The 128974-nt window shown below is 42.9% G+C and overlaps 5 protein-coding genes across 11 annotated transcripts in view; 3 read left to right on the top strand and 2 right to left on the bottom strand.

Annotated features, from left to right (window-relative positions):
* The first annotated feature begins 10136 nt into the window (after nt 1-10136).
* On the top strand, nt 10137-44295 carry LOC117750991 (SH3 domain-binding protein 4). The gene is made up of 5 exons (XM_034562477.1): nt 10137-10256; nt 24434-24639; nt 25439-27792; nt 42155-42343; nt 42819-44295. The coding sequence occupies exons 2-5, from the start codon at nt 24516-24518 to the stop codon at nt 43041-43043; spliced, it is 2892 nt and encodes a 963-aa protein (XP_034418368.1). The 5' UTR covers nt 10137-10256; nt 24434-24515; the 3' UTR covers nt 43044-44295.
* A 14590-nt stretch (nt 44296-58885) lies between these two features.
* Nucleotides 58886-60767, top strand: LOC117750900 (ADP-ribosylation factor-like protein 4C). Its single transcript, XM_034562337.1, has one exon. The coding sequence runs from the start codon at nt 59468-59470 to the stop codon at nt 60044-60046; it is 579 nt and encodes a 192-aa protein (XP_034418228.1). The 5' UTR covers nt 58886-59467; the 3' UTR covers nt 60047-60767.
* Nucleotides 60768-108227: 47460 nt separating this feature from the next.
* On the bottom strand, nt 108228-109573 carry LOC117750731 (trace amine-associated receptor 13c-like). Its single transcript, XM_034562054.1, has 2 exons — nt 109404-109573; nt 108228-109005 (listed from the first exon to the last, which is right to left on the bottom strand). Exons 1-2 carry the CDS (start codon nt 109571-109573, stop codon nt 108228-108230), a joined length of 948 nt encoding a protein of 315 aa, XP_034417945.1.
* A 2245-nt stretch (nt 109574-111818) lies between these two features.
* On the bottom strand, nt 111819-123230 carry rubcnl (rubicon like autophagy enhancer). Of its 3 annotated transcripts, none has more exons than XM_034561401.1 (18): nt 123000-123068; nt 121491-121559; nt 121265-121376; nt 120558-120966; nt 119670-119947; nt 119042-119139; nt 118358-118751; nt 117266-117311; nt 117067-117172; nt 116742-116878; nt 116491-116555; nt 116093-116132; nt 115831-115908; nt 115205-115325; nt 114619-114680; nt 113816-113969; nt 112960-113050; nt 111819-112640 (listed from the first exon to the last, which is right to left on the bottom strand). In XM_034561401.1, exons 3-18 carry the CDS (start codon nt 121374-121376, stop codon nt 112513-112515), a joined length of 2319 nt encoding a protein of 772 aa, XP_034417292.1. In that variant the 5' UTR covers nt 121491-121559; nt 123000-123068; the 3' UTR covers nt 111819-112512. The 3 variants fall into 3 exon arrangements, with proteins under 3 accessions (XP_034417292.1, XP_034417293.1, XP_034417291.1); XM_034561402.1 differs by having other exon boundaries at nt 121491-121592; nt 123000-123061; XM_034561400.1 differs by lacking the exon at nt 121491-121559 and having other exon boundaries at nt 123000-123230.
* A 2716-nt stretch (nt 123231-125946) lies between these two features.
* lrch1 (leucine-rich repeats and calponin homology (CH) domain containing 1) overlaps nt 125947-128974 on the top strand; it is a 66796-nt gene continuing 63768 nt past the window's right edge. For all 5 annotated transcript variants that reach the window (XR_004611819.1, XM_034562135.1, XM_034562133.1 and 2 more), the window contains exon 1: nt 125947-126388. Coding sequence is in view for 4 of the 5 variants with exons in the window: in XM_034562135.1 (XP_034418026.1) it covers nt 126163-126388 (226 nt within the window). In the remaining variant the exon portion in view is untranslated. The remainder of the gene's footprint in view (nt 126389-128974) is intronic.

Genomic DNA, 128974 nt, shown 5'->3' with positions numbered 1-128974 from the left:
CTGACAGCACTTCTGGATACGCTGTTCCCTGAAGTAGAGTCATTTCAAAAGTAAGTGACTTGCGGAGATGCTAGTAAGTAGACGCCTGTTCACAGTTTTTAGTGTCAGCTGGATACGGTGTCTTGATTTCCTAATTTGTCCATTAAAAGCAGGGTTGGTAATCTTCTTCAAAAACATGTTCATATATTTTGGTGAAATTCAAATTATATCCTTACAAAAAAAAAGAAAAGAAATAAGCCGGTAAAAAAATCAAACACACGACATTCGTCCCAATAGAAATGACCGGACCGGTTCCCCGGCTGTTGCACGTATTCTGCCCGTCATTGGAGTCTTCCACGAGCTGCTAGCTTGTCAGCTGTGAATACTAACAATAGCCATGTTTGTTGTGTACATTCATCACAATCATTTCTGCGGGAGTTGCTTTAAAAGGAGGCCTGGAGGGACGGTCTTCTGGTGTTGCTGACTTGACGACTTTCTGGCAGGATTGAACAACTTTTGGAGCTGCACGCGACTCTCATTGGAAAACAGTTGGCAACACAGGGCTGGGTTTTACCTGTTGGATGACTTTTAAAACATAGTTTCTCAAGATTACAAACCCTGCCTCTAAATGTTCTACAGCGAGGAGATAGTTAGCATCATGTTGAGCTGGACCCCTTAAAATCATATTTGAACTTTTTTATTTTGCAAATAATACGTCAGTGCTGGAAGATAGGTTTCATCTTTTCACCAGGCCGGGGCCACACAACAGAGAAATACTGGAGAGTGGTATCAGTTCTCTCATTTGATGCAACTGATGAGTATTGATGAGTATTTACAGTCGCTCCCTTTGCCAGCGTAGCTGCAGAGCTTTAGTGGCCATTTGATCAAAAAGTGTGAATTGTATTGTGACATTGAAAAAGATTCCCGGGAGAACACGATGGCACGACTGCTGGTGACTGAATGTGTTCAAGGCGGCATTCATTCGTCAATGTGCACAGCAAGTGAGCAGACATGCATATGCTTATGTGTGTGTGTGTGTGTGTGTGTGTGTGTGTGTGTGTGTGTGTGTGTGATGTCTCTGGGCGTGCCTGTTCTGTTCAGAGGATTGAAGAAGAGAAGAAGTTATCTCTTCCACCTGAGAGATCACACCTGAACTCCGGCTCCCTCTGAGACGTTCTGTGAGCAGAATTTTAATGCGCTGCGTCCCGAGTGTGTCGTACGTATCACCATTCACCTTGGCTCATGAGTAGAGGATGAAAAGCTGCTCGGGGAGTAGTGGACTGTAATGAGGATGCGATAGACACTTCACTTCAGAGCAGATTGAGATTTTACGTCGCAGCCGCTGCTGAAATGCACTTCTGATGGGGGATCGATGTCGACGCATCCTTTCAGTGACATTACAAAGCCCCAATAACTCATCTGTTTCAGACGCTGACACTCCAAGAACACACTGGCTTTTCTCATCAATCTTTCATCAAATATGTATTGTCTTTCCGTTACACGCTGAGGTCCCACGTGAGATGCAGAGAAGTTGAGTCATAAGCAAAGCTGATTGAATTTGTAATGTAGTTTCTATCTCGTGTAGACTCGATAAGCCTGTGCAGTAAGTTGGACTGCGTGAATGTAATGAGCTCTGCTCCCCAGAGTGTGTACTCCATCCTCCACATAGATGATCTGTTGTTTCCTTTCGACGTCTGGGAAGGAAATCATGAGACAGATGCGTTGTTCTGATACTGAGGTGAGATATGCAGTCTCTCAGTCCGCTGCTTTCACACCTGCCAACAATGGATGTGATTTTTGTTTTAAGATATTATCATATTTTACATTCCCCATTCTCGTACAGAAGTGTTAAGATATAAAAATGTAATTTTCTTCCCCACCTTTTAGATTGCAACCTGGGGAAATAGCGATGGAGTGAGGCAAAAAAATAATAATGTTGATATAAATGTTTACATGTTCTTAACATGGGATTATAGCTAAAAACAACACATCTGGTTTTATAGTGAAATACTTTATAATGTATTACAAAGCCAATGAATTAAGATCCTGATCATCGTGGAAACATTAAACACATCCACTAGTCAGAGCTAGTTACGTAGTATGTAATATCGATAAATACAACATATAGTTGGCGGGAGGGGTTTGATTTTCATAACCTTTGTTTTGTAACGTAATGTCATAACGAATGTTTTTTTTACAATTTGTGTAAAAGAAACCAATCGATTGAATTTCGTGGCTATTTCACGCATTGCCGTGAGACTGTGTTGAATTATTGCACTTTAATTTGTTAGCACAGTTGCCTGCAAACAAGTATTGTTCAAACTCACAGAACTTTATTGAAAAGTGAAGCCATTGTGGAAGTGCCTCAAACGTGCATTCTCTCTACTGACCAGCAGGGGGCGACTCCTCTGTTTTAAAAAAGAAGTCAGATTGTATATAAATCTATGAGAGAATGACTCTACTTCTCACAAATGTAAGGTGCATTAAAATGATCAAGAATATTTATATTTGATGGAGAAAAAAAAGATGAACTGGATGTTGTTGTGTACCGTGTTCTCGACAAATGAGGAGTTCCTAATGTGCTGCCACTGATGAAAGATGATGATCTGAACTGGATGACAAGCAGGAGAAATGGTGGCTTCTCTTTCAGGTGGATGTGTGTTTGTAAGCAGCGGGTGTTTCTTGTCTAGCGTCTGATGATGAGAAGAGAATATCAATCACTCGGTTGAGGAGCGAAGCGGGACGTTTGATATGCCACAGGAGAGGTGAGTCCATCTTGTGTGAATGAGTTCCAAACAAGTGAGAATATGTGGTGAGAACAAACCCACAGTCGGAAGACTTCAAAGAGGAGAAGGTGAGAGATAGGATTGTACAAAATTGTTCTGCAGCCTCGGAGGAGCAGCTTCTATTGAAACTGCTCGAGTGCCCTTGAACAAAGTGTTGCTTCGTGAGGAACCAGAGCTCTGACTTTCTGATGAAAAACAAAAGAAGAAAGAAATCAAATACAAAGAACATGTTCATAATCTTTCCATAAACCCCTTTTTTTCTACGAGTGTTTCAAGTCACTGAACTCTCTTAAATGCACAAATGTGTCGTAAATGTGCTCGTTTCAGCTCGATGAAGGACGCCAGTTCATGTGGAGGGGTTCGTTTGAGAGATTTTATTGTCAATGACGCCGGTCCATTTCATTCACAAAAGATACACCGAAAGAGTAAAAAGAAGAATTTCACACTGTGGAGCTTCCTGTCCCGCTGTCATGAATCTGAAAATGAAGATATTAATATATTTTCTGCAGCAGACATTCCGACAGAACTACTTGGTTGTGTTGAGGCATCAGTCCTCTGTTCACACAGGACACGAGCAGCAGTCTCCTGGGTGAAAGTCCTGCGTCGGTGGATCCGTCCACCACCCTGACGTCCTCTCCACGCACATCTTTGGGGACTCATTGGAAACGTATTCTCGATACGTCAAAAGCAAAATACAGCTTACCTCGAAATGTAATTCACAATCCATTTTTGTATTGGAAGGGAACGTCTTTTTCTCGAGTACAATTGTACAAGTGGCTCTGGCCTGAGGCCTCAATGTGTGCTAAGCAAGGACACAGGTGTGTTGTGCTGAGTGTAAGTTGTAATGCATGACTGGAAGAAATGAACATTTTAAATGTGTTCGTATCCGTCCCTCACACAAACTGAAGGTTAAGACTGATTTGCCTTATTGTCGGGAGGATTTCGGCGTCTTTCAGAACCATTATCAGTGTTTTTAAAATATTACGCCCTCGCCCTTATCTCTGACTTTCACAACCACTTGGCAGCTGCATGTGCAGTCGTAATTAATAATTCTCATGTTCTCTTTTTCTTTTAAAGCCACGGGAATCTTTAAAGCGACAGAACATTCATTGAATGCCAACAAATCACTTCAACAGAGGCCGACTGACACGTGTAATCATAATGATCATAATAATGTGAGGTTGTAATTTAACAGGGACGATGTGTTGCGCACGCTGACCTTTTGAGAGACAATCCAACATGGTGGAAACTCTCATCTCATCATTTTGTACAACATGGTTCAGCAGAACTACTTGGTGCTACTGATATCACTAACAGTGTCACTATAACATGTTTTGTAGAGGCTCACAAGTTATTAATCAAAATGTCATGCCGAGAGAAAGTTGGGAGAGAGTTAGATGTTTTGGCCGTGTTCAGTAAAACACAAGGTCGTCCAGAAGGTCAAACCTCACTGCAGTCGCATTGCAATTTAAACATCCTGTCGGAATTCATCAATAAGTGACAATCAGGAAAAAGGAAGCAACGTTTTCAGTCTGTGTGTATGCAGCTTTCTGTGAAACAATGCCTTTTTAATTAAACAATTAGTTTCTTAATTTATCAAGAACCCCAACCATCCATTAGCATAACAATGAGGCTGAAATGTCATTTAGTTTCATTATTCAGTCTGACATCATGCTCTTGTTAGCTGTTTTCTTTTGTTTTGTTGCGCTTTGATCAATCGGTTGTCAGTCAACACAACAAATAAATGCTTTTCTTTCTCCGGGATCACGGATTACTTGGTTATGTTTAGGCAACAAAATGACTTTCTGAGGTTAATTGTTACATTGTGTAAGTTACGGACTTATTAAACATAAATTAAAATTAATTTAAATACGTCAGCGTTGACTTTTAGCTTCTTATGAGACACACAGAGGCCTCCTGGGTGAAAGTCCTGTGTTTGTTGGACCCATTCATCCACCTGGACCGCCAAACATAATTGACAATGCAGTTTTGTTGTATGGGGACGACATTTTTACAACTGGGTTGACAAGTAATCTTAAAAGAAAGTCGAGCCTTTAATGAGCTTCAAGATATTAGTGTTTGGTTGGATTTGAAACCTAACATCCACGGCACATATTTATTTGACTGCTGTGAACGACCAGGATACTCAAAGTGAGTTTACATTTCCTCTTTCCAACAACAACCCGTCTGATTGCTTGTTAAATATTTAAAGTTGTTTTCAGCAGATTTTTCCTTTCATGCAGACACATATGAGAAGTTCTCCAGCGGAGTCCTGCGTCAATTAAATCTTTTTACACAGCGTCCCGACCGCGGCGGCGTTGCTGTCGACGTTTTTCCACACCAGTGATCCTCACTTTGATGCAGCAGGATATTCACTCTGCAGCTGTGGTCGTTTTCCCTTTTTGGTTCTGAACTCGCGCTTACAAAAACTTCAGGATGGAATACTCCCCTGAAAATTATAATGAGGTTATTGTTTATTAAGTGAGGAAAATACTCATTTGTATCTATCAGGACTTTCTCAGTTCATCATGATCTGTTCACACCAAGTCCGTCACAGGGCCTGACCGAATGACCAACCACTTGGCAGTTAATAGCACAGTTTAAATAAATTAAAACAACTTACCCAACAAGTTCAACTTTAAGATCAGTCACTATTAAATTCCTGTTCCCCTCAGGATGAATCAAATACTGTAATGTTGGTAATCCTCTGGTTTCTCATCCAGCAACATTTTCCTCATGTCAAATCATGTATTTGTCCAATACTTTGGTTCATGACCAAACACCTGGAGGACTAATTGAATTTCAGCACTTGAACTGCTCCATGTTATTAATGATAACACAACCACAAAAGAATGCGGTCTTGAAAAATGAATTAAACAGCTCATTTTTGAAGTGTCTGCTGATAGATTTCCATTCATAAATGAGTGGAAACCAACGTCTGCCTGAACTAAGAAAAGACTTAAAGAACTCAAACTTGCGGACACGCTGGTAATCGTGTTTAAGGCAGCTGTGCCCAATTGAGTACTTTTAGTGGAAGACAGTAGTCATGGTTACATTATAAACTGTCACCACAGACCATTATCATGAGACAGGATGTGAATGTGGGATGTCAAGTTTCACGGCAAACACATCCACGCCCATCCATCATACACAAACATCACTGTAAATATAAATTACAATAGTTTGTGACGTGAAGAAAGCACTTTAAACACTCTGCGCTGGTTACACCTTTGGAAAAGGTGGACAGATGTCTGCTTCTCCTGAGAAAATGTGGAATGATGTAACTAAACTATAGCAGGAAGTTGAGGAAAACAAAGTGTAACAGCTGGAACTGACATCTCCTGCAGACTGGGAGCTGAGTCGCGCTGCATTGTGCTTAACTGGGTTAAAACGCTGGTTCACTTGCTCGTGGTGAACAGTGTGTTTCTACCGTCAGAGACACACGGTGGATTACAGAATGTTCTCACTGACTCTGCACATTTTCTATCCAGCTAATTTTCTTTTTAAAGATAACACGGCGATCATCCTGTTAAAGAGTGTGGCCACAGCACCACATAGTTTAGCTGAGGACACTGCGCTTCCTTACACTTACACATTGTGTACAAATCCGCTTTCAGATTATCAGTGTGGCGTTTACGGTTCCTGGACAAATGTAGATTGTGGCACAGTTTATTACATGAAGCTATTTCATTGGTGTTGATTGGGGAAGCCGATCAGAGGGGCGGGTCTTTGTGGAAAGGGAAAGGGGAAAAACAAACTATTGCAAATAACAGGCACACAACAAATTAATGTTTGGTTAAACAAGAGATTAGACAGCCAGAGTAAGGCGTATAGTAAAGAGTTATTTATAACCAGAACCAACCAACAACAAAAGATACAAAACTTATTGTCCAGAACTTATTGTTCAAACCAGCTATCGGTCAGAGGAGGAAACAGACTGTCCTGGTACAGAAAAACAGGATAAAAGGATAACAATATAAATCAATGACTGGTACTTTTAAATTAAGAGCATTTGGCATTTGTAGGAATGTGGCCATGCTGCTAAAAGCGTGATTAACCGAAAAACCACCGAGTGTGGGCTACAGCTCGCTCCGCTTTGTCTCTCACATCGTCACCGTGAAAAACTACACCTCCAGTCTCGCCTCCAACGTTTTTTTGTCTGTGAAGTCAGACGCAGAGCACACAGTCAGCCTCTCGCTCACACACACACACACACACACACACACACACACACACACACACAGACACTCGGTCTAGCCAGAGGCCATTTGCCGAAAGACGGAATATCACAGGATCTATACGCGCTTGAATATTAAGCAATAGTAGTTTCATTTGTTCAACGTGTTTTGAAACCACAGGAGTTTGATGCATTTGCATTTGGCTTCAATCTGCCTCAGAGGCCTTAATATTACACCGCACAACTCTTTTTCTAAAAATATATATGTATGTACATAGAAAAGCTACAGCATTCGATGGCTTCCACTGAAAATAAATGAAGAGATTTTTATTCAGCCGGCTGACAGTTAGTTACATGTCTTTTTTTCTGGGTTGGTGGAGATGGAAGCTTTCAGGCTTTGGAGCATTTGTTAGCTCTTCTGAGTGATCATACAGTGTAGTATGAGCTGTCTGCCCTGTGCTGTGAGTGGGATGTAATCTAGTTGCCTGGATGTGATGTGGCAGCCTGTTTGTGTGTCAGATATGAACTCAGACTCAGATTAATAGCAGACGGGCGACTCGGAGTCGATCAATTCCGACATCGCCACCATGTCATTCATCACACCGGTTGAAAGGCTTGATAATGACGTTTCATGAGCAAATCAATCATTCAGATTCAAATGATTTCCTTTTAGCCTTGCAATGTCCATTTGTTGGCCATTTCTTTGGTCCAGACTATTTCGATGCATTTTTTGAGCCCTCTCATCCGTTGTTGTCGGTGTAGATACGCAAGCGCCAGTTTTTCAGGGACGACTGCAACCCAACATAAAAAGAGTTAAACTGTCACTCAACGAGGAACAACTAAATGCATTGTCTTTCCTCCGTAAATATCAGTCTTTTGCAGTAAATGTCGAAGTTAATAACTGGGGCTCTAAAATCCGTGCCGTGCATAAGTTTTTTTACCTACTTCACCCTTTCCATCCAAGTTAGAAGGTCAAAGGCCAAGTTGACAATGGGCTAATCGAGTAGTAAAACAATTCTGTGGGATTTAAAGTGTTGGAAATACATTCATCTTTGTTTTGACTTTGTTTAGTTTAGTCAGTGAGGTGTACTGCTAAATTACCGCAACTTCATCGCCATTGCGGGTATCGCTTGCTTATTAACGACATGCAGTTAAGCAATCTTCCACGCACCTTGAGGGATGAGATCTGCATGGCTGCCGCTTTCCACGGGTCTTTAGACGCCGCATTTGAACGTCCCCTTAGTCTAGTTGGACGGTTCAACGCTTTGGCCCACGACAAAGTGCCTGCAAAAGGATGAATCCTAATAATGTTGGTGCCACAATAAGGCAAAAGCCTTTCATACTGGACACAAGAGCTAGATTATCATGATTATGCACGATACTTTATTTAATAATCTAACAGGCCGGCGTGTCATTAGATCTATTGAGCATAATCCTGCTCCGGCGGTCAGTGACTCCTTTAGTTTTGAATGAAACATACCGGTCAATCAAAGGTAAGACAAGTTGTGTCTGTTGTTGTATTTGAGCTGTAATGTGCTCGAATTGTGGGATGTAATGGATGTTATACTCTTCCAGAGCTGCTCAAGGGGCTATTTGTTCAGCTCTTGCTTCAAATAATCACAATAGCAACTAGAAAGGAACCGGAGAAAATAATGCGTTTATCCGCCCCGTGATTTGGATTTGCTGTTGTTTTCTTCTTTGGCCCATGCTACACCCTTCAACCAAGATTCATGAAAATTAATCTTGGTTGAAGGGTAATCCTGCGAAAAAAAACAAAAAACAACGAGTCGAAAACACAACCTCCTTGGCGGAGCAGCTTAAAGTAAACTGTGTCTTTACTTTGTACAAACGGCATTTTTAATTCTTATATTCATCAATATTGATATGCTTGTAGCAACAAACAATGGAAGCTAATGGGACATAATACATCTCATTGCGAGATAACAAAGAATGCTCTAGTCCAGCACATTATAGACTATTCTTCCATCATGGAGGTAGGAAGTAACTTAACTGCGTCTCTGTGGAGTTTGAGTCAACGTATGATCTTCTGCCTCTGAACTTTCTGCCGCAGATCATTAATTATTCCGTCAGACCCTTTATTAAAGCTCAGTCCCTCACACCTCTCCACTCATATAAACTGCTTTTTGATGCTAGAATACCTTTTATATTCTGAGAATAATTAATTTCACAATATATAGAGGTCGGCTCTCGCCCGTTGTGGTCCCTGCAACAGTCAAAGATGGGGACACATGAGCCATAACTCCTCGAGAAGAATATGATATGTTTATATTAAATATATATACTAAAAAATATACTACATTTAAAGGACACAAATATTAAATAGCTTAAAATGAAAGTACTCAAGTAAAGTACCTCATACTTGACTATGTATACTATATTATTTTCTACCTCTGATGGCCTCGGATATTTTAATTGTTGTAAGCATGATTACATATTGTTTTATACACAAACTGTGCAGCCAAGAAAAATAAGTATTAGGATTCTCTACCTGATTAAAAGTAGGCCTACTAATACATGTATATACATTCGAAATATAAGTACAGCAGAATTTTCAGTATAATCAAAGCACTGAAAAGCAAAATTACTAATTTGACTGTTGCAGCTGCTCAAGGAGGAGCTAGTTTTAACTTACATGCCTCGGGGTCGGGCCCCTCCAGAGGGTCACCATGAGAATCTGGGGGGGTGAGATGATTAATAGGAGAGAGAAGACAAAGCTAAGTTCTAAATGTTTGGAACAATAGTTTAACAATGTATTTATAAATGTATCTTTTATTAAATGTTAAATCTCAATCTGAATGTTAACCAGTATCTGTTACATTAATACATTGGAATAAAACGGTATAAGCATAAAGCAGCCTAACATAAGGGGAAGTACTTTACAACTGCAGTACAGGCTTTTTCCTGGTATGTGCATTTGGCAAATTGAGTAGTTTTTGTGGAGGAGCTGTTTGAGGGTCTTCTTCCCACCAAATCCTTTAATAATAAAATTAATATTACTGTCGGCACACTATAAGTCTGTGTGGATTCAGAGCCATTGGAACCAGCGGAGTGACATCATGTCCTTATGGAAATGCGCCTCCGGTGAGGCCCCTCCCTGTCCCGGTGACATCAGCCGGAGCTCTGCCGCTTCTCTCCGGGAGAACACGGTGGCTCCGCGCACACGCATACACACACACACACTCACGCACACACACGCGCGCGCACACACACGTCCAGCAGCAGCACCGGGAGAGCTCGACGGTAAACGTTATCGCTGTTCTTCATGGGACAAGACGAGACTCCCTCTCCGCCAGGTAAAAAGCGTTTGCCATTTTTCTCTCCGTCCTCATCTTCCGCTGTGTGTCTGTTGTTTTTTTATTTAGAGTTTTGTTTTTTTAATGTTGTCTTCACACACGGAAAAGTGCTCTCTCTCTCTCTCTCTCTCTCGGTGTGAGACAACGTGCTAGCCGCTACATGGGGGCGACGGTTTGTCCTCCAGCCGGAGAAAGCTGCAACTTTTCACCCTGCGAGATCCCGCGAAAGTGGGACATCTTTGTGTGATATTTAGTTAGAGAAAACGACGTTTAAGCGACAGTAAACTGGTCTGGTTTGGATTCTCAAGTCCGGAATGTTTCCGGACTTTAACGGCTGTCTTTTGTCCCCCGTCTCGCTGTTTCTTTTCTTTTTCTTCGGGACCGTTTTTAAGCCCCAAAGAGCCGTTCTGTGGGTGTAACTGTATCGTACCTACTTGTAAAACAGCAGGAACTATGCTGCAGCGGCTCTTTGCTACATTTAAAGTGTTTATTTTATTTGTAAAACATTGTTTCAAGTTGAAAACCAGCCCGAAAGAAAACCAAAAAAGCTGCGCTAAAATGTCCAGTATTTTCCGCTGTAGCTGCGTAATGACGCGGCGGTCCGCTAAGTCTCTCCCCGGCGGCGCCACATGACGGACACGGTGCTCGGTCCGTCGCTGAAGGGGGCGGGGCCCGGGGGGGGGGGGGGGGGGTGGGGGGTGACACCAGTTGCCATGGCATTTAATGGCTTAACACTACTGATTTCAAAGAGAGGATTTGACATCATCATCTGCTTTATCATCTTTATCATCTTCACAGAGCCGGCTCGTGGGTTGTTGTTTTTTTTTTGCGCGACGCCGAGGTTTTCAGACCGCGAGACCCGTTTTTGTTGTTGTTGGTGTGAACCGGGGGAGCGAGCCAGGTCCCAAAATACACAGGTAGAGGAAGATGAGGACGGCGCGTGACGGAAATAATAGACACGACGTTGTTTTTTTTAACTGGTTCGTAGTATAAACAGAAACATTTGTTGGCAACATTTTTTATCATAGTTTTTTGATGCAAACACGACAATTTGTTCCAGCTTCCCCAATGAGAATATGTGTTATTATTATTCTATTATAGTATATTACTATCTTTGGGTTTGGGACTCTGGGAAACTTTACTCTTCATTTTCCAGTTTTTTTTAAATACATTTCTCGACTAATTTAAACTGGAAATGAATGGATAACGACAACAATAATTAGCTGCAGCCCTGATAACATCAGTGACCATCGAATATGGTTGGTTCTTGTCTCCCAACCAATACAGCATGTTTAAGGTTCTCATATCAACAGAGAGTAAAGAATATATTGTGTGTTTTTTCCAAACTGTTCCTTTCCTGGTACCATAAAGCGTCACCTTGAAATACCTTCTAAACCTTCTAAATCATCATTTGGATTCACAATGTCATGATTGCAAGATTGATGAGAATATTTATTTCCCATCTCTTCTAATCCTTCACCCGAGGGTTTCCTGGCAGTGGTGACCAGAAAAGGTGTTCACATGCAGAGTCTCCTGATTTCTTTCTTCTCATTCTCCAAGACGAGCTGCCGCTCCCCACACTCGCCACGTGAAGTGGTTCAGTCAATATCTCACAGCAACATGCTGGGTCTTCTCCTCTCTTTCAAGTTGCCACTTACCAGCCCACTCGATAAGAAAAAGCAGTTGTCTTTTTCTCTAATCGTGACTCACATCACTCGACTGTATTGCTGAGATCTGGGGATCCAGACACACGTTCTCAGACAGGATCTAATCCGGTCACTAGTAATTATTTGTCAAAGAAAACAAAAGTTGAAAAGTAAATATTAATTATTATCTAAACGGTCTTTTGTAAACACAGACTTCCTGTACTTTATTTAATTTTCCCACGCACAATTTGTTCCTCGGTCAGTCCGCCAGACCGGAATAACTATTTGATCGATTTGCCACGACATTTGGTTCAGACTCGTCCTCCCGAGGAAGAACTCTTTGACGATCCTCTCACTTTTCATTTAGCGACTTGATTTGTGCTTTGGAATAATGGACAACACCACGAATCAAAAGGGGCTGAATTGGAAATGCAGAGTACGTGTACGATTGAGCGATTGCCTCCACGCGGCTCTCGACATGCCGACAGTCGAGCAGGCGGCGAGCAGCCAACGGTGCAAAGAGCGCCAACAGTTCAAACATTGGCAACAGCGCAGTCAGGTTCACAGTGTTTGGTTGCTACCATATTAATGCTCTACATTTCTAATTTAGCACCATCATAATAATAATACATCGAATTTATATAGCGCTTTTCAAAACACACAAAGACGCTTTACATAAGGCATAGACATCCAAAACTAAACTAAATAGAAAGACAAAGAGCAAACAAACAAACAAATAGAACATTTCAGGTTTAAAAAAAAGAAAACTTGAGAAGCTCTGAGGAATGAATCATATAGTGGAGGGTAGAGTGCAGGGGTCAGCAGGTGGAGGCGAGTTTGAAGAGGTGGGTTTTGAGTGCTTGTTTGAATGATGATAGGGTGGGAGCCTGACGGATGTGAATGGGGAGGGCGTTCCAGAGGGGGGGGGGGGGGGCTGTCAGTCATCTCAAGCGAGTATCAACTGTATGATATTCTATATTAAATGGAAACCAAAATGTTCATTGCATTTATTTCCGTTAGGTTTGTCCAAGTTAGTTCAATATTTTCTTCAGCGGCACAAATAAGATGGCAAGTAAACAACAGTCGTCACTTCCTCGTAGATCTGATTCCACTCATAACCACAGACGGTTGCTGACTCCCTAGATCATTTTCATTTGGAGTGATACATGCAGTGTCTGCGGCAGCAGGCGGTGAAATATGTGCACATTTCCAGAGGGCTGTTTGAACGTGACTCACTCGCTCTACATGTTCGCATACAAGAAGCCAATTTCCCTCCGAACACAAACACTGGACTGTGGAGGAATGTAGAAAATGAGGAACAGAATAAGAAAACAGAGATAAACCTCAACGAAGGCGCTTTCACGGTTGTTGTATCTAATGATTCATTTATATTTTAATTAAAAAACAATTACATGAGCGGTGATTACATATGCACGGCTCTCCTGTTTCATAAAATAAATAATGTAGCTTGAAATAATGAATGCCACCGGAGACTAAATAGGCTTTATGATGGCCTAGATTGATTAAATACTGCTGTCTCTTATTATGATGTCATCTTATACCTGTGGTATACATTAGAGGAGTGGTTATATATATATATATATATATATATATATATATATATATATATATATATATATATATATATATATATATGAGTCGGCAGAATAGGACCAGCATGCACTGGGAGGAACACTTTATTTTTTACCAGAGCAGGAAAGGCTGCCATAGGCAGGATTTCTTTGTTCTTTTTTTGTGCTAAATTAATAATAAGAAACACTTCTCTTACATGGACAATGAACTCTTTTGCCTGCGTAAACCACTTTCACACGGCGTCAGCGGCCCTTTAATTTAAGTTTTAATTTCTAATTATTTTCAGACAAAAGGCCACTGCAGTTTTCCGTAGAGGAATTTGCTCAGCTGTCTACTCTAAGGATGGTGTAGAGTTTAAGAGCCATGCCTTTAAGATGATGTGCCTTCTGGCTCCAGCTTCATATTTAAAGAGCAGACATGAGAGCGGGATTAACCTCAGCAAGAAATCAAATATGCATATTTCTCAAAATGTTGAACTATACCCCTAAGAAAAAGGTTCAACTGGTGTTATTCTTTATTTTTCTTGCTATAAACAAATCCTATGAAAAGACTTAACCCCCAACAATGCATCTGACTTCCTGTCTGTGGCTCTCAGATCCAAGTCCAGTGGTTCCTTCTGAAGATGTAGATCTTGAAACAACACAAATATATAGTTTTGTTTTCAAAACCGCTCTAATTTCCTAAAATTTATTTTTGCATATAGAAATAGTGCATTTCTTGGGGACTATTTTCCGCAGTGGATTAATACACATGAGTGTGTGTGGCAGCAGGACGGTGTATGAGTGTTTTTAAAGTGCAGAAGAAGAAGATACATCAGGGTTTTATGCACACAGTTGATTAATACGCTCAAACACTAAAGGCTGTGTCTTAAAAATCTATGAAGGCTTTAAGTATTCCAATGTCCAAACATCGTTGGCAACAACAATATGAAAACAGCAACTCTCTCGATTAACAGTGAGTTGCTGTAAAGATCTTATCTTGCTCATCGTTCGCTACAATATGTCAATATGCGTCACCGCGTGATACGCCAGCAAATTGCTTCTCAGTGCAGATTGCACTTCTCTCACACATTTCTAATAGCTAAATAAATAAATACTCCGATAATAGCATCGAGGTTGATTGCAACGATGTCGCCTTGATTATCTTGAGCATTAATGTTGCAACTGTAACTGCAGGTCTGACTTCAGCTTATGAGTCAGTTGGTGGAAAAAGGTTTCAGCAGGGTTTGATCACAACAAAACCTACTTCATCCCTGCATTGTTGAGGACCCGATGTTGGGTTACAGTTGGACTTGAATGAACTTCATTGTTTGAATGGATGCATGTGCTCCAGATAAGCGCCCGACACCCCCCACACCCTTCCAGGGACGAACGTGCTTCTTCTGGTGTCGCTGAAGCTCAGCTCCAGCTGATTACGACAGAGTTGTTATGACAGGGAGGGCACGGCTGTAGTTGGCATCAGATAGGCAGCTGGTGGGTCACCCCCCCTTTACTCGTCAGGGACTGAAGTCAGCCATTATACCAGGCGTGAGTCATCCTGGAGTTCGGTCTTTCCTCGAAAACCCCCACCGCCCCCTTACTTCGTGACCAGAGTGAGTTCACTGCCACCTCCGAGTCGTCTCCACCTGTTCTCAGCTGCCTTTTTTCTATCAGCGAGTATTAGCTAGTAGAACCGATTGCTCCATTGTGCGGAGCGATGGTGACGATGTGATAGTCGCTCCCCCTGCGTTCGTACACGGCGAGTTAGACAGCACGTCAGACTGTGGCTCTCGGTCCAGAGGAGGAGTTTGAGGTTTCTGGCACGACCTAACATATTGGCAAGGTGCACGGAGAAAAGGAGCTGGTCTTAACGGGTCAGAACGGCAGCGAGGAACTGAAACTACGCAAGAAGTATTTGAAGGAGGGCCATGCCTCTTTCTTTTCTTCTGACATTCTAGTCTCACAAGGATGAACACTGCTGACTGGTGATCTTCAGACTTTTCACTAAGCACCACCAGATTGATTTCCACTTTAGTTCAAACTGCTGCACTGTGAGAATAATGCAAATGTGGTCTGCCTGAGCACCAGCTTTACTTTAGTCACTGAACAAATGGTGGGTGTGGGTGGCGATTCAGAGGTCGGGAACCAGGCGACCGTGGAGCCTCCCTTCAGGGCAAGCGTCACTTTCCTGGTCAAGAACAGCACCATTCAGTTGTGTTGTGTGACTGCTCACATGGCTGCTGACTGGAGACAGGCAAAGAGAGTGAAGTGTGTGTGTGTGTGTGTGTGTGTCTGTGACGGGGTGTGAGTTTAATGCCATTGTCCGTGACAAGACTGCCAACAATGAAAGCAGCCCAATGAATGTCCTGATAAAAGCCCAGAATGACAGTTTAAGATGATCTCTCTTTGCTTGTTCGCTTCTCCCTCGCTCGAACGATGCACGACTTCATCTGGAGCTCGGCATTCCTCACATTCCTGCTCACTTTATCCATGCAGCCCTTCCACCTCGCTATGTTTATATTATCAAGTAAAGGAGTGAGTGATGGCCGCAGCCGCACTGACAGAATCACAAGAAGCATTTGCAGTCCAGAAGAAGACAACAAAACTGCAGACATATTTATATATATATAGTTTGTAAGTCAACAAACTCAGTGCGTCTTAATAATAAGAAGAAGAAGACTGCATTTTAATATTCTGTAGGCTTTCCTCAGATCACACTGTTGGACTTCAGGCAGTGTAGACTTCAGGCCATCAGGAGTTCTGACTGTCAGGAAAAACTAAAATAGTACAAATGAATCCAGCTCAGCTGGGATGTGATGCATCCTTTCACTGAAGCTGGCAGATCACACAGGGTTCGTGTTTTTGGTTTGTTTGAATGCTACACAATAAAGAAGTTGGTTAGTATTTCAGAGCCCATTCTGCACGGCGACCTCTGTGCACAGAAACTAGTGCTGATAAGTCAACTCATTGATTGGTTGATTGAGCGAAACTTAATAAAGTTCAAACACAAAAGACAAACATGAGCAGGTCCCAGCTTCTCAAAAGTGACCCTATTGACTCATTTCTAACCAAAATGTTCCAGCAACTATGGAGCTTATGCTCTCTCCTTTTAAACTTGTTTTTTTAAGTCAATAAACATAAAGGGACGTGTCCGTGTCTTGTTTAAATATTTGTTCTAGTAGCACCCATTGCTGCTCAGCGTGTGAGCGACGCTGCGGTGCACACGTTGTAGCAGCTTTTCTGTTCCACCGTTTCAATGGTGGGCACCCGCGTGCTGACTCAGCGTGAGACTCTCACATCTGGGCTTCTCTCGTTATCTGATGAATTCGAGAGCTAATCCGAGGCCTGTGAGCGTGTTTTTCGAAGCCGGGTGCCTCGTCGGCTGATGAATCCTCCCTCGCCCGGGACGTAACCTGCCGACTGCGAGTTTCTAAATGTGAGGCAGTGACGTTCTGTTCCGGATGTGGTTAGAAAAGCTGATATTGAAAGTTTTGTTTGTTTGCATTTCTAAATCTTAAAAAAATAATCTTTATTTTTTTGAATCTCTGAATGTTGCAGCAGGTCACCTTAATTACGTTACTTTGTTTTTGTTTTTTATCTGCTCCTTTTTATGAGAAAAACATGAATACCATGCGGTTTAGAAAATAGAGCTTAGCATAGCTGTGGTTTACAAAAGTAACTCGTGCCTCTCTCTCTCTCTCTCTCTCTCTCTCTCTCTCGCTACACTAGTTATATAATATTAGGTGTGAAATATTCTGCTGTTGTGGTTTATGTTGTTGTCACAACAGTATGGAAAGTGCTTTTTAAAGAAGTTTTCTTGGAAAACATACGCCTTTCTATGTATATTGTTTCTCACCTGAGTACCACTAATAACTATAAGATATATGGTGAAATTGTATTAAAAGACTATTCAGTGCGGTGCTTATGTTCTTCTACTCACTGTGATAAAGTCGGTGAACTGCTGCACCATAAGCCACTGGCCATGCCAGACCAAGGAAAACTGGAGCAGCAAAACCCACAATTACATTGCACGAACTGAGCAAACGTGGCTTTAGTTGTTTCTGAATAAACCTTTTCATTTCTAAAAGGAGGAATTTGTCTCTGTAACTGATACAGTAGTTTATATTAATCTGCCCTCCCTGTTGCAAAGTGCATGCATAACTAAAGTAAAAGCTCACTTGAGTGCAGTTTGAATACACAGGAATATTTCTGGAGCATTTCATTAATTCTCTAAGGAGAAAATAGGGAGTAAGGCATTAATGTACTCAACCTGCACTTCTTCAGAAACATTCAGGATGGAATGCTTTTGTTTGGGATGCTGAGCAGGCAGATTGTTTTGTCTCTAAGTGTGATCACTACCTGTGTGGAGGTGAAGTCCCGCTGGTGTCCGTACAACATGAACTCTCATGTCTTTTTCGTCGTGGGGTCTTGAGCATCCTTCTGGATTGTGAGCGAGCCAATGAGAACAATGCGTTCAAGGCGGTGCTCTGAGGGAAATGGGGTAGGCAGGGAGAGTCTAGAGATCTGGCCGCCTCTCATCACAAAGGCATTTCCTCGTCAGCCACTTCCTGCTCAGGAGCAGCCATCCTTAAACTCACAGTAGAGACTCGGCCTGCAGTGAGGGGTGATGCGGAGGGGGTCGTTCGCGTGTCAGGATGCTGTTTATGGCTGCAGAGTGAACGTTGATGTGTCTCGGTGACCTTGTACAGTGACCAGCTTTATAGCCCGGGCCTCTTTAATGTTCTTCTGCAATCGTTTCCCCTGATACACAGATACACACTGAATATATTGTATATTGTTTATGTGACGGCATAAACTGAACATGATGAGGAAGGCAGCTCCCGTTTGAAGTTACAATCCGTGATCTAAAACATCATCAACACTGTCTGAGTAGTCGTGTTTGGTGTCTGGTGTTTGTAGGTTTTTACTTATCTTTAGATCTGTAAAGCATACAAACTAAAAGATACATGTGATAACCAAGGCCAGAGGGAGGACCCATAACTTCTAAAGGTTCGGTCCGTCATCTTAGAAGAATGTGAGCTCTCGCTGTGCCCGACCAGCTGATCAAAGACGCTTTATGTTTTCCCTATGAATCTCTAATAAAAAACACTTGGCTACAGGCTTTTCCATGGGGGCCATCCACCCCACAGGAAGTGAACTGCTGAATAAAAGGAGTGGGGATGGTTGACAGCTTCATAGAGCACTTCCTCCATAGGGACCGGGAAGGAAAGGCTGAGACGGGCCGATCTCCCACGGTCGGCGCTGTGAATCGTAGCGTAGAAAGCGGCTTACTGTGCGACGCGCCGCCACTCCCGATGCTCACCAGGCACTGACCACCTCACTGCCCAGACAGGAAGAAGAGAGCAGAGGGTTGGAGAAGGGCAGACGTGATTTCCTATTCATGGTGTTGGCTTGCGTTGGGAGAGTCCTCTCCGTCTGGGGCAGCACCGAACACAACAGAGTTCCTCCTCCTCTTCCTGCTGCGGACGGTTTGAAGGACAGACCAGCAGGCGGCCGGAGGCCCTGAAGCTCCAACAGGGCCGACCGTGGAGCGGCACAGTTAAACTACTCTGCAGAGAAGGGCAGCGCACGACAGATAGGACCAAATTATCTCTTCACAGCCTGCAGAACAGACCACTGCACCCGTGTCTACTGGACCATCTGGAGCCTGGGGACTGTTCAATGTAAATTATTTAGCTGTTCAGATGTAAGCTATTCGTGGGTTTAAAGTCAGATTGCAAAGACTAGTTAAAGAGTTATCGTTAGACTATTCACTTCTTGGATCGTGGAAATATAAAGAGTTGTTGTATTTACTTTGAGCTGAATAAACTAAATAATTCAAAAAAAACATCTGCCTCAACTTGAATCTGGCATGATTTAATTTCTTTTAGAAATATCACAATCTTTATCATCTTGTTCAAACCTGATTCCATTGAAGCCATTAGAGGGAAATAATGAGTCACAATATTTTTTTTTATGGTTGCACCATTTCATCACATAGAAAAATACAAAATGTATTGTGCATCCTTTTAGACCAATTTAACTACACTAGAATTTGAACTTAAGTTATTTGGGTTTGAACAAAATAGCCAGACTTCACATTGTGATGACGTCACACACTTACAAATCCCTTTTCTAGGTGCATATTGGACATATTGCCATCAATACTGAGTGGTGGCGCCATATTCGGCTCTCCTAATGCAACAGTGCCCATTGCAATGTTAATGTTAGCATTTAACGTAAACCAATATGATTGCTAGTTGAGATGAAGGCGAGCAAATAATGTATGTTAATTGCAGCTATATTTGATGGCTCCTTATCTATGTGAATCAATATGGTGGCTAGTTATGACGTCCACAAAAGCCATCCAAGAAGACTTGAGCTGTAATTAGGTTAAGACTTGTAGTTCTGAAAGTTTATTTGCACAACGTAAAGGCAATATGTATGTTTTATTATTCCAATCTGTCTTAGTTTTAGTTTGAATGTATACCTCTTTAAAGTATTTTTTTGTTTTTATCAGAATACTCGATTCATCGATGAAATAATCTGTAGAATACGCCATGACAAAAATATCAATAGCTCTGATATGAAACATGTCTGATTGTCACGCTAAAATCTTCGCAAACTGAAAGAAAGGTGTCACAATCTTCCACTGTGCCCCAAAAAGAGCAGTGAATATCGCCAATTTCATCCATCTGCAGTATTTCTTTTCTGCATGGGTTTAGTGATGCCAGTGACCTCGGAGAGTCCGATCAAGCTGTGCGGTTTCCATGATCGGGCTTTGGGTCTGTGCACATAAACTAATATAACAGATAAGAGAATACAGATGGAAATTCATGCAACGATTTCTAATGACTTCTTCAGCCTCCCAACGTGAGTTGTTTCACCCAAACATCCTCAAAGGCTCATGTGCGTACATTAGCAATGTCGACGATTAGATCTTGTTCCTATGCTGCTGAGGGTTCGGAGGAAATCACCGGCATTCCAGCCAAGGACTTTCCATCTTTACACAAACCCCCAAAGAGACACATGAAATAGTGTTAGCTGTTAACACCACACGTAATGGAAGTCTGCGTGAAAGGCCGAGCAGTTAAACTTTGCAGAAATGTTATGGGAGAGGTCTGGAGGGAGGTTTTATTTCGACATGCCGTTAGCAGAGAAGCTGGCTGAGCCTCAGCACGGCCTCTCCAAGCGCATTATTACCAGGCAACATGTGCTGATTTGCATGACAGAGTTCTCTTGTTGTTTTTTCTCAGATTTACATGCCAACAGCCCCCACCCAGCATTGTCCTGTGGTGGGAGTTAAACAGTGCAGTATGTTCAGGGTGAGGTTTTGATAGCTGTTGCTGCAGACCACCCAGTGTTTACCTCTAACCTGACCCCCCCCCGTTTCTCTCTCTCACACCTCCCCCTGCTTCAAAGAGAGGAGATCCAGACGTCATGCCGCTGAGGAAGCAGAGCATGCGAACATTTGGATGGAATTAACAGAGTGACCGAATGTCCCTCTGGGATCTGACCGGCGTGGATTTTTCTTGAATGCAACGTTGATATGTTTGGATCAAAGCTGCGGATATCAGATCACACCGCCGGGTCAAACTATCAGTGCCTTTTATGGGGGGGCTAGTGCAGGTCAAAGTGCTTTGCGGGTGACTGAAAAACCTTTTAGGACAAATATAAAAAATACAAAACACTATTCAAAAGATAAAAGCCAAAAATAAAACACAAACAAATCCAATAGGAGTCATAAAACAGTTAAAGCAAAAGTCAGGCTAAATGGTAGGTTTTACATTTATGTATAAAGCTGTCGACAGAGTCAGTCCAACGGCACACAGCAAAAAAGCTCAAATGTTTCCTGTGTTCTGCACTTTGGAGAACATCTTGTTACGTGTAACAAGATACTGACAGGCAACCAGTACAAACAACTTCAAATCTATTATCATATTTAATCCACATCAAGGAAGTGTGTTACTCTTCATTATGGCCTGTGTCAGAGTGGATTATTCCGCTTTAACGACAGGGTGGTTTACGTGTGCTATAATAGTTGATTGACTCATCGTTGATTGATTAATAGTTTAAAGAATTTAAGAAGCAAAGACACCGCATTGAGTTTGAAACCCCTATTTGATTGCACTTCCTGTTTGACTTGAATTTTAAATATAGATTAGATTAGATTAGATTCAACTTTATTGTCATTGCACATGTACTAGTACAGAGCAATGAAATGCAGTTTGGCATCTAACCAGAAGTGCAACAGAGAGTATAACGATATATACAGATTATAAAATACAAATACAGATGAAATTAACATTAAATAGTGCAGAATATAAACGGAGACTACTATAAATGGAAACTATCTAGGGTTGCTAGCGCAAACTGATGTCATTGTAAATGAACATCTTAAATGATTTGACCTCCCTTCCATTGCTGTCATCAATCGCCTTGCTGTGGACGTTTTCCTCTTTATTTCATTGACAGCACGACCCTCAGGTGACTCGTTATTGTTCCCACAGTCTTTGTCATCTAGCATGTCGTTTAATTCTGCTGCTGACGCTGTCAAAAATAAAAAAACAAAACAAAAGAAACTTAAGATGAGAACACGATAATGTCCTTGCATGAGGTCCGTTGATACAGACCCACTGTGAGTTTACGTCAGCCAATGATGTTGTCTTGTTGTGTCCAGTTTAATCTGCACATGGGGGCTGTGATGCAGCTGTATGGCCACATAATGCAACGTAGCTCATGCTGCAGATTTTAGGCATTTAAATAATAATCCAGCATTAGTGAATGGACTGATAGCTGATTTTAAAGCACATCAGAATACTTCCTCCGAAGGCCGGAATGTCAGCGGGAAGTTGTTACACAGGGACTTCTTGTTTTGCTGCTGAACACAAAGTCTTAAAAGAAGAACACAAAAGCAGAGCATCTCAGACAGTCCAACACTAGTTCTAGTTAACTATGGCGTGCCTGCAACAGACATACTCTGACTCTCTCAATGCAACTCTGTCCTCTTCACACGGTGTCACGGCGGTCCATCCCATAGTTGTTGGGAACAGACCAGCATCACCGTCCCTATAAAGAACACAACGAGAGATCCAATCACAATACAAAAGGACATTTTCGACAACACAGGTGGAAATAGAAGAATGAATGGCGATTGAATTCTAATGATCTGCTTCAGTTTCGCCGTCCCGGTGTTGTTCACGCCGGCTCGCCGTCGCCGCGCTCATTTACATCCAACGGAGCCGTTGTTCTTGTGATTAGCATCGTAACACCTGCGCTTCTCCGAATATCACGAGTCAACGTTTCTGCTTTGATGAAGGCCCATTTGATACCCAGAGCGCTTGAGGACGCAGCAAATTAACTGTTATGATGAACGAACGTTGTGAACTGGCAAAAATAAATCAACAACCGTGGATTCACCTTATAACGTTTCCCGTATGTTTTCGGTCAGGTCAAGACATAAAACGCTCCAATGAAAGATGTTCATATATATGTAATGATGCTTTTTACAGACTGACCAAGGTATTCTGTAATCATCCTAATGCATTGGAGCAGTTGTGGCCTTTGTTGACGCGGTTTTGCAGAACTGTCCCAGTGTGTCAGCAGTAAACCATCATCAGCATTGTCCTCTCTGTCGTCCCCGGTTACACTGTTGTGAATTATGGAAGTAAAAAGCCTGGCGTCTCTCAAACCACTGTGTGCCACTGACCCACATATGCTGTTTGCAGCCCTTTATTTAATTTGTATTTAATTTGTTGCCGTTTACATTGTTACATTCCTGTATAATGCCGTTTAAAGGTAGTATTTCTACCTTAAACTGGGAGAGACTGGAAGTGCAGACACAGTGTTAAGGACGACACAAAAGCAACTGCCCCTTTCAATCCTTTTCAGGCTTTAATTTCTCCCTTTGCAATCTCCAGAAAATGGTTCATATCTGTGTGTGCAAACTGAAAAACTAAATTATTCTGATGTTTCTATGAGCAGTCTCACCGTGGGACCCATTTTTATTACATTGGCATCCTGAGCAGCTAAACATTTGTGCCGTAGACGTGCAGCATGGACTTTCATTGAATCTCTCCGCTAGAGAAGAACGCTTCGCAGACAGTTAAGAGAAGGGAGTGACTCTGACAAATATGTTCTTCAAATAAACCGTGAGCTTAGTTTCCTGCTTGTGAGAAATGCTTTTCCTTCTTCAATAACTCCTCATTGAATAAAATGGTGTTTGAACATGTGAAAAGTGCCCTAAACAGGGAACATATCATGTAGTTTGATTTCTTTCTTATGTAAGCAGTTACTCTTCCAGCCACAGATGAATTTCATGTTTTTTATCATTATGCCAGACAGTTTTTCCTTATTAGTATCAGTATTATATATTATTCCTATAATGGAATTAATTGAATATTCTGAAATATTAATTTCCCCTTAGTATTAGTGTGTTAATTATCATAGAAATCATGTATCAGTAAGAGACAAATTGCTATTAATAAATCATCTGACACATTCTGCGTCTGCGTTAAGGAGTGAGCCGGCCGAACAAATCCTTAATTCTACTTCTATTGATTTCCAAACGCTCCTGTTGGTCTGCTCAAACTCTGGAGAGGAGTCTGGAGGTTCAAAGTTATTTAGAAGACTTGACTCACACATATATTTTATGCACATCCACTTTGTGCTGGCGTTTACTGCTTAGTTTATGTTGATTTGTAGCGTACTGAAAGCTCATAAACTGAAAAGAGAAAAAAAAACTTCTGAATTATAAGTGTATTGAAAATCTCTGTTACTGCGTGATGAGCATGAACAACATCAACACAACAAATTTCAGAAGACGAGAGGACGGAGCGTCTGAATGTTTCACACGGAATACTGTAAATCTGAAATGATAAATAACACGCAAGGAAAAGACTTAAAAGGGTAGATTTTCTTCATTTATGTTACATAATCCAATATTTTCTGTGTCTTTCAGAGATCATGGGAGGCTGTTGACGTCTAACTTGGCCACTACCAAAGTTGTCAATACGTTAGAGTAGCCTGAACACACCACAAACATGGCCGCCCATCGAATCAGAGCCACCACCACCAACAACGTCTCTCTCCCACGCTGCAAGTCCGAGGGGACGCTCATCGATCTCAGTGACGGGGTGTCAGAAGCCAGTCTCAATGATGTCAAAGGTCAGCTGCTCATGCTGGAAAGCGCAATTAACGGGAAGAGTAGTTGTAGCTTTAGTGACATTCAAACTGGGGGGATGCATTGAATAAATAAAGACTATTTTGATCTGTAAAATGTCTAAAACACAAGAATCAATTTACTACACATAAAATAGTTACATTGACTGTTATGACTGTAGCTGGCTGGAAGGGGCAAACTGAGCAAAGACTGCCTTCTGTCTTTGTTTGGGTTTGTTGAAGAGACATTGAGCCATGTCGGGTTAGAGAGGTGAAACTCGACAGTAAGTAGATTCTACTTTGTTCTATCTGTCCCTTCAAGAAACACAAACGGCAGCAGCGGATGAATTATTGAGCAGACTTTCAGTCTCTCTCCCCCCCTCCGTCTGCGCTGAAGCAGATTAAGCGCATGTCTGTGCTCTCCTTAGTTGAAGCATCTGGTAGTGACAGTCCATCGCTGCGTGGGATAGCCTGTTCTTTTAAAAGAAGCATAATGTTGATGTCTGCTTTTGTTCTCGTTATAACTGTTTTTTGCACACGTAGGCCTTTGAAATATGTGTTTCAATTGTGTTTTTGTTCTTTCAATATTTATGCAGGAAATAAATATCTATTAAACCACCTTGTCTAGGATTTGAAAAGTAAAATTAGACACTGCGGCCCACAACAGTGTATGCCGGTATGTCCCCTCACTCCATGGATCAGATCCAGGGACAGTGAAATAAACCAACTAAATGCAACTGCACCGACAACACACACACTGCTACTCATATAAAATGTTATTTGACATTGTTTTTTTTTTTTCCAGTGCCTTCTCCCAGTGCCTTACGACTGGATGCTACCGCCTCCTTCGGCGCTGCCAGGGAAGTCGTTGCCATTAAGGACTACTGCCCATCTAGCTTTACCACCCTGAAGTTCTCCAAAGGGGACCGCCTCTACGTTCTGGACTCGTCAGGAGGAGATTGGTGGTACGCCCACAACAACACAGAAATGGGTTACATCCCTGCAGCGTACGTGGAGCCCATCAACTTCAGAGACTCGTCCTTCAGCGACAGCGGGATGATTGACACTGTGGGAGACTGTAACGAAGAGGCAGCCAAAGAAATGGACCTTCTGGGAGAGTGGTCGGGGGTGATTCTGAAACCAACCATCTGCCAAAACGGAAATCCTTTCGCAACAACCCAGACCTCTACAAACCCTTTCCTCAACAGGGGTCCTCAAAGCTCACTTGATCAGAACAGTAATGAGAAATCAGTGGACCTCCTTCTGTTTGATACGCTCACTACATCAGTGCCCAACTCCACCAGCAGCACTGCCGTCAATAGTTTTGGCAGTGGTGTTTTCAACCCTCTTAGTCCCACAGTCGGGGTGGGGCAAATGTTGCGCAGGGACAACCCGTTTTTTAGGAGCAAACGGTCCTACAGTCTGTCGGAGCTGTCCATTCTGCAGGCTCAGTCTGACGCCCCTCAGGCCTCCTCTGGTTTCTTCGGGGGCCTTAAAGCACCGGCGCCGGAGCAGTTCCAGAGCAGGGAGGACTTCCGGACAGCGTGGCTCACCCACCGCAAGCTGGCCAGGTCCTGCCATGACTTGGACTCGCTGGGTCAGAACCCAGGCTGGGGTCAGACGCAGCCAGTGGAGACCAACATCGTCTGTCGGCTGGACAGCTCAGGCGGGGCTGTCCAGCTTCCGGACACCAACATCAGTATTCACATCCCCGAAGGCCACGTGGTCCCGGGGGACACCCAGCAGATCTCGATCAAAGCTCTGCTCGACCCCCCGCTGGAGCTGAACAACGACCGCTGCACCACCGTCAGCCCTGTGGTGGAGATCAAACTCAGCAACATGGAGACCAAAACCACCATAACCCTGGACATGAAAGTGTCTGTCGTGGTGAAAATGGAGAGCAGGGAGACGACAGAAGTCTTGTGTGTCAGGAGTGATTGTAAAGAGGGACCTTACACCCCCATTCCTCAGGCGTATATGTATGGGGACACAGTCCAGGTGTGCCTGGATAACCTGGAGCCCTGCATGTATGTGTGTGTTGTGGCTCAGTCCCAGTCCCTCTCTCCAGACTCCACAGTTTGGGAGCACGTGGTGAAAAAGATCACCTTAGGAGTATACGGTCCGAAACATATTCACCCGTCCTTCAAGACGGTCGTGGCTATGTTCGGCCACGACTGTGCCCCAAAGACATTATTGGTGAGTGAGGTTGGCAAACAGGCACAGTCTGCTCCATCAGTACTGCTGCAGCTCTGGGGTAAACACCAGTTTGTCCTGTCCAAACCCCAGGACCTCCGCGTTGGAGTTTACTCCAACATGGCCAACTATGAGGTAAAGGTTAGTGACCAGGCCAAAGTGGTTCGGGGCTTCCAGGTTAAACTAGGCAAAGTCAGTAGGATTGTCTACATCATTGCATCACGCAACACGGATGATGTTTCTGATTTCACCTTAAGGATCCAGGTCAAAGACGACCACGATTGTATACTGGCTCAGTTCTGTGTCCAGACGCCAACACCGCCACCCAAAGCAGGCCCAAAGACATCGGTGACAAGGCGCTTCCTGAAGAAGAAGGAAGTGGGCAAGATAGTCTTGTCTCCTCTCGCCATCGCCACCAAGTACCCTGTTTTTCAGGACCGGAGAATAACTAACCTGAAGTTTGGAAAATTAATCAAAACTGTCATTCGACAGACGAAAAATCCGTACTTGCTCGAGTACAAAAAGGGAGACTTTGTAGCTCTGTTGAGTGAGGAGAGGATCAGGCTGAAGGGTCAGCTGTGGACAAAAGAGTGGTACATTGGTTATTATCAGGGCCGAATGGGATTTGTTCATGCAAAGAATGTGCTGGTGGTTGGCAAAGTTAAGCCAATTTACTTCAGCGGGCCCGACCTTACCACTTCATTGTTACTGGAGCAGATACTGAAGCCCTGCAAATTCCTCACGTACATCTACGCCTCCGTAAGAACTATACTGATGGAGAACATCGGCAATTGGCGAGCGTTCGCGGACGCCCTCGGATACGGCAACCTGCCTCTGACCCATTTCTGCCGCGCGGAGCTGGACAGCGAACCTGAGCGGGTCGCATCGGTGCTGGAGAAGCTGAAGGAGGACTGCAACAATGCAGAGAGCAAAGAGAGAAAGTCCTTCCAGAAAGAACTCCTGACGGTAAGTTAAAACCTTGGCATCCTCCTCTGTTGCAGTGACTCAGTGTTTTCTCCAACTCATCGATTTAAAAAAATGCTAATTCTTCTTTTCCTGTTTTACATTTTGGGTCTCAGTTGAGTCTTTTGTTTCTCATGCGTCAAATTAAATGGTCATGTGTTTCTGCCTGTATCCTCCTGGTAGGAGATGTCTCTCTCGGAGAACAATCCTCTTTTTATCTGCCCACAGCTGCTTTAGGCTTTAGGCTTTAGGCTTCAGGCTTTAGGCTTTAGGCTGTGGTCCAGTCTGTTAATTCTGCCGGGAGTGCAGTCGATAACTGCTGTGTGGGCATCGGCGTCTAATCAGGACCTGAGGAGCTGTGGAGTGCAAAAAAATGCTTTGTAACTCAACTTTGAAACGGTGTGTGTACAGTAGGCTGATCTTATAAATCAGAATTGATCGTTCAGGCTACTTTAATCTTCTATCTTTATGTGCATATGAATCAAAGCCTCTATGGGGGCCGGGTCGGGCATGAAACAACTTAAAGAAACAGGCCCGTACTCTCGTGTTCAAAGTTTAAAAATAATTCAAGAGATGGGACCACAGGCACGGGTTCATGTATAGATCGACAGTATATTCTCAGTATAACACTTATTGTAGAGCAATGATAGAGTGTTGGTGTTCTGCTTTAACTCAGGATGCACCAAACAAACTTTTTCAGTCCCGGGACTGATACATGGGCTTTGGGAATCGGTCGATATGGAGTACGGGGGCCATAGTATTACATTAATATGGTGTATAACTTACTGCGGGGAAGTGAACACTCTTTAGAGTGTTCACTTCAACATCAAGGTTGACTCAAACGTTGCCTTTCTGACTTTGTAAAACAAAATGTAACAAATGGAATATGTTACATTTTGTTTATTAAATTTGTATTTATTTATTTGTTGTAATTAAATGATAAATCCCACAACCAGCAACTTGGTAAACGCTCTTCAAAGTGTAAAAACAATTTGTGTATATAGTATAGTATATTTTTAAGACAGTAGTTGGGATTTTCCTCATGGCTTTCAAACAAAAGAACAGATGTGTCTGCAGCAGATGAAGACGCCTCTTCATGCCTCACGCTCTTTTTCTCTTCCTATATTCAGCTTTTATTCAAAGTGGACAAAGTGCTGAGCTGTGTTAGCTGCAAGTGCACAAACCAACTCTCTCAAGCACTTTGTTGTGCATCTGCTGTCATGGAAATGGGGATTTTCATTGCCGCCTCAGGCAGTGCGAGTAGCGATTTTCATCCTGAGATGTCTAACCACTCAACTACCTCATCAAATCCAGTCTGATTTAGGAGTTCAGCTGCCCTTCTGCCTTCATACCGCTGTTCCTGAACCATCAGCATATTATCCCACTGAGAGTCTCTGTCAGAGGTCATGGACGAACTACAGCTGGAGTAACACAGAGCAGATACACTGTAATTTATGCAAGGTTGTAAACACTAGTTAGAACCATTTATAGACAGAGAAGCTGCAGTATGGAAAAGATGAGGGAGTTCTGTACAATTTGTTTCTGAATATAGGTCTGTGTTTCTGTTTCTTCTGTCAGGATTACACCTAAACTACTGCTTACTGCGGGGACAAAGCACGCAGCAATCCAGCAAATTTGAGATTGCGAGGACTCTTTGTTTAACCGACACAAATATGCTGTTTGTTGCACGAACAAACATCTGATGTTTGTTTTGCGTCCTCTGTAAAGTGAATTTTGTCGCTTGTGTGGGCCTCCGAGACTAAAGGCTGTCAGATGAAATCCTCATCCTCCGTTCTCCTCTTGCAGATGTTCTATGACACGGAAGAACCTCTCTTATTATTTGCCCATGTGTCGGTTGACACGAACGGAAGTCTATTTTTCGAATAAAAGAAAACGCCAAATCAAAAGCGCCCTGGCCGCTTTACTTTGTGCTCAAATGTCTGAATCCATTGTGGTCTGCTTTGATTGTTGGATGAGAAAAGGGGTCATCAGCAGCGCAGGTACTCACCGACAGAGCATTTGTTAACATATATTTTCAATTTTCCATTGGTTCGGCATTCTGCTTCTCGGGCCGGTCAGTGTCGCCTGCGTATTTGTGCGGAACGATAGATATTAGCTTGTTGAATATATCAACAAAATGAGAGAGACTGGGGTTCTGCAGCTTTTAGAGGTTACATTTCGATGAAACCCAGAGTTTGCACTTTTAGCTTCAGGCGATTATTACCTGTTTGCAAATGATGATTACTGGTTCACAGGAATAACACACGCAGACAGATAGGCAACGAGCAGCCGGCAGTAACACGCCCGAGGTCTCAGCAGCACAGCTTGATATGCGGTCATCGTGTGTCTGTGGGCCGACCGCCTGATGGCTCGATGCCTTTCTCAGTTATTATTCATTTTTTTCTAACACTGCATGGTCGTGCTTTTAGAAAAAAAAAGTTCTGTACCGCCGTATTTCAACAACAGTTACATATATTTATGTCATTTAAATTTACACATTTTTAGGATTTTGGAAGGTTGGACTGATATTTTGTATATATATATATATATATACCAAGTGTGTCGAATCTGATCGGTCCAGTCTTGCATGATCAAATTGAATCGACCACTCAGATTGCGCAACGCTCTTACGCTTGTGCTCTGATTCAAAACGCATGGACCGAGGCAGACTGGGAATTGATTTGCTTCATTTCCTTCATGTTGACCGGTGATAACGTCTCTGTGAATGAAGCCACCATCACGTATGAATCAGCGTGGACTTGAGTCTCGCTGTGTTGTTGTTGTTGTTGTTGTTGTCAGCGGGCGATGGAACGGATCCGGGTCGTGTCTCTTGGATCTCAGGCCTGCAGATGTTTCCTGCCTCATTGTTCGGAAAGTAAACAGAAGCTCCGGTTGTGGACCGGCAGGCGCCTGCAGTCAGTCTGACTTCCTGTAATCCTCCTTGACCCAGACCCCCTCTGCCAGCTGACCACTCTGCAGCAAACTGTCCCGCTGACACTTGTTCTCTGTTGGATAACGATAACCATTTCTGTTAAATGCCAGCGTATGGCCGCACTCCCCGTGGGCATTCTACCCAATTCATTTGATTGATTCATACTCATTATAACTAATGGGTGATTATTAATTCAGGTGCATTTAAGTGAAGAAGTATTTTTGTCGTGTGGAGTTCAACTTTCAAACATCCGAGCTGGACACAGAACTGCGTTGGTTCAGACTCTGTGAATTCACACCACTGTTGCAGAAACCTCTGATGTGCTTCTCCAGGCTGCACTTACGTGAGTGTATATGGGTGTTGCTGCGCATACCATTTAACATATATTCATACGGATTGGGCGTGTAATGTACGTGTCCACTTGGAAGAAGTGTCGTGTTGAGCAAACCACAATGTCAAGAAAACATAGCGGTGCTAACAAACATCTGTGAATGGAAGATGTGACAGCATTTGGAGTTTCCGTTCTCATTTTGTTATGCACATTTTGAAGCTCTGCATCAGAGAAGCTGTATGAAATGCGAATATTGTTTTATTTACACGCACTTGAGAAGTGTTTTTTGGTTGTTGTTGTTTTCTAAAGAGTTAATGTAATGAATGGATTACTGACAGCAAACATCTAACTCACTGACTGATTTTGAATTCATTGTAAGGATAGCCCCTTGAGATAGCCCCCGCCCACACCCTCAGACCTCAGTTCCCACCGAAGTTCATGTCCACGTTGTCCTGGACCACAACCACATTAGGAATAACTATATAGAAATAGCCAAATACACTTCACTGGTGGTTTCATCTTTTTATGAGGGTCGTAAAGAGGCAAAAGAATCAGTATTATTTTGAGCCTGTTTCATAACCAGTTAGAAGTTTCTTCTAGTAACGGTTCTTGAGATATTCGAAGGACAGACAGAAGTTGGATTTGTGAGGTGTTCATGGTCGGCTTCAGTGACCTCTGGTGACCCTTAACACCGTTCTCCTGCTCACAAAGAGGCTACCTTGTATCTCAACAGAAACATAATTGCAGCTTCAGTCTCATTACGTTATTGATTTGTATTGGTTTTGTGGGTTTTTTTTAGGGCTCAGGTTGTTTTTGAATGACATCTTAAACATAATTGTGTTAGAAATTCAATACGTGGTTTCATTTTGGCATGTGTGCTCGATTCAGATTGTGCAGCATACGTTATGTAAGTTGCTTTATGTTGTAGGTCGCCCATTATTCTCTGGACACCTTTGAAGAAGAGATGCTTAATCTTCCCAGATTAATGACTGCGGCTGTGAGTCACATTTCTAATGGATCAAATGACTCTTTGGAATGTGAAAGCTGTCGAACTCACAGAAAATTATCGCCCGTCTCTGCCGTCCCCCGCAACTCCAGGGAGCCTCATAGTGTCTTAACTCATGGTTTGGGTTTTACGGCCCTCAGCTTCACGGTTCTGATTCACTCTCGGGTCGCTACAGCACGTGGCTCATCGTGAGTTGTTTTCAAATGTGCTGTATACATAAATTACATTCTTACATTTTGACTTTGAATTTGACACTCTCATCGCGTCTCAACGGAGAAAAAGCTGTAAAAAAACAAAACTTTATAGGAACCAAAACAGAGCGACTATATTGGACATAAACGCCACACCTGATGATGTGGAAATAAATTAACGGAAATAACTGTTTGCTCACAAGTTCAACACATCAACTGAAGAGCTGATGGTATGTCAGTGATGCGTCATTGCAGGTTTAAATAAAGATTAAACCATTTAATATAATAGACACGAGATGGCTGTTGTATTAAGGCAAAGAAAGTGACCCGATCAACATGGCGGTTAAGCGTCTCTTGATTGCTTTAAAGATTTATTTGTAATAAAAACAAGGAGTGCACCGACTCGGGGAGGTCCGAAGCCAGAGAATTTAGGGCAGTTGACACATGGCGCTGGTGCTCCTCAGTGTTTTCTTATTTCTTTACTGAATGAATCCTATTTATCTTATTTTTTATCTTATTTTTTTATTTGTTTAAAGTGTCATCTTTATTTTATTCTCTTTTTCTGGCGTTGTGTTGTGACGTCATCGTATTGTCTTGTTTGTCTCTGTTTGTTTGTGCGTATTGTTTGGCCTGCATTAAAAACAAATACAATATTGTGAGGAAATGAAGCGTTCTCAAAGACTTGTGAAATGAGGGTTCACTGGACAGACCGGCTCAGGTCCTCAGTCCTTCTTTCTGTCCTCAGCTGCAGTGGATTTCTTTCCTCCACGCCGTCTCTCTCTCTTTCGCTGCCTGCTCTCGTCCTGCTGGAACCGGCCGACTCCATTGGCTCGGAAAGACTTTCCCTCGAGTCTTTTCATGAGTGACGTTTCTCGACAGCTACTTGATGAGAGAACCTCAATGTCCAAACCTCATTTTTTGGTAGTCCTGGCAACAGGGACGCTGGTGAAACTTAACGCCGTCTAGGCCTGTTTTTATTTGGGGGTTTTCTACCTTTTTTTTACAATTTAACATTCATTTTAATTATTTTTAATTTTATTTAACAGTGTAGCCATTCTTCTGACTTTGGATTATTTTTTATTTTGTGATTGCCGTTGGCTCCTGCTCTCCACCACTGCGATCTGGTCAACTGGCGTTGGTTGGCTAGCCGACAGTCTCTTGCTGGCCGTCAGCTACGAACGAGCCAGCCGACTCCCTGCTGGATGCTCTCCACCGCTGCCGCCTGGACAATCCTGGACAACTGGCGTTGGCTGGCTAGCCGACAGTCTCTTGCTGGCTGGCCGACGGTCTCTTGCTGCCCGACTCCCTGCTCCATGCTGTTGCTCTGGGGCTGGTCGCCTCTCAGCGGTCCTGGTGCTCCGGTGGTCCGGTCCGTGGTTGGCGATTGCGCCCTCTCCGGCTGACATGGTTCTGCAGTGTTCCACCTCGCAGCTCCTTGGGCTCAACGGCTTCTCTGCTCCTCCGTTCGTCTCGGCCATCAAGGCGCTCGGACTCCTTCGTCGGCCCCGTTGCATCCACAGAGCCTCCCGCGGAGGGTTTGTTTGCTCCTGGCCTGATCGCTCTACGCTTTCCATCCCCTCCCTCTGGTCGGCCGAGCGCATCGCTGCAGCTCGTCATCACAACAAGAGCGAGATGGTGGCAACGAAATTAGGAACTGTTACAGCTCCCCCACCACCCTCTACTCTTCCTGCTGACTCCACTCCCCAAAACCGGACTGGTACACCTTTTATTACCTACAATATGTCGTCCTTTTATGCAGTTCTTTGGTTCCCCTATTTTGGTTTGTCTGTTCTGCTTTATTTTGTATTTGTAATTTTCTATTCCTCTATTGTGTTCATTGCCTATATGGCATTGTCTCCTTTGTCTCATGTATTTTCTGAAATGTTTACTTGTATTGATGTTGTGTTTTTGCCTTGCTTCTATGTAGAGCACTTTGTAGACCATGTTTTTAAAGGTGCTATATAAATAAATGTATTATTATTATTATTTCATGCCAATCCATCCAAGTGTTGGACCGGCAGACCGATTCCCTGCTGAGGCTGAAAACTGACAGCAACAGTAATACATCAGATATCTTTTTCTCTTTCTCTTTCCTTTCATTGTATATTTTCTTTGAGTTCCCACTGTGGTTAATGGACCAGACACTGACAAAAAAAAGTGCACAGTTTTCACTTATTGAAGACTTTCTGTCCCACATGACACGAATATAACTGAATGTGAGCTTCTCTCTTACTCCGTCCGTCTCACTTCCTCCAGAGCTTCTGTTAGTGGAGAAGGAGCGTTACATGGGAAAGCCCTCTTCCTCCTTCATCCTGCTCTTCCTCCTCTGGTTGCCGACAGACGGTGAACCGACATGCCGGTTTAATAAGAATCTGCAGCATAGAGACCACAGAGGTGGATCCTTTGTTGTGGCTTGGTGCTAAAAAGGGATTTTCATTTCAAAGCTCTCACTCGGCCGCTGACCCTCCTGAATTATTTGCAGTGAGATCAGTGTGGCAGGTATAGAGCCTGGGAATGATAATAACATCCTATTCCTGGAGGAGCACTCTGGAAACTGGAGCAGCAACCATGCCCACCGTGTGCGATTGGCTCTGCCTTGCCCTTCTCGTACACAAATCTAGATTTAGTTTTTTTTTTTCCAGGCTCCTTCCTCTGTTCCTCCCTCTCCTCTCCTTCACTGACTGGGTGTGGCAGGCTGCTGCTTTTGGAGTAATTAACTGAACAATAGACCACTCGTTCTCTGGAGATTAAGGCCTTGCTTGGGAATGTGCGAGCTGCTTCGGAGCCAATTTATAAAAAATAAAAATAGTTTAGTGGTGGCTGAAATGCCCAAACCAGCACCCAGAGTCTTTAATCTCTCCAAGCTTCCCCAGGTGTGGGATCTGAGGTTGAGCTTGTGTTTGCCAAAAAGGTCAAACGACGAGAACACAGGTTTGAGATTGCAAAAGGAATGGAATTGCAAGATGGAGTGGAGAGCCTGTAAATGGTAAATCAGATGGAAAATGAAGATGGGATAGAAAAATAATAAAGAGGAGATTGAAGTGGAGAGATTGAGTGTCAGTTTTTGTAGTTGAGGGGGAAACCTAACAACAGGATGACGGAAGAAACACATTATTTATCAAAAAGCTCACTTTAGTTTAGCTGTTCTCTTCGGTTGTGAAAGCAGGGAGGGACTGTGTGTGTGTGTGTGTGTGTGTGTGTGTGTGTGTGTGTGTTTTGGTATGCAGCCACAGACATGATTGAAGCGCCCGCTTGGTTTCCACCGTCAACGTTATCTCTGAAAATATGTCTGCAGGAATTCTCTTCTCATTTTGACAAGCTGATGATTTATGCAGCTGGGGGGGGCGGGGGTCTGGGGTCTGGGGGGGGGGGGGGGGGGGGGGGGGGGGGGGAGTCTGCAGGGCTTCAGTGTGCTGATTGGTGAGCATGTGAAACAAACTCTGTGGCATTTAACAAAAGTCTCATAGCAGTCTCATAAATTGTCCACGTAGAGCAGCTGACATTTAAAAATGCATCCCAGCACTTCCTTGCTCCGCTGTCTCGGTGTATAGTTGCGGTGCACAGAAGCCGTTTGAGTTGCAGTGACGGTGGTGCACCCGGCTCCGTCTACTGCAGTACAATTATTAGTTTAAAATCCGTCTGGAGGCTCCCAGGGCACGACGCTCAGTGATAAATACTTAACAACACGCCATCAAAGATTTACAGCAGCCAGAATGTTTCCAACCAGGAAGACATGCCAGGGAAAGACCAAAGTGCAGCTTCACAAAACTTCTTTTTCATGCTTTGAGCAGTGAACTGGACTCCATGACATATATATATTTATATATATATATATATATATATATATATATATATATATATATATATATATAAAACGTGAAATTCAACACACTGTGCTTTCATAAAGAAGGCGTGATAATCACAATCTTGTGGGAGTGGGATCGTTCTTTCTCGACCTTGAGAATATTAGTTTCACATACTAATGTCGAGGTCCAGAGGAAAACCCTCATCTGCTAATGAAGAGTGTGTGATGCACTTGAGAGCTCTGAAAACCTCAGCAAGGGGTCAGGTACGGTAGCTGAGTTAAGAGTCCGTCACTGTTTTTCGAGCTTGGGTTTTAATCTACAGTCAGTAAATAGAATATAAATAAACATCATGCCATCATGAATATAATGAAGGCTTATAGGGTTCGCTCGACCACATCACGTTGTTCAAACTGCAAAATAATAAAAAATAAATAAAAATAAGAACTTAAAAATAAATGACATATTCAAACGACTTTCTTTTCAAACCAAATTATTTTTTAAATAATTGTATGAGCACTATAAACTGACCGCAGGTCTGTCGTCGTAGAAAAGTGGGCGTATGTACGTCAGCGTTGTTGGTATAGTGTTTTAGTCATGGATCTAACATCCTTCTAACCCGCCTGTAGCGGGACCCTGTCCCTGTCCCTGTCCCTGTCCCTGTCCCTGTCCCTGTTCCTGACCATGTTCATGTTAAAGTTCATGTGCCCGCCCCTGGCCACATCCCTGACCTTGTCCCTGGCCATGTTCAAGTGCATGTCCCTGACCATGTTCATGTCCCTGACCCTGTCCATGTCCCTGTCCCTGACCATGTCCCTATCCATGACCATGTCCCTGACCATGTTCATGTCCCTGACCATGTTCATGTCCCTGACCCTGTCCATGTCCCTGTCCCTGACCATGTCCCTATCCATGACCATGTCCCTGACCATGTTCATGTCCCTGACCATGTCCCTGTCCATGTCCCTGTCCCTGACCATGTCCCTATCCATGACCATGTCCCTGTCCCTGTCCCTGACCATGTCCCTGTCCCTGACCATGTCCCTGTTCCTGACCATATCCCTGTCCCTGACCATGTTCCTGTCCCTGACCATGTCCCTGTTCCTGACCATGTCCCTGTCCCTGACCATGTTCCTGTCCCTGACCATGTCCCTGTTCCTGACCATGTCCCTGTTCCTGACCATATCCCTGTCCCTGACCATGTTCCTGTCCCTGACCATGTTCCTGACCATGTCCATGTCCCTGTCCCTGACCATGTCCCTATCCATGACCATGTCCCTGACCATGTTCATGTCCCTGACCATGTCCCTGTCCATGTCCCTGTCCCTGACCATGTCCCTATCCATGACCATGTCCCTGACCATGTTCATGTCCCTGTCCATGTCCCTGTCCCTGACCATGTCCCTATCCATGACCATGTCCCTGACCATGTCCCTGTCCCTGACCATGTCCCTATCCCTGTCCCTGACCATGTCCCTGTCCCTGACCATGTCCCTGACCATGTCCCTATCCCTGTCCCTGACCATGTCCCTGTCCATGTCCCTGTCCCTGACCTTGTCCCTATCCATGACCATGTCCCTGACCATGTTCCTGTCCCTGACCATGTCCCTATCCTTGACCATGTCCCTGACCATGTCCATGTTCATGTCCCTGAGCATGTCCATGTTCATGTCCCTGACCATGTTCATGTCCCTGATCATGTTCATGTCCCTGACCATGTCCATGTTCATGTCCATGTCCATGTTCATGTCCCTGATCATGTTCATGTCCCTGACCATGTCCATGTTCATGTCCATGTCCATGTTCATGTCCCTGATCATGTTCATGTCCCTGACCATGTCCATGTTCATGTCCATGTCCATGTTCATGTCCCTGACCATGTCCATGTTCATGTCCCTGATCATGTTCATGTCCCTGACCATGTCCATGTTCATGTCCCTGACCATGTCCATGTTCATGTCCCTGACCATGTTCATGTCCCTGACCATGTCCATGTTCATGTCCCTGATCATGTTCATGTCCCTGACCATGTCCATGTTCATGTCTCTGACCATGTTCCTGTCCCTGACCATGTCCATGTTCTTGTCCTGACCATGTTCATGTCCCTGACCATGTCCATGTTCATGTCTCTGACCATGTTCATGTCCCTGACCATGTCCATGTTCATGTCTCTGACCATGTCCATGTTCATGTCCCTGACCATGTTCATGTCCCTGACCATGTCCATGTTCATGTCCCTGACCATGTTCATGTCCCTGACCATGTCCATGTTCATGTCCCTGACCATGTCCATGTTCATGTCCCTGACCATGTTCATGTCCCTGACCATGTCCATGTTCATGTCCCTGACCATGTTCATGTCCCTGACCATGTCCATGTTCATGTCCATGTCCATGTCCCTGACCATGTTCCTGTCCCTGACCATGTCCATGTTCATGTCCATGTCCATGTCCCTGACCATGTTCCTGTCCCTGACCATGTCCATGTTCATGTCCCTGACCATGTTCATGTCCCTGACCATGTCCATGTTCATGTCCCTGACCATGTCCATGTTCATGTCCCTGACCATGTTCCTGTCCCTGACCATGTCCATGTTCATGTCCCTGACCATGTTCCTGTCCCTGACCATGTCCATGTTCATGTCCATGTCCATGTTCATGTCCCTGACCATGTTCATGTCCCTGACCATGTCCATGTTCATGTCCCTGACCATGTTCATGTCCCTGACCATGTCCATGTTCATGTCCCTGACCATGTCCATGTTCATGTCCATGTCCATGTTCATGTCTCTGACCATGTTCATGTCCCTGACCATGTCCATGACCATGTCCCTGACCATGTTCATGTCCCTGACCATGTCCATGTTCATGTCCATGTCCATGTCCCTGACCATGTTCCTGTCCCTGACCATGTCCATGTTCATGTCCCTGACCATGTCCATGTTCATGTCCATGTCCATGTTCATGTCCCTGATCATGTTCATGTCCCTGACCATGTCCATGTTCATGTCCATGTCCATGTTCATGTCCCTGATCATGTTCATGTCCCTGACCATGTCCATGTTCATGTCCATGTCCATGTTCATGTCCCTGACCATGTCCATGTTCATGTCCCTGATCATGTTCATGTCCCTGACCATGTCCATGTTCATGTCCCTGACCATGTCCATGTTCATGTCCCTGACCATGTTCATGTCCCTGACCATGTCCATGTTCATGTCCCTGATCATGTTCATGTCCCTGACCATGTCCATGTTCATGTCTCTGACCATGTTCCTGTCCCTGACCATGTCCATGTTCTTGTCCTGACCATGTTCATGTCCCTGACCATGTCCATGTTCATGTCTCTGACCATGTTCATGTCCCTGACCATGTCCATGTTCATGTCTCTGACCATGTCCATGTTCATGTCCCTGACCATGTTCATGTCCCTGACCATGTCCATGTTCATGTCCCTGACCATGTTCATGTCCCTGACCATGTCCATGTTCATGTCCCTGACCATGTTCATGTCCCTGACCATGTTCATGTCCCTGACCATGTTCATGTCCCTGACCATGTCCATGTTCATGTCCCTGACCATGTTCATGTCCCTGACCATGTCCATGTTCATGTCCATGTCCATGTCCCTGACCATGTTCCTGTCCCTGACCATGTCCATGTTCATGTCCCTGACCATGTTCATGTCCCTGACCATGTCCATGTTCATGTCCCTGACCATGTCCATGTTCATGTCCCTGACCATGTTCCTGTCCCTGACCATGTCCATGTTCATGTCCCTGACCATGTTCATGTCCCTGACCATGTCCATGTTCATGTCCCTGACCATGTTCATGTCCCTGACCATGTCCATGTTCATGTCCCTGACCATGTCCATGTTCATGTCCATGTCCATGTTCATGTCTCTGACCATGTTCATGTCCCTGACCATGTCCATGACCATGTCCCTGACCATGTTCATGTCCCTGACCATGTCCATGTTCATGTCCATGTCCATGTCCCTGACCATGTTCCTGTCCCTGACCATGTCCATGTTCATGTCCCTGACCATGTTCATGTCCCTGACCATGTCCATGTTCATGTCCATGTCCATGTTCATGTCCATGTCCATGTTCATGTCTCTGACCATGTTCATGTCCCTGACCATGTCCATGACCATGTCCCTGACCATGTTCATGTCCCTGACCATGTCCATGTTCATGTCCCTGACCATGTCTTTGATCAAGTCCCTCTTTAATTCACAGCCAGTCTTTTTATAATGGAAATGTTTGATACTTAAATACGAAGTTAAAGAGTCCAACACTGGGATGACCTCAGACACAATCTGATTTGATTGACTGGTACTGAATGAACAAAGCAGAACTGTGTTACCAAGCAGCACAACAGACTTAAACAAGCAGCACAACAGACTTAAACAAGCAGCACAACAGCCTTAAACCTGCAGTAAGACAGGAAGTGATCCCCTTTTATTTCTGCAGGGATTTCCTGTCGTTGTTGTCCAGCGAGGAAACAGGTGCTTGTCGAAGGGTTTATCTTCCTGACGGCTTCTTCCCCTCAACTTCCACAAAGACCTAGAAACAAACAAGTGTTGTCCAGCAGCGTCGGTCACTCAGAATTAAACTAACAACAAAAGTGAACTTGATTTGAGTAATGTGATCCTGTCAGCTAAGTGATCCTGGAGAGAACAGAGGCCGGCGTCTGATTGGCCCACAGACACTTTCTATTTCTATCTCCTCTGGTCTCATCTCAGAGTGAGATGGGCTGCTGGAGCATGGCATCTGCATTCCTCCCCCCTCCCCTTCCCTCCCCCCTCCCTCCTTTCCCTTCCTCCTCCTCCTCCCCCCCTTCATATCCTGTCGTTCCACACATTCCTGCACATGGAGCTGAAGCCCAAACTGGAGCTTTACATTCACCTTCGCTCTGTTGAGTCTGCAAGTCAATGGCTGCGTCCCAGTGTGTCAGGCCGTGTGTGTGTGTGCGTGTGTGTGTGGGTACTTCCGTCTTTGTGAGGACACTTTTAGACCTCGATAACGAGGACATGTGGAATGTGTGACATTGTAAAAAGAAAATGAGAATGAAAGTGGTCCAGTTAAATATCTTTAATCTGCGTTTTTCTTGCAACTCATATTAGTATGTTGACCTTTTTACCCTTTTAACTTCTTATCATCATACGTGTGTGTGTGTGTGTGTGTGTGTGTGTGCGTGTGGCTGTGTGTGTGCGTGCGTCTGCAAATATGGTGCATGAACAAATACATGTGTATCCGTCACTACAAACTCACTTAGTATTTGCATCTGTGACATTTGTATTTGCAAATGCCCCGTGATGCTCTGCAGGTTGTATATGACTCCAGTGTTTTCTGTTCCCCCTAAAACCAGCGGTCTGGGCCAAACTGATGGAGACAGGCAGGTTACCGAGGCTGATGGGAGGAGCCAGGCTCCTGTCCAGACCAGTTAGAGCCAAACAAACAGGAGCCACGTCGGCACATTGCATTTTGCTTTGCCCTCCTCGGTTGCTGAGCTGTCTAAAAGAAAGCGAGACGATTAGTGTTCATTACCGACCCCGGTGTTTCTTCAGGACAAACTACAGCTAAATCATCAGCGTGTTGCCTTGAGGAGGTGCAGGAAAGGGCTTTCGACTTTAATCTCGTGGGGTCCTGTTGTGTATCATTGTGTGTATCCGTATTGGTCGCCAGGCGGGTTTTCCCTCCCCTCTATTCAGATGTGACTTAAATCCTGAGTGTTGTTGTGGAAGCAACATGAGGCTCTTATTTCTATTTCCACCAGAAAGCATTTGAAAAATGCACAAAGCTGAGATTTGCAGGGGGATTGGGGAGGCAGGCTGTGGAAAATAACGGAGGATCAAGTCAGTGTAAACCTGAAGATGTACATTTATTATTCTCTATGTAGTGGCTGGTTTTAGTGAAACTTCACTGTCTTCTGCTCAGTTCCCAGTTAGCAATTGAACCAGCCTCTCTTACCCGACGTCCCCTGATCCCCAGTCAGAGCTCATAACATTCCTCCAGATTCCACTTCCATCACGTCATGCTGTGCTTTTCTCTCTTATTTATTCAGTCTAAAGTCCTCTTGTCTCCTTTCACTGCAGGCCCTGTTGAAGATGGACTGTCAGGGTCTCGTTGCCAGACTGGTCATGGATTTCGTCCTCCTGACCACGGCCGTGGAGGTGGCCGGACGCTGGAGGGAGCTCGCCGAGAGGCTCGTCAAGGTTTCGCGCCAGCAGATGGACGCTTACGAGGCGCCACACCGAGACAAGAACGGCGTGGTGGACAGCGAGGTACGTCCGTCTTTCAGGAGATTTCTGTCGCCTCATTTGCGCGCTTTGACGACGTTACAAAGACACAAATAGATGGGAATTAACGCCGGGTGACGCGAGAAAACCGTTGTATTTATCAGTTTACTGCAACAAAATCACAGCGAAACCTGCTTAAGTTGGGTTCATACCAGGAAACATATTTGGTGTTTACATGGAGGTGAGCCTTCTCGCCGGTGAATCTAGTGCGAGTAACACTAAATAGCTGCTGCAGTCAAACTCAGTTTGACAGTCCAAGATCCCACACGCCAACATGACCATCAAGTTCAGGTCAATGCATTGTCCTCAAAGCTTTTTCTTACCATTTGAAGCGCGTAACGGGCACGGACAGGACCGCAGACATCAGTCTGCAGTCGGACACAATCGGCGCCGTTGGTGCTCAGACGTGCCAGTGTGTGTCAGCAGATCACGGGATGTTTCTTCTCTCTCTCATCTGCAGGCCATGTGGAAGCCGGCGTATGACTTCCTGGTCACGTGGGCCGCTCAGATCGGCGACAGCTACAGAGACGTGATCCAGGAGCTGCACATGGGCCTAGACAAGATGAAGAACCCCATCACCAAGCGCTGGAAGCACCTGACGGGCACGCTCATCCTCGTCAACTGCCTGGACGCCCTGCGGAGCTCCGCCTTCAGCCCCGCCGCTCAGGATGACTACGCCATCTGAAGTGTCCTCCCCCCACCCCCCCTTACACCAGCTCACCTCGCTCTTCCAGAGCACTCGAAGAGTTGACACAGTTTGAAATGTTGCATATCAGCTGTCTCGCTCCCTTTTGAATGCCACTACTGCGGTCCGTTGTTTGGTTCCCGCGGCGCTGCCTTCAGCTCCTCGTGCCCAAGGGAACGTCGTCGGGCCGCCCCCGCGTCTCTGCTGCCGTACGGAGCTCGCAGTATTCACAAAGACTCTTTTAATAGGTCCTGTCTTGCATAGTTATGTATTTTTGTACTCTTGTTATAGCACAGCATTTTTTTTTAAAGACAACACTATGAACCCTTTGGTTAAGAACTGTGGATTGAACTCCAAGAAAGTCACCTTTTTTTCAAGAAAAGACACTTTTAGATATTGTATCCTTGTCACGTGTCAAATCTTTTGTTCTATTTATTTTGTCACTTTTTCTTCTCTACTTCAGGTTCTCTCTCTCACCGGGGTCCTGCTCATTTCAGGGATCCAAATATCTGTCGGTATTTGACCTGGTGCCAAAAGAAAAACTGAATAATTTATGAATCTCTCGCACCAAGTTTGAATCAAGTTCTCCACTAATGCCAACACATCATGTCAACTAATTGAACAGTTTAACAGTCTAAACTGATCTGTCTCTCTGGTCCCAACTTTTTAGATGTGAGAATTTGCTGTTAATTTAATAATTAACTGTCAAAAAACAACAAAACAAGTCATTAAGAAATCACGACGAGCATTCTTGACTGTTTTCTGACTAAACTGTTATCGCAGTTCATCCTCAACGCCGTAAACAAACTCAACTCAAGGTCAACTTACTCACTTCTTCCGGTGCTTTTGACCTCATCTCATGGTCTTCATCTCAGTTTGCCAACGAGACTAACCGCTCCAGAACAAGTGAGGAAATTGAGATTAAAGAATAAACTATTGATTTAAAAAACTAATCAGCCTAACCTGCCATGTAACAATCAAACTGTAGCCAAACTGTAGTAACTCTTTGTCTCCTGCCTGTATTTCTTTTGTCCACTGAAAGTAATTGTTACCAAAGCTCGCCAAAAATGAATACAGCTTCTCACAGATGACCTTGTACAATATTCAGACCACTGTTGTGATGACACTGTCTGTCAAAGCGTCTGGTTTTTCGTCTCAGTGCCGCAGACTGTATAATGTGGTGAGTTTGAAAACCTTTTTGTGACTGCATACTTTTGTGGAAAAGACTAAATAAAAAATGTAAATATTTGGACACGATATTTGTTAGATCGTACCTATTCTCTACGATCAGAATTTAGGTGTAAGGTTTCTTATTGCAGTGAGTGTTGACCAGTTCCGTTGGAGCGGGCTTTGGTTGAGAGCAGAATGCAGTGGCCGAAGTGCTCACTCGGCTATCGTCTGATGATTTAGCTTTTCATTGATCTCTTTAAACAGATATTTACATATGCATGTCTCTCAGCTGCAACTCCATCCGTGTGTTTCATGTTGCTAATTGAACTGAAAATAATGACCGGCACCCTGAAGAGAGGAAGTCTCAGCCCTGATATCTGTGTTCCGGATACCCGCTGGCGACACCGGAACCCCCCGAAATACTGCGTGTTGCCCCCCCTCCAGAAGCTAAATAAGCGACGGGCCGACAACCAATGAGTTCTGAGAATGGGTCGTTTCTGGCTGCGGTCTGTTGTGATAGTTTCCCTGTAAAAGCCCTCAGCAGCCAGAACGTCACTGAACCAGGAGGTTCCCTTATCTGAAACAGGAGCGACAGGCTGCCATGTTTCGTGTGTTATCAGCGTTCTGTTTGTGGAAAACGCCCCTGACGGGATGGTGCAGGAGAGAAGACGGGCCGGCCTCGGGATGCAGACAGAGCCAGGTCTAAACCGGGAGGCGAGAAAGATAATGGAAAAAAAGAGGCTTCTGCATCAGAGAAGTCCCGATGACCTCCAGCAGCATGTCCGCTTATCTTCTTGCTGCCGTCGTCATTTCTCACATCTTATGTTTGAGAACGGCTGCAGTTTCAAGAATAATCTAACATTTCAAATTGAAGCTCAATTTACGGTTCTATTAACCATCGGCGGAGCAAGAACAAAAAACTAAAGAAGACGAGCACGACAGCATCCTCGTGATACTTTCTCTTACTGAAACGCACTTAACTAGTCAGCACAGTTCATCTTTTGATCCAAAACGCAGATGAGACGTAACATTGTGAATGGGAAACAAATTCATACAACAGGAGGTTTTCCTGTGTTTTTGCAGCTTTAGCATGTTAACATCCCACGACTCTGTTAGTTCAACAGGCGAACAGTCTGGCTGAGGCTGATGTAGGAATACACCTGGATGCTGGGGCAAAGGTCACGCTGGATAAACCCAATAGCAACAGCTCTTAGAGGGCTACAGCTATACTTATAGAATCTGGAGTTACAATATGTGGCGTTGCGTTGTCTTCATCCTCTCTGGGGATGAATGTCTGGACACGTATATATGAACCGTCATCTTTTGTTGTGTTCCCTTGCGAATGTCCAACAATGCGTGTTAGTTTCTGCTAGAAAAGTTACGAATCAGAAGAATAACGCGGTCAGAGGGCAGATTCAGACGGCGCTACACACTTCTCGCGGTGTCATGGGTGATGATTGAGAGGGATCATTTCTGTATCAACCCATATATTGCGGTTTAGGAAATTGTGGCAAATAAATCCACAGCGACATCTGGTTTCACACGGGACACAAACAGCGGTCTCCTGGGTGAAAGTGTAGTGCTTTTATCATTATCGTACATTAGTAACATGACCATAGCGCTCCTTCACTTGGACGAGTAAAATGATTTTCTACATAAAACCCTCTATAACTGTGAGGCTCGTTTGCTCCTCTCTGTCCTCTTTCTGCCTCTCTCTCTCTCTCTCTCTCTGTGCCGTCAAAGCAAGCAGACTTTAATTAAATACACAGATTAATGGAGGAGAGAAAGAAAAAAGAACCAGAAGGAGTGGAATTAAATACAGCAGAGTATGGGCTGACATGCTTCAAATCCCAGCCAGGAGTGCTGGTAATGAGCTCCCCCAGGGCGGCGGGGCTCACCGAACAGCACACGGCCCCGTAGTCAGCTTCAAAATCCAGGGATAATGTGTACAAAGAGGGGACTCGGGGACGGCTCAGTCAATAAGTTGACTTTTCATTGTCATGTCCAACATGTCCAGGGTGTTGCCTCCCTCATAATTTATGCCGCTGCTCATTTGGCTCAAGGCTTCAGTTTTCAAACCAATATGACGGCGTATAATCCAACGAGTGGATTATTGTTTAATCCTCAAACATACCCACAGGTTTCACTTTGTAGTCTGAATGGAAAATTGGAAATGAATAATCTCCCCCGTTACTTTGTCCTAAATTACATCGGTTGCCCAACATTTTTATGAAAAGGATAACGTGTCGGTGTTTCTGGCTCCGGCTCACTGAATGATAGATTCCCGTTTCCATAATGCCATTTCTAATTTTGGCCCTTTGTGGTGACCGAGCATGAAGCAGGAAATCAAAGTTCCCCAGAAATGCCACGCAGAAGCACATGAGTTTTAATCTTCCTCAAACCAGAAACCCATGATGTTTATCTTCCTCTTTGTTTTTACGCCCCACCAGTTACATTATCAGAAGGCAATAAATAAACATGTCGCTCCTTTAATGATGGAGAGGAATGTGGCAATGCTGTTCATTAATTATGTATTTCAAGTCCAGGTCCAAGCAGTTTCAAGGTGGATTCAAGAGTCTTGATGGTGCCCATTCGACATTCTTCATACTGTTGGCTCTAAAATGAGAAGCGGGAGACGATGTACATTTGTGTTCACTAAAATCATAATTACAACCCTGAGCCAAGATAGATAACGAGGTTCCCTCATATACTGTATATACTGTCTCCTGGAATAATTTGGAGCAGTTAATTTTTTACACATAGTCTTTGTCACGTATAAATATATACAGTATCTATATAAGACGTGTATTAAACATATTTGCATGTCCTAAAGGTTATAAATGTGTTGGATTATTTCATAATATATGAACTATTACAGATTTAGAAACGGAAATAATGATGAATCTAAAACCTTTTCCCACTCACCTACTTTGAGAATCACTGAAATAGTTTGCACATTGTCACAGTTTATGAAAAGTACGATATTGCACACAAATGTGCATAAAACTAGAGAAATACTCTTCTTTATGGAGCTGGCTTAAAAAGAAAGGGACAAACACAAACTGTGGACAGAAAGCTGGAGACAATATGCCTGAAATATCACGGCATTGTGCAACATTATGAGATTTTCCTTCATCTGGACTCAGGAGCACAAAGTGCACATAAATATAATTTTTAATGCAGACTGCATGAAATGTCAACAAACCCATTTTCTAATCCGACAATGTCAGCTGAGTCAAAACTAATTGATCATTATCAGACTTGACCTTCCAATGTTCAGAGAGTCTTCATCAAATTTGCATTTCATCTGAACTTTTCTACAATTGAACGTAATCGAAGCGGTGAAAGAACGAAGCCCGGCCGTCTCCTGACACGATGATTGGGGTGTTTTGTCTTTTCCGCGAAGAGCGACGGCTCCTTCTGTCGACAGCAGCAGCCAAATGTCAGTTTAACTACATCTGAGACTGGCGAAAGCTTTTAAATCGCTGCCAACTGAAGGAGAGCTCAGTGTAATTTAAGTCATTCTTCATCATTGTGCTGTCATTTCACTGTGGCGGCCATCGGCGGCTCCGACAAAAGGTCAGCATCCAGATGAACCACTCAGGCCGAGAGCCTCGGAGACGCCTAATGGAACCGCTCTCTTCCGTCTCTACAGATCTAGTCTCTTGAACCTTTGCTCTCTTCCCCAATTCTGAGTTGAAGAGGTTTTGGCAAATATCTTCGCCTCAACAAAATCTTGATTAAACTCGTTCAGGCTGTTCGTGCCGAGGAACCGCTACAGTAGCCAGAACAAACATATGATTTAATAGAGGCCCGTCTGGCATTTTATACCCCAAAAGGATCGATCCGTCGTCTGCAGCTAATAATAACATTCAAACAATTCTTCACACTGTAACACAGATGCCTCCATTCGCTTCATCTTAGAAGCCTTCATGTGCGTGTTCATCCATCTGGCTCAAATGGGATATTAATGACAATGATGTGGTTTGAGCCTCTTTTAGCTTTTAGCACATGTCCACTGTACACCACCCAGTCCACTCACCAGTAGACAGCAACCAGTTACTGTTCGAGTCTCGCCGGTGAACATGGTGGAATATATGGAAGCTTAAGAGGCAGACATTGGTGGAGACCAAAAACAGAGCTAAAAGATGGGTGATTATTGGACAACCTTTTTGCCAACACTCAAACATATTTGTATCAATTGTGCTTTTGTGCAATTGTGCTTGTGCTAATGTTGTGAAATCCTGCTCGTCCAGCCACATTCCCAATCCTCACTCTTCACCAGGTGCCCTCAGGCTTTTCTCCTTTCATTCAAGATCCTGCAACTCCCATCTGCCCTTCAATCACCCCATTCCCCGTCGCCTGAGCTTCCCCACACATCTCCCCACCTGCACCACGTCTCCCCCCCCCCCCTGAAGCTGTAATCTGAAACTTGTAACCTGCCTGTTTTGAACCTCTGCCTAATCTTTTGGACTTTGAACCCCCCCCCCCCCCCCCCCCCCCCGCCCCGATCCTCCCGCTCCATGGATTTGTTGGTCTGATCTGGACTGCCTCCCTGGTTTGGACCCTTGTGACTCTCAAGTTTAAATCATAGAACTGACTGGCTGCTTTTGTCTGCTGCTGAGTACTTTTACATTACATCTCATTTAGCTAACGCTTTTATCCAAAGGGACTTGCAATGAGTGCATTCAACCATGAGTACAAACTCAGAACAACAAGAATCGAGAAAGTACAATTTCTTCAAGAAAGCCAAACTACATAATGCTATGTAAGTGCCATTGAAGTGCTAATCTATTTTTATTCAAGGTCTACTTCCTTTGTTACCCATATCCGTTGGCCGTGACACATGTCCAGTATTCTTTGTTTACCATGACTTGGTCAACAGCCACTGATCAAATTTGAAACATGCTCACTTTTTTTTTTATCCCGCGTCATCTTCAGGACATAATTTCCATTTGTACAGAAGAGAATGTAATATCCAAAAGGGCAGATCGCTGTCGATATTAATGGAGCACATTGCCGCTCCTCAGAATGTAATCCTTAATGACTCCTTGATGTTTCCTCTTACAAACAAACCTTAAATGTGTTAGCCTCTGGAAGAAGTTATTTTCACCTTCTTTTTAAAAAAAATATATAATCTACGAGACAACGTAATTCAAATAGGGGAAGTGAGACGGAGATCAGTCATGCAAATCTCAGGCTGAAATACAATTTTTTTCTAATGAAGACATTCACTCTTGTGATTGTTCAAATACCTTTGAGAAACTCAGAAGCTCTGGTGTTTCTCTGCTCATTTCTCCTCACTTTATTCTCCTCGTCTTATTTGATCCAGAGGAGTAAACAACAGTCTTCTAGTAGCAAACACACTGAAACTCTGATTGGGAGCATGAAATGCAGCTGAAAATGCAGACCTTTCTTTCCTGGGTGATTTTTCAGGGAACTGCGCATGAATTACCAACATGTGAATAAAAACCGGCAGCAGGATTTTGCGTGTCTGCTGACAAGAGCCGAACAAACGTCTGTTTGTTCTCGGAGCAGCTCTCTGATGAGAAAGGTGAGCGAGATCGAAACCTGGCAGGGAGGCCGACTCTCTCTGTGTACTCAGCACCGTCAGCCTCCTCCCCGAATCAAATCTCTCTCTCTGTGTGTGTGTGTGTGTGTGTGTGTGTGGGAGAGAGAGAACACACTCAGCTATGAGGGTCCGTGAGGCGATAAGGAGCACTAACAAACAGGAGCCAGAGCAAAAGGAGAGACGTTGATGGATGGAGGTGGAGGCCACAGGGAGCTCCGTGTTTACATGACACCCAGGTGCAGCTGAAGGCCAGACGAGTGCAACATGTTCGGGTGATATTATAAATATATCTGGGTCGCAGTGTTTTTATTATATCATATCAGATTTGCCGGACGAGCAAAATGTGTGTAGTGACGTTTAAATAACTAGACAGAAAGACCAAACGCGCTTATGCATGTACAAATATATATATGTGTGTGTGTGTGTGTGTGTGTATATATGTACACATTCAGCCTTCAGTCACATTCTCTCTTGCTCGAACACGTTCATTTGTCCAACAGATGCCTTCTGACTCCTGTCGCATCACTCCCACACCCATCCACGCCCCGTCCCAGTCAACTGACCCTCCCCGCCCAACATGCTAATCCTGTTACCACTTTACTCATCATCCCTGCATATAGAGTATATGCCTGTGTATATAAAAGCCCCTTTTCCTCAGCTTGTCCATGATGCTTTGTTACTTCCACCAAGAAGATTATGTTTTCAGTTTGGTTTGCTTGTCTCTCTGTTTACCAGAAGGAAAAACTATTGGCCTGAAAGTCCTGGCATATCGTGGGCCGAGGGAGAGCAGCGGATTGGCCTTGGCAGAGGTCTGCGATGTCTGACCGCCCATCTGGTTGCTCATGTTTGTTGTTGCTTTCAAGCCTCGTCCCCTTCAATCTCACATCTCCCTCAACCCTGTGACACAACAGGGTTGTAATATTATCAGTGATGGCAAAACGGGGCTAAAAGCAGTTTCACACCAAGCATGGACATTTTATGAAAGAAAAAAAAAAGATTTGCATGCACACCACACTGTGCAACATTAATGCGAGGAAAGTCTGTGGAAATATGTCTGACCAATGAAATCCACTTTCCAAGTGATGTCATACCTTGAGGTAAAACAGGAAACAAGACACAAAAACTCCAGATCCTGACAATGAGGGCAATAACTCCATACTTCTAGACACCAAATATTGAATGACAAACGCAGCGACGACCTCAACAACGAAATGCAGAACAACATATGGCTTGAGTTCGCATATGAGAGGAGACAACTGCCTCGTCGAGATATTTTGTTGTTCAATCCACGACCTCCTCCTTCATGGACTTTAATAACAAACCAAATTACTTCAACCTTTTGCTCCTGACGGACGCGAGTCATAATTACGGCTGCTTCAATTAATGCGGCGGGCGTATATTATATCCTTCTAACTGGATTTACGCATTCAGAATGTTAAGCGGCATTGGTAGTATTTGAGTCCTGACAGAGGAGAGCTCCTCAGTGCTCGAGGAAATGCAGAGCATTGATTAGCGGCATGTTCTGCAGACAGAGTCCACAGACTGAGACAAAAGGGGTTTCCACTTTTGTTGGATTTTCAGGATTTGCTGTCGAGCAAAAGTGGATTGGTAAAAGTGGAAAAAAGCCAAACGTCTCTTCCGGCCTTCAGAGTGCCAGGATGATGGACAGATTACATCCCTTTTTACTGGTGACTCGGGTCCAACAGATATCAACTCCCCACCCCGTATTTCTCTCTCTTCAACAACAGACCATGGGCGCCGTTTGTCTCCTAGGAAACCTCGTCGGTTTGAAACCCACTTGGTTTCAAGGAGGATTGGTTTGCAGAGATAAGGACATTTCATCAGCATGACACTGGAGACCAGCTTGAGAAAACTCTGCTTTTATCAGCAGAGAGCAACAGAACGTTTCACCATCAATCTTGATTTCTTATATCAAACTTACTCCCACGATCTCAATGTGGCATTAGAGTTTAGGATTACAGTTTGCTATACTGATTTAAGTCTGTAGTCTATTCATAGTATTATATATGTGTTGTATTACATTCTGAAAAGCAGCTGGTCTCATTCTGTGCTAAATTTAACAAGCAGAATCAAATATTACAGAATCTCAGACTTGCATCAAGCAGAGAGAGTTTCTTTATGGTGTTAACTACAAACATGCACTAATGTCTTGCTGGATGCTACATTTCAGAGATTCAGATGATCAATCTGTGGATGTGTCTCCTCTGCAGGCTCTCCCGAAATTTTTTTTTTTTAATGTACACCAACACACAGAGAGAGGTTTTCCATATTTAATGCTCTTCAGCTTTAACACGGAGACCGACTGCAAAGGTTTTATGGTAAAAACACTAAATAGTATTTTTCTTCCTATTTGCAGCTGAAGCTCTAACTCATCGCTGCTTCTCTTCCTTCAGTTGGTCCTGAGCGTTGTTCTTGGCACTGCCATCCACTTCAGGGTTGTTTTTCAATCATCAGATAATGGATCGCCTCTGCATCACACCCCTTTCTCACTTTCTGCCTCGCCCACATCTCCTCTTCCTCCATCTCAGTCATTATGGTCCATTTGGGGAGTCGGTAAACATGCAGCGCTGCGTTCAACATGCACAAACAAAACTGCTTTATTAATTTGAGCTGCTGGAGGAAGGCGGAGCCTCGCCAACAAAACACTGCACTGAGTAAAACCTGGTGCCATGGCAACCTCGGGAGCACAGCATGCAAATCTCCACGGCAACCTTTGTGTGTGTGTGAGAGAGAGAGAGAGAGAGAGACAGTCGGGGAGAAAGAAAAAGAGAGCGGTAATGACTGAAAGACATCGAGACAACAGAGAATATATTTTAAAATCAATCATCTCACTCTTCATCTCTCTGACTGCAGCTTGCAGGAGATGAATAATGTGAGAGCTGAGGGGCAACAAAGGAAAACAACAACAACAACAACAACAACACAGTTTCCTCTCTCAAAGGCATCGTGCCACCTTGTTGTTTTCCTCCTCTGCTCCAGTTTCTTAAAGGATCAGTTCAGCCAAATTATAAGCGAAGAAATTATTCCCAGCTCTGCAAAAATGTCAGCGTGACACGGTTTCTGGGAGGTGTTGCAGCGTGGAGATAACAATGTTGGTCAGGTGGTCGATACCGCTTTGGTCCGTACTGAAATATCTCATCAACTATCGACTATTAGACACTAGTGGTCTCGAGACGATGAAGCCTACAGACTGGACTCACAAATTAGTCATTTTGGGTGAATTAACCATTGAATTAATAGCAAAGCCTGATATATCGTCTTCCTCTTTGCCATAGAAATCCACTGTTGTCCATTAAAAACAAGTGATATATTACATCATTACCATGGATATACTCACTGGAGTCTAATATTAATCACCAAAAGTGGATTAATCCACCACTGAAAATAGTCCCTAAAAAATACACTTCTTCTTCCTCTTTGTTTGATTAAAAACAATAACCAGCTGTTTCAGGAGTCAAAGTATTGAGAGACAGACTATCACTCTGTTGACAGTAAAAGAACACCAGACTTTTCCTTGAATGTTTATGTGTGTGCTCATAACGCTCATCTTACTTGTTCCTCTAAGATGAAACAAGAACATGTTTTACCAAACACAAAATGTGAATTCACCAGTTCACAGATTGTTCCTCCAGACTCCCGGAGACGCACGCTGCTGTGACCTGCAGCTATTAATTTTTTCAATCAGAGTTTCTTATTTGCATCCGACCGAAGGCGTTAATGAATCGCTGCTGTGCGTACGCGGCTGCCCACTGAGTCTCCATCTCTGCAGACGACTTTGACCTCGTTCTGAAGGGCCACGGCTCCCCCAACGCTGTCGCCTGTGTTTTCTAAACCTAAATCTCCTCATGGAGGCGATGCATTCCTGCTCGGCGTGCAGATGTTTGTCAAACGGGTTCAGAGGTCAACGGGTGGTGTTCTGTCCAAACAGCAGCACGTAGACTTCACCTTCGTCTTCCCCTGCTGTTTAAACAGGAGCCACCTAAAATATGAACGTTGTTTCCCAACACATTTGGATGGCGAGAATTAAACATTTGTCAGGTGGGTTTGTCAATCCAAAGCCTGTAGTTCACATTCAATTAAAGATCATTTCAGTGTTTTTACCACCCGGGTTCTTAGCTCCCCTATTGTTGGAAAACACATTGTGATCGCCACCTTAATTGCTGCAATCTGGGACATTGCTGCAGACAATAGGCGACTGACTTTCCCTCTAGTGCCACCATGAGGTTGACATTTGTGGTTCTTTGGAAATGGCAGCAATGGACAACAATGTATGCGTTTTGGGATCTTTTTCAGAAATTCATGAATGAGCAAGTCTCAATAACGCACCATTTCAATAAGCCCACACAGTGGGTGTTGTGGGATAAAGCGAGCTGTATAAGGGGAGGTGGAAGGGTAAACAAATAAGAAAAAAATAAGGTTGTTTGTACCACTTGTGCAACAGGAAGTCTACATTGATTTATGTGTCATGTGACCATCATACTGAAGAAACAGCCATTCGATAGTTGTTTTAACCCAAACCTAAGTGAGTAGTTTCTTAAAGCGTGTGTACGTGTAACAAGCCGACATTGACATGTGTTTCTAGACTATTGTAGGAAAACGTGCACACAATAAAAGAGATGTAACTTTCTCACGAGAACCGTTGTATGATGATATTTTGGAAATAGTGGATCATTTTGCCTCCTCAGAGCTCTGATCCTACTAAAGTACAGCATTGCATCCACATTAAATAGCACACGCCTGGGAATGTTTCTTTGCAGACATACAGAAAAACAACCCCCTTCAAAAGCACTTGAGTTGAGACGTGAACCATGAAAGTAGAACTTCCGCCATCTTTCCATCCCTTTGATTCTGCCCACCACTCTCTCTTTATATCTGAAGGGCTTCTAGTGTCGATGCTTTCTTTAGCAAACTAGTCCGGTCAGCCATTACACATGTGATACGCAGAGCGATGTTTTTATCCCCCAAAACTTTTTTTTACTGCTGTCAGACGCGACGCCAGTTCTATGCAGAATTCTGAGAGGAAAAATGAACTGAAAGCGCCCACTGTGTTTTTTTGACTTGTGCCCCCCCCCCCCCCCCCCCCCCCCGACTGCTGCTGGAGGTTAAAGGACGTTAACGTCTTCCGATATTTTTTTTCACTGGCCGAGTTTTTAGGGAAATCTGTCTTCCTGATTGTAGTGTGAGCTCGGCGCTAAACACCACACAGGCCCTCGAGTCATTTGACATGATTTCACAGGCAAAGACCTCAGTTGCATCACTCGTCTTTCATGGCTGCCGCAGTCCAATTTTCCATGGCCTTCCTTTCGGGATTAGAGGAAAAAATAAAATTCAGAAAACACTTGAGAGTCATGAGGATGGATGTGAGATCAGCGTTGCCAAAACCTGCAGATCAGACTTCGCGGTCTTCGTTAGCAAACAGCTCGGGCAGACCAGACGGTTCTGACATGAACTCCTTCTTTCTCATCGTCCGACATTTGTTTCATCCTCTTCCATTATTCGTTCATAAATAATGCAACATTGAGGATGCAGCGTCCCGGCAACACTTTTATTACAAAATGACATTTCGCAGTGGCAATTATTCCCCTGAGTAATGGTGAGCGCTGCTTGTCGTGTGCAGGTGGGGGTGCTCTTCAGCCTGAGATCTAGCGCCTTGCTAGAGCTGTACGCTCCGATTTAATACAAATACTCTTTCATTTTGAAATAGTAGCCTCGTGTTGTTGCCTTTTTGAAGCTTGTGCATAATTAAATACATTATTATTTGATGTATTATAAAATAGCCCCCCTGGTAATTCGGATCTGGGTGTCGGACCAAAATACTGTTGTGTAACATGACTCATCAGTAATACAGGCCCACGTCTGTTCCCATGCATAACATCATTCATTTGAAGACAGATATCCTTTCATGGCTATTTCTGACCCCCCTTTTGAGCTTCACATGTGAATGTTTAATATCTCCAGACAACACTGATCGTAAGCGAGAGCATATCATTTACATAACTGTTCATGGAGCTACTTTTCAGAGGAGAGGGATTTGGACCAGATAAACATGCACCACCTCCATCAAGCGATTAGAAAACTCCTACGTGAAGGTGCTTCTGGGAAAACTGCCTGATGATGTGAATAAATCATGATTTTGAACATTTGGTTAACACGTATGCGGTCCCACGTATGCGTTAGATCTACAAATGTTCCTCAGCAGTGGAGCCATCCTGATGAAACAACCTCTTTGCTTTAAATAAATCTTATGAACTGGAGCCAATTTAACTATTTTTTTATAGCCAAGTACCCCATTAAGGAAATAACTGTCATTTCTGCGGCCCAATTTCACCAAAAATGGTCAAATTAGATTCTTGCAAATTTGACTAATCGCTGTCTTTTTCATGCCGATCTAGACTAACCATTAATTCCATTTTGTTTTGATAGTTTAAAACTTTTTTACCACATGATTTAATAATTTGCCGATATTTAACATTTGTTGAATAATAATGTACTATTTCCTATTTTCTTGTTGTATATTTTCATAATTTTGTTTCGATGTTTTTACAGGCCTACAGTAAAGACAGCATGTGCATTTTCTTTTTGCAAGCTGCTGCTATTCCAACAAAAACATAATGATAGGCCTCATGAACGATCCAAAATGTCTCCAACAGATGATAGGCTGAACGGCACAATATGCATTCGACTTGGCTTTGATTAGAGACTTAAACAACAAACATATTATCATGGTTAAAGTACAGTTTGGGCTCATGAGGGGGGGGGGGGGGGGGGGGGGGGGGGGGGGGGGGGGGGGCATGAGAACAGACACCAGTCGCAGGAGGGTTAGTTTGGTTGGTGAATGGCTCCCCTATGCAATATCCAACAATAACAATGGAAGGAAATAGAAATCTTGAGTAACATTTCAGGGTAAATGGAGTTTATTTATGTTTATCCTCCAGTAGAGCCCCGGTAATGACATCTCTGGAAAGGAATCGGGCTTCAGGGAATGGATGCAGTCAGAGGAGGGCTCCCACGTCTACCGTAAAGTGTGTGTGTGTGTGTGTGTGTGTGTGTGTGTGTGTGTGTGTGTGCTCACATTCATTTAGAGAGAAGAGGAGGTTGGTGGAGAGGTGCTCCTGCAGGTATCCTCACTGGAATAGTGATGAATTTGAAGAGACTGAGGACGTGTGTGCACATATTCACTGACTGTTTGTCACAGGTAACCGCTATTTCCTGAAACTGTGTTTGTGTGTGTGTGTGTGTGTGTGTGCGTGTGTGTGTGTGTGTGTGTTATCAACAGGTTCTCCTTTAAAGGAAGGAATGTGCAGAAACTCCAGATTAAAAATCACATTTGATCTCAGCCCAGTAACCGTTGTGTAGAAATAAAAACATCTGCCTGTTCACTGTGAGATAAGCACAGTTTGCCATCTGGTGGATGAAAGTAGTACAGCGTATCATACAACTGTATTCTGTTAAATCAGAAGGCAGATATGTTTTTTTCTTTTCCTGTCTACATGTGAGGAACAATTCTAATTGAGTTGTTTTAGTTATTGTGTTATTATTATCCAGTATCTGGGCCTGTAGTTTCTTTGCTTTACCAGTGGAGGAAAGTACAAGTTCCTGTGGTGATGAACAGGTAAACACTGTCTGCACTGTTGCTGTTGTTTGCACCGTTAGCATCAAGACGCCGGACTCAGCCGCCAGCATGTAGACGGGTAATTAAAATACAGCACCTTTCAGTACAAGCATCTCAAAACTGAGCTTGCATATTTCCATATTATTATGCTACTTTAAACCTCTACTCTACGACAATTAATATATATATATATATAGTATATATTACTATTTACTGCACTACGTGTATTTGACAACTATAGTTTCTACTTATTTCAGATTAAGATTTCACATGTAAAACATATGAAGCATTTATGGATTAGATTACTGATTTATTAGAATTTTCTTTGGCAACATGAAGATGCTATTGACATTGGTGTATCTTATATACTATTACAAGCATGTATTTTAAATGCTCTTTTAATGGAGTCGTTCTACACTGTGATATTGAATATTTAACTTAAGTAAAATACTTATTTCGATACTTCTTTCCACAACTCACCACAATTGCTCAGGTGCTCAGGGGCTTCAACTAACTCTTATTTCCAAATGAGTATTTAATGAAATTTGTTTTCAATTCATTAATCATTATTGTCCTTGATTCTAGTTGCAAACTAAAATCTGTCCAATAAAGCGGATCCTGATTCCATCTTGGGGTCTAAAATGAGTTCTCACAGCACAAAGTGACGTCTTTCTGAAGTAATGTTTTCTCTGCTCGTCCTCTTAGTTTAGTGTGTTCTTATGCCAATATTTCCTTTGTAGCACTATTATATTATTATATTCATCATGAGGGGAACATGAATATCTGAACTACATTCCAACCAATTGTTGACGAGACATTTCTCTAAAAACTACAAACATCAACTTCATGATGCAGATGTGTGTGGGCAGGGCCTTATAAAATAAAATACAAGATATTTTTAATTTTATTTATATGTTTGAGTTTTTGTTTGTTTGTAGAGTTTTGACAAAGAGGGCCCTAGTTTCACAAATTGTCCTTTAGTAATTGAAAAGTCATCCATCGTGTTCTTGCACATTTCTACCGGAAGAGGGCGCAGTTGCCCGTGATTTCTCCCAGACTATCACCGTGAACGCATAATAACACACCAGTGTGTTTACCACGTTTATCACTGCTTCATGTTTCATAAGACTCGTGCATTTTTCTCTTTGTGTTATTTTGCGACGGAAAGAAAATCAAACCGAGACCATTTAGAAAACAACACACTCAAATGTAGCTTGAAGCGCGTGAACTATTTCTGACGCAGTGCATTTGATCCAAGACGAAGATCTCAACAACAATATGTTGTTTATGAACCCACAAAAAAAAACACGCTGCAACGTGAAGTTTGCACCAGCAGTGCGCGTGTGCACCTCGCAGGCTCCGGGGGTCGCCGCCGCAGCTCGTGAGGACGCGCGCTGCCTCATTGGCACATGTCCCGGCGGGGTGGAGCGTAGCGGGGCCGCCTCTCGTGTTGCGGTCTTGTTGTGTCAGCCTCTCCGCAGACACAGCAGCTGCAGCGGTCGTGAGGAGAGCAGCACCCGACACGAATCGGTGGACGTTAGTTCCCCCACCCCGCAGCACCACCACCACCCCCCCCCCCCCCTGCCCGGTTCGACCTCAGGAGCAGGGCGCAGTCGCGAGCCTGGGAGGTGGATCTATTCGTGCGCAGCTTCCAGAGGGTGTGTTTTGATCCTGCGGAGGATCCGAGTCGGAGGACACAGGAGGAGTCCTACGGGTGGGGAAAGGTGTGTGCGTGTGTGATCCCCGGTGACCCCGGTGTCCTTCACAGCGCTGACGCCGCGTCCACGCCGTCTTGGAGGAGCCGTTTGACGGCCGAATGGATGCGAGTGCGTGAGGAGAATACTAATGAACGGCGCGCCGCGTCCCCCGCTGCTGCTGAGGGCCACAGCGGAGCCGATCAGTCATCCGGAGCGCAACGCGGTCTGCGCACCACCTCAGTCTCCCCACGGGAATTACATGAGCGGGATCTGAGCACCCACAAAAAAACACCACCATCAACAACAACAACAACAACCTCCAGCGGCTCTGCTGAAAGGAGAAAACGCCAAGATGGGCAACAGCTTTTCCAACATCTCTGCCTTCCAGTCTCTTCACATCGTCATGCTGGGCTTGGACTCCGCCGGCAAGACCACGGTCCTGTACAGACTCAAATTCAACGAGTTCGTCAACACGGTTCCCACCATCGGGTTCAACACGGAGAAGATCAAGCTGAGTAACGGCACCGCGAAGGGCATCAGTTGTCATTTCTGGGACGTCGGGGGCCAGGAGAAGCTGAGGCCCCTGTGGAAGTCCTACAGCCGGTGCACCGATGGGATCATCTACGTCGTGGACTCTGTGGACGTTGACCGGCTCGAGGAGGCCAAGACGGAACTGCACAAAGTGACCAAGTTCGCGGAGAACCAGGGCACGCCGCTGCTGGTCATCGCCAACAAGCAGGACCTGCCCAAGTCCCTTCCGGTGGCGGACATCGAGAAGCAGCTGGCTCTGCACGAGCTGAGCCCCTCCACCGCCTATCACATCCAACCTGCGTGTGCTATAATCGGCGAGGGGCTTCACGAGGGAATGGACAAGCTGTATGAAATGATACTGAAGAGGAGGAAATCCCTCAAACAGAAGAAGAAGCGATAACAGCTGCTGTGTTCTGTGGACGGTGCTGTAGTCTGATTAACTGTAAGGAATCCGGGTTCTGCCAGTGTTGCCCTAAACAGGTTTACTTTGCAGTGTTTCTTTTTTGTTGTTGTTTTACTTCTTTTCCTTCACATCCTCAGTTTGGATTAAAGCTGTTCGAGTGCATCATTCTGCGCACAGGAAGGAGGCTGCAGGATATAGAATCCATAATAACCAAAAAGACAAATATAGAAAAGAAACTTGAAATGACTCTTCAGATCTACAGCGTGGAGAAAGAGACGCGGGCGGGCCCCGTTTATCTGCTGCTTTGTCGTGGACTTTGAACACAGTTTTGAAGAAGAAGCTCCTCTGCTGTAGGGAGGACTGTTATGACACAGTGGTTTTTATTTCCACCCACAGGAGGTCTACTGTGGGAATCACACGTTTGATTTTGCACGTGGCTCGGGTCACTTGTGCCCCCTGCTCTTTTTATTTTTTATTTGGAGGACAGACATCTGTAGTTTCCGTCTGGATGTCATGCTGACTGTTTCTTTGGGAGCATTGAAGTAGCCTTTCCTCTGCGCGGTGGACTGAGGACAGAGTGTTCACTACTTTGCACTTTTCATTTCCTAACAAACAGTAGATAACTACACTGTATTAATAGAGGAGCCAATCCAGGTGGTTTATGTACTAAGAAGCCAAAATTGAAGTATTTTTTGAATATTAAAAGATTTAAAATCCATGGGTGACTGTTTTTCATTCACGTGTTACAGGTTACACTTGCAGCAGCTGGTGGGATAATACAGACAGCATGGCACTATAAAAAACTGCGAAACTGTTGACCTGATTGACTTCTTTACCCAGATGCTCACAGGTGTGGATCAAAGGGGAAAGGGTCAAAGGTCACCGAGTTCAGAGAGCCTGCAGAGGGTTAAACGAGAGGAAAGCCTTCTGAAGCTCAGGGTGTTAATGAAAAGCCCCAGCGCACATTTCTGTTCCAATCTACTGCACGTAAAGTGAACATTTACAGCAAAGCCGGAGCTCGTTTGTGAAATTTATGGATCTGCATTGCGGTGCTGAATTTTTTGCTTCACAGCAGTGTTTACAGCAGCAACCAGTGCTCCAGTGGGACCAGTACCCGCCAGTATGTTCGATCATTTATGGCCAAGATATCCGTTTCTTTGTACGGCTGCTGTGTGAAATACAATAGGTGGTCCAATTCAGTCGGACAGCTTTTCCTTACTTATTTGAGTGTCGGCAACAATCCAAAAAAACCCAAATATATTCAGTTCAATATCATACAAGATGAAGACAAAAACAGGAAATATGCACATTTGAAGAAGCTTGAACCAGATTATTTAGGCTTATTTTTTAAACTCACGAATAACTTAAACGACTAATAGCGTAAACAAATCGATTGCTTGCTTTATCTTTAACTTTCATGTGTATATTTATATTCCTCATGCGCCTGCTTTGCCGACCTTTCTCGTTCAAGCACACAGTAAATATGTTGGATCGCTTCATTGATTGAGTTCTTGTTCTGTGTTACTAGTTGTGGAGTAGCCTGGTTCTCTCAGGGGGCGGGACCTAATTAAGTACATTTTAATACTGTACTAAAGTACATTTTGAGGTACTTTACATGAACATTTCCGGTCTGTTTTACTTTATCTTTATACTCCACTGCAGTTATGTTGCAGCTGTACTTACTTTTTCTTAACATAAAAACACATCAATTGTATTGTTAAGATTTAAGTGAGTGATTTCCGGTGTCTGGTTTATCGTCCGCTCAAACCAAAGATACAGTTCTCCTCTGAGATCATGTAATATTTCACCTAAAAGCAACGTATAAAGAACATTTTTTAAATGGTTATAAATTGTTATTCTTTCCTCTCCCATGAATCACAGAAACAAACCCATCTTGCTCCTCACGTTGTGAGTTTGAGGCCTTTTTCTTTTTTTATGACAGCAGCCTCAGAGAAACCCAGAGGTTTCCCCACATAAACAAGAACAGAGAGAGCGCTGTCATCTCGGGACTACCCGTTGCTATGGCAACAGGATAGCAGAACCAACCCACTGATTTTAAGAAACAGGTTTCCCTTCCTGCAGCCGTCTGCTGCGCTAACCAGCTGTGTTTACCCCGACAGTCCCATGATTTACATTTTTGGGCCGTTATTCCCCAAAAAACTCTGCCTCATACGTGTGACATCTTTGGAAGTTATCGGGCTCAGTTTAGGGTGAGAAAGTGGGAGTGGTTCTCTGGTGGGTATTTATAAAATGTACTCATTTGTTTCCTTAAATGAGACACATTTCCGGCTCGGTTCCAGCTGTGGTTAATCATTATTCGGTCATTATTTAGCCAGCGGGGGTTAAACTGTAGTTCAATTGTTGGAAGTCTGTGTGTGAACTAAAGGCCACCACATACCTGACGGATTGCATGCTCAATTTAACAAATCTCTCCTTATTTTGTCCTGCAAAAGTCAACAATTATTGTTTACACAATGCTTTTTGATAAACCTAACCTAGTTAAAATATTCTTCTTTAAAGTTTGGTCAGAAGTGATGCCGGGTTGTCTCCTTTCATTTGTTGCCAGTAAAGTAGCAGCAGAGCGTCTCTGCATTTGACCCATTTGTCAGTTTGAACCATGCTGGAAAAGTCTAGGAAGGCCACATGTGTGCAGCAGCGTGGCCTAAAAAAACAGCGGCCTCCAAATATACAGCGCCTCCAGAGAAGCTCGTCCTTGTTTATGTGGAAGGAACACGTTTCCCTGTCGACGGAAACCCGGCCTGACTTTTGTCAACTCAACACAGTAGCTGTGCACAACACTTTGGTTTATGCACATAACTTGCTTGGTGACGGTTGTCTGGATACGACAGCACAACATTTCAACCTTCTCAGATGGCCGCTCTGCCAGATTGCTAATGAGTCAAATTGTTTGGAGGGACTTGGCCAAGAGGCCCGAAGACGACACGCTGGACTCAAAGCACTCGCATAGACACTCGTGCACTCACACGACCGGGTGGAGTTAAAAAATGCCAGTACCAATACCAGTATATCCTTAAAGTGATACCGATACCAGTGGAGTACCTCATTCGATACCCACCATGTGAATGGAGGCTGTGTGTGTCCCACTGGTTGGCTAAGCATCGCCCCATTGTTCTAGGTGCATTACAGCCTCCCTCCCCCCAACGGGTCACACTGTTGGCTGCTCGCTGCCGGATCAGACCTGTGTGTTCAGAGCAGTGTGCAGGCGGACGTCCCGTCTGTATGGATCGTAGCATTGAATCGAAGAACGCTGGCGCTAATCAGCTGCGAGCAAAACTATAGTAATTGACAAAAGGATCGATTAGAGGTATCGTTTAACTGGAGAAGTGAACTACTTGGTCCTGAGTTACGAAAGTCAATACCTTTTACCAATACGCAGCTCCATTGACTGCTCCACCTGACAAACAAACACATTGTTCCTCTCCACCGTACCATTGACCAATTGCAGAACATGTCAACTCCCCTTCTGCTACTGACAAAAAACAGACACAACTAAATGTGTATGATCAAATGAGGTAAACATCACTCACTCAAGACATTTGTACAAACAACTTAAACGGAATATTTGGAAGCAGTTGATTCTAGACTTGAGTATATACTTTATTTGAATATTAGTTGCGGCATGTGTTTAGGTCAGGTGATTCCTTCCAGCAGCCAATGATAAGAGCCGCTGAGTAAATACCGTGATTGAAGACGAGTCAAAAGACAAACCAAACAAAGTGGTTCTGGCAGCACTCAAGATTTTAGGTTGCAGACTGCATTTCTGAAATCCCCACCACCTCCCTTATATCTTCCTCCTCCTGTGGTCTTTGTTGGTGTCTCCCTCAGCTCTCCAATTATCTACTTAAAGCGGGAACATAGCCGTTTCTGCCGGAGCAAAACAAACTGCTGATTACTAGGCAGCGTGTCTTTGTGCTGCTACAATCACAGCAGAAATTAAAAGATAATAAGCTGACTCTGTAAATGCTTTCAACCCAAACAGCCAGCTCTGTTTTTTGAGTCTTTTTATTGTCTCCCGGGGGCTCCCGTGTTTGTGGAAACATAATGCCAGACTGGTGTACTTTATTTTAGTCAGAGCCTCACACACTCTGGTTAACCCACAGTGGAACAAGTGAGGGATGATATCTTTCATCTCAGTACAGATAACTCAGGTGTGAAATATTGTGACAGAGTTCAATTCAATATCAGTTTATTTTGTATAGCCCAATATCACAAATTACAAATTTGCCTCAGAGGGCTTTACAATCTGTACACATACGACATCCCTGTCCCAGGACCTCACATCGGATCAGGAAAAACTCCCCAAAAATAACCTTTCACAGGGAAAAAAGGGAAGAAACCTTCAGGAGAGCAACAGAGGAGGATCCCTCTCCCCGGATGGACAGATGAATAGATGTCATGTGTTCAGAATGAACAGCATTTACAAAGTTACATAAACACATTACATGAATATGACAATGTATGAAGGGACCTCCAATCCATGAAACAGAAGGAGGTAGAGAGGAGGTAGACGGAGTTAAACTGGGAAAATCTTTTTAGATAAAACACAGACTGGAAAGTTTGTTCAATTCAACTCTGCCCACAAAAAGTACACTTCCATACAAGTAAACTGCACTCTTAATCAAGGGAAATGAGATTACACTCACAGTTTTAAAACCGGTGGTTAATGTTGTAAATTGAGACAGAATTAAAAAAAGCTACAAAACTTCATTAAGTTTAGAGGGCAAGGCAATTTCGTGGTATGGGGACGTATTTTTTAGGAGACGTGACGGTTAAATTAAACCTTTTACTACCTCAGTTCTTTCATCGCATTGATGTAAAAATCCTCTTGATCCATTTTAATGGCAAATTAATTTAATCCCGGATAATCATTTCCAAATTGGCCCAAATATAAGGTAAGTAACAGGAATGTTAATGTATTCTTACTCCAGTAAAATAAAAGTACCAATAGTAAATGCAGAGTTTAATTTGGCTTTGGTATAAAAACTTTTCATGCTTTTAGCTAAACTTTATAAGAAACGATGGAAGGGAGAAAAGAAGGAAAGAAAAAGACAAGGCAAGTTGTAAACAGGGAAAAAAAAGTCTGGAATAATGATGATATTAGCCATATTTTATCATCTTATCTCAGGATTATTGGGGTGGGCGGATCCGTATACCAAAAGAACCCCTTTTAATTCCTGATGATGATGATGATGATCGTTTAAGTGCAGGGTCAAGTGCTTTAAACATGCACGTCATGAAGTCATTAACAGAAAAGCAAGAAGAAATCTCTTCGAGGTATTGATGACTTCTCCTGATTTGATCGGACCAGATTTTGTGATTTCGCCTCGAAGATGAAGGTAAACGATGGATACTTTAAGGAAGCGGTGACTCCAGCTGTCAGATAAAAAAACATACAGAACTGTCCTTCTGTGACGTAGTAAAAGCCTCTAAAGTGGGTTTGAGTACTCGGTGACTCCACATTCTGGTTTCACCAAACATAAAATAAACCGAGGAGGACATGTATCTCTTCCCGGGTGGATCAGCTCTTTCTTGCTCCTGCAGCTGTTATTCCGTGTTCAGAGGGTTGATAAGCCGTGCATTGTTCGGGTGTGCCTGGCATATGTAGGTCATGCTCTTGTTGTTCTGCCTCCTCCCCATTGCATGTACTGCATGTGTGGGTATGTGTCACTGTTCTCTCAACAGATCTCCTCCATCCTCAAGATAGTGTGGACAAAAGCCGCCTGAACCTGAACGGGCCCATGAGAGCCCAATCTGCGTCAAAGGGTTCATCTTAAATAGATGGTCTCTATGGTTACGGAGGACTGTGGTGATGCACCTGGAGATGTTTAGCAGCCAAAGCCAGAAGAAGAATTAGCTCGCTAGCAACCAGCCCGCCGATTAACACAAACTAATGGACCTCTCAACTAGGGGGAAAACAGCTGAAACCAATGTATTGTTTGCCACTGTGGGCCGTCATTAGCTGTGTTTCCATTTGATTGTCAAGCTAATTTTAAGAAAACTTTCGAATCAACACAAAAAAAGGAATGATAATTATGCGCATTTCTATCAGCTGGTTTGGAGTGAATCAACAAGGCGCTGTAGTTTTATTAGAAGTTGGCGGTGAAGGTTAACACTTTATAAACGGCTATAATCTACCAGCAAACAGAGGAGAGGCCTTCAGGAATTAATTCAATTAGGCAAGTTTAAATAGTTTCATGCTGTTCAGAGACAAAGACAATATAAATATACACCTGGGGAGATGCCGACAGTGGAAACAGCTGATCAGTCATGTGGGTTAAATGTTCACTATGTCAACTCTTTGTCGATAAAGGAACAGTAAAAAAAGAACCTCAAGCAAGCATAACAACTTGTTTGAGCAATTAAGGAAGTTTTATCAATTTTGTGTAGTTTCCACACTTCAAAATACACATAAAACACATACTACAATAACCACACAAACGGCAGACAAATCCGCGTAGAATATTCTAGTATTAAAGTGAATATCAGATATTGACACATGCTAACTTGGGTACGTGGGTCTATCTGAAGGTTGTTAAATGTAATACAGCGAGGTCTTTTACACATTGTTCTGTGCTGGTTTATTCCCTCTGTGCTCAGCTGCAGACTGAAGAATGTGTCGCCCTGCTGCTGCAGTTTAGTCTGAGAGTAGAAACATGCCTCTATAAGGAGACGACGCCTTCAGGGACACACAGGTTCCTCCAGCCACCGACCATTCATCTTGGCACTGGGACATGTCTTCCTCCAGTAACCCTCCAGTACCCCCCCCCCCCCCCCCTCCCCTCCCCTCCCCTCCCACACACACACACACACACACACACACACACACAAACACACACACACTGAGGAAATGACAATCCTTTCTTCTTGCTTCCTGCTTAGTAAAATGTGGCTGAATTATGCATTTCATCGGATGACAAAAGAGGCCTGTCAGACTCTGCATAATCAAACAGCAGCTCAGTGCGGCTGCCAGCGGACATCCATCATCATGCAGGAAGAAAGAACACATGCATGGTCACGTTTTTATGACCACAATGCACTTGTTTTTTTTTGCATTTAAAAACAAAAGTATTCATTGTATGTAATTTAGTTGCATGTCTATATTTGAAGGCTCTTCTGTATTAGAAAAATAAGTGTATTCTGACCTGTGGAGCCAGTTTGTTCTTGACCCGACATTTTCTTTTTCAACTAAAAACTAAAGCTCGGCAGACAATCAGGTACACGGACAAGAATGCACCGACACCCAGACAACACATGCCACAGGTAAGAGTCAGACCTGGCTGAGCGGAGGTCTAAACACACAGGGACTAACCAGGTGAGGCTGAAGCAGAAGCAACTTGCACTAAACTCAGGAACGAAATCAGGGAATAAAAATCCCTTTTTAGCACGTTTTCAAAACACACCAAAATATAACTTAAGCTAAAAAAATATGTACGGATTTACCCCCATGAGCAAACCCACTAATTATGTATATATTAAAATCTTGCTATTTTAGATGTTGTGTCCTTTCCATTGGCATTATTGTTTATATTTATTGTATTATTTTTCTCTCTCAGGTCTCACTTGTCAATAAGGTCTCGATCTCAATGTCACCTCCAGATCTATTAAAGTATATATATATACACCTGTGGCGATTTCATTGAAACATTTAAAAATGCTGATGCAACTGAACCTTTAACTTTCCTCTAAAGCATATTTGGCAATTATTAAATGTACGTTTTTAGAATACAGGGTTGTCGTATTGGAACAAGTAGCACATTTCGGTTTGTCTTGACCACTCACTGTCATATTGACTTAATTGGGAGCTCCTGTCAGTCTGAATGAAACATGTTTTTTTGGGCCATCGGGAAACTCCATCCCCCCCAAAAGCAAGCAGGTTTCTGTGGTTGAAATACAGGAAACGTTTCAGAGTTCCGACCTGGAGACTGAAGGAGAGGAGGAGGACGTGCAGATGCCACTTTGGATTAAGATGTAAAGCGTTTCCCAGGAGAGTCCTCATATCCGTCTGTATCATGATGATGGACCGAGTGCCACATGCTGGTGAATCGTGTTTGGTTTGAATTTGGGGTCAAATCTCTTTTTTTGATGATTCATTCTGGTGAAATGCACCAACAATAATGTATCATATGTAACAGATGTTTGTTGAGGCCTCTGGCTCAGTCATTATTAATCCTTCGCCAGAGACCGAAGAGGATGAATGGGAGATTCGTTTTGTGTTGGTTTATGAATAAGTTACCTCGGCTTTGCGGTGGGGAGTTCGATGCCGGGGTGTGCAGAGGAGAGTCGGGGTTATCTGGAAGTCAGAGTGGAGCAGATGAAGGTAAAGTGGAGCAGCAGGGAGGGACCTCCCAGCCTCCCTGCCCAGCCAGCGCCCAGCAGACCAGGGGTAACGTCTTTCAGATGGAAATGCAGCAGACTTTTTGTTGCCCCAGTTTGTGTTCGCTCTCCGAGCCTCCTCCCACTCACCGTCTCAGTGTTCCTCTCTTCTTATTTATGTCCTCCTACGGCTACATTATCTTTTGTTATCTGGGTGTTTGTTCTGTTTTGTTTGGTGTGTTTTATTTGGTTTAAGGCATGAACTAACTCACTATTGCTCTGATTTACAAAAAGGTATGCCAAACTAGTTGTTGATTCACAAATTCGAGATTTTCCTTCTCATTTCCCAGATACCTGCACACCAGGAATGTCAAGAAAGGATGTGTGCATCTTCACATCCAAACACACATGGGGCGGTTTGTTGAGGAATTTATTCATCAATAATTCAGCTTGGGCTCCTGTGGTCATACAGGGTTTCAATGGACGAACACTATTTCAAGAGTGCAATTCTAATTAGGATTAATAAAGTACTCTGTTTATCAAAACCAGGCTGTGTGAAAAATTCAAAAGGATGTGAACATTATGTACGCTTAAGCGTGCCTTCTCTTTAGCCACTAACAGCGTGTAGCTAACGTAGCAAAAATATTGTCTTTAGTGGTTAATGTCAGAAAATGTCCTCCCGTGCCTGATCTGACAGGTACATTGTCTATTATTATTATTGTCTAGCTTGCTCTTTTTGCAACATTACAAAGCAACTTACTTGCTCACCAACGTTAGCGCGAGCGAAATATTATCTCAGCGGATAGTTTGCTCGCCGGCCAAACTACAACGTGATCCGTATAGTAGGCTACTCATATGTATTACGACATACAAGTTGATTTTTAGCCAACAATAAATTATGTAAGCGTACAAAGGTATATAACTAATTGTATACTTGCATTTAAGTAAAAGTAATATTACAGCATGAAAACTAAAAAGCTAATATCACATTGACAGAAGTATTCCTTTGCTGGGACACTTTGACATTTAGTTCAGTTGCCTCCCATTTCTCTTGACCATCGTTGAGATGTTTTGGAATCCACCTGTGACTGTGTCCATTCACTGATTAGACACACAAGTCTCACAGCTGACAAAAACAGAGCCATGAGTTTGAAGGAACTAAAAGCATGCGCTGCACATTCAATATAAAATACATTAGGTTATACACAGAGTCTTCTGCACCACAAAGCCTTGAACGTTATTTGCTAAACAAAGCTGTAGAAGAACAAAGAGAACCACGGCAGACAGACTGGCGGATCAAAGAAAGGTATAGCTAAAGGATTGTGTTGATGGATTTGTGTGGAGAGACGTCTCTGGGACTGCAGTTCATCATATTGGGTTTTATGAGCAATGCTGCTGAGCAATCTGCTGCTCTGACGTCCATTCTACTGAAAACAAAACACTGAGCTCAGATCTCCTCTAAGGCTCCATAATCCTCTAAATCTGCTTTAATAATAGAAATAGACATTTTGAATCTGTATCTTTTTTAGACAATGATTCAGACTTTTGGACATCGGGCTGTTTTCACACAGCGTTCGTAGCTATACCCTCAAAGAGGTATATGAACTGTGATTAGTAAACAAACAAAAATGGGTCTTTCACCCAGGAGGTTGCTGTGAAACCAGAAATCCATGTTGATTTATTTGTCATGCAACTTCCGTACTAACGTTGTTATTTTTAATCCTAACCACGATCTTTTCCTAGTAGTGTTGATGCCTAAACTTAACTGAGTTGTTTCCCGTGAAGACGGAAGTTTTCGAAAGAAAATGCACAAATACAAAATGTTGTCTGAGGACACGTTGATTCAGTTTATGTCAAATGAGCCAAACTACAACTTCAGAAATTTGGCGAACAAAAAAACCCCCCACAAAATGGATTGAAACCTGGCCTCTTAAACATGAAATGTATTTTAGGAATAAAGAGACAGCCGACAGCAACCAGGTCACTGAAATGCATGAAAACACACATAATCTCCCAGTGTGTTTACGGGGCCTCTCTCAGTCTAATGGCTTTATTGCCTGTTTTTGGCACACCTGGTCCCGTATCCCAGTTATTAAAACACTTTGATCCGTTACCTTTGCAGGTGTGGTCTTTACAGCAGGAGGTACGTTCTGCTAATGACCTTCCTCTCCTTGACAAAGCCTGAGAATGCGTTGCTTTTCAGAACTTCAGAGACCCCAATTATACTCTGAAATCTTAAACCAACACCCTTCTTGGTGGTTCAATGAGACTTTTAGAGCAGTCAAAAATGTCTGTTTTAACCTGTTTTTTTCTTTTTTAAAGCTCTTAAGTTTAAGTGTCTTTGGCTTGTTTCCTCTTCAGATCTCTGGTTTGCGTGAACTCTCTTGACTTCTCACAACGGTTCACAGTTGGAGTAAACTGTGTAATTTAACATCAGTGTGTAGCTGTCATCTTTCTCACGAGGATCTTCTTCCTTTTTTCCTGTAATTCCATTTGACTATTTCTTCATCTGTTACTCAAAATATACTCTAAAATGCAGCGTGTTCCTGTTTCAGAGGCTCTTCTGTTTGCTGTAGTGACACGTGACGGTGAGTGGACCTGACAGCGACCCTTCAAATTCTGTAACTGCCTGACGTGTGGGAAAAAAATCACTTTACAAAGACGTTCCTGTCGCAATCGACTCAGCGGTCAGATCCTCAAATTAAACTCTTGTAAACCTGCGATAATCACTGACAGCCAACAGGCTTGTTTTATCCAAAATGGGGATTTTTGGGGACAGGATGTTTTGTGTTTTGCTGAATTTAAATCAAGGGGTTTTGGAGAGTTTTACTCCATACGTTTAGGTGTGCTGTTCGGTTCCCTTCGATATTGAGATGTTCGCATTTAAAAAATCAAAAAATCAAACAAATTCTGAAGCCTATATGGTTGTAGATGTCCCCATATGTATGATCGAATGATTGGTGTATTAATTGTAACTACTTAGAGGGTTTGACTATGTGACCTAAAGCCAATAAAATAATTATATCCATTTCCTTGTAAAAGAAAATACATCAAAATAAGTAAAAGATATTTGTCACCAACCATCAGAGCTCTCTGACTACCAGTCTGTGAATGAGCGTTGAGTTTTCACTGTGGAATAAAAACATGGCAGGAGTTCACTGTTGTACTGAAGAGTGCTCTGGAAGACTGCAGCCTGTTAGCTGATGGGGGTGTGGAGGTCAAAGGTCAGAGAACACTGGGGCTCGGCATGGCAGAGTAAACACAAACCCGACTTTTACTGCTCACCAAGAGCCACTCGTGATGCCGCGTCGGTCTCTATGAAGGAGCGTTGAACATTAACCGTTAAACGTTTCGCCAGATTGTGAGTTCAGCATTGAGGACGGAGAGTAAACAAGCACTCGCGTGTTCCTGCAGGCTGTTTGAACATTTACTACAAAGTGTTTGGGCTAATTGATGATTTGCACTAGTAAGCCCCAGAATGTTTTTTCATGCGTTTCTTTCTAAAAGAAAGGATTGTCTCTCTCGTGAAATCCCTGAAATGTCAGCAGCTCGTAATTGAGTTAATGAAACGCAGCAAGAAGCAAAAAGAGCTGGTTTGGTTACAGTTTCATCCGATCACCAGCCCCCTCTTGTTTTCATCTGTTATAAGTCAAATGAATGGGGCTGTTTTGAACTTTAATTTCATTAAACAACATGAAGGCTTCAAACCAGAAGAAAGGCCACAGAGCGGCAACATCTCTAAATCAAACTAAATCAAAACCTTGAACAACACGTTTAATTACATGTCGGGTTACAAAGAGTTCAACAAATTGAACACGTTTTAATATGCGATGGTACTTTTATGAGTAAAAGACTGACTCTGCTCTCCTTTTATGGTGAAAGAAGACTTTTCCTCCTGCAAGAGGAAAGAAATAAAAATACATATACATTGAATTTGAGAAAATGAAAGCCGTGAAGAGGCTCAGCTGTCACACTTCTGTGTAAATACGGTTGCCAGCAGGCCATCATCTTTATCACATTATAGGATATAACACATCCCTGTGTTTCAATCAACATATCTTTTATAACATTTTGTAGAATCTCATTAGAAAAGCTGTTTGGAAACTTCAAAATTCAATAGATCTTCTGAAGTTGCGCAAAAAACTTGCTTGAGGTGCTTTTTTGCTTTCGAACAAAAAAAGAGTTGGTGCCCTAAATGGGATATGGATTCACCTCTGCCAGATTAATTCTGACTCAGAAAAGTCACATGACTTAGTGTCTTTATATTGTCTTCGACACCGCTGACAGCATTTGTAGGAGCTATTTATTTGATCTTAGCATTTAGTTATTATATTCATTCTTAAATTATTATAGACGTTTGCATATTTTAGATCTTTTCATATATGAGGATAGCTTTATCTTTTGATAATCTTTTGTTTTTGTTAATTTGTTTATTATTTGGGTAAACGCTGTGGGCACCTGGGGTTATATATGAGGGGGCAGGTACAGGACCAGCATGCACCTGGATAGGCTTATGGTTTTTTACCAGAGCGGGAGAGGCAGCATTAGGAGTTCCTTTGTTCTTTTCTTTGTTTGCTTGTTTTGTTTCGTCAAATAAATCATGAGAAAAACAGAATCCTGTATGGAAAATCTATAGGATTAAAACATTTAAAACAAACAACATAAAATATTAGCGGACGTGAAAGAGCAATTGAAACACATTTCTGAAGCCCTCCATTTGTAGATTGACCGAGGCGACTCGTTTAGTTTCCAGTTCGCGGCCTTTACTTCTTCTTCTACTCTGTTTACTGGCAGTCTGCAGCGTAAAGCTTATCGTGCCAACTAACCAGTTCATTGACCTCATTCACATCCCTCTTTTGCTACCATTGAATGGAAAGACAAGTTTTCTTACATTATTATTATTAATATGATGATGACATGTTATTGATTAGAGCAATAACTGCAAACTGAAGGATAGGGATTGTAGTAGTTTCTAAACTGGAAGAAGCAATGGAAAAAAGTTCATACAGGTCATTAAACATATCTGAGTTGATTCCAGCATGAGCTCCTCGTACAGCAAAGAACCGGTCCTCTTTACTTTGATACGAGGTGGTTTGGTATGTTTATTCTGCCCAGTGTTGCTCAGTTTACCACTTTGGTCTGGACTGAAACATCAACACCTTCTGGTTGGACTGCCATGAGATTCAGAGCAGACTGTCATGGCTCCCAGACCATGTATGTACGTTGTAATATGGACAGATGGACTGTACACATGTAGAATGACGTCGGACTCATTAAGAAGAAATCAAACTTATGAAAAGCTTTTCTGACCTTGTTGACCGTTTATGTTTTTTTCCCTTCAGGACTCAAGAACTTCAAAAGCAGTTGCGCAAGAAGACACCAGAGTGACAAACTGTGATTTCTGTGAGTCTCGCGAGTGGAGGCGAAGCTTTTCACAAGAGCTGTGTTTATGACAGAGACTCACCGGGCAGACAACTCAAGCTTTGTTTGGTCTCACAGCGATTCAGTTGTCTTGTCTGTTGTTTGTCTGTGGACGGAAAACTTGATATTGCCTTCGTTGGAGGAAGCTGGAGACTCTGCTGCTTTCCAAACACAGTGTGGCTATAGCAACGGGGACTCATGAACGGTTGTGCCCAGTCACATCTCTGGTTAAGGGCTGGTTGATTTTGGGGAATTAAAACTAGTTGGTTAAGGATAGCCTAACATTTACCATTCAACAATGATGATCAGAAACCGTGGCCCAGACCTCCTCTCTCATCATCTGAAGGACAAGACGCAGTCTGTCTGCAGGTTCTCAAACTCCGGTGCTTTATGTACACTACACATCAGAACGAGGTCCAGAGAGCGGTTGAGTAGGAAATCAAAACTAAACCAAATTCTTTTTTGCAGTTAAAAATAAAAGGCGAACCCCTCGAGTAACCCTGAAATGTCCACAGTGACGGTGTCTTCGGTGATTTGTTCATTTCAAAGATCTCTGTGATAAAAGATGACGAGAAAGTTCACTTTACTGGATCCTTTGAAACCCACCGACAAGTTCCATTTGCTGCGCTTGTGTTTTCTTAGCGCGGTGCTATTCTTTTATTAACCCTAACGCCAGCTGTACGAGTATTCTGACTATTTGACTGTATGTAAACACCTCGAGCATCAAGCAGTTCAGGGAACGCTGTCTTTGTGGTTAAAATGCAAAGCCAACCTTGACTTTTGGTTGAAGATCATTCGTTAAAGACTCAAACTGCGGTTGCCCACTTTATATACAAAACCATCCATCCCATCCTGCTCCCTTTTGCACTATAATAACGTTGCGCTACTTCCCAATATGGACTTGCAATCATGGGCTTCTGTCTCATAACTGCGTCCACCACTCTCCGTTTCCTCAACGGTGAGCTCCAGCGGCTTGCTATTGGTCAACATGTTAATCCACATATCAAAGTCCACTGATCACTGGGATTCTATTGACATTAATTGATGTTGACATTTTGTTGTGATCAGGCTTCTGTGAAGAAAACCATCGTATGAAAGAAGACAGGATGTTAATACCAGGCAGCAGGTGGTCAAGGGAGAGATACTTCCATCCCGCTGAGGTGCAAATGGGGAGTCTTCACTCCAACAAGAAGGATCAGAAAACTGTCATTCAATGCAGCACAATTACTTTGCTTTTGGAAACGTAGAGCCAAATATCCATATTTCATCTTCATATCTTCATGCGCCCACTGGCTGGCGCCTCAGCTTCCATCCGATGTGGATCTGCTTCCCCCCCCCATAATCTCATTCGAGTCTTTGTCTTTCTGCTGACAGTTTAGGCCGTTGCCATGGTAACGTTCAGCATGTGGAAAGAGGAAGCTGGCACGAGAAAGAGGAAAAGCACATTAAACCGCTGAAACGTGTGATTCCAAGCTTCACACCTCACCGATGATATCAAGAAGTCATTATCACCTCCCGGTGGAGAGAAGGGGGGGTGGAGGTTGGGGTTCACAGAGAGGGCGGGATAATCCCTCGCCGCATAACCACGACGGGTTTCGGTTCTGCGTGTGGTCACTTGGCTTATTGCCATTATCATAAACCAAGTGTTCGCCCGAGGAACAGGACTGAAAGCCTTTTTGGGCTTTTGGATCTGTAATCCTGTAGGAAAGGGTCTCTCTCACACGATTAAGTTTGCAGGTTTTTCCATATAAAAAAGCACATGAACGCAACTGCTTCCTGCACCCTGCCAGCACTGTGGCGTCAATGAAGGAAAGCTCCTTTTCAAGGAAAAACAGAAGAAAAAAATGGTGGGGAATTTCAGCAAAAGAAAAGTATCCCGGTTCAACTTAGTTTGCAGCATCGTCCTGCTACACACAGTCCCATCAGATATCAGCAAGAGCGCACACTACACACAATAGCTTGCAGCATTGCGCTTACTAAAGCGTTTACCTCTCGAGCAGCAGGATGGAGAAATGAATCATAGCTGCGTCAACTCAAATGTGTCAACAGCTACCATGTGGTGTCCAGGTAGAGCCACAGGCTCTCTACAGTCAATACAGGGGAGGTGATGCACTTCTTCCCACGAGGGGAAATGACTCTTTCTAATATAAACACTTGAGCTATTACCTCCAAAATGAATCAAAACGTCTTGAAGAACCAAGTCAATTATTTACATGTCGTGTGTGGGACCAGAGAAAACTTCTGATGCTCAAGCTGGATTGCCAAACCATCAAAGCCGGAGGTTTTTAGTGTACATGAGCACCGAAAAAGAGCACCGTTTTTATTAATCGGAATATGTTGCTTCTGGATCTAATGTATCAAACACACGATCCAAAGCTGCAGAAAGCCCCACTATAGTCTAATCAGTGAGAAACACTGTCTGGTGGCAGCAAAGAGCAGCTAACAGGACTCTATGAGACGCGAGCTGCAGCAGACAGCTCCGGCTCAAACGGCCCGAACAAAGACCCGTGGTCACGTTGTGAAAGGAGAGGTGGATTAAAGGGCCACCGAGTCGGTCACCATCAATTGTTTTGGGATGAAAGCAAAGAAAGGCGTTCACATAGCAACCGGTCAGCTGGTTCCCATCCAGCTGCCTGTGGCTGTCAGGCTGTTTCAGGGATATAGGAATGTCATGACTGCCCTCCCCGATCCATAGGGACAGCACTTGTTTGGCAGCCCCCCCCCCCCCCCCCCCTGCATTCACACGACACACAAAGACGGAACATGTGTGTGTGGAGTCTAGCCATGTGTTGTGTTTGGATTTATTTTTGTTTAATGAAAACCTACCTCGTTTGTTTTCCTGTCTTCTTAAAAAATCATGCAAAATTACATAATTGTAAGTTATCACCCGGCCCTTTTTAAATAAATGCTTTTATCGACCTCTGTTGTACATTTGCAATACTTTGTTAAGTTTAGGCAAAGAAAACAACTTCATTTAACATTACGGAAAATATTGTGGTTTTACGTTAAAATAACAACGTAAGTTAGGTGGGATATAAGTCAATTCCGTCTTCTGGTGTCACGAATAGTGAGAGTTTTTAGACCCAACCATCCTTCCATTATTATGTTGATGACACACACATTAGTGCATTACCTGTGATGTGTGTGTGATTCTTTGAAGTGTTGGACTTTAATGCTGTTCAAGTCATTAGTGGAACTGTCCTTGTCCCATATCAGGGTCTCTTGTGTGACTCTCATTAGGAATTTAATAAAATGAGCAGCTGATCTGTCTCTGAACCCGCTGACACCGATATCACACGCTAAGCTGTGTGGGCTAATTAATGAGAAGAGATTTAAAAAGAGAATAAAAGCAAGGTTAAAAAGTGACGGCTTAAAAACCGCTGTGGAAATCAACTGAAGGAGGTCATGAAAAGGTCGGCGCCATCCAAAGTTTGACTGCCGGTAACGGTGTGTTTTTGTAACCTTCGGTTTTGCCTCCAGCTGAGTGAGTCCATGTTTCTTAGTCGTCCGACTGTTTCAAACAGCACCGATGACACTTTCCCTTCGAGGTAAAATGGCTCTTTGCTTTCTCAGGATTACACAAGAGAATATTGTGTATAGACCTTTGGGCGCCGGTTCAAGTTAAAGTGGTCTGAAGACTGAGGTCAGGCTTAGGTTTGCTCTTTCAAAAGTCCAAATGAAAGATAGAAAGTTGCACAAAAGAGACCACATTAGCCATCACACTATCTGTGCTGACGTGGAAATCAAAATACGGAAAATGTTGCTAAAAATCTGTGTTTACCATCACTTCAGGAACCAGGTGACTGTTGGTGTCTGTGAGAATCTGCATTTTACATTTATTTATTTAAATAAATAAAGTTGTGGCTGCGACTAGTTTCATTACTGCAGAATATGCTCTCTTCAATCTTCTCTCTTGGATCTTCTCTCTTGGATCTTCTCTCTTGGATCTTCTCTCTTGGATCTTCTCTCTTGGATCTTCTCTCTTGGATCTTTTCTCTTGGATCTTCTCTCTTGAATCTTCTCTCTTGGATCTTCTCTCTTGGATCTTTTCTCTTGGATCTTCTCTCTTGAATCTTCTCTCTTGGATCTTCTCTCTTGGATCTTCTCTCTTGGATCTTTTCTCTTGGATCTTCTCTCTTGGATCTTTTCTCTTGGATCTTCTCTCTTGAATCTTCTCTCTTGGATCTTCTCTCTTGGATCTTCTCTCTTGGATCTTTTCTCTTGGATCTTCTCTCTTGAATCTTTTCTCTTGGATCTTCTCTCTTGAATCTTCTCTCTTGAATCTTCTCTCTTGGATCTTCTCTCTTGGATCTTTTCTCTTGGATCTTCTCTCTTGAATCTTCTCTCTTGGATCTTCTCTCTTGGATCTTCTCTCTTGAATCTTCTCTCTTGGATCTTTTCTCTTGGATCTTCTCTCTTGAATCTTTTCTCTTGGATCTTCTCTCTTCAATCTCTTCTCTTGGATCTTCTCTCTTGAATCTTCTCTCTTGGATCTTTTCTCTTGGATCTTCTCTCTTGAATCTTCTCTCTTGGATCTTCTCTCTTGGATCTTTTCTCTTGGATCTTCTCTCTTGAATCTTCTCTCTTGGATCTTCTCTCTTGGATCTTCTCTCTTGGATCTTTTCTCTTGGATCTTCTCTCTTGGATCTTTTCTCTTGGATCTTCTCTCTTGAATCTTCTCTCTTGGATCTTCTCTCTTGGATCTTCTCTCTTGGATCTTTTCTCTTGGATCTTCTCTCTTGAATCTTTTCTCTTGGATCTTCTCTCTTGAATCTTCTCTCTTGAATCTTCTCTCTTGGATCTTCTCTCTTGGATCTTTTCTCTTGGATCTTCTCTCTTGAATCTTCTCTCTTGGATCTTCTCTCTTGGATCTTCTCTCTTGAATCTTCTCTCTTGGATCTTTTCTCTTGGATCTTCTCTCTTGAATCTTTTCTCTTGGATCTTCTCTCTTCAATCTCTTCTCTTGGATCTTCTCTCTTAGATCTTCTCTCTTTGTGTGCAGCGAGCAGCATGAACAGCAGCGAGCTGGAGCTGCATTATATTCTGGGCAGTAAAACAGTCGCAGACCTTTCAGCAGGAGAACATATGGATTAGTTTAAATGGTGATTTGATGTGCCTTTTGGATGAAGAAATGAGAACGTTAGCTGTTGTGTTCGGCGTGAAGTGTCTTCTCGGTTTCAAACTGCTGGTAATTTAATTCACGGAGGACGATTGAATTACTCAAACAGATTTTTTCCAACGCTGCTTTGCGTTGTTTGACGGACAAGGAGCTTGAGAGCTTTCATCTGCACGTTGCCGAGTCTTAATTATGTCGATGCTTCCTTAAAAGGTTCCTTAACAAGAAGCAAGATGTGAAAATCTACATTTAACTAAAGCTTTTTTTGTTGCGCTACTTGCTAGTCTTTTTCTTAATGTGTGGTCTCTGAATGGGAATTACAGTTCTGTAAATCTGTGGATTTATACGCTTATTCTCCGCATTAGAAAACTAAACAAACCCTCTGCTGTCCAGTGAAAGTAATAACTGACTTAGAGCTGGTGACATCAGCTGAAGGGGAGGAAATCTAAAACCCAACACATCCTCCAGGGTGAGGCTGCTAAGAGGTGTGATCTCATTCAGTCGGTGCATTATTGATGATGACTAAATGTGTGTAGAGTATTTAAAACCAGAGGCAATTTACGCCATTACAATGTGGGAAACACATCATGACACTGGGGCTGCAATCAACTATGATTTTCCTTAATAGTTATAGTAATCTTTATTAATATTACTTTTTATTTGTTGTTAGTCTGTAAAATGCCCCAAATCACATCTTCAAATGTCTTATTTTGTCCTGACCAACAATCCAATATCCAGATATCCAGTTTATTATAATATAACAGACAACATCCTCATATTTCACAAGCTGGAACCACTGAAAATGTATCATTTTTGCTTGATAAATGACGAGTACAGAATCGTAATAAAAGAAACAATGCTTCGGTGATACTAGATTTCATCATGCAAGCTACAATGTGAGGAAGAGCTTTAAATAAAACAGCAACTTGTTTCCTGAATTAAGGTGACGACAACATATCCCATGACTCTTTGTCATCGACACGCTGCATGAAGCCTCATGGGCAGGGCAGTCGTGGTGAGGGCCACCACCAAAGGCCCAGATGTGGGGGAGGAGCCTTAACAAGCCTGGACAACATATGATGTCATCTAAATGTTTTCGTTATTAGCTTAAATCTTTATTGGTGGCTTTTGAACAGTTGATTTAGAGCCTTGTGGTGAATTAGGCAGCACTCCCACCCCATCTATCTTCTCATGTATGTTAGACACTGAGCTCAAACGTCTCTTTGAAGCAATTTACACTGAAAAGAGATGTGCGTCATTATGTGTTAGCTCTTCAACACATGTGGTGGATAAAATGTTTCTAATTGTGTTATGTGCGCAGCTGCAGGACACTGGACCCAAACACCTTCAACACTGGAAAAGGCAACTTTATTGCTCAACAGGATTCAAAGCAGACAAAACAAGCTCACACACATGATCTTCAATGATCTAGACCAGACGAACCGACAAAGGGGAATGACACAAACAGGACTTAAATACAGAGGGCTGGTGCAGGAGATTGGACACAGGAGGACACAATCAGGGACAGGGCAGACAATCACAGGGACAGGAAGTGCAGAGAAACAGAGGACACGAGAGACAAGGACTTCAAAATAAAACAGGAAACACGACACAACACTACAGATCCACTACAGATCCTGACAAATTGTGTGCGTCCACAACATATATAGTAACGTGTGTTAAAACTTATTGTCAGTGTTATAGAGAGACGTCAACAAGAACCTCCACGTTCCTTAGAATAACCGGCTTGAACTGGGGCAGTTATTAAACTGAGGGACGAGAAATGATATGTAATGAGGGAGTGGTCGGAGGCTGCACCTGCTTTGAGTGTGATGCTATAATAATATGTTAATGTGTTTTTTCGGGAGTTGGGAAAGACAGATGTGGAGGGAGGTTGTTGTCTTTAATACCGGACCCAGCTCAGGCTTATTTGTGAAACTGTTGGTTACAAATAAATCTCTGTGAAGTGAACTCTGATCCAAACTCTCTGTGTTCTGTGGGTGTCTGATTACTGAGGTCCAGTGTGTGAGTATCCTGTGGTGTCTCACTAGCAGTCAGATAGGAGAGAGAAACAAGTTCATACAGCATCAGGTTAAGAGATTAGTCAGCATCGACCAAGAAGGAAGAAATCCAGCCACATACATGATTAATAATACTCTTGTCAGACAAGATGCCTTTTGGCCTATCTTATGCCTCAACAACCTGAATTCTGTAATAATCTCTCTCTGGGTAAACCTAAATTCAAGAATGTTTGAGTAATTTTTGCTTAAATGTGATATTAAAACAACTAAATGCACGTTTTTAGTTTTTAGAGCTGATGTGCTTCGAGATTGAAGGAGCCCACTAAGACTGAATAACAGGGACAGAATTGTTCTGTTGTTATAAATATAAATAACACCTGTTGTAACATCATTTAAAATGATGAGGTCTTCTAATTTCCAAATATGATGCGTGAGAGCATGTTTCCGACTGAAAGAAACCGCCAGTGAGGACACGGATGCTTGAGGATCCGGCAGTAGAGTAGAAGGTAAGCTCCATATTATTTTATTGTGGAGCTGTCTCACGACTGATGTTCTCCATCCCTATTGTGTATAAGGTTTGGTCAAAGCAGACACATGTTGTCCGGGAGCCTTTCTGCATCTTTCAACCCAAATTCCTCTGTTGAACATCATAGATATGGCTTAGCAACGTGAATCCACAGCCACCATTTTATTTCTTTAGCTTGCGGTTCACATTCTTTCTTAAATGCTCAGTGCCATTTTCAATGTATTTAATTTTTTTTCACAGCTGAACTTGACTTTTGAGGGACACTAACACTGCTCTGGGTAGAAATGAGTCTCCTCTTGTTTCACAGCAGGCGTTTCACATTCACAACCTCGAACCCCTTAAATTATAGAATGAGCTGCACTCCATGAATCATTGAGAAATTTCACAAGAATCTTCTCCGAGCCATGAATGCATCCCGTCAAAAGCCCTGTTGCTCTCCTGCCTGTGAGCTTGTGTTAAAATGCAGCAAGGGACGAGTGCGTAAAAGATTAAAGACGAGACTCATGTGGTCTTGTCGCGTTCGGAAGCCTGTTTCTGGCTTTTTGTTGCTTTAATCCGTCCCCGATCTGATTAACGTGACTGATCTTCTCCACTCACACTCTCACGGATTAGAATTTCATATTCCCCATTACCCAGAACAACATGTGCTTCCTGTTCAGTGAGTAATCACTTTATTGACACTCTTGGGATAATAGTTTGAATAAAACTGCTTTGTGTGTGTGTGTGTGATATTGTCAGTCACTGCAGACGAAGGTCTCTCTTCTCAAATGATGGTATCAATTATTTAATCCGAAATCACGAAAAAAAATGTCAGTGTGAGATTACAGAGAGTTTGTGTAATTTAAAATTAATTTAACGTTAGATTTAAAAAGTATGTCTGTGATAGAGACAAAAGACGGCCAGACACTTTTCTAATGTCACTTTTCACTCAGAGGATTCCACAAATATGTCCAAAAAACAAAGTAACTACAGAAGTTATGATGAGGCAACTAAAGCACTTTCTTTTTTGTAAAAGGTCCACACAAAGTTGATCTTGAGCTCCAGCTCAAAGTCAACACTACTTCCTGTTTTGGCACTAAACTTTGGCTATGGATGTAAATTGTGTCTTAATCTGATACGACTGTAATTCTACAGGCTGTGATGTCAGAAGAGGGAAGTTAGTTGATAAACTACAATCCGCAGAACAGAGGGAAACTCTCGGTATCGGTCTGATAATCGGTAAACCTTCCGCTCAAACAGGGTATCAGATATCAGTTGTTTGTTTGAGACTTTACGTAAGGATTAAAGGATCTCTGTGACATTGTGCAGCAAACTAACCCAAATATTTGCAGGGGGAAGTGTAGTTTCTGTGATACAGAATCAGTGGTCAAAAAGGTGTGAAATCAATGTGGCCTTTAAACACCTGCTATAGTTTATTTGCACTCACTGCAGTTCTGGGAAAAGACCCATTTATAAAATTACCTACACACACTTTCATTTGGGTTTTGTCTGAAAACCCGCTCTAGATAATATTGAGTTGAATAATGCACAGTTTTACAAACTAAAAAGTAACTTTTATTCAAACAGGCGAGTGCAGCAAGCTGCATTTTTAACATCTACGTAGTAACATCTATGTTACAATAAATCTAGAAATAGTCCCAGAGCCATTTTCACTACCGCTGCGTGACAGAATAATGCCAAAAGTGTGTTCCTGTCACGCTCTGTCAGGGCTGGAGAAGACCCACTAACCTTCATACGATACCTGCAGTTTGAGAGTAAAGAGCCTTCAAGAAAGTACTCCAGCGTCAGAGACAGCAGTGACCCAAATGGGACAAATCTGTACGAGCTAAATATAACCCGAAGTGATGGAGGAGGCAGATGGTAATAAAAAGACAACACTTCCATGACAAGAGGCTTTACTTTATTGACTCTTCGCTTTCTGAGTGTGATGCAATAGTGGAACCTTTGCCACATGAAAACCTTGCTTACTGACTTGTTTTGACTTTATCCGAGCAGGTTTCAGAGGGTGTTTAAGGGTTTAAAACCGGTCTGGATCCACTTAGAAGCAAGTAATCCTTCAATTTATGTGAAAGCATGGAAATCACTTCAACTGTAAATACCAGATGTTCACCAAACAGAGTCTTAAGAAAAGAACGCTTCCAATCATCTTTTCAGAAGCCAAAAAGCATGAAAGGACACAAACTGTGTTTTATATTATTTAACCATACAGTACAGGACCATGGAGGGAAACACAGAGACTTGGGTTGGTTTGTTTTATTCCTTGACAACAACACAAGGCCAGAGAAGACATCTTTACCTTTGAATGAGGATTGTTTCTATAACTAAATGACTTCGCTTCAACAACACTGAGAGTTTTCAGTCATGCCCGCACCTTCGTATGCAGTAACGATGCTAACATGCTAACCGTGTTCATTTCTTAGTTTAGTGTGTTACAGTAGTAACGTTTCCTAATCACCATTTAGCACTAATTCCATTGCATCTATCCAGTAGCTGCTGAGATATTTTCCTCGACAGCAGATCACCAAAGCTGAAAAGATGCATCCTCGGAAGACCATAAATGTCTGGACAGAATGTCATGGCAATTCATACAACAGTCATCCAGATATTTCCATCTGGACGAAAGTGGTCGACAGACTGACTGATTTTACTCCTGTTATTTAATAAATAAAAAAAAGGCACTTGTGGTAATTCATTTTAGTTTATGTTTGAGTTGAGGCTGTGAGGAAGTTGTTCTTCCTCAGCTCAGCTGTGAGGAGCTCATTGGGGCTGAAGCCAAACCAGTTCTGTGTTTCCAGGTCAAGTTCCACTTGGATCATTCAACCAGTGGACTTCCTCCGGGATCCGAGTCTTCTAACTGAGTACAGCGAGAGTGATTTAGGGTTTAGCGTTACGGCAGACCTGCTGAACAAACATCCCCACCTAGGAGGTCACCTCATTCAGCCATTGTGTGAAGTGGGAAAGGTGGAACCGTCTTTTGTTTCTTCAACAAGAAGAGAGGGGAGGAAAGAACTGCAGAGGCCGGCTCACTGTGGGCTGAACGCCGTTCACCACGCACTGTGGAGCCGGCAGCCGGTTGGATGTGTGTCAGCTACAGGTGGGACAGAGGAATGTTAAGACAACAGAGAGGGAGAGGGAGGGTGGTCAACCAATGGCCTTAGTCTTTGCAGGCCTGACATGACGGGGGTGTGTGTGTGTGGTGGTGGTGGTGGTGGGGGGGGGGGGGGGGGGGGGGGGGGGGGGGGGGGTCTTAGGGTGGTGAGGTGGGGGGGAGCGAACAACAACACAAAGGATCTGTTGTCCTTTCCCACTGGAGTGGAGGTTTCCCAGGAAAACATTACTATTCAAGCCCAGGTCCGAGATAAGAGAGCCCCCCCTCCCTTTGTGCTGTAGTTGTGGAGGGGTCAGGGGAGCTCGGGGGTGGAGGAGGTGTCTCCAGCTGGAGGATGTAAATCCACGGCCTGTCCAAAGCAACAATAAATCTCTGCTCCCTTTAAACAGCAGTGGGATCACTTTCATTTAAGGAAGTAATATAATTGAAAATGTTCAATATCAATGATAACACTTATTGTTTTACTCAAATCTGGCTGAAAACAAGAAGTTTGTCTGCTTTAAGTCCAGTTTTGACAACTTTTACGAGTTCCCATAAAACTCAGTGCTAATGTTGTTTTGTCTTCTCGCCGTGGGCATGGACAATAACTACTGTGCTAATTACCAGAGATTTATTTTTAAAATATCCCTTTTTAGCTCTTAAAGGAACTATATCCATGTGCTCACACGGGGCTGCAGAAGCTGTTCCCCACATGTATTACTACACACCCTAAAACCTTTGGTTTTGCTTCACACTTTCGCACTTCCACAAATGCCGTTTGTGTGTCTCTTTCCAGTTATTCTGAGGCTGCTGATGACGTTGCAGAAAACAAATTGTTGCACCATGTGCGGCTGCTGCTGGAAAGTGATGATGCAGACTTGTGCAATGCGAGGCTGTGGCCACGTCAGCGAGGGGCTGTGTGTACACATGTGTGTTTGATCACACACACACACACACACACACACACACACACAGGTCCGGACCTGTTGAGCAGCCGAAGGAGCATGCACACATTCCTGAACTGGCACAGATGGGACTTTTACTCGAAATGTTTTTTAATACTGAGAACATTTTTTAAGAGAGGGTTTCATTTCAGATCTAGGGAAGGAAGTCACAGACCTGTGATGGAGATGAGTAAGTCTTGAAGGGAAATTACATCTATTCTTGAGAAATCGCTCCTGCAGCCCACACGTTTACACCACATCTGGAGTATTTACTGGAAGAACACACCACAAGCACAGTGAAGCACTACTTTCATACAATAAACTCGTCCCTGTTATTTTTCTTCCTAAACCGCGGCAACACATTGAAGACGATCAGCTTCACCGTGTCCCGATTAATTTTAGTGTGTCAAAAAAAAGCTGAATAGCGTCGAAGCTGAGTTATAGCACATCTGCGTTCTTCATCTTAAAAGACAAGTGAAGCCGATAAAATGTAGAAAGAGGAAATGGTTCACCAGGGTTTCAGTGACATAAACAAATGCAAAGGAAGTTGATGTCTTTCATTTTGGGTTTCTGTTGAAATGTAAGCAGGAAATGTGATTTCTTCAACAGTGGGTTCATGATGATTATGATGAATTAATCATTATTTCCTATTTCAAATGTATAGAAAGGAACACTTTTTTTTTTAAGCACTGCTTATGTTTTATTGACGATAATACAGATTTATTTCTGGCCTGGAGGAATGCATTAGGATATTAGTGAGCTGAATGAAGCATTACCTGTCACAGGCATTTCATCATCATCTCCCCATTATTCAGACATGTTCAGACATGACAGACACAAACTCCTCCCCCTCCTCAGCCTTCGGAGTGAACTGGACCGAGATATTTTAAAGCCCAAACTGATGATGTTTTTTGGGGGGATTAAATCTGTTGATGTGCAACTGTCTCAGACATGAGGTAATACACAATATTGTGCAAGTACTCTATCCATGCTTTGACTGGATTTAAGTTGTATTTATTAATATAATTATTTAGGTTAAATCAATTTCTTTTTAAATAGTGAAGAGCTAATATTGTTGATCTAAAAAGGCAAAATAAAAATAGCCCAAGTAGTTAATTCTGCTCACTGGTTTTTCTGGTCAAATTTCTGGTCAAAATTTGGTGATAATAAACTTTTAAAACCATATTTTGATGGTGGCCATCAATTAACAAGGATCCAATGGGCTCAAAACATAAATGGAAGACCATCCAATAATACAGATTAAAGGTGAATTTATAGCTATCACCGGATTATACAGTAGAATTGAGGAAATAGTTGGAATTATCACATCAAAGTGTGATGATTTGTCGGCTGGAAAAACGTTGCATGCTGATGGTATTTAATACCAGATATAAGTCAATATTTTGCATAGTTTCAAAAAATACGTTACATGAATTTATTTATTTATTTATTAAATACATATATTCATCATTCTATAAATCACAAGACAAAACAGTAAATATCAGAGTAGAGTCTGAAGACCCCAACCACTGCCTCAGATAAACCCTTAATAAACTTGCTGCTCCTATTGAGAGGGAAGATATTAAAATATTTGCTTTCATAATTGAGATGGTCAGCAGGCCTGTTTATCCACACAAACATGACATCCAGGATGATGGAGATCCAACGATCTAATTCCTAATCCAGGACTAGCCTGCTTCTGTGTCCTGGGACTAACCCCCTCGGGACTGTCAGACTTTCACTTTTGGATGGAAGTGATGCAGAATTGCTTTTAAATTCCTAACCCTCGGAAATCAGCACCCATCGCCGGCCGAACAGCGCGACGCTCTCCTCAAGGGTGTCACGCCTTCACTGACACGCCAGGAATGGTGGTTGCCAGCTGTCGTCTGATGTTTGGATTGGCCTTGGCAGAGGGGGAGGTCATGTGGATGATGGACAAGCACATATTCAGGAGGCCGGAGACGCTCACAGTCCCTCGCATGCCCGAAATATTCCTCTCATCCTATAGATAGGCTGATGTTTATGTGGAGGTCTAGAGCAGAGCCATAATGGTATTTGATTACAGACCTAAATAACAAGGAGAGTAATTGCAGGAATACTTTGGATGGTTGAAATAGATCCACACAGGGAAGCATAAGCCTTGAAGTTCGCCTGATGCTCATTTCTGCTGCCAGTGATACATTTCACTTACAAATCTATAGACGTGGACGTGTGCCGATGGACAGTTCAAAGCAAATATTTATCAACAGAAAAAAGACGTCTTTATTCGGTTGAGGTCCATTATGAGAGATAACTCAACGGGTTACTGCTCGGTGTTTGTGTGTGGCAATGACAACAAGACACACTTGCCCTTGAATGTTGTGGGAAGACGCCGCTCTCCTGGTTGTTGTGTGTGTTGCTTTTCATCAGATAATCCATTAATATCAGTTCATCTTCTGTGGAGCAGGAATATGATCAGGACATTCACTGCAACCTTTCCACATTAGATTATGTAATATCCTGTGGGAGAGTGTTTTTTTGTATTGCTGTTGGCGATGATGGTATCATCAGGGATTATCCCCCGGGGACCATGAACATGATGGTTTTGTGTTTTTTGCCCCTCTAGCCAGGTGGTTCTAAGGATGACGAGATCTGTCCGTCTATCCGTCCACCACTTTGGTCTAGACTGAAACAACTTCCATTATTTATGTTATAAACATTTGTGGTGCCCAGAGGATGAATCCACTCTGCTAATGGCTTGACTTTGTCTCAAATGTCACCAGAAGGTCAAGTTTCTACCCATCGATTTAATTAGAATGCTACTGCTATAGTTTCGTCATTCGTTTTTGGAAACGGGCACGTGGTTACGAGGAGGTCATTGTCTCTAATAGTAACACGATTGAGATCAAACTAAACAGACAAATCTTGAACAGATTTGAGATTTTAGCTTGTCAGCTAACACGAGGCAGCATGTAAGTCAGATGAATTTTTAGAGAGGGAATTTTCTTCACTTTTGGGGGGTTATGCCAGCAGCACCCTTTCTGATGCCAGCTAAATTAAGCGAACCGTGTCCTAGATCTCTATTTCTGGACACACAGAGATTATATCATATCTTTGTCTTTTAATTATTATGTTCTGGAGATCCCACAACACCCTTCAAAACAACTAAAACATTCAGTTAAATGCCACAATTACTTCTTCTTTTTTTAAACATTCAAAATTAAATCCGTCAGTGTGCTATTTCCATCTGCTTTTAACCACCTGTTATTTTTTTTGATTTGTTTTAAAGGGAGGTACATTTATAAAGTTTGCAAAAAAAAAAGCACGAGAGCAAACCGCATAATTCAAACTTTTTTCCACGGGACACCAGCGGTAATAAGCATTCGGCAGAGCGATGAACAGAGCGGCGAGATGAAACCGAGCCACTATTAGTGCTGCCGGCCCTCATTTTCTCTTACGCACACCGTCTTGTCGCCGCCAATCACACATCCACTCTGCTAAGACTGTCTCCGCTGTCCCATGATGCCTTGCTTGTCCAGACCCGGTGTTGATATCCCACATTCAGTAGAAGGGAGGGTTGATAATCATGTCAGACACTGCTTTGATTTGAAGATTTCACAATATGCGAATCAAACAACACGGCAAATGTGACACGGGCTGTATATGAAACAGAGAGTAACCGATTAATGCATAATGGATGTATATTCCAGTGAGGGTCATGGCTCTGTCAGCCTTTGAAAAGCAGATCATAATTATCCTGGAGCCCGGCGGAGGAGGCAGAGCTGCTGGAAGTGTTTCTAGAAAAAACGCACCGGAAAGATTCGCTGATGACAGCAATCAATTATTAATCTTTCCACTCCAAGCAACATCTTCCAGAGATGTCTTTTGGGGCGAGTGCGAGTCATGTCTCATGATAAGTAAGAAGTTCAAGTTGGGTCTGAAGTTAATCGAGAGAATTCCAAGTCAATACATTGTGAAACAAAAAGTCCAACAATTTAATCAAGACAAGTTATTAAATAAAAAAAAAGAAAAGAACAAGTTGAGTCTTTAGTTAAGCAATTAAGGCAGAGTTGTGTTTGTAGTTACACAAAACAAATCCAAGTTGAATCTCAAGATAATCAATGCAAGTCCAAGTCAAGTCTCACATTAATAATTAACTAGTGCTCGTCAAGTCCAAGACACGTGTAAAACAAGTTAATCCAGACAAGTCTGAAAGGAACAAAGACAAGTTAAGACAAGACAACCAGAAATCTGAAATAGATATTTTAAAACTTTAGCAAATAAAACCAAAAGGAGAGATAGTGAGAAAATATTATTGTGTAACTGACCGTATAATTGTCACTCAACCCGATCTTTGTCTCTTTGGGTGTAACAGCTCGTAAACACCGTCTCTCCTTATGACCCTGAGATGGTATAAAAATGGATTCTGCTCTATTCTAAAACCCTACCAACATTTTATCTGTAAAGGGCCTAAATATAGTCCAAGCCAAAGAGAATAAGGGACATGTAACCAAACTCCACAAGAAACCTGAAACCTAAAACCATTACTGCTGTGGATTACAGTAAGAGTGAGCGGGGAGGAGGGGGGCGGAGGGGGAGGATGGAGACAGAGGTCAGGAGGTCGATGGCAGGGAAAGAGACAGAAACAGAGCGAGGTGGGTGTTAAATGAGCCACTGGCAGTGATGTCTGATTTCCTCACCAAGCAGCAGCAGGCCTGGAAATCCCAGTGCTCGGCCGGTTAAACTATGTCAGACATGAAGAGCCGGGCTGCCACTCTCCGAAGCCTTTCGCTTCATGTTTGTCTTCTTTCTTTCTTTCTCCCCCCATGTAGCGGCTCGTAGTGTGAAAACACACATTCACACATGATGCGACGTGTGGCAACTTGTTGAAGAGAAATGTTTTTTTCTTTCATTTAGCGTTTAAATTGATGCTTTTAAGAAAACATTTGAATGTAAACTGAAGCTGCTAACAAAGAGCACAATGCATTTAATCAAATGCTTTTCACTCACTGTTAAATACTCTTTTATGTCTCATAATTCACATATTCAGGAGAAACACAGGATTAATGACAAAAATCAGTGTGAGTTATACATCACAGCGTGTCAAATATACATTACACCAAGACATGAGTTTTATTTTGGATACTGCAGCTTTAAGAAGAATCTTGTCAGATTAATAACAATGTATGTGTTGGATGTGTAGTAACATGTATAATAACAAACTGTGAGAGAGCTTTTCACACATGTCCCTGCAGGGTTTTGGGCTGAAGTGTGAGGTCGTTCAGGGGGAGTATAAACACTGGGCGTTCTCAGCATGCCGGCATGTTCCCACAGGTTTATATCTCTTAACCAACAGGCTCTCCAGGTGTGCAAACACAGGGCTCATGTGTACCTGCCTAAAGGAACCAGCTGGGTTCAGCTGTGCACGAAGACCTCTCTGGTATGAGGAGAGAGGCGGAGTTTCATCTTCTTGGTTTTCTTCAAATCTTTTCACATTACAACAGAGTCTGTGCAAAACCGCTGTGAATGTTGGAAATGGGAACTCAATTAGCTGCAAACTGTCTCTGAACACTTTCTCATAAAACACAGTTTACCGTCACGTGTATCAAATAATGGCATTTCGGATAATAACACTGAGACACGAGGGGACAATAACCCCCCCCCCCCCCCCCCCCCCCCCCGCCCAGAGCAGCTACAAACACTTTTATCTTCAGATGCGGTCAGAACGAAGAACAAACCAGTTATTTCCAAACATCCCCCGGTCGTTAGTGGAAGACTTCACAGGAGCCACTGATCTGATCAAACTGGAAAGCATCAAAAACAAGTATCTTGGGAGGTAGTTCCTCTGTTGGCTGCGGAGACATTCAATCCCCAAAAATATTTTCTCTTCAATAACAAAGTGACAAATCTGGCAACAAACTGAGTAACAAAATATCCGAAATGATCGGTATGGAGGCCGGTCGAGATGACGTGCCATCAGACCACATGTGCGTGTGAACGTATTTATATCTGCTCCCGAAGGCCACACACGGCCGGCCGAGAGGCTCGCCGTCATCGAGGGGAGGGGGGAGGGGGGCAAAGAACGGGGCACAAAAAACGTGACGAAACAAAGTTAAAAAAAGAGAGTTTTCAAGAGACAGTTTAAAATCCCACAGGGAAGGTTTACAGAGATGGATTAACACAGCCTCCCCAATGCAGACGGCTTCAGACGTGAACAGCCGTCCCTCATCATCGCCAGGACAACCGTGTTGCTCGTGCAGCAAACGACCCTCTGACCGATTCTCCCGCTTCGGACAAACCTTTAGCCGCCTCCAGCCACGGCAGGGTGGGTGAGTCGGCCGATCGACCGCTTTGACCCAGACAAATATCTGAGTAACTATATTGCCATGAGATCCTGTGCATTTATGGTCCCCAGAGGATGAATCGTAAAGACTTTGCTCCGCCACCACTGTAAGGCTCCACCGACCCCGGAGTCATCCATCCTGTTTTATTGTGACTATAAAGGACACCGCGGTCTCGAGGGGACAAACAGTTTAAACATTAGATTAACTTCCAGGCCTTTTGTCTTCTTTCTTCCATTGGTGGGCTTTGGGAACAGGAATCCAAACAATGGAAGAATTTAGTGTAATTTGAATGTGATTTACTTTCAGTGCCTTTACGCCACTATTTCCCAAATCGTGGCGGTTTCCCAAATGCCTTCGACTCATTCAGCTCGACGTCCACCGGCCTCGCAGCACGGAGGCAGGTAGCTGCAGCTCGGGGGAAGAGGAGGAGGAGGAGGAGGGTGTGAGGGGGGTTGGCTGCAGGGTGATGAACACAGTAGGAATCCCCCTTTTCATCCCTTATAGAAACCCGGGTGATTCTGTCCCATATTAGCACAACAATAGCTCCCTCACTGTAGGCTGTCTCTGTTGTTCTCCATCCTTCCATTAACTCCGCTTTGTTTTCATTTAACGAGAACGGGAGGCTTCAGTGCCAATGAAGACAGGAGTTGTGTCTCGTGGGAGTAACTTCTCAGAGTGAATTCAGTTGAGAGAGCGAGACTGAAGACGCTCTGATGAGAGCACCGTCAGCGGCGTAGGAACGAGAGTTGGTCAACAGAACATTAATCAACAACTGTTTTGACTGTCGATGTTTTGATTTAGTCATTTTTCAAGAGAAAATGTCCTAGAAATAAAACTAAAATGTTAGAAATAAAACTTACAAAACAATAACCTTCATTCATGGCCTCTAATGAATGAATTATGAATGGCAGTTTTCACTATTTTGTCCAACATATGAATTAAATGATTAATTTTAAAATTTAAGGAAATCATTTTGTCGATTGCAGTGATTGTCCTGTGAGGTGAGATTGTGAGATGAATGTGATGATAAACGAGAAAGGAAATAAGAAAATCGTTTTGTATATACTTCTCCTATAAATATTATTTGATTATCTTCAGTAGAACTTGATATGGGGATGATGGACATCCCTTAGCATTAACAACCACCTACAGTGAACTCACTCATAAACTGTTCTGCGTGATGATTCAATGCAACTCAACTGCTCCACAGCTTGACAACAGATCGTCACTGCATGTTAATCACAGCATGTGCTTAATGTTTCCAATCTTCCTACAAACAATATGAATGACATATATTTGAGCGGCACGGTGAATTTCAGAATACTTAATTTTGGTCTATTTTTTCTTAAAAGAGATTTTTTAACTTTTTTAATATATTGCAGAAAATCCTCTCTTATGTCACCTAAACTGAGCGTGAAGCTGCATGTCGGTCATCGGTGATGAACAGACGGCGGCTCCAATGTGAAATGATGCATCCTGGTCCTCTGCTGATCTGTGGTCGTTGTTACGCGCTGACATACTGAGATCCTCGGCTTGCTTCATGTTGTTCATGATGTACATCAGTACACGACTCATCAGCTTGTGTGTTTGGTCTTCGGCCAAGCTGGACTGAGGATTCCCTCTCTCTCTCTCTCTCTCTCTCTTTCTGTCTGTCTGTCTGTCTCTCTCCCATTCCAAACACGCTGGTCTCTCCTGAGCAAATCACTTGCAGCCTCATACGTGGTTGCTATGCAACGAAGTCTGGTCACCCAACAGCCCGGTAATCCAACAGGAGATGCCGTTTCTAAGGGCTGGTTTCTGAGTGTGTGTGTGTGTGTGTGTGTGTGTGTGTGTGTGTGCATACAGTATGAATGCATGTTGCAAATTTGCATGTAAAATGTACTTTCAAAAGGAATTGCTGCTCAGCACAGTGAAGGAGGGCTGTGTCTGTGTGTGTGTGTGTGTGTGTGTGTGTGTGTGTGTGTGTGTGTGTTTTGTTTACCTGCATCACAGCAGCTGAGGCTCATTTTGTATTCCAAGCAGAAATCCTAATGCAGAGGCCCCGGAGTCTATTTAGAGGAGCATAAATCTGAATGCATCGGCGGTTTACTTTACTGGTTCACTCGCAGTGCAGCAGTGCAGGATTTCAAAGAGCTGCAGGTATTTCACATATTTGTCAAGGATTCAAGAACAATTTATTGTCATTATGGAACACGGGGACAAACGAATGCAGTCGTTGCCCATTTTGTCCACAAGAGACACATGACAAACAATCAGCAACAAAACAACTCTCTGGACAATATGGCCGACATACTAACACGTCAAGATCAGGGAAACACTGTCCGTCATGTAGATTTGACTAAGTTCGAGCACCAAGCATCAGTCCACTTCCATTCATCATTCATCATTACATGTATGTACAACGAGTCAAATTCCATGTATATGCACAAATATATGGCCAAAAAAGCTGATCTAAAGGAGTCGTGCATTATCATTCAATCAAAACCTGAACCTCAAAATGCATAATAAATAAGCTAATTCAACCAACCAGCCAATCACATAGATCAGTGGACACCAACTACAATCTTACCTTGGGCACAAAATTGATCAGGACCGGCTGTGCTGTAGATTTGACAGTTCCTTGTGAGGTCTTTGTGTGTGCATGCACAGAAGCAGTCCTACGTGTATGGTGCTACATTATGACTGGGCCCAAAACAAGAAAACAGAACACGACCAAATTGACACCGACAGAGTGAACTTCTGCATCTGAATGACTTGTGACAGAGATGGAAGGTTATTTTAGTGACCGTGAGAGAAGATTCAAAGGCAACACCTAGATTTTTGACATTTTGTTTACTATGAAATGTCACAAGCACATTCCTACTCCCCATAGGATGAACCTTGAACCCTGAAATATTTGTAGTGCCTCCGTCCGGACGAGCTTTATGTCTTTTAAGATGGCTAAATGATCAATTAATAACTTAATTACTTTAGTAGTTGGCTGGAGATACATTTTTTTTCTTCTGTGCTTTGAGTCATAATTGATTGAGGAAAGTGAACACATGGTTCAATCTGATGAACACATGCAGTGAAAGTGATCCTCCAGGCCGATGGCTCCTAATGTTCCCTGTAACCAGAGACCAGCAGTGGAAACCCCACATGGTATCGATTTTCAATAGAAATGTTCTGTATTACGAGGAATGGCCCTGAAATATGAAGAAAGTGATGCCATTAGTTTTTATGAGGCAGTTGAGCATGTCAATGGGATGCATCCCATTAACTTTCTATAACTGGAAAGACTATTTGTGTTGCCACATAATACTTAATCATGCACATGTTTTCTATGATGGTGGTAAGTTCAGAGAATCTCGAGCTGCCCTTGCGTGGAAGAGAAAAGTCCTGAATCCAGAGATGTATAATAAAAAGTATTTAATAATAAAAAGGATCATCAGTATATATGTTCTCGGTCGAGAGTGTCTCATGTCTAGAGGCCCACAGACTCCTAGCCACTAGCTAACAGTTACTGTCTGCTCCACACACTCCACCCATGTACACTGCTTCGCGTTGGATTAAATACTGTTTTCAAACTCTGGGCTTATGGCCTCCATTGGTTAGTTTAGGCAACATGCGCTGCCTTTTCAACGACACAGCATTCTACTGTATGAAGGCAAATCATTGTCAACATCCGAGAGCTCAAATGAGAGCCACGGGCGCTCGCAAATCAAACAGCCGCGCGTATAATTTACTTTGACGAGCGTTTTTACATCACTCCGAAAGTCGCTCACGAAACTTTAACCTGCTCGCTCGCTTAACTCTTTTACCAGAACTGGAAGCACTGGAACGACACGGCACCTACAAAAACATCTATTTGATTGAAAAAGCATAAAAGAACTTCTTAAATATATTAAACTGCCGGTGATCTAACAAACAAACAAATAGCATTAATGTACATTTACAAAAACAAATAGAACCAGACACTGTTGCAACCAGATATATGCTTTTTAGAGCCAGACATTATGAGATTATCAGATGAATGTTATTATTGTTGCATACAGATATATTTAAATGTATTTCTCTCCTCCTTCATTTCTATTTCTTAATTTATTCAATCATAAAAAAATAAAAAATGTCTTTCTACCTTTAGTCCCTTTTGTTTGTTTCTATTATTACTGCTGCCGCAAATATCATGCACGACTCAAATATGTTAATGCCCGAACCCCGACTGCACACAGCTGCTTTCCTCCATGCAGTTAGAAAGAGTGTAGGTTTATACATCATAACTGGTTGTATGGTATTTCGTTTAATCACGTGAACAGTGTAATTACAGTTCTTCCCAGTAAAACCAGCAGGTTTCAGGACCAGCGGTGGTGGAGCTCCAGCAGAAGGATGGACATTCCAGTCCCAAGATTCAGTTACCAACTGGGATGATCTGCTGACCTCTGCCATCTGTAGAGCTCACTGCCTGGGTCGGGCTAACGGAGGCTAGACAGCATCTTATTGGGGTTATCGAATAAATATACCAATTATGTGTAATATAATGAACATATCTGTATTATATATATTAATGAAGTCCTTACATGTCATTATTTTTTACCACCACTTGCTGATACGTTCGGTATCAATGTTTGCTTGTTTCCGCATAGCTACTTTATTTAACTTTAGTACAAAAGGCTGCAACATTTAGTGAAACCACATTGTTTCTCCTCGTTTCCTGTGATCCCCCAAAACAGGAATCAGCAATTAAGAGTCCCACAATAAAGTTGAACATGCTATAAAGTGCAGAGGAAGTATTCCAGACGAGGTGCGTCTGTCTCATCAGCTCCTGGCCGCTTGATTAGACACAGCTGCAGAACTTCACTTTTACAAGATTAGGTTTTCCATCACTGAGTGTTTTGTTTTGTGAGTATAACTACCAAACATGTATAATACTTGAATACATATAAAGATATGTTTAATGTCATGTCTTTCTATTTAGTATTTTTAATCAACTTGTTAGGACTGAAAATCTGCTAAACTTAATTTGTACTTATTTTTAAAAGAATCCTGACTCTACATTACAATTGCTCTGTAAATCAATCCAATTATATGATAATATTTGCACCGCCCACAAATCACACATTTCTCTTTAAAGGGCTTTACAATCGACCTTTGCATCGAAAAAAGACTGGGGAAAAAAGTTGTGAACGTGGACTGGATTTAAATAAATTCATAAATTATAACATGTAACTGTCACAGAAATAACAAAAGCCTAAACAAAGTTTCTCAGTATAACAAACAGGTTTAAAGTGTTTGCAAGTTAATAATTGTGGCACAGAAAAGTTTTGGAATCGTGTGGCTGTAAACGTTTAAACATGGGCAGCAGTAATCTGAAACATATGGGGTCAAACATGCACAAACACTGATGTGGTCCTTTATTTTCTGGGGCAAACACTGAAGATGTGTATTTGTCGTCAGAGGATATTAGTGACATATAACTCTCGTCCTAGAGCGGTCAAACATCCATACACATGGTGCCATCAGCCGAGTGGCCTGGTAACATCACTCAGTACATACTGCAGCTTTCCCGCTGTGAAGGTCACTCATCCATGAAAACATCAATGACGGCTGTGTGCTTCAACTGTGGATGACACCGTGCAACAAGAGAAGCGTTGCACACATGCTACGTCGTGTGTTTAACATCTCGTTTGGTCTTGTGTCGTATTTCTGCACCACGCAGGAGAGCATTCTCCGAATTCATTCAACAGTCTCGAGTTTTTTTACCACGTCGGAAAAATAAAAACTAAAGAGCATATAATAATGATTCATCCCTTTCATCTTTGTTTGACCTTTGGCAGTGGAGGCCAAGTGCCTTTCAATGTGACCTGTTTTAGAACCACAGCCCTACCAATCACAATTAACCGTGTCAGCAGCTGCACGCTGGTTGCCATGCAGAGCATGTCTGTACTTCAGTGTCACTCCCCAGCAATGACAAGAAGCAAAAGGTTTACACTGTAAGAAAAGACAAGACTGTAATCTGAGAAAAAATTGTTTATTTTTTTAATGTATTAAAGTGTCTGTTATTGATATTTGTATAATAAGAAAATAAAATGACCGCGTGAAAGGTTTCTCTGGTAGTGATGGACCTCCAGAGAATGATCTGTTCCACTTTAACGTGAGTTTCAGCTCATTGTTTATCTGCTCTGCCTTCAACTGCACTGGTCTGGTTTCCTCCCGCTAGAGTAAAAGCTGTAAAAAGCTGCCTTACATTACCTGCTCAGCAGCAAACAGCAGACAGACACAGTTGGAGACCAGCTTGTAACAGCAGAGTTAGCAGCTGAATAATAAAGAAATATTTCTCTCTGGAGTTGGTGGAGACCAAACACTGAGCTAAAAGATAGTGAATATTGGACTTACATTCATCAGGTGCAGGTAGATAAAGATAGTGTTTGTTATTTTGTATCGGACGATTTCAAATCAAGTCACAGAAACAAGCGGCGCTTTCAAGTCTGAGAACTTGAATATCTCGGGAGCAGCAGCAGTGAAGCCGCTGAGGCCGCTTGATGCCACTTCCCTGCTCCCGCCCCGAACTAAAGATCCATTTGACACAAATGGACCCGTTTCCGACTTGAATGTAAACATTGAAGCACAGATTGTTTGTCGATGCCGCAGAGAATATGACAGCCGAAGCTGTTTCTATTTTTTTTTAAAGATACCGTTGGTGTGTCTGTGAGTCCGGCAGGGTTTAGCGGAGAGGTTACATGTGGCGTGCTGTGGGAGACTAAGCCGTGTTGACATGAAGACAATCTGTTCCGCAGCTGACCCGCAGGACGGCGAGGCTTTGGTGCAGGTCGTCTGATCAAAGGGCCGCAGGGTTTTTCAGATTTTCATCTAATCACTCAACACAGAGGCGACACCACCTGACCTCGCCCTCATCAAACAACATTGAGGGGCACACGGAATCGAGCGTTTAATAAAACTCATTTGTACCATTTCTATGTACAGATACTTCTGCATATTAAAAGGAGATTTTCTTAATGCTTTTGTGTCTAAATCTGTGTGAATCAAAGCTGCTTCACCTCCAGCACTGCTCCATTGTGTCTGCAGGTTAAAGAGAGCGAATTGAAAAATACAAGATCGGAGACTTCACTTAAAGGGAGTTCACTTTAAATGAGCATTTGAGGCCGCATGTGTGGTCCTATTCAGTCTGAGCTGAGGTCGGTGTTTTCTTTTTACGCAGGCCTCCTCCATGGCTGGTTGTGATAATTTTTGTTTATGTGACTGGCCAATGTCAACAAGAAAGTCTCCCGCTCCACCAACAATCTGCTGAGCTCATTCCCTGCTTCTAAGAACGACCAACAAACAAGAAGATTCAGCCTTCATAGTAATTATATACTCAAGGTTTAGAGAATTTGACAACAGTGTGGGAGTCTCAGCTCCTATTATGCCTTTTTATAAACTTTCTATCTGCATTCATTCATTTTCAAATACATATACCCAGTCTGAGGTTGCTTAATATGAAGCTTCTCTGCATAAGCTTGCAACCCGCCTCCCAAAACCTCCTTCAATGTGATCACAAAAGCCTTCTTACTCCTCTTTGCTTTGCTGAAAGTATGCTTGTGAAAGATGATCTAAGATTAACAAGAGCGTCACACAGCGGTAACCACAAAGTATACTTGTGTTACTTAGTAGTATTACTTTTGTTAATTTAATTTCCTCTCTTAGATCACCCAAGCTCTTGGTGAATAAAAGTGATCACAAACGGAGCCCTTTTCATCTCAAATAATCCAGTAATTTCTTTTCTTTATCCTTTTTTTTGTCTCATTAGTAGATGGATGTCATTTTGCATATTCTTTCTCTGATAATCCATAAATCTCATTTGGCTGGAAGCTGCTTTTCTCGGTCTTTGATGTTGACTTGTGAACCCGACGACCCTGTGTGTATTAAGAGATTTTCAGGGGTGGGTCTTTCACATTCAGCGAGCTGTATTCAGCATCACTCACGCATTGTCTCCACCTGAGAGGGATTCGGATTCAGGGATTTCAAAGAGCTTCTGATCTCTGAGGCAGAGGCGGTTCAGTCAAGGAGGCAAAGAGATGTCGACATCCATCAAGGTCTCTCGTCACCGTTGGCAGGAACGTCTCGAAGCTGATTCAGATTCAGCAGCAGCTTGGTCTCAGTCACCGAATGTCCTGATTCTGCTGTTTTCTGATTGATCGCACGGCTTGGGTCAAATACAGTTGCCGATATAGGGAAATAAATGTGTTGTATATGTTCACTTGCACAGAATGATTAGCAGATTGATTCTCGTGTGTGTTCATTGAGTATGAAGCTGCAGCCAGTGGCTGGTTAGCTTAGCTTAGCATAAAGACTGGGGGCAGGGGGAAACCGTTAGCCTGGACCAACAGCTCACTGATTGACATGTTGAATCTTGTTTTGTCTTTTATTCGTACACAAAACAAAGCTGGGTTCTACAGGAGGTTATGTGCTGGACTATTTCATGGGTGCTGTCGTCACCATGATGTTGAAATGTTTGTTTTTCTAGTAAAATATGTCAACTACAATTTGATGGATTGCCATTAAATTTAGTCCAGACACTCATGTTCCCCTAAAGATGAGTTGTAATAACAGTGGTGATCCTTTGACTTTTCATAGCGCCATCTCCAGGTAAAACTTTGAACTATATACATAGCTTATAAAATAAATGGTGTGTGCAGAGTATTGTGTTAATGCCTAAATCAAACAGGGTCTCATAAACACACAACTAACTGGCAGACATGAGTCCCTGTGAGACCACAAGCATGTGAACTGTCGTCACATCCCGCGTCCAGTTTGTGCAGCTTTGACAGATGTGTGTGCTCAGTCTGAGGGTGACCTGGTTCCACTGATCGCGTTCACTGGGAGACTCGGGAGCTCCGAACCAATTGTGAATCTCGAGCATGGTTCATATCAAGGCATCACAATTGCCGAAGCTAATTGGATTATTTCTGTGTTTTGAAGTTCAAAGAGGACGGTGGGCGTTCAAAGGCATGACCCTAAAGGTGTGAAAATGAAAATACAGGGCAGAGCACAACACTGTACGATGTTAACTCTGAAGTATGTGAGAGTTCAGAGGGAGTTCACAGGTTTAAATGGATCTTACAAACATCACACAGACAAGGAGTTCAAGAACCAGCGGAGGGAGAAGCCCTGAAGTGATGCAAAGTATAACACTTTTCTAGAATTGGTGACATGTAATTCTTTTTCTCTGAGTTTACTTAACCTCAACATCTCAAACACTAATGCGACCACAACACTTGATTCAGGATAAATTTTGTATCACAGCAATGTGTATATACAGTATTTTTTATTTGAAGAAGCTTTCCGTTTTTTTTTTTTTTTCGTTTACATTTTTGAATAAACACAGATACCATTACAGTAAAAGAATGTGAATGGATATAATGTCAGCATTATGCAATACCTTTCAGAAAGGACGACTCAGAGGCAATATCCTTCAGTTGGCTTTATTTCCTAAAGCATAATTCCAGTATTGCAACACAAAACAAATGTGTAATTGTTCACTGGTCCACGTCACACCTCATGTCCTCTCTTGCAACACACCTGTATGTCTGGAGAGCATCGGATCACGTGATCACACCATAAAATTCTTCTTCTAAGGGGTTGAGGATCGGAGTGAAGGATCAGCTGTGATTTGAATAACATTTAAAGGGGTAGTAGGGTGAAACAAGTTTCAATACATTTAACCAGAATGCACATAAGGCTATAGTTAAAGCTCATTTATAGATCATTTTTATTTGAAACTTTAAAGGGGGAAATTTCCAGAAAACATGTCTCAACTTAAAAGCAAAGTTTGTGAGCAGCACTAGAGATACATGAACTTCAACATGAACAAACAGAAAATACCATTGGCAGTATACGATGGTGAGCATCACCATCAAACCGAGGGGAGAGAAAACTTAACTTCACCTCAACGAGAGTCAATACATGCTGCTTTCATCCTTCTTCTTCTTCTTCTGGCGTGTGTAATAAAAGTACCCTGCACACACTTTTACCCTGTAGATTTAGTAGCTACAATAATAGCGTATCATGGACGGGCACTAAATATTTAAATGTAAATTAATCTAAACAATTTGAAATGCATTTCTACAGAAGCAGGTCTCTGCGACACAGTAGATCTGATGTCTTGAGAAACGTATTTAACCGTTGAAGGCTCTGAGGCGCTCTGTGACCTGCTGCCTCCGCACGACTGAGGGAGGAAGATCCATCTGACCCAGGGTCAGTCGGGTGACCCAGGTTCAGTCGGGGTGGCCAGAGGAATCCTAAAGTTCCTGTAACCCAGCAGGGTACGCTCATAATTGGAGGGCCCCGCTGATTTGAATGTTCTGGCTACCGTTCACGCCTCAATGGCTTTAACTCTGTTTCAAAGTACAAGAGGGAGAGAAGAAAACAAGTCCCTCACTTTCAGAACAGGCTCACTGATGGCGGCAGTAAAACACAGGTCTTACAAATGTAACCAACATAAATGATAGGTTTCATGTGATATATGTCATGCCTGTTTTGCCGCGGTTGGGGCGAGAATTTGTCTGAGCTATTCAAATCCTTAACGAGGAGGTATAAAGACCACAAGAGCTCCCACAACAATTACTTTGTTGCCTGAACCTAACTAAGTTGTTTCTTATGAAGACAGAAGTTTATTTTGAAAAGATCGTATGCATATGTAACACGCAGGAATTGATGCTGGCTTTGTGCATGAAAAATAACTTTTCGTAAGATACCATACGAACCGTTGTGAGGATACGTTGGTCACGTGAACCCTCATGAATCTCCACAGCTATGCAGGAAGTATTATTTGAGCATGAGATCTTTGCATGCCAATTAGAAGCCTAAACCTTCTGTATAGTTGTGACGAATGGGCTCTAATACAAATGCACACACGCAGCAGCCCCACAGCCGTTTAGTACGACCAGGTGGTTCCACCTCATATTCACGTTCTTCGTGTCTTTGGCCTTCAACTCGTTCATCAGTTTGATTGACAGCCTGCAGGGTGCTCTTCTTCACACGTTGGCTGAGCCCTGTTCGTCTTCAGATGTCAGACATAATATGAAATAACAACGGGACCGCGTACAACAATCACAATAAGACAGGAATGGTTTAGAATCACAAGTACTTCGTTTCAAAATGGACTCCGTCTTTGCCGAGGGAGACAAGGTCAGAGACGGCTTCCCCTCAGAGGGACGTCAGCTCTCATTTGAGGGTGAGGTGGCGGAGTGTGTGTGTGTGTGTGTGTGTGTGTGTGTGTGTGTATACACCCCCTGGCATGAATAAAACACACTGATCCTCGTCCAAACCATCAGTCTGACACATTTCCCTCCCTCAGCTCTCCTCCTGACCTGAAAATGAAGCCCTGAGTTCACAAACACGTTTGGCCTCCTCGTTACAGGAAGTGAAGAGCGGCGAACACAGAGTGGGTGAGGGAGTAGTGACTAAGTCTATCTGGTCGGAGGCGTCGAGGCAGAAATTACTCTTTTTCTTATTAATCATTTAGATTTCCTGTCTGTCAGCTTTTTAAAACAATTCTTTTGTTCTGTTTTTTTTCATAATATGGAGTTTTATAGTTTGGGACATATTTTCTATTGATTATTTGGTTGGTTATTCCATTTGTTATAGTTATAGCTTCTGAACCAGTTTCCATAAATAACAGAAGGCCAGCTTGTTTAAACTGTGTACAAATGGATGGTCACTCATGTTGGTGTTATGTTGGATTTTTCTTTGTAATAGCAGAACAAATGTAATTCATTCTGCGATTCTGAGTTTTCTGAATTTAGACATTTAAAATGTATGGACTTTGATGTGCCCTCAAAAAGGTTTTGTTTGTGGTACATACACTACTTTCTGCTAATAATCTGACAATGTTACTCATTTTACACATGCAAAAATTGCTATTGTGACTTCAAAGCTGCAAAATATGATGCAAAATGAGTCACAAGTGTCTAAAATATCAATTTACTGATTACTATTACGTGTATCTTTCATTGGGAGTAGTGAGTAAATGAACCAGGGAGTGATTTCAGACAAATATTATCTATTGTCCAATATCCCTTTCCATTGGAGAGGCCTTTCTTCACAGCACTGTGTCAGCGCCCTGCAGAAGGCAGCTTTGGCTTAGTGTGACGGAGTTGACCGCCATGCAGGCGCCAGCTAGGGATGCTGCACATGTAACACCCATTGTCCACTATGGTTCTCCCTGGCACAGCAAGAAGATCCGACCCTGGGGTTGGACGCATTGGCATGTTATGTTGTTACGTGGCAGCTTATTACAGAAGATGCTGGGCTGCAGCGACCAACCTGATCACTGTGGTCGGATCGTTGTTCATGTTGCGGCAAGGTCTGCATTTATTGGGCTACGCCATAGAGTCCAGTAAAGAACTCAGGGCCTGTGTTAGCATGAATGAAGGTTATGATATTGTAACTCTAGTTGTAAAAGTACATTACTGGCTAGGCACGTCCTGATTGGCTGGCCATGCTTTTGCAAAATTTTTGTGGGCAAATGTGTGCTCGTGATTGGAGATTATTCCCCATAGAGTCCAGTAGAGGGCTCGAGGCCGTTACTCATAGAACTAGGGTTACAACATTGTTAACTTTGTTAAAGGACTCTGCGTATTACGGGGACAGGTGAAAACATTTTTTATGTTAGGATCCCTGTCTGCTCCTAGTGGGTGCTCCTCTGTTTTTTCACACGTGGTTATGTTTAGTTTTTTTTTTTTTCACCCCCATAAACAGTTTCCACCCCCGAGTTCCGCCCACTACCACCACCCTCTCCTTTGGCTCAGCTGTGGCTCATCCCAGTGATCGCCGCCGGCTGGCTTAAATACCCCGGTGTTTCCCCAGTGCGTCGTCAGTTCGTCCGGTTACCAGTCTGGCCTCATCACTTTTGTCTCTTGCTCTCCTGCCGCTCAGCACCGATCCCTGGGGTCACCTGTGCGTGGAGGTTTCCTGGGTAGTACCACAGAGTACTCCGGTCGAGGCCTGTGGCTATCGTTTACTGTGTCGGACCTCGGCCTCCACACAGTCTCGCCATCCTGTCCCTCCAGACTATGTCCCGGTGAGAGTTCGGTTGAATTTCCCTCCAGACGAGAGAGGGAGTGACTTTGGTTCCTCCTGTTTGGTTATAAATAAAGTCCTTGGCTGGATAACATCTGCTGTGTGAGCGTGCGTTTGGGTCCACCAACTACACCATATCATAACAGAATGGACTGACCAGTTATGGCTGCAGCCGCTGCAGCAGCATCTCCTCCTACGGATCGTCTGCAGAAGGCGATTTCCAACCAAGGTGCTCTCCTCGGGCAACACCATCTGGTGCTACAGGACCTACTGGACTCCCAGCATTCTATCGGGTCCCAGGTCACAGAGATAAGAAGCTTGATGCACCTCTCCCGGAGCTGGTCCATTAGACTCATCCAGCACCCGTGGGTCTTTTGTTCCCTCACCGGTGCCCTATGATGGAGAGTGCCGAGGGTTCTTGCTCTAGTGTGGATTTGTTTTTAACCAGCAACCCCACACATTTGCTTCGGACAATGCAAGGGTGGCCTATATGGTGGGGTTGTTGCGCGGCAAGGCGCTGGTCTGGGCTGAGGCTTTGCTCAACAGACATAGCTCAGATCGGGTCCCCTACAAGCACTTTTTAGAGGAATTTAAGAAAGTATTCGACCACCCGATTTACACCAGGGATGTTGTTCAGTGCCTGTAAGAGTGGGGGTGCTGGCGAGCGATCAGGAAGAATTCCCCATTCCAAGCCTCAATCACTGTTTCCTGCCACCCTGTGTTTAGCATCTGGGCCTATGCACCAGTTGGCACTCATTGATTCAGGGGCTGAACAGAATTTTTTGGACACTGTGTTTATTAAGACTCAAGGGATCCCAGTGGAAGCGTTACAGCACGCCCTGCTGGTGAGCGCTCTGGATGGCAGTTTACTGGCAGAGATAAAACACCGGACTCAGCCAATTACCCTGCACGTGTCCGGTAATCAGTCAGAAAATCCGGTTCCTCCTCATCGACCCTACGACTGTGCCATTGACCTGCGCCCCACTTCCCACGAGCAGGCTATATAATCTCTCCCGGCCAGAACGCAAATCCATGAAGAAATGTATAACGGACAGTGTCGCCGCAGCAATCATACGTCCCTCATCTTCACCTATCGGAGCGGGATTCTTCTTTGTCTCCAAGAAGGAAAAGAGTCTTCGTCCCTGCATCGATTACAAAGGTTTGAAATCGATGTTTTCGAATCCTTAGCTGGAGCCAAGATATTCACCAAGCTGGACCTTAGCAACACGTATCATCTGGTCCGAATTTGCGAGGGGGACGAATGGAAGACGGCTTTTAACACACCCTTGGGACACTTTGAATACCTGGTGATGCCGTTTGAATTAACTAATGCCTCTGCCATTTTCCAGGCCCTGGTTAATGACGTTCTCCGCGACTTCCTCAACTGTTTTGTGCACCCCCTGGACGTCTTTATTGAGAAGGTTAAAGCAATAACGGTATGGCCGGTACCTGCCTCACGAAAGAAACTCGAGCAGCCTCTCTCTCATCTGTCCTTATCCTTTCTGCGGCATTTGACAGTGAACCACCAAATCCTTAATTCCTCCCAGCAGGACCTGGGTATCTCAGGCACTGCACTCTCCCTTTTCTCATACTACTTCAACGACCGCACTTACCGGGTAATTTGGAAAGGATCTGTGTCTGAACCTGGCCCTCTCACTACTGGAGTCCCTCAAGGCTCCGTCCTGGGTCCCATCTTCTTCTCTCTGTACACTAATTCTCTCTTTCACCATATCTATGCTGATGACACCCAAGTTATGTTTTGTTTTTGTGTCAGCCTACAGTTTCCACCCCTGTGTTCCGCCCACTACCACCCCCCTCTCCTTTGGCTCAGCTGTGGCTCATCCCAGTGATCACTCACCAGCTGCTGAGTGCTCAGTCAGTTTGTTTGTGAGAAGAGTATCTTAAAAACCTTCATTAGGTTTCATTAAACATGCTGAAATGTCAAACCATGAACATTTGCCAACCATTGCTGTGAGGAAACAATAAGCAATACAATATGATTCATGAATAAACTTTTTATAAGCTATAACTTGGCTGTGCTGCATATATCCTTTTTTTGTCAGATTCACAACAATAACAATATACAAATTTGATCCCCAACCCCACGGCCATATCAGAAGTTGATCCCTGAAAGATCCCGTAGCAACCATCACAGTGATTAATGAAATAGCAACGTTCACCTTTGACCTCATAACTGCTGAACCACAAAGGATGGAAACAAAACAAATCTGTCTACTGATTTTTTTTTTTTGCTTTAACGTCTGTTCATGACCATAACTCAGACAGTCATGAGTCAGAGAGAAACTGATATGTGAGGTACGGAGCCATAATATTTTTAGAAAGGATGAATCATTCTACAAAACAGCATTGTGTTTCTTTTTTTCTTTATATGTTGCATACATTTTGTAATGCAGTGGATATACAAGTGTTGGATGTCTATGACCTCAAGTGGCAGAAACGGTTGTTGTAAATGTATGTCAATCAGCAGCTGAGAGGTATTCATTCCTATTTTATTGTAAACGTTACCAGATATCTCGTGTCTGCCTGAAATGTGAGAAAAATAAAATCTTATGTGGAACTTTTGGGATGCGGGTTAAAAGTTTCCCACCAACTCCTCAATGATGCAGCTGGTTTACTTCATTTCTGTCCTGGAAAAAATAAGTCAACAGCTCCATCTTCTGTTACATTGATGAACAACTGACAGCTGGAGAGTACAGATATGAATTCTGAGAATTATTCTAATACTGTGCTAACATGTAATTTTGAAGTTAACTGTAGTTTACTGTAAAATTCATTTAAATATAACATTTGACTGCTTAGTAAACACAATAACCAGTTTACGTAATGCATTTAAAACATTAAAACGGTACTTTTGATATTTATATATATTTTCTCTCCAAGAAAACCAGAGAAACACTTTGAAAACACGACTTTACATATGTTGTAGTATTTATTTTAGTAGTCATTTTTTCAGTATCTTGTAATTATTAATTACGGATCTGAAAACCTCGACATTATGATTTAAACAACATTATAATCTATGTGACTACCAACCAGTAAAACTGTTTTTTTTTTTGTGCCAGACATGTTCCCACCATACTTAGTAGTGACTCTGAGGTTTTCTGCCATCTCACCTTTGTTTTACTTTAACTTTAAAAAAGGAACAAAAAGTAAGAGAGAAAAATATTCACTTGTTATAATTATTCATATTAACAATACATCGTAGTCCTTAAATCACATTCAAATCACATTTTGTTGCGAAGAGAGATGCATACTGTTTATTATACAGTTTATAGTTTACTGATTTTGAGAACAATTTTGAAGCATAGATATCATTTCAGTCGGCCTCTTAGGAGCCGGCCTGCAGGATAACAATACGTTTTATTGCTTTTCTAAACCAGGGGTAAAACAATGCATATATCAAAGGGTTCAGAAATGAGTTGAGATAGAACAGATAGAGCACAAAGGACACGTATGAACTACTAACCAGGCTGTCACTTACAAGGGAAACGGCGTAATATGGGCAGAAACAAATCAGAAACAAAACCACCACCACGCCAAGAGTTCTGGCTGCTTTCAGCTCCGACCTCATCATTTTTAAGCCCACCGAAACAACTGAGATCTGAGAGCGCATGGCGCGGGCCTGAGCGACAGCCACGGAGAACACCCTCGCGTACAGAACTATGATGACGGTAACCGGAAGAGCACACGTCAAGACGACGTCGACAGCCCCTGAGACGTAGTCAATGAAAACCACACACTCTCCGTGGCAGGAATTATACTTGCCTGGTTGAGTCAGGCTGTCCCTCGCGAAGACGGCGCTGTAGGAGACAGAACCGAGCCAACACATGCACACGCACAGTCTGACTCTGTTTACTGTGACTCTGGCGGTGTAATGAAGAGGGTCACAGATGGACATGTAGCGGTCCATGGATATGAGCACCATGTTGCCCACTGAGGCAGAGGTGACGATGAAGGACACATAATTAAACAGAGAACACGCCAGGTCACCGAGAAACCAGCAGGATAATTTGAGGATGATTTCCACTGGCAACAGCAGGAGGCCCACGATTAAGTCTGAGACGGCCAGAGAGAGGATGAGGATGTTGGTGGGTGTGTGAAGCTTCCTGCCGGGAAAGAGACAAGTGTCATTAAACCAACCACAGTCTTTCATATGGACACGGCAAAACAGCACAAACGAGAAAGAGAACAAATAAGAACCTCTTGAGTGTTTTATGATCGGACACATCTGTCACACGTGTGGACAATTCAACATCACATTTTAGCTTTATTGTGCCAAAACAGTAAGACAGTGTAATGTGCAAAGGTGCAAACATTATTCAGCTATTCGCCCTATTCAGAGACAATTCTTATTCTAATCTACTGCTGTTCACCCTTTTCTAAGCCGTCATACCGACAACACTTTTCCTGAGCGGGCAGTTTGACTTCTCACAGTAGGAACAGCATTTAGGTTTCATCTTTATGAAACTTAAATGGTAGATTCTGCTGAGAATGTAAACTTTGCCTGAAGTGGGAGACTGAGATGATGACGAGCAGGTTGAGAGCCACAGTGAGCGTAGAGATGGACATCAGAAAGAAAGGGAGCAAGGCTTCGTGCCAAAGCAGGGTGGGCTTCCTGCACGAGGTGTTCTGGAGTTGTGGAAAGCAGAGCTCCGATCCGTCCTCAGCCTCCATCTGCAGCTCGAGCTGCATCTGTCTGAACAAACGTGAGTCATATACCAGATTCACCTCTCAAATTCTCTTAACCCCCTCCCCATCGCTTTCTCCCGTTCTCTGTTGGACTCAGATGATGCTCCTCCTCAGTGGACAGCAAATCACACCATCATCTTCATCACTTTGCAATTAATTGTCGCAGCAGAATATTCCTGAATTTAACGTGTGTTTCGCATCCTGGTTGCTGAACGACGTGTTTTGATTTCGGTGTATGTATCGATTGCCGTGCTAAATAATCTTTTAATGTTTGGCTTCCTGTCACCACAAGGTTGGCGGTCCGATTCCCCGGCAAAGTGAGACACTGAGCCCGCTTCACAGTCCACTGCTCTTAAAACACTGAGGATGGGTCAAATGCAAAGGTCAATTTCAACATTTGATCGCCTGTATATGACGATTGTAATAAAGTTGAAGTTGTGTGTTGCAGTTTTGCTGTCTGCCTCCAGACAAGTGCAATGGACCGGATAATTACTTTAGAGCAATAGCACTGACAGCTGGAACGCTGCTGTAAGTCATTTAAGCAGACAGTCAACAGGACGGCATGGAAAAAACAGCTCACTCATTCATTTTAATGAAGCGACTCCACACAGGTCGGGGGGGGGGGGGGGGGGCTAACATGATGATATGATTGTTCTGGCCATTGCACGCTGCTATCTGAGATGTTCTGGTGTCTAATAATCCGTCCTAGTGGTGGATCTGAACCTTCCCTCACCACGTTCCACCACTTCAGAGCCAACAAGTCCACACACATGCAGCTGCTGGCCCGGAGCTGAACTGGGTAGAGCCATGTCCGAACCCCGAAGGGGTCAAAGCACAAGCGGTGTGCAACTTGCACTAAACATATTTCACGGCCCGGCAGCACGGGAACATGTCGTAGCAGTTGGTTCTGTGTTCTCCCTTTTGCAGTGTTTGGTGTATGGAGTCAGTTCTTCCTGCCACAAGGGTTTTTGCAACTGACCGGTCTTCGGTGGACCTCGCGTAAGGCAGACCTCTACCCAGGGTCAGGAGTCGGCCCCGGGCGATGCGTGCTTCCTCCACGCAAAGGGAAGTGTCATTAGTGCTCGAGACCTTGGTGAAAGGTCCCTTTTGAGCCGGGAGCCGGGAGTGCTTCTCTCTGACCTCAGCTAATAGAGTGTGTGAACCAGTCGCCCCGTGGGTGCAACCCAGTTGCTTGTTGGTGGTGATTCATTCAGACCAAATCCCTCCTTTGATCACAATAACTTAATAAGGAGTTCTTTCATGTTCGAGGGTTATGCAGCTGGACCCCTTTTGTCTTCCTCCCCATGTGGCGAACAGGGAGGCAAAAGCCCGGCAGAATGTCTTTGTGAGGCACAGGCAGGAAGAGACAATCCCACCGTGGGCTGCTCACTCTCAGCAGGGTAGTTTCGGCCGACTTCTTCAGCAGTGTCAACGTCAATGCATTGTTCATTCGGAACGATACAGGACTGGTGTAAAGCGTGAGCGTCGTGCTGCACCTAAGCCTGTGCTTATAGAACTAGGGTTACAACATCGTAACCCTCAGGTGTTTCAACGTTGAACACGGCGACAGAAACAGAAAGCAGCCTCACCACATTTCTTATGGGACACTTTCTAAAAGAAAGGCAGTGAAAGATATATGAAGGCCCCTCCCACATTACACGGTCATTTCATCCACTGTTATTATGAAGATTGATTAAAAATCGGACAAAGAAAGCCATGAAAGACACAATCAAACAAAAAAAACATCGCTGTTCAATAATAATTGCATCATGTGTTGATTGTGTGGTTGTTGCATCATGTGTTGATGCTAAAGCTTGTTTTTCTTCACACCTCTGATTGCAGTGACACCTCAGAGGTTGAGATGTCATCATTTGACTAATCCATGCAGGTGTGAACCAGCTTCCTGTCTTGAACGGTTCGACACACTTCCAATTAGGAGCAACTAATGGGCTGCAAAATGTTGCTCAGAGGGGCAATTAAAACTCATGGGACCGAACAGAGTAAACGGACTTTCACCCCAACAAACACCGATCTGGAGAGGTGACTTTTTGCTCTTCATTTGAGATCTTCTGCTCATCACACCACATCATTCACATTAACTTTGTGTCATTTAACTTAAAATCCAATCGTTCTTTTTGCTATACCATATGGTTGAACCTACTACGGATATCACTGTGGCTGTTCGCTATTCCTTATGTTTGGTTTCACAAGTTAGGATACACTTTTTACATGTTTTAAATGTTAAACTTTATTTCACCAAATAAGTCAATCAGTTATGACCTGGCCAAAAAGGCAACAAAGGAGAAAAACAAATAAAACATAGATACAATCAATCTCATGCAAAAATTACAACATCATGATATGTACAATGTATAAAAAACTAACGGTGTTCCTGGAGAAGATTTCTGGAATTGCAGTGAGACGATGAGTAGAGAGCGGAGTGGGGGTTACACAATGATAGTTTTATATATGACCTGATACCAATGTGTGATCTCTGCACTTTCTATGTTGGATCCAATATTGTTGCTTCTATAAACTGTATATAAGAGGTTGACATGGTTTGCGGACTGCTGAAAGACCACTTTATGGTCTAGTGGTGGTCTTATGGTCTACTTTAAAAGGTACCACAATGTTCTAAATTAATTCTGTACTGAAGAAGACTTGAAACTAGCAATTGAAACCATAAAGTCCTGTTTACAAATGTTTACTCCATCAGCGTTCCTCTGAGAAACACCAGACAGACAGCCCACACTCACAGAGGTCAAGCATCCCTCTCATGCCAATTGAATTTCCACAGGAAATATGATTTCAGACATTGTGAGTTTGTATTCCCTGATTATAGAAAATGAAGATATTATTATGCACTTAAAGGGGAGGAGTAAAGAAATGCATAGATTTTATTTATTTATCTGAAACTGTGGCAGTCATAAAGGTTTGTGCTGAGTCGTATCGTCGTGGAATCCGTCTGGATGTTTTTTCCGTGATTGGATCCGAGCACATTTCGGACACTTCTTTTGCACAAAACAGTGTTTGTGAAAGCACGTCCTGCACACTGCAAAAAGAGAAGCGACATAAATACAGTTTATCATACTGCCATCATACATGTTTGTCTGAAATTAGGTCATTTTGTTCCGAAAAAGATACAAACTCAGACCACCGAAGCCTCACGTTACACCCAGATGGACTTAAGAATGTATTTGTCCATAAAAGTCAGACTTGAAATTATTCAATACTGTTTTTAAGCCATTTCTTCCAATTGATATGAACTTGTCAGCATTTAGATATATTATATATTCAGTGTCTTTTATATCATCCACTTTTCATCCTGCATACCTCATTTATTTTAAAGGTAATCATGTGTCAATGCTTACCTGGACATCGGCGACATATGTCTGCCTGAAAAGGAAAGATGACGTCTCTTTCTCTGCAGAACTCGCAGATAAAACCTCGGGCCAGACACAACTGTGAGGAAAAAGTCAGAAGAATTGTTAAAAATAGTTTGAAAAATAGTGGGTTTTTTAAAGCGTGAACATATCCTTTAACAGTCAATAATATCCCACTAACTGTGTCCTCTGGGTTCAAGTCACACGTGGGTAAATCATCGTTTCTTTTTATAACTGAGTCCACATTGACCACTTTAATGACAAAAGTTGTAAATCACATTTTGTAAATCTCCCATGTAAGAAAACTTAGAAAATGATGTCAAAAAGGCAGCAAAGATAAAACTATACTTGTTTGCACTTCTGGACACTGACTCATTCAACTGCTCGAGGTCTCTGAGACCTTTTGGTGGGGAAGAGCTGCTTTTTCTTATACTTGTTATCAGCTCAGTGTGGAATGTGACTTTTTTTGGGGAACCAACATAATGACATTAAAAAAGAGAGATTAAAACCACCAGGGGAGCTTTCTCCTGCTGAATGTCTATTACAGACCATATCTTCTTCTCTTTTGATGGTCAAATTGCTGCCAGAACAATAAACAGAGTATTTTATTCACCACCTCCCGCTATAATGTTAATCCCAAAATCTGGACACCAGGACGTTATCATTGCGGTTTTTAAGCCCGTCCTGCGTTGCTTTGGCTTTTTCCGGATAAAAACTTCATCCAATATTTGGGCCAGCGGTGATGAAATATCTGCAGACATTCAGTGTTCATATCACGTGCTGCGTTATAAATATACCGTATGTATTGTCTATAGATTTAAAGAAGAATCATGCCACCACTGACCTCACAGTTTTCAACATGATCGATGGCCGAGTGCAGCACCGCTCTGGCCTGCACCACGAGCGGACCCTTCTTCACCCTCCAGAGGTCCTCCATGGAGAACAGGTGTGGCTGCTCCATCAGGTGAGCAGGAAGCTGATCAAACTCAGCCATCACCCTGAGACACACACACACACACACATCAAATATGTCACAGGAAACTATTGCTGAGCTCACAGGCAAAACTCTCTCTCACAGGTCACCTCAGCATTATTCTCTCTATATTATTCCACCTCTAATGTTGAACTTTTTATTGATTTCCTTCACTTCTTTGTCTGACTGGACTGTCCAATACAGTTTGCTTAGTCCTCTGTAGCTGCACACACAGCAATTAAAGATAAATTGAACTATAACTTAAATACTTAATATGGCTGCTTAGATTTCTGGGCCCTTTAAATGTGTAAATGCTGTTGCTTATCCTCCTAGCAGATGCATCTCAATACATTTGATAAATAAATACTCATTGGCTAAATGGGGATCCACTTTTACATTTAAACCTACACTTGGGTACTGGTCATCATTCATAAGACAATAAATATCCATCAAAGTCACTGTATCATGAATGGTTATTTAATTCCTTTTCTAATCATTCAGATGTTTGTTAAACATTGGCTCTCTGCTACAGTCTTGTTTGTTATACTGCCACTTGATGGCGCCACAGTACAGTGTTTTCAAATCCTACACACAGTGGCTTTATCAATTGTTTAATAATCTAATAATAATAATAATAATTAATCCAATGGTTGTGTCATAAATATTCTGTCTACCTTCCAGATAATCTGCAGGCTGACAGCAGCTTATTGATGCCCATCAGCTGTTCCTGGAGCTCCTGAAGGAGAGGAAGGAAGGAAGGAAGGGAATAAAGAAGGAACAAAGGAAAGTTAAAAATACATATTACAAGTATAAAGTGCTCCAGTAAAAGGAAATAAGTATTATAAGCTAAATGTACTCAAAGAAAAGTAAAATTACACCATTAGTTTGTTACCACGGTGGAGCTAGTTTTAACTTTTTAATACAAAGTTAGCTAGTTTATTCTAGTGGTTCCCAACATAGGGGTCACGCCCCTTCAACGGGTCACCAGATAAATCTGAGGGGTCGTAAGATGGTTGATGGCGAAACAAGACGAAGACATACGTTCTGATACACAGTTGTTTTAAGTTTGATCCTTTCTACCAGTTTAGAGTGTCTTTGGTGGAAGTGGAACAGGACAAGAATCACTGGTTGTACCTTAAATGGATTGTAAATCATAAATGTATGGCTTATCTAGGTCTCTTTGAACAGGATGTGAATAACAGCCATGACATAATGATAATAATAACAGCAATAATTACAATAATTGGGTCTTGGACTCACCCTGAACTTGTCCAGCTCCTTCACTCTGCTGTAGAGCGTCTTCCCGACGCAGGTCAGGTCAAACAGAGGCTGATGCCAGACCGAATCCAGCAGCCGTTTGGAGAAATCACTCACAGGGTATCTGCAATATTATTATTATTATGTCAGATCTTTATGAAGGCACGTTCTTTCTCCCACTGAGCTCATTAGTTAGTCCTCAGTTTATTGAATGATGTTGTATATTAATGCTTTGAGTGGATTGATAGTTATATTCATTTGTCTTGGAATGAATGATAATGTTGCTCTCATTATTTTAACTTCATGTTTGAATATTATCTTTTTTATTATCTATTTTTGTATCACTTTTAATGTAATGCTATAAATCTTCACTTGTAATTCCTTTGAGGTGTTTTCTTTTTTGGAAATGATGTATTATTGTTGTAAAAGGCCAAAATGCTGATATAAATAACTGGTAAAACAATAGGCCGACTGGTTTCAGCAAAAGCAGCCGTATTAATATTTACTATGTTTATTACTGTAGTCAAATAAATAATGATATTAGCATTTATAAGACATTGTAGATGGTAGTATTAGTCCCTTTGCATTAATACGAGTCATAGCAGGAGTTTTATGAGTGTTTTTACAACCTGCCGAAGTCCCAGCAGGACAGAAGCCGACCAGGAATCACAGCTTCAGAGCCGCCGTGGCAGCAGTCACAGAAATACCTAATGAATCACAATGAATAAATGATCCAAGCACAACAATTGGCTTCATGTTTTTTGGAGACCATTTCACGGGAGAGAGTTGCTTTTTATTCATACTAGCAGCAGAGTGACGACATTTCTGGCTCCTCTTTGTTGGTCCACAGTATTGAATTTGATTACCATAAAATGTTGTACAGGTACGTACCGGCCAATATATTCACAGTACCGCAGTTTCTTGATGTACCCTGGGGGGTTGGGAGGGGGAGGAGAGAGAGAGAGAGAGAGAGCTCAGATGTGCTGAGCATCAGCTCATACTTCTGATGAATATTGTCAAGTTACTGTGTAAAGACATTAAAAATCATATTGAGGCATGTTTGTGTCCACATGCTTTTAGTTTTTGCACAAACATTGTGAGATAATGTAATACGTGTTGTAATATTTAGAATATTTCACCCAAGAAAAATGTATGTTGTATTACAAATCAAAGCATCTGTCGCCCCCTAGTGGTCATATATATATATATATATATATATATATATATATATATATATATATATATATATATATATATATATATATATATATATATATGTGAATACTCACGAGGCTCCACCTCTGTCCCACAGCCTGCACACAGGAAGTGCTGCAGAGCCACGACCTCACTGCGTCTGCAGGAGGAAACAGTCCACCGTGAATGTCCACATCCACCCATCCATCTATCCCCCCATCCATCCATCCATCCATCCCCCCATCCACCCATCCATCCCCCCATCCCCCCATCCACCCATCCATCCACCCATCCACCCATCCATCCATCCATCCACCCATCCATCCATCACGTCGGATGTAACTACCTGTTGGTCGGCTGAACAGTGAAGATGATCTGGAAGCGCGGCGGGGCCCAGCTCAGGGATCCTCTCATCCTGGTCCTCAGTCTGATCTCCTCTGCCAGGCTGCTGCTGCTCACCGCCACATCTCCAGTACCTGGCAACTGGCAAAGAGAGAGAGAACAGAATGTAAATATCAATATTGTCTCTCTTTGTTTTGGGACTAGACTCAAAAGGATAGCCTGAAAGCAAAAGGTAGAAAATATAAAACAACTTTTTGCTTGTTGAAAAATGCATGTTTGTGTCATTTTCTCTGTTGATTGGCATATCGTTTGCTGTAATGTGCTCTCACCTCCTGCAGCGAGCTGCGGAGGCTTTGCCGTCCACGCCGAGGCTCACGGGAAGGAAGCCAGCTCCTCCTGAACCCCAGCACCAACTGCTGGGCCAGCCACTCTGCACTGCATTATGGGAAACCACAGATTGACTCAGGACTGACAGAATGTATATATTTAGACAGACACGTAGTCATTCAGGGTGGTTTCTTTTCTTACGTTCGGAGAGACTTTCTCGGTGTCAGCGTAGTGTCGACTCCACACTCTGAAGATTAAAACGCAGAAATTCAGGAATGTTGTCATCATATGCAATGTTAATCATTTCTACAGTGAGTTATAGTGCATCCCTCAATATGACAACGGTAACATGGTCACACAGATTTTAACAGCTGTAGAAAAGTGCTGGTAATACATAAGAACACTGTCTACTGACTTAAAGGTGCAATGAGCAACATGTTGCCGGTTACTTGCAAGTTTCTGAGGATGTAACAATGTGTAGTGGAAGAAGTACTCAGATCATTTACTTCAGTAAAACTAGTAAAACACTCAGTTACAAGTAGAAGTGATGTATTCAAAATAGTAGTAAAAGCCTCAAAATATATGTTAATGTATTAAGATTTATAAAGGTTATCGTACTCATTATACAAAATGACTCATTTAGGAATAATAAATATTCTATAATTGGATGATAATTATTGATGCATTAATGTGATTATAAGTTAAATGTTGCAGCTCATAAAAAGGTGGAATTCATCACTCACGTCTTGTCTAAACCTTTATTAGGTTGATCATATTTTGTAATAATAATAATCTACAAACTAACCACTGATGTTATCAATTAAGAGCAGGAAATAGTATAACATTTCCCTCTGAGTTTAAGTTAAGTAAAGTGGCAGGAAACGTACCTCAAAAAGAGTAGTTACTTAGTTACTTTCCCCCACTGGTGAAAATGCCATCTTATTTCATTTTAGATATTCACATAATTAAATTGTTTGGGTTTTAAATGATTTATTTTAAAACTGACAAAATATCGAGAGAAATATGTGACGTATGATATATAACATAATAATGATACCTAATAATGTATCAGTGCCTCATATCATACATGTGTTGTCAAGAGGAATACATACAATAAAGAGCTTATTTACATTCAATCTGTAAGGTGTTTAAGTATACTGAGTAAAAATGCTATAAGAAAATAACTATTAAAAATTAAGATGTATATTTTTCTCATCACAGACAACATAGAACATTTTAATCCTGTCACTTTATACCCTGTCATATCTAAATGGACAGTGAGAGTAATTTTACCTTCAAATCCACTGTCCGAGGAGAGGATGGAGAAAGTCTTCGGCGGATGTTCAGCCTCGTGATTCACTGCCTCCTCCTCCTCCTCCTCCTCCTCCTCCTCCTCCTCCTCTTCCTCTTCCTCCTGCGTGTGTTGCCGTGTGTGTACATACGAGGAGTGTGTGTTTGATGTCTTGTCAGTCTCTTGTTGAGGATCACTTGCACTGCCGGCCTGTGTGCGTCTGCCTGCTCTACATCTGTGTTTGTGTCCACGTGGCGGGATGACCTCCGATGAGCTGGCGTCTCTGTACTGTTGCCGCGTGTCCATCGTGCACGTCCATCGATCGGAGCTCAGGGTCCATTTGACGCCCTCCAGCACCTCCAGCATCATGTCCACCACAATGAAATGAGCATTCTCCTGCACACAGTCATTCATAGAGACATTATTGACACACTGACAGTGTGTTGTGCATCCACAGTCGGAGGAAAAGCTCATTTTTATTCTTTCAGAGAGGTTAAGAGATGAAAGTCTGATAGCAAACATGGATGTATCCCATGGCAGAATATTCATCTGTGTGAAAAGGCTCTCTAAACTTGACACATTGAACTCACCATAAATTGACATGGTAATCATTTCAATCATTATAATTTGTTTCATTTATAACGTACTACATAACTGTAACTGTACCACTCTGGCATGTAATGTACCTTTTCCAGATCACAACTGGTCTTAAAGATGTCTGCAGAGGATTCTGGGATGCCACTGCAGCTTCTCTCTTTGCTGTGATGTGTTGAGGGAGACTGGCCTGACAAACAAATACACGTTTCTGTAATGTGTAAATGGTACGAAAGGAGATTCCAGTGGGATGACCATGTCCAGATCCATGAAGTACTTTTTATTTATCCCCAAAACTTGAAACTTCGAACAAACATTCATGCTCTCAGAGGATGCATCATCCCCTAACTGAGGGTGACATTTTAGCTTTCTTATTGAAATGTTTTTAAAAAAAGGTATAGTATTACGCTGCAATTTATTTCACACGTTCGTGGTCCCTAGTGGATGAATTTCAACTTTGATGCCCTGACCTGAAGCTTGTCCAAATTACATTAAATTGCAAAACGGTGTTAGCAACAATGTGAGCATGTTAGCATCTTCATTTCCTCAAACACAGGAAACACAAGTCAGCAGGTTTATTGGTTTCAGATTATCTAACTGATCTTAATCAGATCATAACCAGAGGTGGGAGGGTTGGGACATAGCAGGTGGACTCTGTGCATGTATACACAGCCATTACAGGCTCTGTAGATACACCTGTAATGATTAAACATATCCTACCTGATGAGTAAGAGGCATCACAGCTGGTTAGCCCCCGCCCCCTGTCCTCCTTAGCCAATCCCTGCTGTCCGCTGAAAGGACGGTGGACCCAAGGGCAGAGGAGTCGGTTCAGTTGCGATGAGGCAGAGACGCAGAGCGGCTTCTTGTCCTTCTGAAGGGGAGACGGGTGTGGACAGGAGCTCGGTCTGGATCCCAGATCCACCATGCTGGGGACAGCTGGGCACACACACGGATCCAGAGACAGCGGACCAGAAGCAGGAGGCCGGGAGTCCATGTTTCTGTCAAAAAACAAAAACAAGAATCACAGGATGGCCACATGACAAATCCTAATATACACTTCCACAAATTCAAAAAGACAACATTTGAAAACGTAAAATCTTCATGAAAGAAAAGTCCTATTATGTTGGATTTCTGTAAAGCTCGGACAAACATGTGATAGTTAATAAAAAAAAGTGAACTTCAACATATTACCTTTAAAAAACTAAAATAACTTTTTAAACAGTTGACAAGTGTACATGCTGAACACTAAATGCAATTATTCTCCAACAACACTAAAATCACTAAAATACCTTTATATCTGCCTGCTTTAATGACACTAACTAACATGTAATGAAGTCGACACCATGTCCAGTGACTTGTTAGATCACAGTGTTCATAAGTAGCCTCCAGAAACGGAAAATAAAGAGGCGTTTTTTTGTTTTGTTTATATTATCATTATTTTGCAATGAGGATTTTAAAACAAAATGTAAAAAGAATTCTTGAATGAAAAGCAAAGTGTCATCTAATTAAATGTCATTTTAAGGAAGCCCCTGATTGTAGTGCAGATAGAGACACGTGAGATAATAAGACTCAAATAGCGAAAACCCAGTTTTTTATGTTTTCAGTTACCTTGATGGTGCCAACATGCCGGTGACCTCTCCATGCCAGGAGACGGGCCTGTGGCGTCTGGAGATGACCGGACTGCTCCTGGGAAGGAAGAAGCACGTGTCCTCCAGCTCCTCACTGATCCCCTTTCTTCCTTCCTCACCATCATCCTCGCCATCATCAGCCTGGCGATTGGGGGTTCTGTCAATGGTGTGCACAGCAGAGCTGGACTGTGGGTTCGACTGGGACGGCTGGGAATGTGTGAAGGCCTCGGGATGTGTCCTCTTGGTGAAAGTTGGCTCTGGGTGTCGATGGGAAAATGCTGTGTTCGTTTCTCCTCCACTGGTTTCTCGTGGGGACAGGAGGAGAAGTGGGACTGATCCTGAACCAGCCAGCTTATGGTTTTGGTGGAAAGATTCTTCCGGAGCGACTTCTAGAGAGAAAGAAGAGACCGACATGTGTGTTATTAATACATATTTCAAATGCACATGAACTGTCATTGCTGAGGAGTGAGAGGGAGTTTCTTTCAAGCTGGTGTTTCTGATGTTTGAACCAAATTAATAATGCTTCCAGATCATTCAAATTAAGGGCTTACAGGGAAAAGGCTTTTCATGTGAATTAGTCAGCAGCCCTGTAACACCTGATGTGTCCCGTGTAATCGCAGTCTTAAGAAGCCCTCGAGGTGCTTCAAAGCTCCGGAAGCCTATTTTTGAGAGCGCGGTGGATCTTACCTGTTCCTCTCAGAGCTGCAGGTGCAGGTGTTGGTGGCTCTGCGTAGTCCACACACCAGCTGATATATCTGGATCTGTGCAGAGACAAGGAAATTCCCTCGCAGCTCCCCATCTGCACAGGAGAGGAGAGACAAAGTGCCAATGACAGCTTTTGGTGAATACTTCCTGGTGTGGCATTGCTTTCTGAGTGATGAGCAAACCTGACCCAAAGTTACCCAACACTTACATCTTCAGGCAGTTGATCACCGATGATGACTAACGACGTTCATGACTTTCAAAACTGTCGTTGTTTTTTCTGTTTGGAGAGGGGAGCAGGACGCAGCAGTTCCTGACAGTCGTTCATCAGGATCATAAAACCACTCAAAGGCTCTTAAAAGTCAAAGTCTCAAGTCTGAACATTGCTGCCCTCGGCTGCACCGAACACACTAGATGAGATCAGGCAGCATTGTGTTTGTGGAGATTAGTATGAAGGTATTTCAGACAGGAATTGTAGGGAATAATCACACACTGATAAAAAAGGAGACTTTTTTTTGGCGAGTAAAACAGCTTGTGGAAATTTTCAAAACCATCGCAGTGTGGAGCAACACACAATCACAGACGTTTGTCAGAAAATGTGGCGTCACACAGGATCTGCTCTGGTGCAAGTAAGAATTGGGACTTCTTTTTTTTACCTCAAACAAGAGCCTACAATATTAATATTTGCTCCTGTCATTGATATTATTTTCACAAATTCCAAAATGTCAATGCCCTTCCTTGCCTCTGATATTTCAGGACATTGCATGAACAAGTGCAATCAGGGTCCCCCCCCAAAGAGTTTGGGGGGGGACCCTGATTGTAAACGTCTGCTTTTTTGCTTTTTAACCTCAACCTTGGAACAACTGACTCGTGAAAGCTTGACAGTAAAACGCCCTCAAAGACACAACTTGTTCCAATTGGGGACGCATGCACTGTCCTGTCAGAGGAAGCCTGAGAGCAGCAGTCTGAACTGAATCTTGGATAGGTTTTTATCAACTTAAAGAAGCGTGAATGTCAGTTTGCAGAGAATAAGAGTTGTCATGTTTTAACCTTTTGGAGTCTCATTTCATTAATTAATTTCATTTTCATGCTTATTTGGTTTTATTTAATAAATATAAAGAGATGTGGCACCCCCTCCACCCCCTTACACCTGAGAATGTGATTGATTAGCTTTTTAAAATTCCTTTAATGTGAACGTTTCTAAATTGAAAATGTATCTCGTCAGTGCACGCACACATGCACTTCATTAACATCAGCTGGTTTCACATCATAAAATACAAACAGTCCGGGTCAGTGGCTGGGAAACAGTAAAGATGCAGCCTTCAACCAAAGTAACAAATACATTGCAAGAATAGATCAACTATCGGATGGATTGCCATGACACAGACTAATTCAACCAAAGATATTGACTCTTAACTCACAGTTATTGTTATGAGTCACCGTTATCCAGCTGATCCTTCGCTTATTTTATTTTAATACTTGTATTATTAATTGGAGATTAAGCACTCTGAGTTCTATTAACAATGAGAAATAACAATAATATCACTTAAAAAAATGTGTGTAACACATAAAAAAAAAGAAAAAAAGATCGGACCGGAAGAGAAGAAAAGGGAAAAATCACACATTTTCAGAATCTGAATTTCCAAATAAAAATGGAAAACCTGAACCTCGTGACTACCAGTGGTGTTTCGGTCTTTATTATTATAACCCAGCTACTCACCATTTTGTAATCTCCCAGAATGAAAGAATGAAGCAGCGACCTGTCAGAGGCCGAGGGGACTGATATGAGGCTTGAAAGGAAGCGAGACGGTTGGTTGTCGACACTTCCTGTATTTAACCTTGTTTTGTACTTTCCACGTCTGAGCGGGCAGCAGTATTTATTCACAGAGGCCAAAGAGTGAGCTTTCCTCAAGTAATTAAACCCCAAAATGATCATCCACGTCCTAAAAAGTGGAGGTTTTGTGAGAATATAATATATAATGTCACTTGCAATGTTTAGGCCTCCTCTTTAATCTGGAATATATTTTTGAAGCAGTTTATTCATTCTGCAACAACCCATGTTTTTATTTTGGAAACGTGTTACTTCACTTTCAATTCATGATTTCCTTCCGTGAAGAAAAGTGTAATATTGCTAAAGAACATAAAGACACAAAGTAAAGAAAAATATAATCAGATAAACGTTGGCGTTGCATAACTGTACTCAATAGAAAATGATGTGAGCAAATCACAGAGAATATACCCCAGCAGGAGTTATAATTAATAATAATTATAGGTTATAACGGTCCATCTTCCTCAATCTACAATAACCAAAGTGCAAAGAGTTTATTGAGCAGAAATATTAAAGTGTCTAAGCTCAGCAGACTGTCACGACAGCTGGCAGCTGGCATAAGGAGAAAGAGGAAGTTTTACTCAGAGTCAAAGTATCAGTTGTTTTATTTAAATTCACGTTCACAGGAGACGATGTCCAGGCACAAAACACCGAAAGTAAATGTGCCTACATTAGAAAACTTAAACACTTATATGAAAAGTGTTCTCCCTTTAAAATGACTTTGATGTTTTCTATCTGTATCTGTGTCTGTCCACAGATAATCTGGGTGCTCATTTATGGCTCCATAATGAAGGACCTCTCGTGGTTGGAGTGACTCACACTTTCTCTAAACACTTTTTATTGACAGATTGATTGTCGTGGGTTATGTTCATTCAATCAAATGTCAATCAAAAGCAGATCACAGCAGTGGTCGTGGCAGACACACTGTTGTAGTTTTGTTTGTTTTTACAGACAAGGCGTCAGGAAACATCTTGGACCGGCCCTGCATGTACCTTTAATGTAGAGTGTCTGTCTGGAAATACATTGTAAATAGATGAAGTTGACATTTTTGGAAAGTGAGGACATTTTGAGAAGAATTACATTTGCACAGGGCGGGTTTAAGGATACGATTGGGTTTGGGGTTACATTTAAAATAAAGGCAATTAGCCATGGTCTGTGGGATGAATTGTACCTTATGTCAATAAAAGTCCTCACAAGTACGGCTATGCAAGTAGAATCCTGTGTTGGCACACATACTGTAACCAGTGATCCACACTGTGTATCTGCTGATGCAAGCTTGTTATGTAATCGGTTGACTCAGCACTGGAGCTTTCTCACTATCATGCATGCACGCATAGGCACACAAACACACACGCACCCCCCCACCCCCCCCACACACCCACACACACACACACACACACACACACACACACACACACACACAACCTCAGATACTAAATAAGGGCTTTTACCTTTACCTTTTTTTGTGAGCTTAATCAAGGCTGTTTTTACTTCAAAGTATCATCTGTTATTAAACATGCCATGTCAAAAACTGGCCTGATTTTCATGAAAATTGTTGGAAGGGTTCAATACCAGCCAAGGAAGAACCAATTAAATTGTTAACCAAATCCAGATCACAAGGTGGATATGCAAATTACTTGGTTTAATATAGCGAGGTAGGACATGGCACTGCAGAGGTCCGCCCTCTCTGAGTGCCCTTCTAGTTTACCTGTGGTGTGCACATCCTGTAATCATTGGGTTAAAATGATCCTGAACACAATGCAGATCAAGTAAGTCTGTTCTGTTCTTCCACAACAAACATGCAGCTGTCATAGTTCCCCTTGATAGCAGTCAATGCTCTGTTTCTTCAACTGAAAGACATTGAGAATTTCCAAAAAGTTCTCATCTCACTTTGGGAAATAATGTGAAAAGGTGTATTCCCAAAATGTCAAACTATTCCTTTAAAGAGAATGCATTACAGAACAGTTGTTCCTGATCTGGTAGGATGGTTTAGGAGGTTTGAACCAGGGTCCTCTGGTTCAAGGGATCACATATATGGCAGCCTTAAACTTCTAGAGATAGTGTGAATGTACAATTACTGATAAAGAGATCTCTCAAATGTCTAACAGCCAACATTAAGCAATGAATGTCTAACTAGTAGGATGTTGTACCTTTCTATTATGACTCCGTTGTTGTGGGTGTAGGTGCCTCTCACAGGAACATGAACTGGGGTCCAGTCTGTAGAAATATACAGTTATCACAGTCACCGACAGTATCACTCAGGTATGAATCACAAGACTGTACAACTTTATTTTCTACTCAAATGGAGCATGACTGATTATGTGCGGCAGATGTCGCTGTTTAGTTGCATTTCCACTGCTGTTTTCATTCCTGTGCTGTTTCCAAGCTGCACACTCCATTGCGCAGCCGCAGTGAGTGAGCTGTGTCAAGTCCTAGAAATGCACAGTGGAAAACGGAAGCGCAGAGAATAAAATATGTAACAAAGTCATGGAACTGAAATCAATTGATATTAAAAGCATCCGTCCTTTCAAGTCAAGCAGTTCAAAGGGTAAACAAATAAATAAATTAGGCCGTATTTCTAAAACGTGACTGTAATTATTAATTAGAGAATAACAAATAAATAAATAAACCGTTTTGCAGGTGAGGCACGAACTGGAGCTGATGCATTTTTAAATACATATTTATCCCCACACTGCATTTCCAGCCATTATTATTATTATTATTATTTTTAGTGTATTTATTTTATTCACAGACGGTTTGTGTTTGCTTCCATCGTGTAATGGCGCTGGACTGGGAGGTATCTTATTTTGAAATATTACAACCGGATGTGGCACCGCAGCTCCATCTTCGAAGCTTTCGCGCATCGCGCAGACAGAGAGGCGGACGCGGCGGCTACAATCGAGGAGGAAACGCGGTACGGCTCGGCTCGCCTGAAGAAGTCGGTGTACAGCCGTTCGCCCCGACCGTTAGCTAGCCCCTGCACGCGACCCTCTCGCTCTCGGATACAACCGACGCACGCACACAGCCCGGAGAACCGCGGAGAGGTGGGAGCATTATGGCGACGTTGGGACCGGAGTCGGCTCGTGCTCCTCATTCCCAGCTCGGTTCTTCCCCGTCGATCCAGTCTCACATCGGAAGCGCTAACCTGCCGCCCAACCGGGGCTTGGAGCGGGCACTGGAGGAGGCGGCGGCCAGCGGCGTCCTCAACCTCAGCGCCCGCAAACTAAAGGAGTTTCCCCGGACAGCCGCCAACCACGACCTGACTGATACAGTGGAAGCAGGTAGGCTTGTCTCCCTGGGGTGGGGTGCGGGGGGTGTTGGAGGAGGAGGGGGGCGGGGTGGGACACCGGCGCTGGGCGGTAACGGCTCTCCGCGCAGCAGCGTGGTCCTCAGTACCGTTGAGGAATTTCCGTTAGCCGTTAAAAATCAAAAGAGCGTGTTTATGTATTGATGCGCACGGGGGAGTCGAGCCCGCAACCACGCTCATCGTGTGTGTGTGTGCGCGTGCATTTATTCTCAAACGAGGCTCCATATACATCCCCAACTGTAGCTCCACCTGGACCGGGTGCACAGCTGAAAGTAGACCGGGTGCACAGCTGGAAGTAGACCGGGTGCACAGCTGGAAGTGGACCGGGTGCACAGCTGGAAGTGGACCGGGTGCACAGCTGGAAGTAGACCGGTTAGGTAGCTGGAGTGCAGGATCTGACTGTTCACTGGGCCTTCAGCGGAATTCCCCACCACTTCCTTTTTAATCCGTTTAGAGTAGTAAACAGGCATGACTCTGTCTGTGCTGCTTCGTTTACAGGAATAGATTTTACAGATGTTATTCATTTTTTAACGTTAAGGCAGAGCTTTAAACACAGTTACCAGTGAAAAGAAGTAACTGAGTATATTTAATCAAATACTGTAATGGAGTACAATTGTTATATGCTTGTATTTCCATTTCATGCTATACTACAATTCAGCGGAAAGTTTTTCACGCTATTTTTTTTACGCCACTACATTTATTTGACAATTTTGCAGATTAGGATTAATTGCATAAAATGTTGTAATGATAACAAATAATGACGTATTATTAGAGGTTAAGATTAAGCTTGATTTATTCCTAGGTGGAAATTCACAAGCTGGCCAGCAGTTTATAAAGTAATTCCACCTTTAACAGCTGCAATATTAAACACTTTAATCAATATTATAATCCAGTAATGTGATGTATATTAATCTGAAATGGGAATGAGTACTTTTACTTTTGGTGCTTTATGTATATTTTGATATAGCAATACTTTTTTTTACTTATGCATTGGATGGACTCCTCTTTGTAATACAGTAACATTACACTGTAGTAACAATCTCAGTTTGTCTTCCATCACTGGTAGATGGTTTGTTTTTCTATTGTAAAAATATAAATACTCTCAGGTTTAAACTCTGCAGATGCTGTACAAGACGGGAAACCATGACAACGTGAGCTTGGCGTGGTTTGATGTCTCCAAAACTTTGTGAGAAAGGAGAATAATTTTTTTATTTAGTAACTTCAAGTACTGATTTGTCTCTGTTTGGTATCTAGCCATGCAGACAGTTCTGGTTGAAGTTATGCTGCTAATACAATGGAGGTTAATGGGATTGAGTTTGCGCTCCTCAAGGCTTCACAAAAAAACTCTTCTTTGTGAACTGATGTCAAGAGGACTATTTCTTCAGTCAAAAAGGGTCATTTATGAAAAATGTAAATTAATACAATTTCAAGGACTGTCTTCATAATGTACGTCAATGGTTACGATTCTAAAATAAACTGGTTACTGGAGAAAGACGTTGCTGCCGATTTAAAAAGAGATGCTGTGAGCGCTGCAAAGTGAATTCCAATCACCTCCATTGTTTTGGGTTCTGGAGGGAAAGACGGCTCAAAACCATCAAAACTGAAACCATCACTTTTCTGTGCGGAGTCTGTTCTCTTTACAGCGCGTGGACGTCGAGGTCAGCCGTGTTACCGCTGGTCTGGAAAGTCACAGTGAGGTGATGTTGCTGTAACATTGTTTATGTACACAAAAAAAGAACCGCAGTGGGTCACATCGACGCACACGGTTCCTGTTTCATCCAGCATCGTAGTGCTGCCTTGCCCAACGGGCGTGCACGGTCACGCCACTGCCTGTAGTGTGACGGTATTTTGTCGGTTGTGGTAGGTTTTGCCGGATTATTGTACTTTTGTCCAGTTCTGTTGGGGTTTGGGATAGAAGATTAGTTCCTCGCGGTAGCTTTCCACTTTCAAAACATGACTAATTGAATCTCCCGTTTGTCTCCCGATTACCCATCATGCCTTGCGTTATGGGGGATGCTTTCTGTAGTTGGTTTGACAACAAACACCGTTACGTTTGTCTTGACCGGAGACCCAACGTTTGATTTCCTGAGAGTTTGTGGCACTCGGGTGCGGATGAGTCGGATAGCATTTGGCGAGATTTACATTTTTCATCAGCAAAAGACACCGCGTATTATTCTGTTTAGAGAAATGCAATATGTCAATCGAGCCGCTCCGAGTCGGAACACACATTTCTGGAGGAGGAATGTAAATATACGTAAATGGATGCTGAAAAGGATTTCTAGTTACTGACCGAACATTGGAAAGCGGGATTCCAAATTGTAACTTTTTGGTTTGTCAGTAAAGTGTAAGACCTCAGACGAGGCCTCTATTAAAGGCCAAGCCTTTTGATCGCAGGGCTCCTTGAGCTGCCGTTCCCTCCCATGAAGCCGTCCTCCTTCTGCACGACTGCAGGTGCGACATGTATTAATAGTTTTCCTCTGCGTCTGCGTCTCCAGACAGTCACGGCGTGCATCTTAACCGGTGCAGTGTTGGGTCTGAACGAGCAGCAGGAGTAGCTGTG

The sequence above is a fragment of the Cyclopterus lumpus genome, chromosome 21, assembly GCF_009769545.1.
Source record: "Cyclopterus lumpus isolate fCycLum1 chromosome 21, fCycLum1.pri, whole genome shotgun sequence".
NCBI lineage: Eukaryota > Metazoa > Chordata > Actinopteri > Perciformes > Cyclopteridae > Cyclopterus > Cyclopterus lumpus.
Note: the sequence above shows the minus strand (reverse complement) of the source record. Positions and strands in the feature narration are given on the sequence as shown.

Bases quoted from the DNA above. Each gene is read 5' to 3' on its own strand.
- rubcnl (XM_034561400.1), bottom strand. From the start codon at position 123,215: ATGATCATTTTGGGGTTTAATTACTTGAGGAAAGCTCACTCTTTGGCC. The intron at 116,133-116,490 runs GTGAGTATTCAC...CCAACCCCCCAG, and splicing joins TGGGACAGAGGTGGAGCCTC to GGTACATCAAGAAACTGCGG. The intron at 113,051-113,815 runs GTCAGTGGTGGC...TTTTCCTCACAG, and splicing joins ATCATGTTGAAAACTGTGAG to TTGTGTCTGGCCCGAGGTTT.
- LOC117750991 (XM_034562477.1), top strand. From the start codon at position 24,516: ATGGCCGCCCATCGAATCAGAGCCACCACCACCAACAACGTCTCTCTC. The intron at 27,793-42,154 runs GTAAGTTAAAAC...CTTTCACTGCAG, and splicing joins TCCAGAAAGAACTCCTGACG to GCCCTGTTGAAGATGGACTG. The intron at 42,344-42,818 runs GTACGTCCGTCT...TCTCATCTGCAG, and splicing joins ACGGCGTGGTGGACAGCGAG to GCCATGTGGAAGCCGGCGTA.
- LOC117750900 (XM_034562337.1), top strand. From the start codon at position 59,468: ATGGGCAACAGCTTTTCCAACATCTCTGCCTTCCAGTCTCTTCACATC.
- LOC117750731 (XM_034562054.1), bottom strand. From the start codon at position 109,573: ATGGAGGCTGAGGACGGATCGGAGCTCTGCTTTCCACAACTCCAGAAC. The intron at 109,006-109,403 runs GCAAAGTTTACA...CTTTCCCGGCAG, and splicing joins ATCTCAGTCTCCCACTTCAG to GAAGCTTCACACACCCACCA.